Below are 119031 nucleotides of genomic sequence, written 5' to 3'. Positions count from 1 at the left end.
AAACAGAACGGGCAATACAATCACGAATCATTGTTGTAATTTGTTTTTTCAAACATGTCATGAACTAGTTGGGAATACGATTCTCCATTTTATTTGTGATTATTGTCTGGTACAGTTTTTCCACCTTTGACGACAGAACAGTTTAACATGAAAATGAATCATTTGACCAGCAGAGGGAGCCACCTGATTATAAATTTATTTGTTCCCGGGTCAACAATTCATGTGTTTAAGTTCCTGTCTTTGTTTCTGACTTATCTCTGGGTGCAGCAATAAGCAGTAATAAAGATGTGTATAAAAGCTCTAAAAACAAATAAAAGTGGAATAATACTAGAGGTTGAAACAGTACAAGCTGGTTTATATCATGGTTCTTTCAAATCATAATATTTAGGACCTGTTGTATACATTAAAAAGCCACAAAGTCAAGAAAAAGTTTTACAAAAGCACATTATACAGCGAATATATACTTGTGAGTATAAGAGTAGAACATGTGTTCAGAAAGTTGTATCTGGTCCATCTAGGGAAATAATTCATGATTGCAGCAGTTTGACATAATAAAGACAAGGGAGAGGAGGAGGAGTAGAAGAGTTCATGACCCCCTCGTGCTGTTGGAGGCTCTCACACGTATTAAAACCCAGAGAAATGTCAGGCCGGGTCCTTATCACACTGTATCTGATCCTGTTTACACCGACAGCTATCCTCCCTGAGCCTCTCTCGTTGTCTTTGTCTCAACCAAAAAAAGGGGAAGCGGGCCGCCTCGTCGTTCAGCCAGCCCGGTGCGTGTGGATTCTGTAAGAACATCTGTTCCTGCCGGGCCGCCAGCTCTCTCCGCCTGTCTCCTCTGGCAGCTGCAGCGGCTCACTGATCTCAGCGCTGGAAACAAAAGCGTGGACATCAGTCCGACCTTGTGGGACTGTCCACGCCCCTCTTTCCTGCCTCTCTGTTCTTCTTCTGCTGCTGCTGCCTCTGTTGTCTCCTCTCCTCCCTCTCGCTGCAGTCGAGAGGAGTGTGATCAATCACTGAAATTGTCGTGGCCTGTGGGAGAGGGATCGTCCGGAAACTCGCATCTGCGCGAGGAATCCGAATAAAAAATAAATGCGCTGCTCTTTTCCTGCTTAATATACATTCTTAACTCTGCACTGGCTGGGAACTAGTTAGTGTATTTACCTGCTGGGCCTCTTACGACCCTATATGCACAGCGTTACGCCCTGTCTCAGGCTCTGACCTTTGGAATGACCTCCACGCGCCCCTCATCCATGTATGCTAGATGTTAACTGCTAACATTCTTGTAAGGTAGCAACAACGGTTCTTCAACACTCTCCTGACCACATTCAGAGATCTGTCAGCTTTTTAATGTGTTTTTTTTTTTTTTAGCAACTTCCCTTCCTTTCGGAGCAGCTTCCCCAAATTGAAATCCAGGTGTGAAAGCGATCTGAGTTTCACTTTCACTTCTGTCCTCACGCGAAAGTTTTAGCTTCCCAGCCAGGATCTGCTGGCGCATTCCACACGAAAATAACACACGCGCATGTTAACGTGGTCAAAAATGCGCCCGTCCTCTTCGTGCTGGAGTGACAGCAGCTTCCCCACCCCGAGAGGAGATTCAAATCATCACCATCAGTCAGAATCATGGAGTTTTCACAGCACAGAAGCATCAGGCGCTTAAAACCAAAGCCCTGAATGGTCCTGCAAATGAACAATAGATTCAGTTCCTTCAGTCCTCACGGCATCGACAGTGACGGGTTGTTGGGGGGGGGTGACAGGTCTAACGGTGACCTCTGGAGCGACCTTGTTCGGTTCCATTTCACATCCTGCCAGCGTCTCTCCTCCCAGGTGTGTCAGAGACCCGAGAAGCCGATCACTCTCCGGCGTCACGGAAACAGCAACTGACAGTCGTGGTCGCCGTTGGCCTCCTCCCCCGTGACTTTCCTCACTGTGGGAGGGGGATGTAGGTAAGTCCAGACACCTCTCTGGTCCTTCCTCTTCGATCACTTCACTGTTTTATTGACAGAATTCAGCACAGAGAGGAAATGAGAGAAGGAAAAACACATCGTAGTTCATGACGTGATGTGTTACGTGGAGCCAGGCGATGCCTTTCACCCTCCAGGTGTTCCGTACTGGCGCCCACCTTCGTCTTTTGTCTCGCACGGTTCTCAGAGGGGGACGTGGCGATCAGCGAGTCGTTGCTACGTCTCCGCAGTCGAGCCTCCCACCGGGTGTTATCGGGAACAGGAGGTAAATGGGAGGCTGCACGGTAACCAGGCAGCCCGTCGTCGAGGCGCGGATCAATTCAAACTGCTGTAAATATGTTCATGTGTAGACACACAGGCCGCCGGTCAGCTGCGCCCCCAAAGATGAAATAGCATTGCATTGAGTGTTTTGTGATCAATAATGCATGGCCGTCCATCTCCCGGAGAAGAGACAGGCCCCGCCAAGGCACCGGAGGCATCAGACACTTTTTGCTGAAGGTCAGCAGAGCAGCGCAGACGTCCCCACAGTCCAACGACGGCAGGAAGTGGACGCATACAAGCCCCCATTGTTGCCCCGGCTTCCTTCCACGCAGCCGCCATGAATCGCTGCCTGTTACAGCGGAGAGTCAAAGATAATCCAATCCTGTCTGTAACGAGGTTTAGATTACAGCCTGTAGCTTCCACAGAGACGTGGAGGCAGGACAAGCGCACGTCTTTGGCAGTGGAGGAATGAATGTCTTTTATTTATTCAAAGTGATTCAGCACGCATTCAGTCGTTAACTTAATGTGATGATTTAAGTATTATTAATGGTTTTGCCCCTCAAAGGTCAACTTATTTTTTTTACCATCTCATGTTTGGGAGCTCCTGAGAGTAATCTGCTCGCTATAACATCAGAGCGCATCAAAATAATTTATTTAAGAGCTCTTTCCAGACGCTGTTGCCCTTTATTTGCAGGTACATGACAGGATTAAGTGTAATCCAGTTCCTCACTGATCCCGGGCCTGCTCTGTGATTGGCTGGATTAACACGAGGCGTTGGGAGCCCGGGGTGAAGCGTCGGGCTTTTGTAATTCAGGCGCTTGTGCACATCTGCTGAGTTGTTGGTGGTTATGACGTCGCGTCCACATCTCACCTCCTAAATATAGAACTACCCCTGGCTTCATCGCCCATTCTCATCGCTTCGGCTTTCTTTAATAACTTTATTTCTTGGCCTCAATGCAACTGGATCCTCACACTTCCTCAGCATTTTTATGAATGGCCATCTGTCCCGTCCAGATTACTGTTAAATATTAATCTCTTGCCATCCCTCCTGCGTTATTACAATCTGCTCCTGCCCAGACTGGAAGCCTCACGTCCGAGCGCTGATATCTTCCCAGGCACGTTTACTCCGGGAGGCAGATTCCAGGTACCGGTTCCATTTCCGCCCCCTTTATTTCCACTTTAAGCAAATATTGTTCTTTAATTCCTCTGCAGAACTTCAGTCATTAGTTACCCCGCAGATCACATGACTCGCCCAGCAGCACATTTTCTGATATTACATGAAGGCATCGCCCCATGACAGCCCAGATCAATTGGGCACCATTAAAGGCTGGTCCCAGAACAGCCAAGGAGACGTCCTAATGTCTTCCACTTCCTCTGCAGGGTGCTAATAAAATCCATCTCCACAGCCCCCAGACCTAATTACAGGTGGAAACGGGTTGGGAAAGATGAAACACATGGAGACGCTTTGATGGATGGTGGGCCGTGGCAAAACAACAGCAAACTGGTCATTAACATGACAATGGGGACGAGGCGAGGGTCTCGCACAAAGTGAGTGTGTGTGTGTGTGTGTGTGTGGGGGGGGGGGGGGGTACAAAGATTGGCTGAAAAGTGCTGAAAACTTTGATGTGCAGCAAAAATCCAAAAAGAGACCGCGTTCGTTGTCGTTGGAGGCGCTGATATCCCGTCCAGAGATTAATACCTGACCCTTTGACAAAGTGTTGCGCATCCATTCCCAAGGGGTGACTGGGGCCAGAGGTGCTTCTCCGCCTCAGATCAGTTATTACCGCTGTTATAACCGGGCTGTTCTACACAGGAGGTGGAATAGTCAAACAGAGAAAATGCTGAAAAGTGAAGTGAAAGCAGCAGGACACACTTCCTGTCCTGAAAATAGCAGGTTTACGTGCTGCACTTCCACAGAAGATACGGTAAATGGTCTATTTCTCTGCTAATTATATGACTATCTGATACTCAATTGTTCACATGTACATGATAAAGCAGGTTAGAATCTCAGCAGCGACAGAAATAGGACATGTTTCCATAAAGAAAAGCACTTTTTTTTATGGACGTGGCTGCTGGGATAATTGAACCATACATAAAATATTAGAGTTGGACCCACACGCTGCGTCACTCTTCCCAAGGTCTTTTCTCCATTAATTCAAGTTCTTCTCCAGTTCTTTTCAAACATGGTGCGTAACACATATCACACATAACGATCCAAACTTAACATAGTCGTCATTTTCTGTTCACCTCAGACTCTGTTTAGTGTCTGACTGCAGGTCGGTTCAGCTCTGTCCACCCTGACCAGGTGTCCACAGTCCTCTGCTCAATATTTTAAAACACAACTGATAAAAAGCCAAAAATCTTAAGGATGTACAAATAATGCAGTGGAAGATTGCGAAGGCATGTGGGCTATTTCCAGTCCCCCTGTCCCCCCCCACCACACACACACACACACACACACACACACACATGATGCGTCCTCCTGTTTGTATTGACGCGAATGTTCGAGTATTTAAAAACACGCCGACGTCTAAACGCTCCGTTTTAATCCCATGAACTGAGCTCTTGATTATGGGCTGTTTTGGCTGCTGCTGAGAGGAACCTTGAGAGATTTCATGACCTTTGTTCGTTTGATGATCTGATCTGTGCTGTGCTATTAAAACATTTTCGGTGGCTGATAATCTACTAATGACTCGTACTCCCCCTTTTTCCCACCAGCACCCCTTTAGGACGCACTCAAAGCCCCCCCCCCCTCTTGTGGGTCACGACCTCTACTTATAGGAACACAGCGTATTCACCCCCCCCCCCCCCTCTTCCTTGCTTTACATTTTATGGACAAACGAGCCGATCTGTTAGCGCTCCGCGCCGTCCGTTAGCCTGACAAGCAAATGCTGTAACCCAGTTCTTGATGATCCATCACATGATTGAAATCTGCAGTAATTCCCTCCCCATGCCAGAAATGCTCCTGTGGGATTAGCAATGCGGACAAGACTCCTTTTGTTTCTGGAGTCTGAAACATTCTGGAAGCGTTTCACAAGCAGCAAAGTCCTTCTGGAGCTGCTGCAGACACCTCGCCCTGACCCGCCGCCTTCCTCTGACCACAGATAAAGGCTGCACGAGCAGCCTCCGCGCTGCTTATCTGCATCTGTGCTGCATGTCCAGCATGGTAGCGCTCCCGTGTCCAGTCGGTACAATCCGATGTGTGTGCATATCAGAGGAGACAGATGCAAATGTGATCCGGGGGAATGCTCTGAAACTTCCAATGCACATTTGTCATGCTCTCAAGTGATTCACAAATGAGTGCATGTGAGGCTTTGTGAGGGCGACGGGGAGAAAGAGGAGTTGTCAGTGAGGGAGCTTTGTGTTTCCCTGCAACCCCCCCAGCATATAGAAGGAGCTGAGAGCTGCGTTAATGCGTCACTGTTGGTTTTTGAACCAGGAAATACACCAGAAGAAGAAGACGGTAACGACAGACGTCTTCCCGAGGCTCTTTATATTTCTACGTTTGTGCTCGTTTGAATAAAAAAAGGTCATTTTTAATGTCAAGAATCCAAGTATGCATCAGAAAAGTGAGACGGATGAAGCCCAGATCATGCTTAAATACTTTACGACCCCCCCCCCAGGGTTATCTCTGCTAGTCTGAGTCTGGTTCAGTGTGCTGCTGTGGTTTGTTTTAGCCTGGCAGCTCTTGAACAAAGATGAGAGCGGAGGGAGGAAAAAAGAAAGACAGAGGAAGAGGGAGGAGGGACGGTCTGAAACAGCCACCACCACCACCACAGCCCCCCCCCCCCACACACACACACACCACACACACACACACACTCATGCAAGCTTTTACCATGATTTCCTCACCATGTCTGGGTTTTTTTTCTCTTAATTTAAATCATTGCGGGATAGAAAAAATAAACAGGATTAAAACATGTTGATTCAACAGGCTGGCATTAGTTTGCATGTGATGGTTATGTGTGACTCCGTGCAACCACCCACCACACACACACACCCACCCACCCAACCTGCCACCCCCGCCCCCAGGTCTTTGGCGTGAGGTCAGGCCCTGAACACTTCCCCTGTCAGCTGTTTTTGAACATGCTTCTGTGCTGCGGCCATTGTTGCCGGCTGGAGTCTGCATGTGTGCCTGAGTAATCCAAACTTTGTACAAAGGATAGTGGGGGGTTGGGGGTGGGGGGGTTAGGGGCTCCTGGATTTAGAACCCCCCCCCCCACACACACACACACACACATACACTTCTCAGTGAAGTAAAGCACAGATAGGCTAATTGCTAACTTGCAGGCAGCACTCGGGGCAGCACAAACAGCAGCTGTCTGTGGCAGAAGCAGGACAGTCCAACACGCAAACACACGCCCTGGATATAATTAGCGAGATGGAGATAAGTGGATGGCGGCTCGAGACGCCTCTGTGCGCTTTCCACTAAGTAAGTGCTGGTTAAGCTTGGGCACTGCAGACAAGCATGCGCCAAAGCCCTGAGCCGGCTCAGGACCCGAGCAGACAAACGTCCCGTACGCTGGCGTTTATTTGTGTGCCAGGGGAAGACGCGTGGAAAAGACAGGCAGGTCCAGCAGGTGATTATGTCCTTCAGCCAGAGAGGAGCCAGTAATTCAAATCACCTGCTGCTGCCTTCAATGGAGGGTTGGAAACACTCTCATCACAGAGTGAAAAGGGTCCTGGATCCAGGAGGGTGTGATTTAGCTTTTATTTCACAGATCCACAACTGAGCATCAGTTTCTTAATTTAGTCTCCTGTGTACCAGCAATAGCCTCGTTTCCATCAATGTTTCCAGGACTTTATTTACCCGGGTGGATGAATTCCTGGTAATCTGTGTTGTTTGTGTTTCCACATGATGTATTTATGATCAGGCAGATGACATGTTGGGGGAAGGGCACAAAGGGACGCTTTGCTCCTTCAGATTTTTATAATCTGTTCTAACTTTCTTCAACTTTTCAGGAGTTTGGTTCCGTGTCCTGCATTTAGCTCCACCAACTTGTCGGCTATTCTTCCATAGAGTCTTCCAGTCCCACTGAATTTCTTCTTCTGCTCTTAGCTCAGTTTTAAGCTCGAAGCTCGCAGAGATAAAATAAAGGCTGGAAGTGGTGTTCTTTCCACCAATCAGGACAATCAGGACAAAACTGCCTCTCAAGGATTACAGGGAATCTGAAAAGTCCTCACCCCTGACTAGGTGCTTTTCCTGGGAAAATTTTGAATCAGACTTGTTTTCACGGGTATTCCGGTAAAATGCGGCGAGGTTTTCCAAAATGCCGCTCAATGATAAAAGTTCCTGCTGCGAAAAAGGAGCTGGTGCCTCATTAAACAAAGGAAGCCTCCACAAGCTTTTTGCAAGTCTACACGTGCATGTTGTGTGGCTCATGTGTGGAAACGTCAGCTAGCAACCGAGCCATCGTACGTCGAGGCTAAACTGACCGGTGCCCATGCTGCTTCATGGTTCTCCGTGAGACTGACTGCATCCGACTCGTGAACACAAATATTGAAAGATGGATCCGAATTCATGCTGCTCTCCGCCGATGCTAATGTGCCAACGGCAGCCGCCATCGACCTGCAGGAATCGATTAGACGTGATGGAGGAATAGCAGCAACGGCTGGCGGTGAGATGAGAGATTTTGGGAGGGGGGGGGGGCAAAAGAGAGGGGGAAACTTTACCTTAAAGTGTTTGATGAAACAGCTTTAAAACAGTCTGACGTTGTTCTAATTCTGCCCTGATTCCTGTCGACTCTGTTTGGTGAATAAAAAAAACCCGTTTTCATCAAACTGATGGCAGACGCGTTGATGATGCCGCGTTACGGGCAGCAGAAGGAGCAGAAGTTGTGTATCAATTTCAACTTTTCTGAGTTGACAGAGGCAGAAGTGAGTGTGGGGGTGGGTGTAATGGTGAGTGTTTGAGGCGAGTAGGCGTGTGAGCGGGTTTTTTTAGACGTGGAACCGTTTTAGAGTTTGCGTCTGCAAAGCAGGAAATATGGGGCTCTGAACTCGATAGCTGCTCCTGCTCCAGCCGTCTTTCACAGGCCGTCGATACGCTGCAAACCACCAAATAACGAAAGCAGGGTCAGCTAAATCAACTGTGGCAGGCCCCTTTCAGTGGTGACATTAGCTCAAGCTTCTTCCCCAGTGTTAAAACAGTGTCGCACAGATGCTAACGCTACTTAACCTAAACATGGGAACCAAAACCAAAATGGGCTGTAAAAACAACTTAGCAGTAGAAAAATGAATCAGGATCCTAGAAAAGAGTGGCTACGTGGCTGAAAACGCCGAAGAAAAGCATTGTTTTAGCATCTTAGCTGGAGAGCTTTAACAGAAATAAGTGACCGCTCATTTATGCGACGTGTTGGGCAAACACGGGCGCTTGCGTGGAGGGTTTTCCTGCTTATTTAGGAGATCTCGCGCTCTCCAAATTGAAGTAAACGAGCCCCCATGCCAGACAATAACGTGAGTTGAGTCCTTCAGGGCAAGGAGCTGCAGAGATAGCTAAACAAAAGATAATCAATATCATATGGTGTGTCGCCCGGAGTCTAACCCGGCCCCTCGCCAGCACACCCATCACATGCCTCTGAGCGCTTGTCTACCGCCAGATTCAATGTCAGACACAATGTCAGTCAGGCAGCGTGTTCAGGGCCATGTGTTCATTAGCACATCATCGCGAGCGTGCGTGCGTGTGTGCATGAGGTAAAACGGATGATGTCTCAATCAGGACCACTCAGGATGTGTTCAAAGACCTCCAGTAATGCAGGCGAGAATTAAAGGAGCAGTATTGACATGTGGATTGGTGTTAAAATTCGACAAATGGAAAACAATGGATGTTCCTGCCTCACGCAGACACGCAGCCGCCCGCCTCGCGCCTGCTTTCAAGAACGCAGACAGACGCCACTCTGTATTTTTGGATAAAGAGCCGAGAGACAGTAGCCGAGACTTCCTGTTCCCCGTCTCACGTGGTCGCTGCCGCCATAAAATAAACCTGCTCTCATGGCTAGGTATGTCAGCAGCTGCACGGCCCCAACTTCCTGTTTGCCTTGTGCGATGGGATCCTGGTGTGAAGCGGCGTTGATGAAAGCGAGCTCTGTGATATCCTCGGCAGATCCCCGGTAGCCGTTTCTTTCCCCCCGTGCCATCTTTCACCTTCTTGTCTCTGAACATGCATGGTTGCCTCTGAATGAGCCAGTGCGTGTTTGTGTGTGTGTGTGTGTGTGTGTGTGTGTGCGTGTTTGTGTGTGTGTGTGTGTGTGTGTGTGTGTGTGTGTGTGTGTGTGTGTGTGTGTGTGTGTGTGTGTGTGCGTGTTTGAGGGCTGAGGTTTTTACTGTTTTGCTAGAGGGAACTAGCAGCTCCCTTCAGAGTGTTTTGCATGTGTACACTTCAGGTCTTCTTGTAATCACCTTGGCTATTTTTTCCCCCCGTGTGTGTTGGGAGTTTCATGCATTTCATGTGTAAGCCTGCACCGGCTGCAATGCTGCATATGCAAGGTGTGTGTGTGTGTGTGTGTGTGTGTGTGTGTGTGTGTGTGTGTGTGTGTTGGGGGGGTTTGTAGTGATGATTCTGCTGAGAGGGAGGCGGTAGGGGAGGGTGAGGAGGAGGACTGGAGACAATGTAAAGCGCTGCAGTGTGATCCTGTATCCATCAGGCTGCCTCCTGCAGTCACCTCTGCTTAAAATGCACTGCCACAGACACACACACACACACACACACACACACACACACACACACACAGGAAATGGCCTCAATCACTGCATACACAGTCCACAGTTTCTCTTTCCAGATGGGATTATGATGTTATTACTGCACGATTACAACACGTAACTGTATTAGCAACAGAACACAACCTGGGACGACTCAATCAGTCACATTCACGACGCACCGAGAGGGCTTTTCAGCGACCCCCCCCCCCTCTCGTCTCACCCACCGCACACACCCAGAACTAACAAACAACAGCAGCCACCTTATCTGTAGCCTCTATGCTGCTGCTGCATTAGCTGTCATAAAGTGGGATTTTGGGTTTGTGAAGCTGCCAGCTGCTTAAGTGGCGTTAGCGATTATTCTCCTGGGAGGATCCGCCCTCACCTCCCCTCCTCACCCTATGGAATTTGATAAGAAGGTGGACAGAAGAGGAGTGCAGAGGCGGGGTGTGTGTGAATATTTTAAAGATGAGTGGGAGGGGAAGAGCGCAACCAGGAAGTCAACAAGATCCAAAAAAGCTGTTTCAGATTGAGTCAACAAGATAGAGAAAGGACAGAGAGAGAGAGAGACAGAGAAAGAGAGAGAGAGAGAGCTTCTTCCTGTAACTGTGTGGAAATAGAAGAATCCAGTTCTTCTAAATTCAAAAGTGTGCAGATTCACTCCGGAAGCCTCTGGCCACGTTAGAAGTCATCTCGAGAAGAAATGGCTGAACGCCACGTCAAAAACTGAACAGCACAGATAAAGAAGGTGCAGATGTTGCCTCTGTAAATCAGCCTTTTTCATGCAGACGGCTGAATTTGTTCCTCCTCATCTGAACTGATGAAGGTGTGGCGGCAACCAGAGTCCGAAAAACACAGAGGGTAATGTGATATACCATAAATATTTCATGTAGTATGGCGAGACCTGGGCTTCCCACTGCTGCCTACTGTATTTGCTTGTGTGCTGGCTAGGCAACAAAGCCCCCTCGCCACCGGCACCGCCCCCCCCCCCCCCCCCTCCCGCAGAGAGGTGTATCCTTGAGGGTTTCTCCTTGCAGTCCTTCGGCAGCTGACAATTAGCATGCAGTCGCTAATGCTCTTCAAGCTAATTGCGCACAAGGGGGCTGGAGATGTCAGTCACCAGGAGATGGTGTGGGATAGCGGCAGGCTCCATTTTAAGACAAAAGTAGATCAACTGTGGGGTTGTGTCATTGCCGTAGCAATTAAGTTTAATTGGTGTAAGAAATATGAGAATTTGGGATCTTTTTGGAATGACTGTGACTATCAAAGGGAAAAGCTGATTTCTGTGGGAAAGACAGGAGGACGGTTCTGTTCTGGGGAAGAGTGTGAAGTGTGTTCCGTCAATCAAAGCAGCATTTTCGCCGCATTGTTCATCAGCAACAGCCTCTCAGCCTGTCCGGTGTCCGTTCTATAGGGAGATTGTAAAATATTCCCGACACGTCACGGCCCAAAATAAAAGTGGGCCAATAAAAAAGCAAGCAAAACCTGTATCAAAGAGCCCCCCCCCAAGGATTACCAAGCAGCCCCCAGCATTGATAACTCTGCCATGCTGAATTGCTGCCAGGGACTAGCTGCGTGCTGTAGCCTGTTCATTAACTAATAATAAAATGTGCACGTGAAATTCAGCCTCAGCCAACACAAACAAAAGATGATTTTAAATCACCGCTTCTGGATTCTGGGTGACTGATTGCCTTGGACATGCAACAGCGTGCAGAGGCATCACCGTGCAATCATTTTCCCGTTAGCATGAAGGTTCACCGTGGCACATTTAAAAATAAAGATGACCCGAGAGCGTTCGACGGGAAGTCTTCTCCGCTCCGACTGCTTAAAGGCTTAAAACGAGGGGGGGGACGAGGACACCTTGGAGTATCTGGCCTGACATTCCCTCTGACTTGGAAAGCAGGAGTCAGAAGGAGGGAGGCAGCTTTAAAGAGCAGCGCTCTAATAACAGGAAGTATCTGAAGAGTGACTCACGCCACAGAGAGCCTGCTAACGCTAACGTCCATGTGTGCTTCCCATTACCGTCACGGGTGTGAGTGGAAGAATGGGCTCGCGAAGGAGAGCACGGGCGCCGCGCGTACGTGGGCGCCGTGACATCTGCAACAGCACGGATGGATGTGTTTCTGCTCTAGATTGATCGTGCACGTGTGATGTTTTCACGTGTTTTCTGCCGAACAGCTGAGTAAAGGGCGGTAAACTCCACGGCGTGGGCCCGTGCCAGGTAAGATGTCTGTGCGTCTGAACCCATTGGTGCATCAGCAGCAACATGGCTTCCTGTCACGTGCACACGCTGAGCAAACAGGCCTGACCTCTGCACAACACCCGCCACGCTGCTGAGAAGTGACACTTATTAAACATGACTTTGCCACAGCCGGGGCCCTTTATTTAAAGAAAAAACAAAACTATACTTCATATGGAGGAAAACAAGGCCGGCAGCTCCGGCGTCTGATGTGAGGTCGTCATGGGAACGACAGGACAACAATCAGATCAAACCGAAGAAGAAGCTCGAGGCGATCGCCTTTATTTGACAGGTTTTTCTGGATTTTCCAGTTTTGCGAAGTGGCGTTCCCAGGTTTGTCCTTTGTTTGTGATACAAATGAAGCAGCCCAAGGTTTAATCATCACTATGCCACCTTTCATTGCACGATAAGAGCTCGTTCATGTTGATATTAAAAATAAAACGCTAATATTAACGTAATAATGAGCATATTTGATTGGACCGTAATATTAAACACCAACATTTACACTTCTTTGCTCACGTTACAACATTAACTGTAAGTTTTACCACTTGAACCTTGTGGTTGAACGCCGTGTTTTGGCCCTTATATTCTACATTCTGACACTTTAAACAGTTTCCCATCTCAACTTTAGTTTTGCCACTTTAACTGGACATTAAGTGAACATTTTGACCCCTTTCAGAGAACATTAGGCAATTTTTAACTTTATTATTTTCCTTTCGGTTATCCTTGTTTATGTGAACTCTTTGCAGCATTGTCCTTCGGGAATAATAACATTTCTCTTATTTTATTTTAACTGCTTTCTTTGAGGAGGAGGTGAAGCTCAAACTGCTACTACTGTGTGTCTGACAACCTGCTTGGCTGGACAACAGTAATTAGACTATATTTACATGTTTGCAACTGCACCAGCGGGGACCATTATTATTGTTTTCTTCTTTTTATTCACGTCAGTCCTTGTATTTGTCTGTGAGCTCTGACTGCATGTTTCACTAACAGATGTTCAGGGTGGATCAAGCCAGATGACTCTGCGGCCGTCTAATTGCCCGTATTGGCAGTTGGGAAAGAAAAGGACGTAAACTCCGCCATTTTTCGCGTCTTCCTCCCTCTTCTTGTCTTTGGTGTCGTTCAGAACCTTCGAATTGTTCCCGTAAAGTCTTCGTTCCTTCACCGTTGACGCACTTTCCGCGACTCCCGAGCAGCATCAACAACTTTTCACTGATGAGACAATAGCAGATAGTTCCATTTAACGCAGACGGAACCATTTGGCGAGAGGGGCACGGATGGGTGCAAACAGCCGAGGGTCTCCCGTAAAGCACCCTGGTGATATTTACACAGCGGACAGAATCACCAACAGCACGCACGGACGCGTCTTTGTGTCCCTCCTGCCAGAACCAAACGCGTAATTGCGGGTAGGAACTCTCGCTCCACCCCCGCTGGAGCGAATGGACTCGACCGCCTCAATCATGCACTTCAGCGTACACTGCACAGAGCATGCTTTCACCTTTAGGATTGTCTCTGCTTCTTGAAGTCACCCTGAATTATTCCCTCGGAGGAAACAGGTAGGCACGTCTTTATCTTTCTCTTTATGCGCGCTCACTCGTCAGAGCGGAGTGGCGTGCGCGTCGGTGAAAGTCGGCGGACCGAGCTTGATTTATAAATATGGAAGTCTGATTAAAGACCTCATCCTGTCGGTAATCAAGTCAAGACAACAGCCAGAGCAGGAGCGTGCGTCTATGCGTTTCCTGCGGGGCGCCGAGTAGTAACGCGCACCTTTGTTTTTAAAAGCCCCCCACTGGCACTATTTTCTCCAAACTGTTCAGTTATTCAAATGAAGAGAAGAAGAGGGGAACTTTTCCACTGCCCCCCCCCCATCCCATCTGGGGTCGCTGGTTTCTCGCCACGGCATCAACAAACATTCATGGCAGCAATAAAAGTTGCTTTCAGAGAAGATGGAGAGATTTGTGCGTGTTTTTCATTGGGAGACGCGCGGGGAGGGCTCGGATAAGGGGTCATTACTTTATCGAGACGTGCGCGTATGTGCGCGTTCATAAACCTGACATAACTGCCACTGAGCAAGGCAGGTGCCGGAGTGTCACGAATGCGGGTCTGAATCCGCTGCAAGATCCCCGGTGGGCTTCTCTCAGTTTCTGCTACAATTAAAGCTCCTCGCAGCGCATCTGCATGTGGTGTGTGTGGGCGTGCGTGTGCACGCGCGCGTGAGGGGTCGGGTGTGGAGGAGGGGTTGGGTGATCTCGACGTACCTAACTTTACCCCCCCTCCCCATTTCTTTCCTCTGGATTGATGCGCGGCTGCGCCACGGGATGCGACCCTATTGTCATGGTAATGAGATCGGACTACACACAATCCGAACTAATGGGCCTCGCGGCGATTACGCGCAGGTAGAAATGAAACAAAGCTAAAGTGAGGCAGAAGACACAGACACATAGTTCCCAAACCGATTATGCTGTCGTGTGGGTGTGCGCGTTTTAATGTGCATTCCAAAAGCGCGTGCAAGAAGGGAGGGGGGGGGGGGGGTGTAGAATCAACAGACAACTTCGCTGAAACGCAGTGAACGCACCACATGACGAATCAATGCAGAAAACGAAACACAATGGCCCGCATGCCCGCGCGCACGCACATGGACAGGTTTACAGACAACTTTTCTCCCACTTCTTTTTTCCACCCTCGATCATCCATCTCTCTCTCTCCCTCTATAGTTCACATCAGGCATTTTTTTTAGTTGTGCTGCGTTCAAGCGCCCACATTGAGTCCGTTTTTCCTTCTTGTAACGGCCTAATCTTATCTGATCAGTCACGCAACAGATCACGTCGCTTAGACTCGAGTGAAACTGGAAAATGACTGTTGGTCGCCATTTTGATCACTCTTAAATCAGAAACTCACACGGGAGAGACGCAAACACGAGAGTTAATGTGTCTTTAATGAATCCGCCTTCACTCAGGTGGCAGAAAATGGGGAACCGTCTGCAAAATCTAAACTCTGAATAAGTTGCTCGTCTACAATTCACGGCCACCTCGAAATAAATCGTATCGCCCGCTCCACACGGCGCCCATTTATGCTTCAAAAGGCGGGGTGGTTAAATTACAATATTTACAAGACGTTAGCCGTCGTTTAACGACCATTACTTTAATGATTGCCACATTTCCGACCACATTTGAAGGCAGCAGTAGCGAAACGATTGGAGACGAGCGAGCGAGAGACAGAGAGAGATAGAGAGAGAGAGGGGGGGGGGGACCTGTACTGTGCTTCAACACAAGGAGGTCGGAATTCGTCGGACATAATAATTAAAATAACAATTGTTGACGTTTTCGTGCACAGTTGCAGCTCGGGGCGCGATCGCTGCTCCGGGATCAGTTGAGTGTGTCTCCTCTCTTATCGCTGCCGGATCTGGACTCTTTGCATTTGCTTCTTTTTTTTTTCTTTCCCTCCCGAGCTGCACCGGTCTCCTCTCATTTCTGTGCGTGTCAGTGTTCGATCGCGGCGCTGGTGAGCCTGGTAAGGAAGTGTGTCATTCTCCTTGTTGTTTGTTATTCCTGCTGCCCCTCCAGCGCAGCAGCCTTTAAAACCCACCGGGAACTGATTCGGAGGCAGAACTGCCCCATCCGCAGGGGCAGATGAGATGGGGAGGCATTTTTTTGGGGAACGTTGGGCTGACGCGCTGCAGGGAGCCTTGCGATGCAAATCACATGCAAAATGAAGTTATTTGCCTTTATTTACTGCGATTGTGACGCGTTAGAGGCGAGATTGGGAAGTCCAGGAGCGGCAGTAGGAGCCAGAAAAGTTCCAATTACAGCTACTGGGGGGAGGAGGGGGGGGGGGGGGGGTAAACTTATTATCAGTTTAATACAGGCTGTCATCAGAGTCCCTGAGGCTGGAGGAGTTATGTAAATAAACACACACACACACACACACACAGGCTCCGTGCACACATGTTTAAGAAGGATAATGGATTGAAACTTCAGTTAATGTACAGGTACACACACACTCACACACACACTCACACACACACACTGTGTTCCTGTTTGGTGATGTAACCTCTGAATTCAGTTGTCTTCCCTCCCTCCCTCCCTCTGTCTCTCTCTCCTCCTTGTTTTGCAGATACAGTATATTTTCCCGTGTCGGGTCACTCACTCACACGTACAGAAAGACACGGGGGGTGTGTGTGTGGGGGGGGGGGTTGCACACACAGAGCGTTGTTTTGCAGACGGGATTACGTCGTCTCTGCCCTGTCAGATTTCAGACGACGTGTTTCGTCCGTCCCGTTCCATCAGCTGATGACAAACGGTCTTTAAGGGGGGGGGCACCTGTTCTGTGGCCCCAGAACATCACCAGAAATAGATCTAAGGAGATACTGGAGCTTTAAATAACAGTGTTTTTTCTATTTAAGTGTTTAATGAAATGGCAGCGTGAGGTCATGCTTGTTTGGTGTTTTAAAGATGGCCGTCTGGTCTTTATTTTAATTAGTCAGAGATCACTTGTTGAACGTGTGTGTGTGTGTGTGTGTGGGGGGGGGGGGGGTTGCTTTTCTTCCTCTCTTCTTTTCTTATCAGTTTTGGTTTGTCTGCTCCTAAATGCCCCACGTCCACATTTTGGTCAGGTTTGGAGTTTTAAGGGAACGGCCTCGGGAGAGTCCAGCGAGCGCTCGTTGTGTTTGATTTCCTTCCACCGTCGTGCTTCTTTTCAAGCTCTGAATAAACGCATTCTTACGTTCCGCTTTTGTCAATAGGACTGTTTGTCTCTTGCGAGCGGCTTGTGTGCTTACTTTTCCGTCCGCCGCCGCTTATCTCGATCAAACTTCCAGCGCCGGTGCGGCTCTCTGCCCCTTTGAAAGACTCTCCCTCATTTCGCCCCCTCCGCCCTCCATTTTAATTTCCCTCATGGGAGGGAAATTAGCAGTTGGATTATTCCTTCTTTTTTGGGTGCGTGTTCTCCCTACAGAACGTGGAAGTGTTGTATTGGCGTGGTGGAAAACAATGAGGACAAGGCTGGGCTTTGTGGTGGCAGAAATGCATTTTTTAACGCATGTGAATGAATGGCGCCTCACATTCCACAGCAGCAGGCCCTTCGCTGAATGGCAGCTCTAACACGGCTGTTTTCATTACTCATTACTGCCTTGTGCCTTTTAGCCACAGACAGAATCATTTACCTTCCCAATGAGAGGGGCTTCAACGCCGGGGTGGTTTGTTGAGAGGCTGATTTTCACCTTTGTTCTCAGTCGCAGCTGCTTCACGCCGACGTTTCCTCTGCTGCGTCCTGGTTTAAGCGTGCACATTTAAAACCAGTCCTTGAATTAGGTTCTCCTTTTGACATTTATGGCAACTTTTAACTGAGTGTTCAACTTATTTTTGGTGGCTTTTTGTCTGTTTTGGCAGGGGAGAAAAAGAGAAACAAGTCACGCTAAATGTGTAGCCCTAATATTAGAGATGCAGCAAAGTATCAGATACCAGTGTGATAGCGACAGATTTAGCCACGTGGGCTGCCAGTTTTATGCAGAGACAGTATGTATATCTTAAAAAAATCTAGCTAATATAGGCTTTTTGCCAAAATGAGATGAACCTTTGAGGAGTTTTAGCATAAAAGTGTCTAAAAAGACAACTCAAACTTTATTCTAGTGTAGCAACTGTAGCAACTACATTTGCGTAAGGAGTGCCCGGTTGCTAAATTGGCGTTATCATATGTGGTATCAGCTCGTGTGACATCTATCTGCTGATATTTTCAGGTCAGTGTTTCTCTCCACGTTTCATTATCTGCTGCATCTGAGCGCCTTCAGTGTTCTGGAAAATGTCAGCGGTCTCAGCGTGCACATCTCCGCGAGACCTCCGGACGGATGAATAGCTGGGTTTTCAAACGGCGACTGCCAAGCGTTAGCATGAGGCGTCTGTTGGTGGTTTCCTGCGCCTCGAGGAATTCGGTTCTGGAAGGGTTCCAGTCCTACATGTGCATAGTTAATGCCACAGATCACAACACGAACCTGTTTTAAAATACCTGGTTTTGCTGCTATCTGTTTGTGTTTCAGCTAAAGTCGGAAAAAGGCGATAACTGATTCTCTCTTTGCTGCTGCTGATCATTTGAATCGCAGATCTGCTGTCTGTTCGTGGTGACGGCATTGATTCCCTGCTGCATGGTGGGGGTTTCCACTCTGAAAGGGCAATCTCTCTGTGTTAGCCTAGAAACACAGAGCTAACGGGTTAAATTATAAATGAGCCCTCCATGGGAAACTTTCTGCTTCCTTGGAAGGAATTCTACCGCCGCCGCTCTCGTCGCGCCTCACGTTTCGGGTGAGCCCAGAAACATTTCTGGTTGCCCCCTTTCTCAAAACTTTGGTAACAGGTGGGTGGCTAAGCCCTCTATATGGGTCACCCCCTCCCCGCATGGATCGATAGAGGCCCCGCAGAGCCAAAGAACCCCGTCCAGGTAGTGAAGTGTGCACGCTGGTAAATTAGCCCTGCCGAAAATGATACAGAAATGAGAGGATTAAGATAGGAGAGGGGTCGAGCTGGTGGCGGGAACGGGAGGCGCTCGCTGGGGGGATTGAGGCACTGGACCAGCTTAAACTGGAGGGACGGGGGAGGGGGGTGCTAACTGTTTTTGTCAAAGTTATGGTTCATCATCCGCTTCTCAGACGCAGTTGTGGGAAAGCCCCTCTGACACTCCAAAATCTGGTAAAAAAAAAAGAAGCCATGATTGGCATTTAAAAACAAATAAAACCTCAATGAAAAGAAAAAATATCTATTTACTGCGACTTTGAAATGTTTTTTTGGGCTGTGCGGGTGACTGTAATAAAGGGATCGGCTGGTATTCGCACATGTCCTGTCATTAAGACCAGTAATAACAGCTGAATGTGGGTGTGGAGAGATCCCTCACTCATCAGCCGGAAGCTTTTTATCCCGATTATATTGTTAAAAACAACCAAGTTTATAAGTGCACATGCCATCCACGTGAATAAATGGAGCGATTCAACTCAGATAAACGTGCGCTAGAACCTTCACAGTTGACCGACTGTTCCAACTTTTATTGGTAATATCAAACAATAATCCAATCAGCTGCAGAAAGGCGCAGAAACGGTCACTTAAATCAGAGGTGGAGCGTGTTGAGAGCAGGGAAATCATTGGGGTCGGGTATCGACCCAATTTATCAGCGCCTGCGGCGCGGCCGGTAGCCTTTCAGCCCCTCTTTCAACGCAAAGATTTAGCAAACCACATGTTTAAGGCGCGGAACCAGAAACTGTCAGGCCAGTTCTGACAGAACAACTCAACACACACACACACATACACACACACACACCAGGGTGGCCGTCACCATTAGCGGCTCTTGTCAGGTCTAGCTGACATGGTGATCATAGTTACTAGATTCCTGCCGCAGAACAGGCGCTTGGCATTGTTGCCGCGATTGCTGCGGGATTAAAGAGAAGAGGAATAAGCTTAGCTGGGAGAAGCAGCCCAGGGAACCACGTGGCCGCGGTCGGGGATGGAGGCAGGGAGCCGCCGGGGAAGGAACGGCGCTCTTTGTCCGAGCCCAGATGTCACTATAGTAGACTGCCGTTATTGATCCGCTGCTGCCTGCACACACACGCACATGCGCACACTCCGGCCTTAATGAGATAGCACCAAAAAAGGCCTTTAAAAAAAGGTAATACCGTCAGTTCTTTCACAAAAACTACATTACCCAGCAGCTTAATGCACCTTATCTTTCACCGATGCCACACATTGTTTTAATAATTATTTGTCCACCACAGAAGTGGCTCGGATCAGTTTATTCCATGGCTTTGTTATAAAGGTGTTTTTTCCGTGTCTTGGTTCTCTGCGGCCTCCCTTATACGCGTCGGGCCACACTGACTGTGTGTGTGTGTGTTTTGCAGGGGTGATGGCCGGCTCGGCAGGGAGGGGAGGCAGCACCCAAACTTAATCCAAACTCACAGCAGCCCGGAGGGCATTAAGGGTGAGTGGGGGATGGGCGGACTGTTTCCCCGAGTAGAGAGGCTCCATTTCCTTTGATTTCAACCTTCTCTTCTAGTTAATGAATGAATGGAAACAAAAGAGGTGGATTTATATTTTAAAGGTTTAAGTTAAGGGTTTTTTTAATGGTTCTTTGTGTGGGCAGCTGTGTTCACAGCAGATTCAGAATGGAAAAAGAGAAGTCTTGTCATCCCTGTTTCACAAACAGATGTGCTAAGAGCTCCTGAGAAATACAGGGGAACAAATAAAAAACACCAGAAAAACACTTAAGTGACAAATTCACACCTTTCTTCTCCTTTCACTATGATTTTTTTTTTTTACATATGCCCACAAAGCAACACTGAATATTCAAAACCAAAACTCCAAAGTTGAAAGGCTCATCTCTACAGCTCCTAGTGTCTGTAAGTGGTACTGCCGCGGCTGGCCTACTTTGAAAGAGAACGGCACAAACGGTCGGTCTCCACTTCCTCTCTGCTTAAAACCAGTCCTGCAGATGATTGTTGCCATCGCGGTCGGCTCCTCCTGCTTCGTTGCTTCCTTCGGTTTTCTCGAAATAATCACAAAAAGGAAGGCTCGTTCTTCGAGTTTTAGTGTGTTTCCACACTAAAAAGGCAACCCGTGTGTGTGTGTGTGTGTGTGTGTGTGTGTGTGTGTGGGGTCGGCGCAGACTGGAGCCCAGTTATGTTGCATGTCTGATCAACTCAGGCAGACAAGCTGGAAATGTCTGCAGGCTACTGCAGCTAATCATTCAGCCCAACGAGGAAGTGATCGTTAGCCGTTGATGTCAGCCTAACCTTGTCGTGAAGCCAATCCGCCAGTGTTTGAGTGCACGCACGAGCGTGCCCGCGTGCCGGGGACGGCGGCCTGATTCATGCCGCCCAAAAACATCAAATAAAAGTCATTACTTTTTAAATAAGGGGGCCTTCTGAGTGGCGCCTGTTATCGACATCCCCGCCTGTCGCTACTGTTTTGTCCTTTTTGGGAGACGAGACATTTCTGCCCCAGCAGACCCTCACGTGGAGGACAGGAGGACAGGAGGACAGGTCGGCTCTGCCCGCTGCCCGTGAGAGGCCAGTTCTGCCCAGTATAAAACACGGCTATCAGGACTGGACGGGCTTCAGGGTTACTGAGGACAGAGGTGAGAGGGGGAGTGGGGGGTCGCCCAGGGGCTAATGAGCTCACCCCCGAGTCCACATGTGGATCAGAGGCAGAGTGGAACTCCAAGCATGCCTGTAGGATGAGTCTGCAGCAGACGGGTGCAGGTTGCAGCTGTTCCCTCCCCAGAGGAAGGAAAGAGAGCGAAGGAACGCCTTGATGGGGCACTGCGTCCTGAAAGCCAGAGCTGACGGCAGAGGTTAGGTTCCTTTGGCTGAAGCGGCTGTTTAACAAAATGGACGGCCACATAGTGGACGCGCCACCTTGTCTGGTCGGGGGGGGGGCGGTGGAGAGAGCGCGCATGGATGCACTCGCAGATGTTGGAGCTGGTCGGGATGGTGGAGTGTCGGTGGTGGAAGTCTCCAACGCGGCTGCGCTCCCCTCTGAGGGGGGGTCTGCTGCTGTATTTACGCAGACTCGTTAGGATTTCCCAGCATCACGATGCAGTGGGGCGCGTTCACACGTGCACGTGTGAGAGTGGCTTTGGTGGACGGGCAGCAGACATAAAGGATGCACCAAAGTGAGGTTGTTTGGCCAAGTGAAAGCCCAGGTTGCACTTTTCTGCCCCCATCGGGGCTCTTTGTCTTTACGTTCTGTTTCCTGGGTTCAATTACAGTCTGTCTGTCTGTCTGTCTGTCTGTCTGTCTGTCTGTCTGTCTGTCTGTTGCTCGGGGCCTTACAGTCAGATTAGGGCACCAAAGACAGGGAGCTTTTGAGTGCTCCCCCCACCTTTACACCCCACATCTACCACCGGCAGGAGCACCTTTTTCCCAGAGCCTCTTGATGTTCTGTAAAGACTCCCCAGCAGACCTGCACTCCCCCCTGCAGCTGCCCCCCCGGCCCACATTGTATCCAGATGTGAGGAGGATAGTAATGGAGAGGAGGGCCGAGGCCTCGAGTGGCTCCGTCCTCCATCCTCAACCTCAGACGTGACCTGCACCCCTCCAGAAAAGAGCAGGTTGTCCAGGTTATTACAGCCCCAGAATAAGACAGGGGGCACAACACCCATAATCTGCAACTGTTCTCCCTCCACGTTTGTTTGGGTTCAAGGTTTTGGTTCGGCTCGGATGTTTTCCTCCGTCACTCGCCTCTTGTGTAACTAAATCCACGATCTAAAGATGAAAATCTGCTGCTCTTGAGGCCGGCTGGCTGTGATCATTTAATCCCTGGTCGCAGAACTCTATTTAAAGAATATAGCCTCTAATCCCATCAGATTATACCTGTGCAAGTCCACAAAATCACGTAATTAATGGACTTAAAAGAGGCCATAAAGGCCAGTCTCCCAACCCACAACAATCGGTGGCAGTAATGGATTTGTTTTCCTTAAATCTACTGGAGAACATCCTGAATTTTTCCTGGGAAAATGGAAAACAGGCATTGTTTTCTTTTCCAAAATTTACACTATGAGGACCTCGGGTGACACAAATCTTTGCTGCTCTGTCTATTTCTACAAGATAAAACAATCGCTGAGGGCCTCATATGTCCCACCAGTTTGCTCCGAGGCTGGAAACAAACAACCGTTAGCTTGCGGCTGCGAATAGCAAACATGGCTACTGAATCTTGGAAAACTCGCTAAATTATTCCTTATTCTTTATTTGTTTCAGGTGAATTATAAGAAACACATGATTTTGCAGCAGGGCGGGGAATATAATCAGTTAATATGTCCAATTTTTTCTTGGGGCAGCCCAGCTATTAACTACATTAGCGCTGCCTGCTAACGTCATGACCAGTTAAAGGTTTGCTGGTGGAACTCCTCCTGATACTTTTTGTAATAAATCTGTCCACCAGTGATGTGGGTGCTTAATCCGCTGTCACTTTTTAAGGCCTGTTGTGTGTTAGCGGTAGCTCGTTGTCTGGCTGGTATAATGGCTGTTTGCTCCTTGCTGTTGAAGGTAGCTCCCTCAGGAGGCATCCAGTCTCTCTGGGGAGATCTGCGCAAACACCGCAGATTGATGCAACATTTGCTCTCTCTTTGTTTGTGCTTGTGACTTAAATGAGAGGAAAACGGAGCTACCTCTCAGCAGAAATTAGCACAATTGTGAAAAGAAGACTAACTATATATCAGTTTCTGACGCTGCATTCAGGGGCCTGTTAAAGAAGGCCTCAGCTCTGAGGAACATTTGCCAGCACAGAAATTGCATACATGCTCGATTAAGATCTAATAACACACAGTATTGCAGACATTAAAATAATGCCGCTTTCCAAATAGGTGTCTTTTTTGAGTGTCATTAACCGCATGCTCATTAACCGTTTTAAGTTTAAATCCTTTAAAGAAGCAGGTGACATTGAATCTAAGGCTTCATGATCATATTTGGGACAGTTCCAGGATCCCAGTCACACGATGTTGCCTGTTACCGGGCAGCTTGTCAGTCTGACACCTCTGCCTCCTCCGATGGTTCCAGATGTCCATCAGCAGCCCAGCGTTTGCTACCTGAGGTTTTTGAACGGGGGAGTTGAGAAAAGGCTGCTGACAAGCAGGTCATGAGGAGGAAAGTCCAAAATGTAGTGTTCTATCTCTTTACAACAAATATATCTTTCTGTAATCCTAATCTAGTCACGTGCCTGGTGTATTCTCCCGTGCGCACAACCTGCTCTTCTCTCTGCGTCAGTCTCTCCGGGCCCCCCTCTCAGTCAGCTCCCATTATCCCAATCCATCCCCTGCCATGACACTACACCGCTATTTACCACTTATCACCCCTCCGCTGCCCTCCCTCTCATTATTTGCCCCACCGCTTTCATTTTCTTGTCATCGTCTTCCTCTCCTCAGCTGCTCTTGTTCTCCTCCTCCGGTCTTTGGCTTGTTGTGCTTTATTTTCCACTCGGTGGGTTAACAAGACGGCTTGATTTCATCAATGCGAATCAGTCAGCCTGACAAGACGTGACCCAGATGAGAGTACTTTTTCTTACGCTGCCATCCATCACGACCGCATACGCGTTCACTCACGGTGATGCCCGTCAGCTTGCGTATAAGAGAAATGTGTCATCTAGCTTTGCTGGGCCCACTTTCTCTCCCTCCCTGGAAGACAGTGGTGTGTCTGCAAAAAGCATTTGTTATTGGCTTTAGCAGCTTCAGTTGCTGTGTGATTCTTTTTTTATTAGCATGTATGATGATAAAATCCTGGACAGATGTTTGAGGGCACGCAAACACACACACACACACACACACACGCACACGCACTGCTTTCATTGTGACAACCACCATGGACAATCGTTTCCACAGTTTTGTATTTTCCGACCAACCATCAGGCCTAAATTCCTAACCATAATATGCACAGAGTTTGAACCTTAATCCTAACACAAAGTATGAGGACCCTCAAACTGCACATTGAGGTTTTAAGGACAAAATGTCCTCACTTCCCCATCATGTCCTCACTTTGCACATGAAATATCTATTGTGGTCCTCACTATGTAACAAGAACAAGAACACAGACACACACACACACAGCCATTCTGAATATTCCCCTGGGACCCATGATCGTCAATAACGACTTCACAGTGTTCTTATTGAACTTTGTGTATGACAGTCATATTTCCATAATAATCCCAGAGGGACTGCAAACACGATCCTAAACTCAACGGCCCCTCATATTAGTGAATCAAAAAGATATTTTGCTTTATTTACCTTAATGGAAGCATTTAAAATCTGCTCACTGACTGGCCTTTGTTGTTTCAAGTGTTATACAATGGAGCTATAATTGCTTGTTATGCTAACCTGAGCTCACATTCTTTTTTATTACATTTCATAAAAGAGTTTTGGTTTTAAAAATGTTGTTTTTTCACTTTCCGTTTCAGACTTTGCTCTCATTTAACTGTGGTTTCAGAGCTGTTTTTAGGGTTTCTTCAGAAATGTGAAATTTATAACTATCACAAAACGGCAGCAAACCAAAACAGCCAATGCTAATCTTGTCTGATCAATTCGACATTTTCAGGTGACATTTAGCTTTATTTACACTGAATAGCCTGTGAAGTCTGATTTGTCAACCTGGCAGTGAGTGAGAGGGTGGTTGAGTGTGCGATTGTGTGCGTTTCACCTGGCCTAGATAATCTCTCCTCAAACTCCATTTTTATCTGATGCTATGTTGAATGGTGCTTTTTCCTCTGAATAGGCTGGACTTTGTCTGCTCTCCGTGTGCTGTGTATCGGAGATAAGACTCTAAATCGAAGCACTGAAAGCAAATTATAGTGATTGAATGTGCAACATTTGGGAATGTTAAGCATATTGTCCTGGACGCTGTTACAGTGATGTAACAGCGTCCAGGATTATTTCAGTTTTGGATTAAAAGGTAACGAGTACATTTAAAGTAAATCTTGGACCAGGGGATGGTTTGAGTGCAGCCCCCAGATAGGGAATTTGATTTTACCTACAGGTTATTTTGTTCAGAGATGTGATTTTCTGTTTTTTTATTTATTTTTTTACAGAGTGTTTATTTATTTATTTACTTTTTTGTTGGCTTGTGTGTTTGAGCAGCATGTGAGCCGTCTCTCAAAAACAACTGCTTTTCAGAGCCCACACATTCTCTCTGTAGTAGAGCCATCAGGAGATTTCTGTGGAAGCCCTCCCATCCTGCCTGCCAGCATGAGTGTGTGTGTGTGTGTGTGTGTGTGTGTGTGTGTGTGCAGGCGGTAAAGAAGAGTTAAAAGGCAGATTTGCTGCCCTGTTCTTCCCCTGACGACTCGTGCGGGATGCGTTCTTGAGAATTTGCCTGGAGGTAGCGACGAGTTGAAAATACGGTGGATATCAAATGGCTTCAAAAACAAATAAGCAACTAAATGAGCTGTGAAAAGTACCGTGAAGAGGCCACGCATGTATTCAAGAGCTGATTTAGATCAGCAATTACAGAACAATTGACTGACAGGCGTGATGTATCATCTGTTGCCTTTCAAGTGATTTCCATCCTCATTGCTCTCGTTCGACATCATCGCTCGTCTCCCAACAGCCTAAACCCTGCGTGGTTGTGTTCATTAGAGCTTCCGTCATTGTATTTATAGCTAAATGATCCGGAACTGCTCCCACTGGCAAATGACATCATCTTTTTTAGCTCTTGTTGAAAAACCTGGAAGAACTAGTAGTGTAACACTCCGCACCAGGAGGGGGCAGTGGCCTCTATCGTTGGGTGATGAATCTAGTGTAAATGTCAAAGCCAGGCTTCAGAGACAGGCCTCATTTTTATGTTATTAATGTTTAAAGTGGCAAAGACGTAAATGACTGAATGAAACTTATTTCATTAAGAGGCTGTCTCCACGCCTGTATACACTACTCCAAATGTCCAACGTCAGCCTAAAGAGCCTTTTGGCTGGTCGTTCACCAGAACTCCGTTCCATCACACTGCCCACTGGTGAAAACCCGCTCACCGGCGGGGTCATCTGGGCGGAACGAAACTCTTTTATCGGGAAGTGTGACAGTGTGAGAGAGCGGCGGCCGGGCTTCGTGGTCAGCGTCGTAATTACACTTCAGGGAGACTGATTTGGGTTCATCTGAAGAGGTTGCACAGATTGCAGATGAAGGGAGGAGCGCAGAAGCGAAGGGAAATAAGAGAGGAGGGGGAAGAGAGTTGGGAGCGAAGCTAAAACCAAACATTGTCTCCACCGCAGCGTTAAAAAGGTCAGTCTCCTGAATGAAACGCCAACAGGTTGAGTTAGTGCTCACATTTAACGCCTCCCTCCACACTCAATCGTCATGCTTCTAATTTGAAAGAGAGGGAAAAAAAAGGAAGAGAACATAATCAAAGGGACGTTTAGATCACGCAGTGACGGTTTGGTGCGTGTTTGTGTGGAATCGCTGCTGTGGAACTTTGAGAACAGGAGCACCCAGGGGTTAACAAGCGGTGTGAGAAAAACTTGGTGGGGGTGGGGAGCCATGGGGCTGGAAACACACACACACACACACACACACACACACACACACACGAGTTCCCAGAGGAAGTTGTAGATGATGGAAACAGGCAGGTCTTGTCGGCTTTTAACCGGGCTAGAACCACAGCAGCGGGTCAGCGAAGGCACCGTTTCGATGGGTAAAATGTGCAGGCAAACGTTTTCGGGGCGTTTACGATCAGTTGGATACACTCAGCAATTCAGAGTTATATTATGGTCTGTGAGAACAGCCGGGGTACTCCTGACCCACAGACTAGCATGTATGGTCACCCAAAATGTGACATGACAGTATTGACCCAAACACCTGCCATTTCCTTTACACACACACACACACACACAAGCTCAGTGGACTCTTTTCAATCCAAATGGGCTTCTCACGCAAATAAAGTAGGCAGGCAAGATCCCCTCTCGGCCTATTTATCTAACGGGGGCTGGGGTGGGGGACAGACAGCGGAGACCACGTCTATTGTTCTGGCAATGTTTAAGAGTTGGGGGGGGGGGGTCAGGGATGGAATGGGAATCAGAGATGTTGACAATACCACGTAGCCCCCCACTGCTCCTCCCGCATGTGAGGCTGAGCCGCTCTGACAGACCGGACCCCGACTCCAGCAACACCAACATACAGTAACTCTGCCAGACTTTCCCGTCCCAGATCGACTGGCCCTGGATCCAGCAGCCTCATGATGAGAGTTTGGGGGGGGGACAACCAGACTTGGGCTGGAGTTAACGTGTGAAGCTGGAGTCGTTGTTCACTTTGACACACACCGCAATTGGAATCGCGGCAACCGCGCAGCATCTGCGCAGAGCTCTTCCCATCCCGTCCTCACAGAAGGAAATAGCTGGGGGTCGGTCCTGGAGGTGCATGTTGGCTGATATCGTTTTTGTCTCACTGATAAGAGGTTCCATGTGGACATACGGTGGAAAGATGGAGACATTTCAGTCTGTTTTCTAACTGAAGATTTATTGTCTGTTATGATTTAGGATATAAGTGCATCTATTTCACCAGAGATTCTCTCCCACAGCTGACACACTAGCAAACAGCTCATGGATGTGTGTGCGTGTGCACGCACGTGCGTGTGTGTCCAGCTGTGCGCCTCTCCCTCTCTCTCTCTCTTTCTTTGCCTCTCTGTCTCTCTCCCCACAGCTCAGTGTTAGTGCAAAAGCAGTTTGTTCATAATGGATTATTGATTAGTCTGAGAATACTCTGGCTATGGTGTGTGTGTGTGTGTGTGTGTGTGTGTGTGTGTGTGTGTTTGCATAAGTCTACATATATCCCCTCTGTCCTACTTTTGAGAACTGAATGTCTCCTCTTTGTGAGCAATGCACACAGGATAGCGGGATTTTTGTAAAGTGCTCTCTGTATATTGTGCTCCATGAAGCAGCAAGTGTGTGTGTGTGTGTGTGTGTGTGTGTGTGTGTGTGTGTCCATGTCCCGCTATAGATTTGAAGCTCTCAATGCTGCCTGTATGCAGAGGTGCAAAAAGGCCGGCCACTTATAGACCTTAAAAAGATGTGTGCAGTCATTAAAAGCAGCCTGTTATACATCTCGATCCTGCATGCATGTATGAGCTGGTGTGTTGTGCATCCACACAAGAAGTTCTCTCTTCACCCCCCCTCCCCCCCCAACCCCCCCAACATCTCGGCTGTGTGTTTTCTCTTCAGCTCAAATGCTGAGTTGTGTGGGAGGGAAAAAGGATCCCATCAGGGCTGAAGGATGTCCCACAGAGGAAGGACCTGCAGTTATTATCAATGATAATGATTAGGTGCCCCCCCCCTCCCTCCCCCCCGGGTGCAGTAGATGTGTGTCATCTAACATGATTGGTATGATCAAGATGCTGCCTGGCGAGATGACGACGTCCTCTGTCATTAGGAACAAAACCTTTGTGTCACAGCAGGTTATCGTTGCTCCAAACGTTGCGCCTCTAGGGGGCGCATGTGAGCAGACTGCCTAAAGGACCGACCTCGGAAACGTTCTAGAAGTGGACCTCCAGCCTTTGAGGAACAGAGATAGAAAAGACTGGATGTCCTCCTTGTTTAGGACCTGAGACGTTAGGCCAGAATAAAAGAGGAAGTGGCCTTGACTTGCTTGTGGCGACTCATAATATCCACTAAAAGCAATCCAAAAGTATCCACGAATGCCCCCGTCAGACCCGTAAGGTCCTCAGAGATGGAAAAATGCATTGTTCTCCCAAAACACTACACTACATCATCGTAATTTCAGCCTCACGCTACCCAATCCACACGTTTGGGATGCATATCATTGAGAGACGGCAGGTTTGCTGGCTAGAGAAGGTCAACGACAGTGGAGATTTATCTAAGGGGACTCTGGTCACCTTGAGGAGACACAGTTTAGCCTTCCTGTCCTGCCGTGTTAGCCTTTAGCAGAGCTCTCTTTTCCTTTTTGATGACTTTGCTGATGGTTCATTTTGTGTGTCTCTCACCCCCCTTAAGCCATTTTTTTGCCTGTATAGTGAGGAGGCCGCATTGTTTCCCTTCTGGGGGATAATCTCATTACATTTCAATTTGCACATGTGACTGTCTGCTGGATGACAGGCTTACTCTGGAATATAGGCTCAGCTCCCTCCTCGATCCACCCGTCCCTCCCAGCGGACCCGCGTTCATTTAATGGGAAATAAGGTTATCCGTCCGTTTTTAACACCAGAACTGGAAGAACATTGGCAAGCCAGTAATGAGCAGCGACAGGAAGTTGTAAATGGGCGTCAGTGGGCGGACAGAGGTGAATCACGTTTACGCGTTTTTGCTCTATTTCCTCCCCAAGTTTATTTAATTCCATTTTGAATGTGAAAACAGACAAATCTCCCTGTGGTTTTGGTTGGGCATCGCCACGACCTTCTGAGCACTCACATCCACAAACCGCCATTGTTTTTTTTATTTTATGGGAACTAGGATAGCTTAACTGGAACTGATTTTTCCGGGACCACTAATTTGGGTTGGATCGGTGGCTCTTGTGCCAGGTAGTCGTTTTCAGCGGGAGGCTGGAAGATAAATGATTGTTCTTGCACTAACTTCCCTCCTCCACCACCTTATCCTCTTATGATTATGATCAATTATCCACTTATAATTAGAGGCTGGCAGTAACTCCGTTCATGGGCTCCGGCACTTCATATTAAAGCCCGTAATAACGCTGTCACTCACTTTTCATGTAGTTCACGCTCTGGCGCTTCAGCAGCCGCTCAGATTGCAGTAAAATTCAATTGTTTTTACCTTGTAGAAATTATATCATGGCAGATTTTAAAAAAAGCAGCTTCTGCTATAACAGTAGTGAAAATAGTGTCTGTTTCCTCCCATCACGCTCCACTTCTTTGCCTTTCCTTGCATTTCTTTTCTTTTCTTTTCTTTTTTTTTCTTTGCAAACCTGCTTTTGAGAAAGTCAACTGTCTCAAGAGCCGCTTCCTGTTGTGTGCTTTAGATCCTGGTCATGTGACTGTGTCAGTCGAGGCGGCCCGCGAGGCCAGCGTGGGGAGGGAGTTTGGTTTCACTGCTGATCTTGCTGATGTGATCGCAGCCCCCGCACCCCCCACCCCCCCTACACCGATTGTGTAAAGTGTCAACTCAGCCATTGTGGAGTCCGACACCTCATGCCCCGCACAACACACACACACACACACACACACACACACACACACACTAGTACTTGTATCTTTGTGAGGACTTCCATTGACATAGTGCATTCCCCAGTCCCTTACTATACCCATCACAACTAAATACCCCACTGTAAGCCCTTCTGACCCAGACCTACAACCCAGTCCTAACCTTAACATCAGAACCAAGTCTCAAACACCTCAAACAGCCTTTTGAAATAGTGAGGACCAGCTAAAATGTCCTTGCGCCCTGAAAATGTCCTTGCTAACTCTGGTCTTCATTATGTCGCATGTACAAGAACACAACATGCGCGCGCACACACACACACACACACACACAAACACACACAGATCAGAGATAAATATGATCCAGGATCCATCATCTACAAATAATAGACCGATGTCTTTGTGCCTTAGAATCGAGGGATATAAATATATATGTGTAAGACACACTGTAGGAGGATGCGTATGTTTTGATTCTGTGTCAGGTGTGTGAAATCTTTTGGGTCATTTTTATTGCTTTGCCAATTCAAGGTCTCTTTCAAACCCTCACACTCTCCCTCTCTCCCTTTTTCAGGTGAATACAGCAGTGACTGGTGTGTACTGGTTGGACTGGAAACAGCCAGGATGCTTTAGAATTGAGGATTACTCTCAAGACGCGCCACAAAAAGGGGCTGGAACTGAGCGCAGCCACGCCGCGGAAACTTTACAACTCCAGCTGTAAAGTTGGCACTTTACTACCCGTGCATGAACATTAAAGAGGCATATATTTATCTTTACGGTACCAGCCTGCACATATTTTGACTCGCCGCCGACGCCATTAAGACGGATAGATGGCGCTGCTCCAAGTAACTGGATGGTGATAAATGAGGACTCGGCGTAATTTCTACATGATTGAAGGCAGATAATATTTTAGCAGGTTGGCAGAAGCGGGCGACTTGATGTGCAGCAGCAGATAGCAGGCATTTCAGGACTTGGTGAACTTGTCAGAGGTCATATAGAGGACGCCGTTAAATCCATACGATGAATCCCAGAGATAGTGTGGGCATCATAAAAACTCAGGAGGAGGCTCAGAAGGAACCACTGGTGGAGGGCGAGGATGACAAAATCCCCGGGACGTACGACTGCAACATCTGCGGGCGCAGTTTCCCGTTCCTCAGCTCCCTGTCGCAGCATATGAGGCGCCACACGGGGGTGCGTCCGTACAAGTGCCCCTACTGTGACCACAGGGCTTCTCAGAAGGGAAACCTCAAAGTTCACATCCGCAGCCACAAACTAGGCACGCTCTCCAGCTACCACTCCAATGACGACGAGGAGGGCGGGGCGGAGGAGGAAATGAGCGTGTCCGAGGGTCTCGATGGAGGTACGAGTCCGACCAAAAGCAGTTCTGCCTGTAACAGGATGATCAACGGGGACGTGAGCGAGGAGACCCGGAGGAAGCTGCCCGGGAGGAGCATGAAACGAGAGAAGTCTTTCACGGACCAGAGGCCTTTCTGCTGCCGCCTGTGCGGCTTCGAGGCCCAGCGGGAAGACCAACTGCTCAGCCATATTGAAAAGGTTCACATCACCGCCGACATCGAGGAGGACGCCGCCGTTAAAGAAGAGGCGGTGATGGACCCCAACCCCCTCCAGCCACCAACCGATGGGACGTTCCCATGCGAGACCTGCGGCCAGGTCTTCACCCAGGCCTGGTTCCTGAAGTCACACATGAAGAAACACGCAGGGATCCTGGACCACTGCTGTCGCATTTGCGGGCGCCGTTTCCGGGAGGCGTGGTTTCTGAAGTCACACATGAAAACGCACAACACCAGGTCACGGTCGCGCTCTAAAGGCGACATGGCTGAGCCTCCGGCGACCATCAACGACGTAGCACAGGAACCGGACGCCACCACCGGGTCCGTCACGTCACCCTATCAGATGTGCTCCAAATGTGGGAACCTGTTCTACAACAGGGAAAGTCTGAGGGCCCACGAGAAGGTCCACAGTCTGAACTATGGCAAGAAGCTGCAGAGCGGAATACCTGATGACGAAGGCTCGCCGGCTGCCAAGAGACGTTTTATGGAATACTTGAACCTCCAGCCTGTTGAGGAGAAGATGGCGGATGATGATGAGTGTGAGGAGAAGACGTCTGGTCAAAGAATTCCAGAGCTGGATCCCATTTGCAGCTACCAGGCCTGGCAATTAGCAACGAAAGGAAAGGTTGTGGAACCGCTGGAACCCAGTTACAAGGCTTCTTATGAGGGGGAAGGTATGGAGGAGGAGGCTTTCGCTGGAGCCGCCGTGGTTTTCGAGAAGGAAAGCAGCCGCTTTGTCCTGCAAGGTCAAGAGAAGCGCAGCTCAGGGCGACGAAGTAGCTCCGGTTTGGGAGGCCTGGCATCTTCAGGAGAGCGGACACCAGAGAGCCTGAGCGACTCGGAGTACCGGCCCTCGTCCCGCCAGGAAAGACGGCGGTCGTCGCAGTCGCAGGCGCTCTCCAAGTCTAACGAGTGTTTTGAGTGCGGGAAGGTGTTCCGCAGCCGCCACCAGATGATTGTCCACCAGCGGGTCCACAGAAGAGACGGAGGGAGACCCTCCGTCGAATACAAGGAGAGAACGTCAAGGGACGACCGATGGGGCTCCACCAGTGACCCTGAGTCAGGCTCCCACAGTCGGCCCAGCACGCCAGGGTACGGCGACTCTCCTCCCGCATCCACCCTGGGGGATCAGGCCTCCGAGATGGGCACCGCAAAGTCTGCAGAGATTGCAGGTTTGTTGAAAGCAGTGTTTGGAAAATGGCTTTCAAGAGAGTTTGAGGAGCTGTTTTTCTTTTTTCTCAGCACTCTAAGGACACAGAGGGTTTTTAGATCTGAAATTCTCAGGTTTTTTGTAAATATGAGATCATGAAATGAGCCTCGCAAATGTTCTGCTTTTCATCTCGAAGTGGGCACTAGAGCCACCACGTGGTCAAACGAAGAATTACACCCGCAACAACTCAGACAATATTAGAAAAGAATGACAATATTACTAATTGTGTTCAACAGCCATTATGCAGTGGTAACATTCAGTAGACACCCATCCAGATGGTTTGTATCACAGAACACCAGAGTTAATGTTTAGCTGGAACTCCTCTGTCAGTGACATGTTAGCTGTGGAAAGGGCATTTTTGGAATACCTACCATTTTTTTCACCTCTACAACCAATAAACAGAGCTGAGGCTCAAAGGAAGGGGCGGCCATGTAAAATACTTGCCACTGTCAGAATATGGCAAAAGGAGGATTCCTCCTGCATTTAGCAAACTCACATTTGTAGGTTGAAGTGCAGAACTGTAATGATTGCTTCCATTCCTTCCTGTTAGGGCAGACTTTTCAAAAATAGCCACATTTCTTCAGGCCTGATCAAGCTGTGTGCTATTTCAGTTCTTCCTGTCTCAGGAAACTCCCATCAACCCCCCAACTCGTGTGCAAATATGCTTTTTGCTCTCCTTTGTTTGTCTTTGCCATTGAAATCTTTTTCCGTTTACTATTCACCGGCAGGTTTTGTAGCAGGCTTCATGTAAATGTTGGATATGGGGTCATTCTTATTAACAGCTTATCAATGCAGATCCCAAAAGAGTCATCCACATTTTATACATAATTATTCGATTATTTAGGTCTTAATATTGCTCCTGTTTGTCTCTCACACAGGCTCTTCTGAGATAAGGACCTCTTTTATAAAATATGGTGATTTCAACATACCAGTTTCAGTGCCAATAGCTTAAAGGTTTCTGCTCATCCTATCGTTCTGTTCAGTTCTTTTCATTCCTCGTGTCCTCCCTTCTTCCCACTGAGCCGAGCGGGCTGATGGATTGGTTATTTATAGAGTTACCTTCTGATCGAGAGGGATGCAGGCAGTGAGGAAAGACACTTAGAGGACATTCGAGCCCCTCGTGCCTCAGACATTTAATTCAAAAGTAGAAAACGGACTTAATTAAATTGATCTAGTTGAAAAAAGGACCCTTGAAAATACCCTTTACCTCCACTTTACATCAACAATATTTCTCCTTTCAGCATTCCTGATTTATTTTTAGCTTTCTTGCTCATTTCTGACACTTTTACTCACACCCGCCACCCAGTGGAGACTCGGAGAACTACACATTGCACTACACCTTATATTTTATCTTAATTACAACCTAATAGTTATTAAGTAAATTAAAAGGAAGTAGTTTATTGACTGCATGTTTATTAAGCAGGGTCACCTATGTTTTAACTGTTGGATACATCACCACCAACTATGATAGATAGATAGATAGATAGATAGATAGATAGATAGATAGATAGATAGATAGATAGATAGATAGATAGATAATTTTGATGTTACAGCACCATATGGTCAATATTAAAAACACACACTGTAAACTATTGCAGATATTATTTGTTCCTTTTTGATATTAACTGACTTTTTCGACCAGGGCTAAAATGTAACGTTGAATGTCAGTATTCCTCACAGTATTCCCGAATTCCTGAGTTTGTTCAGAGTGGCAGGAAGAGACCTGAGAATCCTGACCAACACTGCCCCCTCGTGGTGTTTTCTGCGAACTGCGTGCTGCACGTGTGCGGCCCAGGCAGATTTGTTGCGCTCTGACTCAGAACTCTGAGCAGAGAGTAAATGATCTTTTGGTCTGTCACTGATCTTTTGAATGCCATTTCTTTTCTCCACAGATGAGAAACCTTACATCTGCGGTCTCTGTGACTTTGTAACCACCGAATCCAAGACCTATTTGGCTCACGTCCGGATCTACCACCCGGCATCCCCTAAAACCAGACCCAGCCCGGTGGCAAGCCCCGACAGAAGCACTCCAGGCGGTTGTGCTAAGCTAAAGAGGCCTCTTCTTCAGGTGTCGTCCACTGCCTACCGCTCTGCTCAGTCCTCCACCCTCGACCCCACTTTGACCCCTGTGGATCTGTGTGTGCGGGGTGAGGGCTGCAGGGAGATACCCCTGGACAGGAAGAGCCTCCCAAGCCACAAGTGCTCCTTCTGCTCTCACTCCACCCGATATCCTGAGGTGCTGTGGATGCACAAGACTGTGGCTCATCGCATCAACAGCAGCAGCTCCAATCTTGCTCCAAAATGGGCAGTAAAAAACAACTCCAAATCCTCCAAGGACAATTCGTTAGCCTCCAAGAGACGCACTGGGCCCCCTCCAGTCCTGGAGGGAAAGGAGTGCTCCCCGCTGCCTTCTGCGATGCGAGCGCAACGTACCCGGCCCCCAACGCAGTCCAGCGAGGTTCTGAAGAAAAGCAAGCCGGCCAGCCACGCAGCTCAGCCATCCTCCTCCGCTCCATCCTCCTCTTTCTCAGGCTTCAGGGGATCATCGACCGCCTCAGGCAGCCAAGGTGGGAGAGCCCCCGCTCGACCGAGCAAGAGCAGAAGCAGCAGCAGAAGCAGCAGCAGCGGCGGCGGCGTCAGACACACGGAGGACCAGACTCAGCAGCCTCGCGTCAGATCCAAAGTGGATCCTTACCCCCGCGCAGGCTCGGGCTCTTCTTCCAGCTCCTCGGAGAGGACCGCTGCTTCCTTCTCACGCTCCTCCACGCCGAGCCCCGGCTCCTCCACAACATCCCGGGTTACTGAGCGCTACCTGATGCCCCAGGAGGGCCTGGGCTTCATGCTGTCCAGCAAACACGGCCTCGCCGAGTACGGCAGAGCTCGGGGCTTCCTGCACCAGCCGCTGTCCAACTCCCACAACCAGGGCCGGCCGAACGGCCCGAGGCCCGGCGCCATCGGCCACAGCTCCGCGGCAGGGCACCCCCACGGGGCGTCCTCCTCTACTTCTTTGCTTTCAGAGCAGCGCGGAGACGTGAAGCAGGAGACAATCGCAGAGATGCCGGATGTGCCTACTGACATCCTGGGCTACCTCAAGAACTACAGCCCCCACGAGCTGGCTGCCCTCTACCACCGCTGGGGGGCCGCTAACGCAATGCTGGATCCCACAGGTAGGGGGCGTTAATCTGGCTGTGGGTCTGCGGGTCATGCCTCGCCTCCGTGTCCTCGCTGCCAGACGAGCCGTCGCAAACTGTTTAGGTCACAGCTCCGCCCCGACGACGGAGCGGCACAGATGCGCGCCGCGCTTTAGCAAAACGGCGCGGGGCGAGCAGAAAGCGTCAGAGAGAGATGGAATAATTACCCCCACCAGCTGCTTTGGAAGTGGTCGTTACAGACCACGCACGTTATTTGGCATTTTTCTTTCGTGTGTGTGTGTGTGTGTGTGTCTCTGAGGTCAAGTGGGGTTGTTTGGAGCCAGGGGTCAGAGACAACAGCCCCAGAGCGGACACATGACATCGCTGTCACCCGTCCAGGCACATAGCGTCACGATCTGCCTCAGCCCTTTGAGTCACAAACTATAAAGTGACCTTTCCTGAGCCACCTAGTCGCTCTCCCGTCCCTCGGAAGTGTGTGTGAGCGTGTGTGCGTGTCCGGCCGTGCTCTCCGCTCAGCTCTGTCTTGTCTTTCATGAGTGCGTCAGTGAGAAGGGCTGGCAGCGCAGAGTGGAGGTAGAGTATCTGGAGGCCAGCAGTTAGGCTGCCAGAGAAGCTCTTCGTCACCTCCTCCACCCCCCCGTCCTCCTTGTCCCGTCCCTCCAACGTGCACGGATACACAAACGTAGAACCACCGGGTGCTGCTCAGGTGGACGGCAGCCTCGGTGCGTGATGTTGACGTGTCTGCCGGGGCTTTGTGTTGCCCCCCTACTCCCACAGGAAGTACCCCAAACCCTGGGGCGTGTTACCTGTCAGCAGCAGAGGTCACAGGTGTGTGTGTGTGCGTGCGTGTGTTTCAGTTTGGGTGAAATGGATTCGGCCATCTTTCCTTTAACCTCACGCAAGAATGGGATCCTTTCCATTACCGCACGGCTGATGGCGTCTTATTAAAAAGTGCTCTAAATTATAAAAATACAGCGTCCCCTCTTCTGCCCCTCAACACCTAATAGGTTTATGTTTAATGACCACGCTTCCACCCGCGCGCTGTGCATTCCATTTGCTTCATGACCCGGAACACTTGGGAATGTTTCCTCATTATCATTTAGGAAATCTCATTAACGCTGTTAAAAATGGTGTGAATTTGATTTAAAAACCGCTCCCAACCTCTTCCGAGTGAGCGGGAGCCCCAGACGTGGATACAGGCGGCCGTATTGATCCGGATGCCGGAAAGTTAGGCTCTCCGCAACTCTAGAACCTCTGTGGCCGCCTGTGCGCTTGTTTATCGCGTGTGTAGTTGGTTGCGTCACTCTTGCCTCTCCTGGCACAAACGCAACTGCACACACACACACACACACACACACACCTGACATGTGACACACGGGCAGCGGAGCGGGCACATCACAGCCGGGGCGTTTTAATTGCCTGTAATTTATGCGTGGTGTGTGTGTGTGAGAGTGTGTGTGGAGTGTGTGTCTGGCTGTCAGCCTCTGAGATGATGCTGTGTGACAGCTGCAGTCCAGCCCCCGGAGCTAGCCGCTCATAATGACACATTAGACATACTAATGATGCCTGCGCGAGTCCGCCGCCACCTCCACGACTCTGGCCGGCTCCCACTGACCTTTACATCCCTGTCCAGCCTCGGCAAACGCTCTCCGGCGGGGGGAAAACGACTTCCCTGCACGTAAACTGGCACTAAAGATCGTCTGTTCCCAACATTCCGAGTTATTTTTGCTTCACCGGCCTCTCTTAAACATCAGAATCAACTCAACTGATGGCGTCTTGCTTTTTCCTGTGTGTCATCAGGGATGCTGAGGTCTCTCATGCGGCAGGGACAGTATTTTTGCCACGAGTGCGGGAAGAGTTTCAGCCAGCCCAGCCACCTGCGCACGCACATGAGATCCCACACAGGTGAAGGCCGCGCATCCACACATGCTAAGATAGCTCAGCCTTTGGAATTACACCCCCCCCCCCACACACACACACACACAGGCTATTGAAGCCCAACAAGTAGGGACGTGTTGATCTGAATGTCAGCCATGTTTGAAAGCTAACAAATGCTAATGGTGCTTCCAAGAGCATCAAAACCGATGAATTCCATCGGCTCTAACCTGCAGAACAGTCCACCCCTCAAGCGTCTCTCTCTCTTTCACACACACACACACACACACACACACACTCTCCGTCGCCGCTCGCAGCCATCCGCTCACCTAGAAAGCACAAAACACAGCGAATGTATGCGCAGACATTCTCATTCCCGGCGATATTTCACCGGCCGACTCTCCATACGTCCGAGATAAATCAAAGCGGATGGTATTGTTCGGCCGAGCGTGGCAGCCGGCGCCGCGCGCCCCTCGCCGCCCTGGGCCGGACAGCTGTCTCTATTTTTTAAAGTGAAACATGATTTGCTCTGGATCCTGACCTGTGACAAATTGTATACATTATTAATTGCTTGTCAATTAGAGAAATGGCAGCGCGCATCCTAATGAGGCGACCCGGCGCCCGTCCGGCTTTACATTTGCATGCGGGAGGACGCGGCGGATCCAATAAGTTTAGCCGCACGCGGCGCTTCCCTTCACTCATTTCCCTCTCCCCACCGTGCCGCACCTTTCCCCCGCCCCGCTCTGCCGGCCGCCGTCTCCCGTTTCCTGCCTGTCCTCCTCCTTCCTTCCTCTCCTGCGCCGTCACGTCCATCAGCCGCGCCGGCCGTGATCGCAGCAGACACGCAGATAAGTAGCTTCTTTATGGAGAGTGTGAATGATATGTGGCGGCGCCAGTGATTCTAAGTGACAGAGGCCAAATGGTAAGTGATGCAGAGCTCAGCGTCTCCCCGAGCCATGTTGTAAACACACACACACACTCACACACACACACGCATCCATGCATGGATCTGTAAACACTCGCCGAGGCTGTAATTAATGTTGTCACCGATGGTTGTCTTTGGCGCGGGCGTGCACGCGCGGAAAAGGCCAGCCACCCCGAGGCCTCCATTAACATGCGTCATATTAAATCACCCGCTTCTCCCCGACCAGGTTCCTTCGCCATCGTCGCCGCCATCATCGCCATCATCATCACTGCCAGCTCCGCTCTATTAGCGAGGGCGCTGGTGGCAAACGCTGCCGCGGAGGCTGGTGGCGGGGGCGGGGGTGGGGGTGGGGGATCGGGTGGTGCTGGTCAGAGCAGAATGCTTGTGTTGATGTATCTGGTAGAGCTTTTAACCAAATGCCCTCCTCCTCCTCCTCAACTTCCCCTCCCCCCTCCTCCCCCCCCACGACCCCCCCCTCCCTCTTTCTTCCCTCACAGTTGGGTTTGATTTTAACGGACTCCACAGAAGTACTGACGCTCACCCCACTGCTTCTGAGGCTCCCAGACAAGTATGTGGCACCATGGCTAACCGACGGGCATCCCTCACCGCTTCTGCATGCTCCTCGTCATGATTGTCTTGCATCGGCATGTGCACGTGTGCGTGTGTGTGTGTTTGTGTGTGACAGTCCCGTCCCAGTGTTTGTTTTTGTCATTTTTACATCACTGTAAACATATGATAACGGAGTATTCGGATAATTGGAATAATCAGATCCGACCCTGGTTTAAAAATGTATGGGATGTCTTTGGGAGTGAGCGCGCACGTGGTGGCGCAAGGCTCAAACTTCCTGTTGTCTTCAAAACACCCAGCGAAGGCCTCAGTCTTGGTGTTAGCTGCTGCTGTCCGTCTCTGTCCCCCACGTTTGTTGTCTTTTGTCTCCCTCCCACGTGTTGAGTTCAGGTTCATGTGCACAGGTGAACGGCGCATCGGGGAGACATCTCGGGTTGGTCATCAGATTTGCCACAGTCGGATTATTGCTGATATCTGATAAATTGTGTTGAGTTATGCGGTTTAGACGATGGCTTGAATGATCTGTAATGTGGCCCTCGGAAATCACAAGAAACTGTTTCACACAAGAAATTAGCGTTTAAAGGTTTCCGTCTCAAAACTGTTTAATTATTCTTACGGAAGCGCTCGTGGTTTATTGGAAGGTGCGGTTGTCAAGGGTGATCGTAACTTTCACGTAATACGACAGCTAAACTCGGGCCAAAATCTGGAAATGATTAATCCCAAAATGGTTTATGGTTTGTTAGATTAGCTTTATCACGGGGATCATTTTTTTTTGGTCCAGACCGGTCACATGTAGCACTTTTTGAATCCATCATTTAGACCGAAAAATGAAGCTCAAAGTTCATTTTACACAGTGAAGGATTTGTGTTCCTTTAAACGGCGTGTAAATCTTTCGGGTAGAGGGAGCTCAGGACTAGAGCGCCGCTCCTCCATCACCATAAATCACGCTCTCACTCACCCGCGCCGACTCAAGCTAGTCATGGCGCGATGACTGATGGGAGCGGCCCCGGCGGAGGGGTCCAATTAGATGTGGCGTTGACACTTCCTTGCCATGGCGATAACCTTTAGCGTAATGTAGCGCACTGGTTTCCACTGTGGCGCTCCCTCACGGGGGCGGTGTCACGGAGGTTCCCGCTTTCCTCTCACGCCTCGCCATTCCTCACCTTTCCTGATGAATTACACCTTTTCTTGTTTTTAGCTCCCTCTCTCTCCTCCACACACCCCCGTTTCCCTCTGTTGTGTTTATGATGATGTATGATAACAGCTATATTTCCTCATTTCTTCATTGGGGAGAGGTGTGGGGGAGGGGCGCAGGGGGCCATTTGTTTTCCCGCTTTGATATGCTTCCATTTATCAAAATGATAATTAGGTGCAATTAAATGGCAATCTCATTTGTTTTGTTCAGGTGTGTGTTGCTCATTCTTCTATTACTTTTTCCTAATACATTTTTTTTTTGCCGCGTTGCCTGTACCATTGTAGGCCAGTCTAATTAGAAGGAGTAAAGGTGTGTGTGGATGTGTGTGTGTGTGTGTGTGTGTGTGTGTGTGGGAGGAAAAGGTTGGCTCTTTGTGATGAAGAGAAACGCACAAAGACAAAAGTAGGACTTCACCAGATGGCAGTGAATTGATAGGAAAAGTTGGAATAAAGGCAGATGTAACTTTAGGGGGAGGAGCTAATTTGGTTGGCAGGTGACTGATGTAAACAGGCAGGTCCGGATACTTTTTACAGTCCACATACAAAAATATCAAGGTCAGGAATGAGCAATTATGGTTGCTAAATATGGAACAGTTCACATTAGGAGCTTTTATTTGTAGGGATGTGAAATAATCTGGGTGGTTTGCATTTCCACTGCCCTTCAACACATGTAAGTGTTTCCTCCGGAATCCTGGCTCTTCTTCCATAGACACGTGTCCCGTATCCATCATCTCCTCCTCCCTTACCCAGTCAGCCGTCAGCAGCAGGGTCCTAACCATACGAGCCCGGTCCTGCTCAAGGTTCCTTCTTGTTAAAAAGGAGGTTTTGTTGCAGCTCCAGGGAACGTTTGGGGTTTTGAGTAGCTTTGTTCTTGTATTAAGATAGTTTTTGTCTGGCCACCTTTCTTTGCAGAGTCCTGTCTGTGGTTTTATCCGTTTGTCTCGTTAAATCCCCCCCAGAACATCCCTTCCTGTCCCGATCCTGTGCGTGATGTCCTCTCTCGGCCCCCTGGTGGCCCCTGTGAGCTAATCCCTTGTTTTGTGTATGTGTTCCTCAGGGGAGAGGCCGTTCTGCTGCCAGTTCTGCCCATACCGAGCCTCTCAGAAAGGGAACCTAAAGACGCACGTGCAGAGCGTCCACCACATGCCTTTTGACAACAGCCAGTACCCTGACACCAGAAGCTCCTCGCTGAGCCAGGAGGAGCCGCTGACTCCCCAACAGCTATAGACTGGATAGACCTGGATCTGGACTAAACAATCATTACCATCATAAAAACGTCATTATTCAGCCACTTCCTGCTCGCCTCAGACACTTTAGGAAGATTTTTAGGAAGCTGGTTAAACCTGTGTGAGGCCTTTGTTAGAACCACAATAGGGCTGCAACAGAGAAGACAGGAACTCTGAGGAGCCGCACTTGCATGATTTGACTCTCTTGGCCTTCTTCAGCATGGACCCTTCTGCAGAACCCACGCAGACGCTGTGCTGTTTTAATCACCTCCCGGGATTCATAGCGTTTTAACAGGAGCCATTTTGGGACGACCCGCCGCCGATGCTCAGCGAGCGGCGGCGCTGTTACCAACGAGCGGCGCCGCTCCCTTTCTCTTCTGTGGAAGAGTCCACGCGTTCCTCAGGACACCAGACGAGACGATGCTCTGCAATTCGTCAACTGACACTTTGCGGGTTGAATCCCTCCGGGTGCCGAGGCGAAGACTTCCATCTGCCTCCAGCCCCGACCGAGAGAACGGTGACCGCTCTGCTGCCGTACAGCCGGTGATTAGAACCAGGGTGAGGGAGGGAAGGAGGGAGAACGCTAATGGGGGTGTCTGCTTTAGTGCTCATTAAGAAGAGTGCACTTTTTTAATAGCCGATATAAACGAGCGCGCCGTTTTATGGCCATTCAATTATTGTCCATTTAGGAGGAAGGGACCAGGGGAAGGCAGTTTTCCTCCATAACTCCTCCACATTAGAGTGTGTTTCCTACAGTTTGACTGAGAAAGACGGCAAAAGAGTGGGAACAATAAGAAGACACTAGAACCAGCCCAGAGGTGCACTGCAACAAAAGAGTATCCCACTGTTTTGATACTGCTATAATACCCTTAATGAAATATGTGAACGGTACCAAACTCAGCCCAGCCAGGAACACAGAAGTATCATGTGGAGGGTCAGAAGGTAGTCACACTGATATGTAGATAGAACTTTGTTTTCAAACGCATGGAACTTTAACATTATACAAATTGAAGGTCCAGGCCAGGCAAGTTGTCCCTCCTTTCCCTTTCCAAGCTAAGCTAAGCTATATCGATGTTGTCGTTAGCCTGTGACAACCCCGGACAGTAACGGCCGCCCCCCTCAGCACAGATCCACGTGGGAATGTGCGTTTCTTCCTGTGGAAGTGGGTTCTCTTCTGATCTCCGTACCGTATTGGAGGTCAGGCGTTCCTGCTAAACGCTTTGTGTAATGCTGATATTTATAGTTTCACAGGCTGGTGCGAAGCAGAGACTGTTACTCGTTCCCTTTGCCGTTTCTCGTGTGTCTTCTTGTTGATCGGCACTAGAAACAAAAGTCACTCTGAGGAACAGGAAGCTCGCGGATGGCGGGACTAGAAGAGGAAGAGGAGAATCCTCCCGATCAGTTAAGGATTGCAGAGCATTGGGAGCACTGTGTTTCCGTGGGGTTTTGAGCAATGCATACATAGATTAATGCCTAAAAAATACACCCAGGTGTAAACCGAAGGTGTGGTTAGTGAAAATACTTGAAACGGATCCTCTAGCCTTTGAGGTAGTGTAGTACTAATACCAATGTTGTACAGAATTCCCTTTAAGATGAACTTTCTCCGAAGTGTGACTTAGAAACCTATGAAGCAGGAGTGCGTGCGTGTGTGTGTGCGTGTGTGTGTGTGTGTGTGTGTGTGTGTGTGTAATATAAAGTGTACGTGTATAATCTTACCAAACCCTCATATACAGCAGTAGAAACCAAATGGCGTCACTAGTGCACTTAGACTAGGTTACCGCTTTAAACATTCCTCCCAGCGTTCTAACTAAGGTTCCTTTCAGAATGTCTTTTTTTTAATGGTGTCGCTAACATGCTTCGTTTCTGGTTTAGAGGCTTTTGATTAGACTAATCACATAGATTTGAATAAGAAATGATTTGTCCTGTAACAGCTGCGGCTTCTTGGCGACGTTGACAGCGCTATTTCAGAAGAAAGCTCAAAAGACGGGAGAGTGTTTTTGTCTCTTTGCTCAACTGTAGGATGTCTTCAGCAGCTAGCCGGGAGCGGCTGCCCTCCCCGAGGGGTCGGCACGTGCTCTTCTTCTGTCCTTTGTTTTGTTTTTATTCTTCTTAAGTTGTTTGTGTCCGTTTTTCCTTGGTTATGAGCTTCGTGATTAATTTACCTTAGAAGACGTTGTTATTCGGAAAGTGTTTGGTTGATATCTGTATTTATTATCACTTCAAAAAGGATGAGACGACAGAGGCAGACAGGCGTGTTTGTTTCATTTGATTTTTCTGGGTTGTGTTTTGTTGTTGGTTTTTTTTTTTATATATATACTTGTGTAGTTTTCATGCCAGCAAGCCGATGTGAAAGCTCTACCTCGTCTGAGCCGTTCTCAGTTCTGTTACACTTTTGTACATCATTTCAAAAAGATGTAGTGTCATGTCCACAATAAAGACACACAAAATGGCACCTGTTGGCGGCGTTTCATGTGATTCTGCCTTGTTTTGTTTTCAATCCGTTACAATGGTTGAATGCGTCTATATATATAAAAAATGATCATTCCTTTTCCTCACAAAGAGCTGTGACAGCCAGAGCGAGCGCTTTATCTCAACCGAGGAAATAAAAAGGACTCCAAAAATATTTGGACAAAAACAAAGGCCTCATTTTGCCGGCGCGGCCACGTTGAATTGAAATAAGGTGACTAAAGTGCAGCCTTTCAGGTTTAATTTAAGAGGTGTCACTAAAATTTGGTAATAATTTACAGTCCAGGAGTTACAGTAGGAGCACCTGCAGGACAAACTACCGTCACCATGGTTTCAGGACTTGGAAGAGCCTCATCTTAAGGTTACTGTCACAGGAACTGTACCCTGGTCCATTTACGAACGGCGCCCTAAACTTTCTTGTCTCTGCGTTCGACCTTGTATTTAGTGGTGACGATCCATTCAACCATGGCCGCTTTGAGCCTCTTGTCTGTTGTTTTGAGCCGATCATCTCTGCACAATTGGTTAGATTCTCCACGCGGAGACTTTAAATATCAATCCAGGCTGCCAGAAAGCAAAATAAACCCCGATCCGCTTGATATCATTAAAGCCAGGAACCTAGCAACCGAACAGCCTCGTCCTCCTCCCTGAGCAGAGGACGGCGTTGATGATTCATGGAGACGAGGTCGGACCTGCTCCACCCTGCAACCGGCTCTCTTTCATATCCTGTGACGTGTTTGATGGATGGCAACTTTGAAGCGCGCCGCGGTCCGCCGGCACCTTGATGTCCACGTGTGGCCGCCCGGTTGAAGCCAAGCTGCCAGGCGACGGCGGCGAGAAAACACTCGCTCTTCAATCGCGAGGGGACCACCCGGGGATTCCGCCGCTACTTTGCCAGTCCCTTTCATGTTCGGTGGCTACGTGCACCATCTGTCTGTCGACCTGAGCGACGGCTGAATGACAGGTTCCCTCTGAGAACATGGCACATGACGCTAATGCCAGGCGGGCCTGCGGGCTGAGGAGACGCCGCAGCTGCCCGTCACTCTTCCCAACCTCATCAGTCACCGCCGACGCAGGCGTGATGGCCCTGAGCTCCCTGGAAAAACCTGTTTGCTGACATCTCTTCCTTCTGTCACACAGCAAAGGGAAGCTGACAGAGTGACTGACGGCGATGGAAAATACGCCGAACGTCAGGCTGACTGACGCTTGATGGATGGGTGAGCTGAAGAATCGGCTTTTATTTAAAAAATACGTATAAAGATCTCACATCTCGGCGCGGCGGGAGGAAGCAGTTGTTCGTGCTGCCGATTCAACCTCCCACCTTTTCAACATGGTTCATGCGCTTCGGGAGGTTTTGGACGACCGTTTTAATCACCGCGATGAGATTTTTCCCTTCCAATCATCAATCAACAAAGGCGGGGAAGACAACAGTCGTAGTTACACAAATAAAGTAGCAGTATGCTCAAAAGAGAAACACTTATCACTGTTTGACAGTGGAAGCTGAGGTCTCCGTGTGTGACTCGCAGCTTCAGGTAACCAAACCTGACAGGCGGAGAGGAGGAAATAAATCAGGCGGCAATTAAACCTCTAGATCTTCCCCTTTGGTGCTTTAATACGCTCTCAATTTGTGATACCACAAAAAATGTGCAGTGTTTTCCTGATCAGTGTTTTCCTTCACCTGTCATGTTGTTAGCTTGTTTGTTAGCAAGTGCAAAAGGCCACATCTGAATTTCTTCACAAATCAAAGCCCCCCCTCCTCACAAAAATAGCGCGCAGCTGATGTTTGCATCCAAACTCGTCAAACAGTGACACGTAATCACCCGCAATCATGCAATAACTAGCCTTCTAGCATCAGGGGCTTTTCAATAATGTAAACATACATATGGAACACCCATGAAAATTTTATGAGCGTGCATCAGCTCTGTGGGGTTATGCTACTTTATTGTGACATTACATCAAAACTAGCAAATTACAGTAACACGTGACTCCCATCAGAAGTGCCTTTAAATTAAATTTAAATTAATTAAAGAAGTGCCTTGAAAAAAAAAAAAAAATTCATTTCCCCCCCTTTTACTTGTTTTGATCTGCAGGCCAGTAGGAGCTCCTGTTACAGCGCCCCCTGTTCCTCTGTGCAAACCCTCCCGCTGCTGCTCTGGAGTCAGAGGGCGTGATCTGTGTCTGCCACCAGGGAGCACTATCCCTCTCTAATGGCCGCTAAACGGCCAATCGCAGGAGGACGGGGGCCACATCACAGACTCAACAGCCGAAGTGCATGCGCGATGGCGGCGTGGGCGGAGGAAGGGGGCAAACGCGCACAAAAACGAGCGGCGCTACGCATCGGCGCTGCAGCCTTGACTACGGTTACCACCGGAGAGTCTCACTCCTCCGCATTTCCCAGGCAAAAGGCCAAACGCATTTACAACCCTTCAAGTGTCTGCGACACAAGAACGCCCTCTCCACTGTGAAATATGTAAATATTGCACTAATCAAAGGGTTGTGGAATTGCAAAATGCCACGGAAAGGTTATGACCCGGAGCCTGTGCTAATAGGGGAGTGTGAGTGTGTGTGTGTGTGTGTGTGTTGGTAACGGAGTGACAGCTACCACAGGCGTTTCTGCTGCCTGAGGAGGACCTTCACATGCTGACCTCCGCCTCCTGCACTCCAACGCTCTGACAGTAATGAATAGGAAGGGCCTGTTTATGCATATCAAATGTTATTTACTCTGGCGGAGTCGACTGCGGCCACAGAAGGGAGGAAGAGAGAGCAGCAAAAACCAAAAAAAAAAAAAAGAAAACCAAACAAACCCCAAACACACACACACAGGATATACCCAAAGACCGTGGGCTGCCATTAGAACAATGTGGACAAGTATGCAGAGGGCCTCCGCGGAGCACCGAGGTTAATCTGTCCATCGCAGTGAATTACACCACATTGTTTGTGCGGCCGATTCGCTTTTAAAATGCCGACGTGACGTCTTTTCCAGGAACGCTGCGCCTGACTGATACAGAGCACCTATTTGACAATGAAAAACCCAGCCGGCCGTCCGTCCGTCTCCACCTCATGCGCTGGCCAGAATCACGGAGATGTTGAGGCACGTTCGTGTCCCGGCCCACAGGATTAATCCCCTTCCGTGCTGACGTGATTGGTCTTAAATAGCGCAAACCTCTAAAGCCAGAGGGGAAAAAGCCTGAGCGGAATTATTCAAGGCAACGACGTCCCGGCGACGAGCTCGTGAAAACAACCTTGAGCGGGAACAATGAAGAATGAACCGCCAGAAAACGTTTGTGTTTTTTTTTTTTCTGGGGAGCCCGCTTGTCATCATCATCATCATCATCATCATCATCATCGCCATCGCTTGCTTCCCATCAGCCTCCTGTTAGAATTATGTGGGATCTTAAGCATGTAAATGAGAACCTATCCTCGCACCAATCCCAGGACGGGCCGTGACATTTAACATCCCCGTCGCTAATTTGTGCGTAATAGCTAAAGAGTGATTAGAATTAACATTAATGACATTTCATACGTCTGCCTTTGTACATTCATTACCTCGCAGCCTGAGACTTAACCGGCTAAAGCTGGTGGCGGCTTACGTCTCACATCGCACTCTTGGCAGGAATCTTTCAGTCCGTCTGTTTCTTTTCAAATTGCACCGGCTCCAAGAAGACAACAAGAAAGAGAACTAAGAGATGGGGGGGTGAAGCCTTTAATTCAGGAATCTGTTCTATCGGTCAACAATTGACGCCAGATTAAGGAAAATGGTCGTCCTGCTCAACCCCCCCCACCACCACCACCGTTTGAACAAATGCAGTCCGATACCCTTCATCTCCTCTTTCATTCAGCGGCTACAGTCACCGTACTTCTCCGGCAAAGCCGACTCACAGAGGATAAGATTCTCAGCGGACATGTTGGCGTTCCATTATCATCTCTCCGCTCAGATCTGTACACGGTGGAGATTAGAGCGCAAGAAACGACAGTCGGCTGGCTTCAACCCACAACCCCCCCCTCAGTAATTACCGACGGCCCTCAGCCTCGTTCAAGGGCAGTTTAGGCCCCGTGTGCTTCCGCGGATAGGTCAACAGTTCTGATAAAAAAAAAGAAAATAAGAAAATATCTGAAAGAGGCTGAACGCATCCTCGCCACACACCACCCCGAGGTCGTGTTTATGAAACGATACACAAGCTCATGAATGAATGATGAAGGCGTATGAAACTCGGTTTCCAACAAAATCTGGAAATTAGCTGCACCAACGAGGGGCAGATCGGAAAAGTCAGAGCTGGGATGGAAACAGGAAGTGAGGAAGGGACGTTGGAGGTCTTTTTAGCAGCTTGTAAAAGTTAAAAAGAGCAACTGATGCTATGTTTGTGTACAACAGAAAGCAGCAGAAATCAAGATTTCCTCCAGATTCATCTCATGTTTTTTGTGTAATTGTGCAGATGGAGCTAAGAGGTGGCAGTAAAAAGGGAAATGGCGAGGGCTGGGGAGGACAAACCCCAGTGGAGGGGTGGGGGTTAAAATGGCTAAAAGTCTTGAGGGTGATCATGGGTAATGGCAGCGAGCTGCCCGTTGACGGACAGGCCAATCTTCAGCCGGTGTCAGTGTCGGGCTCTGCCGGCGTCCCGGGCCACCGGCGCCACCGCACCATTAAATGCATATTGGCGAAGTGTCGGTGCCGATGCCATTAGGCAGCATATTTAAGCCCCCCTGTAATTTTCTCCTCGTTATTGGCAGCTCGGACGGGTCGAGTGTTCGAATCCTGGTTCAACCTTAATGGATGACCGGCGGGGTGAGTTATCACTCTTATTCGACATGTCTACACACACACACACACACACACACACACACACACACACACACACACACACACGCAGGTTTTACTGCATTCAAAGCACACCAGACAATCTATCGTCTAATGCAGGCCTCGCTGTAACCTTGGGACAAAACCTTCAATCTTGAGTTAAATAAGCTATATTTCAGCAAAGCTTCAGCACAGATTAGAAAAGAGGAGAATATTGTCCCCACCCATGCAAAATACGCCCCGAGTGGAAACATAGACGATTTTTAATTCATGAGCCGAAAAGACGTGTCAAGGAATTGTTTACCTTATCTTCGCATCTTTTATGCTAAACAGTTCTTTGAAGCAAATCCAGAATTTGCATCTCAATCCCAGTCGTTTTATAATTTGGGGGCTTTACAGAACGCTGGTTGTTAAAGCGGTCAGGTCAGGTACCGAGTCCATACGTTTAGGCTGCATTTTGATGAAAGGAAACAGGGGTTTTGGTGAACCAAACATTTTGGTGAACTGACACTCTTTTAGGGGGCAGCTATTAACCCGACTGGACAACAGAGACCAACGCTGGGGATTGAATTATGATTTAATCAATTATTGTTCAAGTCGTCATTCCAATTTTGAGTGGGACATGAACGTGGTAAGGAGATATTTTTAAAACTTGACCCAACAGACACATTAAACCTGCTAGAATTTTCATGAGCTAACGAAGTGAAGTTGTTTGCGACTCTTATGGGATTTGCATCCCTTGAATGTCTTGTTCCCGTTTCAAATCTGCTTCTTTTCAGTTCTCAATGACATTGCCCGTGATCCACCGGGGAAATCTTCATCAGACCGAAGGACGAGCGTTCACGTCAAACGCACGTGAGCGACCGCAAACGTTAAAATACGTACAGAAGTCATTTGTATGTTGTCTTTGATGACCGAAGTTTTCACCCTAGAAATGCAAAGCAGTCCCAACAGGAGTCAGTCAGGAAGTGAGAGGGGGGGTCTTTGCTGCTTAATGTATTCTTCTGCCGCCCAGAGGCCTGCATGTCTTTACTACACACACATACACACGCACACACATACAAACACATGCATGCACGCGCACACACACACACACGTCTGTCGGCAGTCAGGCTCTGAAGCAACACTGCTAATGGGGCTGTTTTTAATGAGCCAGAGAGATGAGAGTGACCCTTGGAAGGTGAAAATCTCTCTCACTCTGTGTTTTTTTGTGCACACACACACATACACACACATACACGAGTTAAGTTGGTTCTATACCCAGTTGTCATATTTATCTCAGCCATTATCACTTTCAGCCAATCGTCTGATCAGGAAGGGGCTCATGAGGCATGAAAAGGCATGCACGTCTGTGTGTGTGTGTGTGTGTGTGTGAGTGTGTGTGTGTGTGCCTGCGTAAATTGCAAAGGTTCGGGGATGAAAGGGAGGAAACCCTGCAGCAGCAGCCCTCCGCATGGCTGCAGGAGATCTGATGATTTCCTCAAGTTTCGCTTTAAGTTGCAAGTATCCGTCCCCTGACGGGCAGCTCGCTTCATCTCACTGATTTTATGTTCTTTCCCTCCATGCAAAGGGAAGGGGGGGGGGGGGGGGGGGGGTAGAAAAAAGAAAGTCAGAGGAGGCACTTCTGAATGCAGCCAAAAGATGGCACACTATGAATGGTGGGAGAGGGAGCAGAGGAGAGCGGCGGCAGTAGCGATGGTGTCTGTGTTTAACCTAGAACCTGGAGAGCGTCTGTGTTTCCTCTGCTGGGATTCTTGTGCTTTTCTAGGATTTGTACAAGAGGAAGGAGAGAAGGAGGGAGTAGGAGCGGTAGGCAGGTGAACGGATGTCACGCTGCTGCTCATGTCGCTCAGCAAGAGCCTACCACGGCTGCTTTCCACGCTAAAATGAGCCTGAGGATATATGGCTGTGACATTTTGTCTAAGAGCGGCCCGGTTCATCTTGTCTGCAGGACAAGAATCTGAGAATGTTGATAAAAATAACCCATCCTGATCATCTGTGGGTGATGTTCAGGCTGAAAATAAACGTGCTAATCACCAGGTAAGCAGGTTAATAATTTGGGTTTCTGGAACAAATGAGAGCAGATATAGTTGTGTGTCATTTTTAAGCAAATTTGTCACGAATACTCCTGATTAATCCCACTGAAAAAAGTCTTTTATTTTAATTATTCTTGGCTGTACTGTAAAACTAAATCTGTCGTTTCCATGCAACAATTTAAGTGGAGAATGCTGACTAAATTGGGACGGTTTGAAAATCAAAAATCATGTATTTCTTTATTTAACTTCTTTAACCGATTACCACCTCAGCACTCCAAGTAAAAATAAGTCTGCCTCTGCAGGTCTTTAACTGCAAACACTCAAAATCCTCACATTGGACATGGACACACACTCACAAACACGCACGCTCACACACACAAGCTCGAGACCACTGAAAATCAATGTGACAGGTTTCAGTCGTCCCGTAGTGTACACATCCCCTCTCTGAGTCTTTCCTGACATCTGCTCGATTACCTCCTACAGCCACAAGCTCTCACACACACGCACACACACACCCACCCACACACACACACACACCCTCCCCACGGCCGCTCTAAGCCCCTCTGAGCCATATGAAATGTAGTCGGTGCATTAGAAACCAGATACTGCTGGCTGTGTCACATTGCGTTTGCCGCCACCCATCAGGAGCCGGGTCGCTTTGACTGCCAGACGTTATGACAGCGTCAGTCATTCTCCAGCCCAGCAGCAGGCTGCGGGGAAGAGGAAAAGAGGTGGGGGAGGGGCGACGGGGCTGAGCACGACCACTGGTTCAGGTTGAGTAGAAGTTAAAGAGGATGCGGGCGGATGCAAATGGATGCCTGGGTTCACGTGCAAAGACTCCTTGTGGCATTTTCTGGACAATAAACCCTTTAAAGGCTCTCAAACTTCGTGCATATGCGTGAACACGTGTTAGAGATTTTTATTTTCAGACTGAGCCTGGAAAGGGCGTTACGTCACCGTCCACGACGCACGCATGATGGTCAAGGACACGTAAACACAGGTGCACACGCTTAAACAACCCACCCACACACACACACGCACGCAGAGAGGTTTGGTCGACCCATCAGGCAGTGCCGTGGGCTCCCATGTGGCCCACAGACGTTTCCAGACAGCAGGCTGGGAGGACCGGACAGCATCATCGTGCCCTCACCTCATCTTCCTCGCACGCACCCCCCCTCCCCCTGCCTTACCTCCAACCTGCCGGACAGCAACCCTCAGAAGAGCCTGGCAGGATGAGAGGTGATGGACGGGCCGTCTCCCGTGTGAACCATCGCCCTCTCTGCCGGACGTCATGGACAGACAGCTCGCTGTGACATAAAGCAGCAGCAGGAGGGAAGCAGAGTGCCTGAGGTGTCTGTGTGTTTTGCTGATTTCTTTTTTTTTTCCTCCGCGGCAGTTCCTGTGAAGTCTTCACTTTGTGGTTTAATGCTTCGATCAATAGGCGTCCGCGCTCCGTTCTGTGCTCCGCCGCTGCTCTTTTAACACTTCTGAGTTTCTCCCCCCTTTTTTAATGTGAAATGTGAGACAAATAAACTCCCCACGCTTGGATTTTTCCAACAAATGTCTTCATAATGGCTCAGATTTGATTCTCTGGGTTACAACAGCAGCTGATAATTTACGGTCACGGGTGGAAGAAGTGCCACTTTAGTAAAAAATTCTAATGCAAATATGTGAAAGTGCTCCATCGTAAGTGCCGCAAAATGCATAACGAGTGGCCGCGTGGTGGGGAACCTAGTGCAGAGGCCCATCGTGGCTCTCACCAACGCAGCACCTCAGTTTCATTCTCTAAAGAATGTGTCAACTGGAATGAAACAGGAACTATTAAATAAACAACACAAACATTGAAAAACATAGTTCATAGGTGAGTATAAGCTATGTATCTATAGATCTCCAGACAAGTAGAGGAGTACATGTTACACCCATGATCCCGGAACAGGTTAAACATAAATGTGCATCCACTCAAAATGGCAGGTTTATGCAAAAATACTAGCACAGCTGGCTAAGCTGAATAGTTATTTACTGAGAAAAATCAAGAAATAAACAAAACACGGTAGGTTTCAGGCATCCGTGGACTTTAGGTCCCACTGGAAATGGAAACAACAGAACCTTTTAGCCTGCTGCAAGCAGCCCTGTCCATCCCCCTCACATCTGATCTCTGCAGAACTGCCTCAAAAATCATGAATGATTAATAAACAGGCCGATTAAAAGTGCTGCACACATTTCACAAAAGGTTCATTTTGGAAAATACAATCTCTTTTTTCTTAATAATGCCCATTAATCAAGCGAGGATGTCACTTTCCACAAGGTTAATGAAACACTGCTAATGCCCGGCTAATCTATCTGCAGTCAGGGAGCCGGCTGGAACAGTTAATGCTGAGCTCCCCCCCCCCCCGACACTATTTTCTCCCCGTGTGATTGATGGACGCAGGACAGGGAATGTCCATTATTTTAAAGCAGAACACAGAGGCAGAATGCGGGGTCAGCTGTGGGCCCGGCTCAGAAAGCCTTACCTGTCCAAATGCCTAATGAACCACTGACAAGACGTATGGGGACACTTTGGGGGGGAGTTTAAGTATGACATAACAACTTGATAATGGATTTATTGTGGATCTCTGGATCATTCATCCACAATTAAGCCTAATGTCTGCGGCCTTCTTCAGCCAGAGACCTCGGCAGCTGTTATCCGAGCCGACTTTCATTTTCCCGCTGTCAGGACGACCTATTAAGCGGCGCGTTATTATTGTTTTTGCGCGTCTGTGCGTAAGCGCGGCATTAAGAGAAACTGTTTTATTATAATGTGAGTGTCTGGTGCCAGCTGAGCTGAGCTGCAAGCTGTTTGGAGAAGCGGATGACTGTTTGATTGTGTGATGACAATGTGAGGCTCGCATCTCGCTTCCTTTCGTCTGCGTCTCTGAAGAACGCTGACATTAAATGTTTGATGTTGGCATGCACGACTGATGTACAAATAAAAACCTCACCGCCGAGACATGTTTTCCCTTTTTTCCCCTGCAGTTTGACAATGCATTTGTTGTTTCTGCTGTTTCCAGATCCGATTCAAGTTTACCCCCCCTTCCTTTTTTAAAAAAAAAGTTTCGATCGTCTTATCTGTTGTTTTTATTTCCTCTTGAACCACAGAGTCGCCAGAATTGAGCTGCGGAACAAGAAAAACAGAAAAGAAATGTGAGGTAAAGGATTAATGCTTGGTGGTGTGTGCGTAGCATGATGCTATAAGGGTGGTGAAGGAGAGGCAGGTCAATATGAGTCCTAATAAAACGTGAGTTCATTTCGCCCCGGCCACGCAGCGCTCCATATACAAGTCAAATCGGCTTTTTGCCTCCCAAAGCCGTGTGATTTATGACCCGGTTCCATTGACCAGACCAGCTAGTTTTCATTTTTGTTAAATCACGCGGCCTCTTAAATGAAACTATTGATTTAAAGTCAGCTTACTGGGGATTTAATTTGTATTTGGAAAATTAAAGCAGGTAACGCTTGATAATTTCACACTACGCTGGAGTGGAACCCGTTATCCTGAACCCTGTGTCCCCACCCGTCCAACGCCATCTATTCTCCTGCTCATTTCTCCCTCCATCTGGCTTCACTGGCCAGTTTGTGTGGCCATTAATGAATTTTGGACTGGAACAGGAGGGATTTATAGCCCCGGGACTTCAGCCTAGACCGTCTTTCCTGTGAGGACCTTGACTCCACTCAACTTTCCGCTGGTCAGTGCCGCTCCCGTAGCTGTCAAGACACCCCCGCCGGGATAATTTGTGGGATGGTGTAGCAGGTTAACTCATCCTTTTCATCTGTGCATCAAACAGCGGCTTCCGCATCACCTCGTGTGTTTGTTCATGGGTTTTGTCACCGCTGTTCTACTTTCGCTGAAACTTGGGGAAACGATATATCGCAGACAGGAGAGCGGTAAAAACATCACCCCACGCTGACGACATTCCGCTGTTTCTGCAAATGTCACAGCAGCCAAAGCTTATCTGCTGGGGTCTCCGTCAAGTGCGGTTCCTGAGACACCCCATCCCCCACCTCAACCCCACTCCCCCTTCCGTGCCCCATTTTGACAAAACCTGGAGAAAGATTCACCTCACCTTATTCAAAAATCCTGCCACCTGGCCATGTTTGTTACCGGTTGTTTGTTACAGGTTCGGTGTCACCCCCACCCCACTTCAGGTCTACTCCTGTTGTCTCCTCCAGTGACACCCTGGCACCCAGGCTTCACCCCCACTCCTTCACCAAGGCTCTCATTAACCCCTCCCCATCTGCCCTGGCATTGAAAAGGCGCTGTCTTTAAACTCTTCCTTGCATCTTTAATGGCTTTCTGCATGTGGGCGGATGGGTGAATACCCACCCCGCCCTGCCCTGCTGCTGTGCTCCCCCCACACTGTTTTATAATATATTTAGTAATAATAATCACAGCTATCACACCTCCTCCTTCTCCCTTTTTGTTATAGCGGGGCGGCATGGCTGTCTCCCTGGCCGCCGCACCGCCGAGAAGAGTGTATCGCACCTACCCTCCATAAAGGAGAGGGAGGGGTGGTGGGTGTGGGTGAGAAGCTCTAGGGTGTCATTAACTTCTTTCTTCTTCCCAGGAGGAAACAGAGGTTTGACTACTATGATCCCCCCCATCTTACCCTCCCCAACCCCGTCACCCTTCTTTTCTATCCTCACGACCCCTGAGCGCCCCCACCCCCTGGGCTCTACATAACTGTTTATTAACACGTCTTGACTTCACTTGATTCTTTAAATGAGCTCACCCCCTCCACCCACCACCTTCACTCAGAGATCACTCGAGGCCTGTGTGCTCTCTCTTTCATTATCAAGGACCCGGTAGAGCTCGGCACATGTGGAGGAATTTCCTGTTATTACCAGTTATAAAGTACAGACCACTACTAGAAATACGATGCACTACTTATTATATGTTAAATGAGTCTGTAGAAAATATGATAACATCACTACATAAGAAGCCAGACGGAACGAGGGTCAGTTATGGGACATTTCTACAAGCACCTATACAGCTTGACTGAGGGCCAAGAGATGGTAACCCACTAGCAGTGACCTTAACAGTACATATTCGGCTCTATTTCCAAGTGAGCAAAGCCGAAAATGTGATATCAACAGACTGCAGGCGCCTAATTGGCCAGGCAGTGGCATCACTGGATGGGTCGTGAGGAACTTGCTCACAAGACCTCAACATCCTCCTTTGTGTTTATGTCACATATGTCAAACAAATGAGATTTGGGTCACCTTGCTATGATGATAGCACTAATGTTTACTCAACTCTAACGGAAACCAACTAAAACTGAGGAAAGTCAAGTCAAGAGGAGGCGAGTAGTGTTAGCACTGTGTAATGGAAAGAAGGTTAAGAGACAAAATAAGTGCATCTGAAAGCAAACAATTGGCTCTTTGCTAGCCAAACTATACACAATCTTTATAATATAAAACATTTACCATCCTGAGGGTTGGTTGCAGAACTTCGGGGTTCTAAATGTGGAAATTTACATCTAGATAGAGTTTAATATGTGCAACACAGGTGAGCCCTGTACCCTCAATTAGGGCAGATAACAGAAGAGGGATGGATGGAGGGAGGGAGGGAGGGATGGATGGAGGGAGGGATGGAGGGAGGGAGGGAGGGAGGGAGGGATGGATGGATGGATGGATGGATGGATGGATGGATGGATGGATGGATGGATGCTGACAATGACACTTTCAAAAAGATGCTATCATTGTTTTCATTTCTTTCTTCTAAAGCAACAATTTGAATCATATGTTTCATAAATGCAGCAACTTTGACATCTGGTCAGAGCAAGGGTCAAAGACCTCTCCTTTTTTAAAAACAAAAGATAATAAAACTTGACAGAAAGTATGTCTGATTATTTTAGCAAGACCAGTAATAAATTATGCAGAGCTGTCAATTAGATCTGCCTCTGACTGGTTCCGAGTCTGGGTGTGTTCTGGACGGCCCGGGCTGCAAGTAGCAAACTGACTGCATGAGTGTCCCAGAGGGAGCTTTCACAAGGGTCTTTGGGCCAGAGCTGCCAAGCTCATATCTCTCTCCTCCCATAAACGTCACAGAGTGCTGATGTCTTTAAAAGGCCTTGAATGACATCTGGGAGTAGAGCAACACTGTGATTAATCTCTCAGTTGATTCTCATGGAAATCACCCCGGGTCGAGGCAGAAAGAGAGGGGAGGAGCCACAAAGCGTGTGAAAGTGACTCTGAACAAATACACAAAGATGACTGCTCACAGGGGGATTTTTGTCTTATCAAAAAGGGGATTGTGTCTGGTACAATAGCCCACATCTCGTGCCAATTCGTTAGTCCATATCTCAAATTTATAGCTTGTAAATTGGCACTTGAGATCATTAAGAAGAGGCCTGTCTCTCATGCAGCCCACCAAAAGTAGGATTTCCCTAACCGAGTACCGCTCACACGGGTAGGAGAATAGGAATAGATTTTTTTTTGAAAATCAATTCTCGCCAATATAAATCCTTTTTTGAACATGTATATCACGACTGAGCGGACAACATCTCTTAATGACACCAGTGTTGTACTGGTGAAGAAGTGTGGGGCAGTAAATGTAGGATTATGCTTGATTTAATGGGGGTGTTGGGTACTGATTTCCCACAGGAAAGAACCTCTATCTCGGGTAAATGCTGTGCATGTCCAGCCTCGCTGTAGGTAATTCATCCAGGGGATCATTCAAATCAACTCATCTCTGTGATGAATGCGGGTATCGGGAAGGCGCAGATGTATGCGATCTTTAAAAAAATAAAAAAAAGTTGTGCCATATCTGAGGAACGGCGGAGTTCACAACATCACTCCTTCCCGCAGCGAAACCTCTGGAAGTTTGAGGGCCACCGTCCCTGAAAAATGAATGAAAGTTCAATGGGATTCTGAACGTTTGTCAGGTGTTGTAGTTTATGCCGTTCGCCATAACCGCCTTCCTCGGGCCATAAGTCTATGACAGCATTAAAAACAAATAGGCAGGCTGAAGAGAAAAAGCCGGGAAGGAGGAAATTTGCCCGAGTGAGGAATTGATTTTGTCTGGCCCAGGAGAGTGCTTCATTCTTGGTCGCGGCAGCAGGAGAGCTCGGAGACGTGTTTTACTAAGAGGAGAGCAAAGGCACCCATGCAAAACTATTTTTTAACAGCCGCCTGAAAAATGACCCACCCTCCCTGTACCGTTTTTCTTTTCTTTACAGATGACACAATACTTTCCAGCCACTCGTCACAAACGGCACCTCATGGCCACTTTTCAGATCTGAAGCTGTAAAAGTGGACCACGCCACTTTGCTTCTGCGTGAACCTACAGTGGTCAATCAATCACAGGATGCCAAAAAGATAAAGATAGCATTTAATGCAGCCAACAAATCACCTGACATTGTGACAATAAGGCAATTCTGCAGGATTCCCGTAAAGCAGATGACTTGATCTAACCTGGTGTGACTGAAATCAGCTGTGACACACCTTATAATTGTCTATTCCACCCCCTTAAGCAGCGCACTGGGCCGTGCTTCTATGGCGCTCTCGCATCTTTGTGATTGAAATAAGTTTGGAGACCCTGGTTGACTTGAGCTGATGGGGTGGACGAGGGTGGTGAAACAGGAAGTGAGGCCTTGATTTAAAATCATGGGCAGTAAGTACGCAGTACGCACTAGTACGCTTGTTAACAGCTGAAGTACACACCTGAGAGTCTGTACTTCACAGAATGTACTTTTTGCCATTCATCGCCATCACTGGCCGAGGTGAAATGCATTTCGGTATAACTAGCTGTCCACACAGGTCACTTGTGGTGAAGTTGATCTCAGTGTCATTGGACCATTCACAAATAGATCAGAGGTCTGAGAAAGATACGACATTTAATTGCAAGTTTTTGTTGGAGAATTTACAATGTTTACGAAACTTCTCACCCTCCCTTCACTGCTCTAATACCTACCTGAATAGTCACTGCCGACTTTATACTTTAAATTAAATAATATGCAACAGGTTTCCATTCCCAGTGCTTATATTGTAAGATAATACAATCCATAAAACTGAGTAGCTGTTCCCCCCCCCGCCACCCTATCAAAACGCAGGATACAGATTGAGCATTTGCTGCGGCTGTCGCCGTTTCTGTCCACCTCAGCACAAGCGTTGGGTTTTATAGGGGCTGGACGGGAGCGGAAAATGTGAATAAGCGAATTTGGAAAGCCCAGCTCTCCTCTGCAGTGCTGTGCAATTTGCAATTTAGTGCGAGCTAAGTGGCTCATTTTTATGTGAACACCATTGTGTTCCTAACTACGCTGCAAACAATCACTGTTCCGCGGCAAAGAATGACACAATGTGAACAATGGAACAATGAAAGCTTTTTTCCTCTCTTTCTCTGCCTCTCTGTTGCTGCCTGGAGGAAGAAAAAAAGATCCTTACTGAACAAAAAAGAGCGGACCGGTGTAATTGTTTTCCGAGATGTTAAGAATTGTTTTATTTTTTCCCTCAGACAAGGCGATGCTACATATGAAAGGCCGAGGTGCGCACTGCTGCATTCAAGTTGTGCTAACAGGAAAAACACACACACGTGTGCAGGTATACCTGCAGAGCACCACCGTGTATGTTGACAGGGATCAGCGATGGGTGTTGGGATGTTTCAGGGCCTCTGCTCTCCGCACAGCCGTCGCATTGACAGTGTGCGACCTGCCACCGAGCCGCCTAACCTGACACTATCTATCACTGGGAGCACGCAGGAGTCAATGGTACACTGCACACACCGACACGCAATCTCCCTGCCCGTCTGCCGAACACCGCCTCGCTTCCTCGGCCGCTTTTGCGCCCGTCTCTTTGTCCCTGTGGCCCCCCGCTCCAGGAACAGGGGGTGGCAAAATCCACACAGAATCCCAGGAATCCTGCACTTTCCTGGGAGTCTGGCATGTATGTCATAAATCAAAGCGATCATATCACTTGCGCACAAAGCCTTATTTATTGCGAGGACTGACGATACAATAGATCTCGTCCCTCCCTCGCGCTCTGTGCGGTAACACACTATCAGTCGGTGCATCAAACTTTTTTTTCCCCCTTCTCGGCGCGTCACTCCGAGTCCCACCCACAGCCAACACTTGACTCTTTCCAAACGCCACCCCCGGGCGCCCACATCTGCTTGTGATATACAGTGTAATGCAACACCTCACCCACGCGTTACAGTGTTGCAGGGCCACAGGCAACAAGGAGCCGACACTGGACTTTCCCAGAAGGTCTTGCTCCTAGGAGGCCGTAACAACCCCCCACCCACCCCCGTTTTTAAATTCTTACCCCAGTAACATGGACAGCTCATAATAGCAGACATGAATCTGTGTCTCTACTTGTTCCAAACAGACGCCGGCTGTCCATAAATCAAACGCCTCCATTTTGTTTGGGATAACAAAAAAAAAAAGCCGTTTCTGTGGGCCTGGTAATAATCCCCGTGCCCCATGTAGTGTTTTGTCTCTGGGCCGGCTCTCGTCTCCCCTCTCCTCTGTCACGCTCCGGCTTCTCCGCGTGCATTACAATAGGGGCAGCCAGGTGATGAATATTTGTGTCTGGCCTGCCGTTAAGATTTCATTAATCACCCAGAGACTTGAGAGCAACGAGCGTACCTGACTGGCCAGCAGGCAGCCGGCCTCCGCACACACAACCTCCTGGGGATGACGCACGGCCATGTTGTGTTATGGGAGGCTTATTTATTCTATTTGTCTCTCTTCTCGCCTCTCTCCCTCTCTGTGTCGAAGCAGCTTTTCTAAAAAGGAGTGAATTTGCTGAAAAGTGCAAAAAAAGAAAAGTTTTTACCGACGAGAAATAAATAACCATATGTCAGCAAAGGCTTGTTATAATGATCAATATCAACTGAGCGTGCTGTTATTTGTGCAGGTGTTGAGATTACTGCTTTCAGAACGGTGCGAGGAGGTGGCTAAAGCTGTGGCACATTCCTGCTAAATGTTGCAGTACGGTTATGTCCCTTCTAAACTCCTACCCTGAAGCAAACCATTTAGAGACAACCCCACCCCCTGTACGGATACGGGGTTGTTAGCCAGATGCTAACAGGTATAGCAATATTATGCATATGGTCTTCTAATCATCAGTATACTGTACAAGTAGGTAAGGAAAGCCTGCTAATGTTAGTGGTGCAAGTATGAATGCAGGTACTGCAGGGAATGGCAGAGTAGATTACTACAGGAAATCATCAGATCATCCCCGTGGCGATCCCAGATTCCAACTGAAATGTTTACTGCTCGTCCTCTTCTTTACCATCTCTTTCTTCTTTTACTGCACTGGCGAGGGAGTAACAGATGGAGGGGCAGTGCGAGGGGATGATGAGAACGTAAAAAGTGCTACATTTACTCATCTGCTTCTTTATTGTCTCGCTGCAGTAAGGGGAGGGGAGAAGAAGAAGAAAGCAAACTGGTGGGTGCAAGGACGCGGGCCCCCTGAGCCTCATTCACCAGCCAGTCGGCCTTGATAAAATCCACCAGCTGCCGAGGCTCCGCCGGCTCCCTCTCCGTCACTCCCACCGTTCTCACACCACCCCTGGTATCCCCACCTGTTCCCACAGTCGGAGTCAATTTTTACTTTCCCTTTACCGCCTGCTTGCCCCCTTCCCTTTAACTGCCCTCTGTGTTTCCCTTCTTCCCGCGTGTAATGTGGAAAGGTGATAGATAGACATGTGGCGGTGCACAGAGGAACCTATTTGGATTGGTCTGTCAGCCCATCTTTATCAAACGTCGCAGAGGTATATTCTCTTGCTATGCTTCATTACTCTAGAATGCCGGGACCTGAAATGTTTGACTGCTCTGTCTCCCCTCCTCAGACCCCCCCACCACCACCACCTCCCCTCTCTCACTCATTTAGTGGCTCTGAGCTGTAATATTGGATCTGCAGAGCGAGCGGCTGTCTTCTCCTCTCTACCGGCTAGTCGGGGGAACACAGCCATGCCTCGGGGGTTTGATATTGATTCCATCACGCTTCTGAGGTGCTAACAAAGCCCCTCCCCTGACTACCCATTCTCATGACAACTAGCCACCATCCAGGGCCTGCCATTGGCTGAGCCATAGCGGTGCCTCTGCCAATCAAAGCGCCACTGACAGCCTCCGTGTCTGAGCATGACCTCAGGATGACATCACTAGAAAGACATTAAAGTAATAAAGAGCCTGGTAGTACACTACTGTAAAGGGCAGCACCACATAAAGACTCATCGATCAGTGCATACGGAATCTAAATTGAGGTGTTCGAGTCTCGGTTGAATGAGGGGTCAGCTCTCCCAAAGTAGCCTTTCAGGGAATAACTTTTCGTCCATAACTTTATTGCCGCGGCTAAAATACACTCCCCATCCACTGTTCAAACCTTTACAGCGAACGCCAGGACAAATGGGCCAGAGTCGGGATCAATAAATCCTCCTGAGGCTGGAGTGTTTCCACTGTAAAGGTAAGGACTTTCAGCCTAAACACAGAGGAGCACTCACGAGATAACTACCTGCAGGTCTGGCTTCAAGTGAGGAATGTCTCCTCACTGTGGACCACATCAAGCAGACGGCCTTTTCGCCCAGACGGCTGATGCTCGGGGAGGGATTCCACACAAAGTCTGAGCAACCAACAACAAAAATCAGATTAGTTCTTATCACTCTGATCTATGTTCCAGAGTGTTTATGTTCCAGACAACCAAAACAGATAGTGTTGTGTACATGTTGTGGCTCAGTTGGATGATGCTAGCTGGGCAACAGGAGGCAAATTAATACTGAATTATACATTAAATGTTGGACCAAAGCGGGTGAAATGCAGTTCAGCATGTTTTTGACGCAGTTTTGTACAGCAACTGAAGTCTGGGGTGTTGGAATGTTTTCAGGATGTGGAAAAATACCAAATGCCTCTGCTCTCAATCAATCATTCATGGTTGACAGGAAGTGGTAAGACTGATGTTAAAGTAATGTTATTAACTCTACATTTTGCCATTTCAACTGCAGATTTTAATCCTTTAAGTACAAGTTGCTATTTCAACTGCATATTTTGGAATTTTACCTGTACACTGTGCCCTTTCTACCTAGTTTATGACCTGTTTTGACTGTACATTTCACTATTTCAACTGCACAGATCACCATTTGAATTACATATTTTGCCCATTTACTGCGCATTTTGTCATTTAAACTTGACAATTTGCCACTTTAAGAACACATTTTGCAATTTGACACTTTTTGGTCGACGGGTGCTGAAATGATTAGTTATGCCAAATTCTTCTGAGACTTTCTGCAACAGAACAGTGACTTTGCTGTAAAACAGATCTTGTATGATCCAGTGGATCCACAGCCACTCATTTGCTGTTATTTTGGACATTATTTTGAAGAATGACACCCACTGCATGTACCGGAGCCAAATTGGCTGCTTAATCTGATAGATTTGTTGCAGTCACATGGAAGCTGGCCATGATTTGAGTGGAGCCGCTGTTCCTGCACCGGCCCCATTTGGACCTGACTGGCCTTTCCTCAAATAGCCCGTTTGGCCCTATAATCCACGGCGAGTGACGGGGGCAGGGCAAGATCAAAGGGAAAGCATGGAACCCTAAAGAAGCCATAACTCTGGGGTTTAATTGTGTTTCGAGTAAATGTCAGAGCACCCCAGACGTCTGGGAATCATCTGCCTCCCTTTAATACCAGTTATTGTCATTCCATCAAACAAAATTGCATTTGGACCAAAATATTTGGAGAAGTAGCATGTGGGAGATTCACTCCACGCAGAGCAGTAAATTAGAGAACAAATGTAAACAGGGAGCTGTTTTATGACACAGGCGGTAAACAGACCGTAAATCGGACTGTCGTGGGTCGCTTTCCTTTAAAAAGCTGCGGACGACTGTGTGCGGGAGGCAGGGAAGCGAGGCCGCCTTGATCCTCTGCTGTAAGATGCCCCCAGAACTGAAGTGAGGCGGCGCCGCCGCTCACGTGTCTTCGATAATTAGGGCTGTAATCTGCTTTGACTAATCACACAGAAAGATAGAAAAAGGAAACAAAAACGTCGAGATGAAGCATTATCAAAACAGTGATAACTGCATGAGGGAGGCGTTATCAATATATCCATTTCACATCCTGATTTCTCCCTCATATTTTGACAACCTATATAGCACATTTAACCTTCAGTGTCTGTTTTTCAAAATGAAATTGCACGGTGGAAGAGGGAAAAAAGGGGGGAGAAAGAGTCATATTACCATGAAAAAGGATGGCTTTTCTCTGGAACAATAAGCAGTCCTTGAACTCCACGTCATTAAAGTGAATGCCATCATTTCCTTTCATTAAGATGACTGTGTGCAGACACATATTGCAGTTGGAAGGCGACGCTGCAGCAGGAGACTCATTTAAAAAACCGCCTTAATCTGGAAAATGATTCTAATGTTTCTCAAATGTTATATTCTCCCAACCTAGCACGTGAAACGCTTAACAGGGCTCCAACATTTTGAGGCGTTTAAACGAGTCACCGCCTCGAAGGAAAAAACTAAAAAAAAACAAACGGAGGCATCCGGAGTGCCGCTTCCCCTGCTTTCACATATATTTCCAATATTTTTGACAATAAATATGGGAAAACTGAATAAAATGCATATCTCTACCCTCCTCGCTAATGGGCGGTTATCACACACTGAAGAGGCCTCCCATCAATTGTGATTTCTTTTTTTTTTCGATGTCAGGAATAGTTTCGCCCTCCCCTGTTTCCCCTCATTCGACTCAACGGGTGTGAAACAGTCCCTCATATCACGTCCTCTCCGTACGACACAAAATGGCTTTAAAGCTGTGCCTCGCCGCCACTGGCAGGCCCGGCTGAAAGGCTATTTCTGGAGAAATGGACACGCACATAAATATCCTCACGGGGTGCTTCGTAAAAAAAAAAAACACACCAGATGACGTTATAAAATGCAGTGAAACAGAAAGAAAGAAGGAAGGAAGGAAAGAAGAGGAAATATCCATCAAATTAACACATCAGTGGCTCTGATTGTAATCTCTCCGCCCTGGCGCTCGCTCCGCCGCGCTAGACAAGCGGCCAAACGTGATTTATCAATGCAAAGCTAATGGCATCAATATGAATCTAACTAAAAATCAATATTTCATTACCAAATTGTTAGCGAGAATGAAGAAAAATGGCCGCGGCCTGAGCGTTCTCCAGGGTAGGAGCATCTGGAGTTCAATGTGACAAGATGAGCAATGCTTGACTCGGGGCTGGAGGAAGGACACGGCGAGGACAGGACTCAGTCTCGGCACACTTTGAACTCTCTTTCTTTCTCTCTTTCTCCCCTCCTCCCACATTTCAGCCAGCCTGACAGTGCTCCCTGTGCGTTATTGCATGTTTTTTTTGGTCGTCCACTTCCTCCCTCTCTCCTTCCTCCCTTTCATATCTTCATCACCCCGTTTCCTCTATCAATCTCCCCCTTGTGTGTCGACGAGGGTGTCGGCCGAGGACCACACAGTGTCTCACATTCCCGCTCAATTAATGACCAACTTGAACATGGAGCCACTCAATCTCCCCCATCTCTATCCCTCCCCACCTCCCCCGCCTCTCCTACACACACACACACACACACACACACACACATTTCAATTATTTTCGCCTCCTTTGAAGACCAGTCAGCATTTTTTTATCTATTCCCCACTCCCCTTTAGTCTCTCTCTACCTCTCCCCCCAGTGGATGGATCTCCCAAGGCTCATCACACGTTCTCCTAACCAGCGCTGCATGGCTTCTCCTGTAATGAGCGCCGGAGAGGAGGAGCGGGAATAGAGGAAGAGCAAGGGAGGCCGGGTGATGTGTGAGACACCCAGCGCTGGACTGGATCCCTCTGAAGTGACCTTCACTTTATTTACAGCGTGTTGTTGTTCTTTAGTGAAGCTCCTCCTTGGGCGGTGGAGGCTCTCAGGTGATTTAACAATGCAACCTGTTTTTGCACAGCGTACCAGCTGCAATTAAAAACACTCTCAGACCAGTTCTGCTTTACCTTTTTGCCTCCCAGGTAGTTTAATTGTGTCCTGTTGATGTATAGAATTTTATGGTAATTTGCTAATTTTTTTCAAGTTTGAGGCAGGAATGGAAAATAAGGCTTGGCCTGGAATTCCAATGATGAACATGTGTTGCGTGGGACCGGTGTTCGGACACAAGATTCCGCCTTCCTCTTCCTCCAGCCCCCCCCCTTTTTGCCACCCGCTCATTTACGCGTCCCCTGAGAGGAGGCGGTAATGTCCGAAAGACCCATTTCTCTCCAGCAGCAGTGGACAGGTCCACTCCTCCGAATGAGAAGGGGAAGGGGGGGATTGTAAAACATGTGTCATTACCGTGTCAAAACACCACACCAGCACAATGACTCCATCCCTCGCCTCGGATGTTTCGGGGGGAATTCACGTGCTAATTTATTGCTCATGACATAAGCATCCCTGAACTCTGTTGCTGTGCTAAAGGGCTGGCAATGACAAATATCATACATGAGCAGAGCGGCTAATATGAATGCTAATATCGCCCCCTGATGTACAGTAAATCGACCCCGAGTGTGAAATATATGCAGCTTTGGATAAAGTGCTCATGTTTCCATCGGTGGGAGATTAACCGGCTGAGGATTTTATCGACATTTCAACGATGTTTATCGTCAATAATCCAGCTGTGATGGAACAAAAACATGTGATGATGCTACATCTGCTACATCTCAAGCTCTGTGTTACGAAATACAAGTGTGAAGGATTAAACTCAACTTGGTACGTGAGGTCTTCAACCTTAAACCATCACTTCAGGTGAACTGATCAGATTTGTTGCCTTGGAAACTTGACCAATACAGTAGCTGGATATCGTAATGCAGGGGTCTAATAACTCAAAATGAAGGAAAAATTAAGAGTCCATTATCAAGATTGTAATTAATTATAATCATATGCATTATATCCTTTTGTATCGGTAGACTGGTATTTGTATACTTGTCTTTATCACTATTAGTCGCTTCTATCCTTTTAAAAATGTTACAGTCAGATCAATGCAAATTTATCCAAGAACAAAGGAATAACAACAACAACAACATAGAAATCCATCATCCGTATGCTCAGGAAGGCTCCTGCTACAAGCAGCCGTGTAGTTCTGCACGGAAATGAAGCTAACAAGACTTTCCTTTTGTCTTAATGAATAAATTAGAAAAGGTGTTGAATAATACATAGATGGTTCTGCGGTGGATGGAGTGATAGATAATACATATCTTTCATTATTTATTTAATGTCATTAACATGATCGTGAGGTTTGAAGTCAAGAGTCCAGCACGTATGGAGCTGGAGAAGAATAACAATCAGAACAAAGCATCTTAGCTGTTACGGTGGATAGAAGCTATCAGCTGTCGGGTCTACAGAATTTTTCTCTTTCATTTCTTGTCACTTAACCGATCAGGGAGACGCTGATTGGACCATAAATCCAGGTGGAGAGCTAACAGTTATTTTTGTGCAGCCATCCCAGATCAAACTGCTTCCCAAATAAATTAAATAGAGTACATCATGACTAGTTGTAGTTGAAACAATGTAGTTTCAGGATCTATCCACCTGGGGAGCTCCCCTGAGACCTTCTCCTCCCTGAGGCCATTTCTTGGTCTTACTCACATCTGTGGTAGAAACTGGGAACAGCAGAGGTATTTAGGTGTTGCATTCAGGAACATCAACAACTGGTAAATGTACTAAATCTTGTGACGGTTCCTTTTTGCTACGTGATTCAACGTCAAAACAACAAAATGGAAAAATTAAGATGTACCTCTTCAGCTTAGAGGTTGTAAATTTGGCTGGACAGACAGGCATCTAAAACAGCCATTTGTACAGCCCCCCCCCCCCCCCTCCCAACAATCTCCTTCCTCCCCTGTAAGTGATTACAGGTTTTAATCAGCAATACAGCCGGAGACCAATTAATCCTGGAATAAATTAGCCTGTTTGGCGGAGACATTACCATTCCACAATAGAAACAAAGCAGAGCGAAGAGGAGGCTGATGATGTGGGATAGGCTACGATAAACGGAATCAACCATAAGGTTGGAGGAAATACTAATGTATAATAAAGCTCATTTAGCTCATTAATTGCTTAGGACATTACAGCTGGATACAAACCAATTGTCAAGGTAAAATAAAGAACTTTGCATCTGATTCAATACAAAGATCACATTGCGGTGTTTTGTTCAGGGGTATTATTAATGTCCTCCTATCAGAAACTTCCTGACATCAGCAGTCAAGTGTCCCATTACAGTTTCCACCATTTATCCAACCAATCAGGCGCTCTTTGCTATCATAGGTGGTGGTGGTGGTGGGGGGGGACAGAGGTAGGAAGGGCCTCTGGGGTTTATCGCCGGAACATTGGAGGGATCTTCATGGAGGCAAGCGGCGTTTGATGGGCGAGGCACATTTTAGTGCACGGTGGAGGCAGTATGACTAATGCGTGGAATGGGACATTTACATAGGAGAGGCAGGCAGTGCTCTCAGCCTCCCAGAGGTACGCACGGCGGGCCCAGCGCTGTGTCTGCCGCCTGTCCTCAGGGCTCCCTCTGCCACTTCATTTCCATGCTCCATTTTAGATCAAGGCTTCTCTAATATTTCCACATTATCCAAGGAGGCAATCTAAGATTGGAATTTGATCCACTTTGAAGGGATGTGACGTTACCCTTCCTTCCTTTGTGTGTGTGCGTGTGTGTGCGTGTGTGTGTACCTGTGATGAGACACAGTCATTACTGTCAAGCCCAACAATGAAATGGAAAGTGTTTCAAATGCAGAAGTCGGTGACTATTTTTAAAATAAAGGGGCGTTGATGTTTCTGTTTCTCCTCTCTCCTCGTTGTCACCTGTGGCAACCTGAAGCCACATGACCCCCCCCCCCCCCCCCCACACACACACACACACACATATACACACCGGGGAGGATGATTAGAAATTAAACATTAGGCAAAGCAACAGTAGGTATTTATACACATCTCTTGACGACCATAACTCATCCTGCAGGAACTAATTATTGCTGACAAACCTTCGCAGCTTGAACATTATTAGTGCGCATTAACCAGCACTCCCCTTTGTAATTGTACATGGCAAAAGCAGCGGGTTGGAGAGTCAATTAGAGGAGAGGGAGAGCCAATGGGAGATGCTGAAAGGACTGCAGAGATAATCTGAAGAAGCGGCGGGCGCAGACATGAAGAGGAAGGAGCGCTGAGGGGACGAGGGAAAGGAGGATGAACTACAACAACGTGGTTGATGCTGAAGGTTTTTCAGACCGTCTCCCCTTGGACCTGTTCCCTCTGTTGTTTTAATCAGATTCGCCTGAGCACAAACTCTAGGTCTTTATTTGTGAAAGATTGTTTCAGGTGAGATGGATGTGGGGGCAGATGTAATGGGTAGAGCGTGCAGTTTCCAGGTATTCAGACATCGCAAAAAAAAGTATTTAAACTGGTTTGATTCGCCCTCAAAATGCAATCTGTCCCCTGAGTGTTAAAAACAGAGTTATCGCACAAACGGGAGAGGATTACTTTAGGAAAGAATAAAAAAGGCATTTCTCTCCCCCCAGTTTTTGTTCGGGATTTACCAATACGAGTCATGTAAATGAGGCTGGTTCAATTTCAGTTGTCCCTGGGGCATGGATTGTGTTTGGAAAAAAGAGAAAGACAGAGGGATAATGTTTTTGCGGGCTGATACAAAGCAGTTTAGCAGCAGCCACAGAGAATCACACCTATCTGCATTACGCCACCATCATGTCAGCGCGGATTAAGGGGAATTTCAGTTAGCCACAAGCATAAAGCATCTGAAATAATATTGATTTTATGAATATAGGGTTAAAGATATGGGGATGATGCAAACAAGGCACAATTTAGACTTTTGCTTGAAGGTAGCCAAGCTTATGGTCAGGTAAGAAGACTGGTAGAGTTGAGAGAGGAATTGTGTTCAAAATATAACAACATGCTAAAAAGTAGCTGAGCCCAAGCTGTCTGTCTCCGCCCACTGCCAGACCATAGACCGAGACAGGGCATCGGATTGCACGTACGCCAGAGAAGTGGTGCATCTGGGAGAACTTTGTTAGGTTAAAGAGCAGCGAGGCGTGCACGCTGAAAGAATTTGCATCCAGAATGAAACAGCCACAGTGGTCCTGAGTGCACTGTGCAACACAGCCTGACAGAAATGTAGCCTATCGCTGCTAATTGACGGCAGCGTAAAGGGACCGGGATGGAAAAAGTGCCAGGTTTGTACGTAATTTTGTTGACACACACCCAACTCTGGTCTGAACGCAGACAGCAGTGGGCCCAAAGAAGGCAAGAGCAATCATGTGGATCCATACCTTTCAGGATGATGGAGGTCAGAGGCTGAACCTGCAGGCTCCAGCAGAACCCTGGATGCAGCGGAGTCATCCGAGTTCCTAGGCGACCGCCATCTGCAACAACGTTAAACAGGATTCAAACATCTCAAATATAATTAGCCGGACAAATGCAGGATGTGCTTCCCGAGTCGACTTTGTCAACATGTCAGAGCCGAATGTGTTGTAACCACATCAACTGTAATGCTTCTGCCTTTTCTCAAGATGGCTGGATGTCATCCGAGTCTGTTTGCTCGTCCTCTGTTGAAGACCTGAGACCTGAGGACGTAGTTGGGAGCTGATTCTGAGCAGCCTAATCCATCAGTCAGCAAAATCTTATCTCACGTCTCACTTATCTGACTTCTGGAGTACAACAACACAGCTTCACGTCACAATCATGTCTTGTTGCACTCCACCTCTGGATTTCAGCTCAGCACAGAATTTAATACCAGAACAAAACAGACTTGAGATTTAACTTCCTGTTCTGGTCGAGGTTACTGGCAGTTCACACCTTGTATGCTTGAAAAAACTCCACACAAGCACCACAATGTGTTTTTTTTTAAAGAAGAAACTAATCTGAATTTCCTGTTTAAATAAAGTTGTTTTTTTTCTTTCCTTTTTGTAATTAAAGAGGTCATGAGAAAGATTGTCTCCATCCTCTTATTTGCTCGCATTCCCAGGAGGGACGTCTGTCTTTTCATCTCAGTCCTCTTCCTCGTGCTTTTTATTTCCTGCAGAAGGTCTTCAATTGGGCACAGCACAGCGTGAAACTGTAGCACAAATGAAATCAACTCATTACAGCGTCCCTCCCTGTTGTGTGAGCTAAAGAACAAGCGCAGTGGTAGCGGCTAAAACTCAAGGTCTAGTGAATTGGGATTAAAATGTAGGCGAAACTGGGAGGTTTAAAACAAGAGTGTAAATTATATAAAGAATTAGCTGCGACAGAATGACACGCCGATGAGATAAGAGCCTGCAGGGGATTAACCTTGTGTAAATGTCGGTCTGTCGTCCAGCCTCGTGCTCGGGTGACAGTGGACGATGGCCTGAAGGGAGAAAAAAACAAGTATGGGTGAAGCCTCCTTGACCCCTGGCAACACAGTGGGTGTGGATGAGCGGGGCGACGGTGGCCTTTTTGTGGTGCTAAGTGCTCCACTTGTCCGGGCCTGGCAGGTGGACTGGCAGGGGCTTCACCCTGAGGTTGGAGGGCTCCGCACCAAACACTGGGACTCGTGGTTGTGTGTGTGCTTGTGTTTGTACAAGCGCATGTACATACAAACACATGCTCATAGACGCCTCTGCTGCATGTGTGCCGCTGTGCCTCTCGGTATTTAGCCCCTAAATGATGAGCGCCCTGGTAGTACCAGTTGGCAGACGGGGACCCCTCGGCCTTCCTTTTAGAAGGGTAACACGCAAGCGGATGTTTGAGAAACGGCTCGACAGGCTCTACACCGCCTCATTCCAGGGACCCTCTGACCTCTCTGTCGTCTGTGAGGGGCCGCACCGACCCTCTGCTGCGGCCTTTTCCAGTCGAAGGGGCAGGTCGGGCCTGCCCTCGACACCCGGCTCCTCTACCTGGCATGTGCGTGACAAAGGGGGCAGGAAGTGTCAGCGGACAAAAGGGTTTCACCCAGACAGAACAGGGAGGAGATACACAGCGGAGAAACACGGCCGTGCTGACACGGTGAGAGCCGAGGGCCACTCTGACCCGTTTTGCCTTTATGAGATAATCCGTGCCTACTGAGCATCTGACGCCGAAGCACAAGCGGATCCCGCCGTTGCCGAGCTGAAGGGGAGAAAATTCTCACCGCTTGGTTCCATCTTTTATATTTCTCTTTGCTCGCACCTCACCATAAACACATGTGTGACAAGTTTATAATTGTACCTGTGTCGGTGCGTGCGAGTGTGACACGAAGGCAGACGAGGCCGTAATTGGCATTCCTGCCTCTGCGTGCCAGCCGGCTCTTCCTCCTCTTGTTGGAGCGAGAGTTGACAAAGAGCGCGCCAAGCGTTTCCAATCCCACATCCCTCACTTTTTTCCTTTTTGCAGCCTGTGACGAAAAAGAAAAAAAAAAGAGGCGAGATGTGTGTGTTTCTGCATGTGTGCGAACGCTTCGGATTAGTGTCTCGCTGCACAATAAATCTTTGTTAAACAAATGCAAAGCAGATGGCACCGTGGTGTCTCCTCCGTGTGGAGAGGAGGAAAGAGAGAAAAGAGAAGGAAAGAGAGGGGGGAAAAACACACGCCTACTCCGATTTCTCGTCCTCCACAGACACACTCATCGGACGCATTACACAGACGGTGACTGAGCTGGGCTGTGAAACACTTAATCCTGCAGGAGAAGTTAAAGGTGGCGTCTAAATGCGGACGGACACCCAAACACATTCTGCTCACGGAGGGGAACATTTTGTTTATCGGGAATGACTGCTGATATTAATGACACACTGGAGATCTCAGACCCGGGCGCATGAGGGAGACGCGACCGGGTCACGCGCCACATTAATGCGAGGTGAGGGAAGGTACAGGAGCTCCCTGCGTCTCTACCTTTTCATGCACATGTGGCCTTTTCTGCACGAGGACAGCCTCGCCCGGCTCCCGACTGTCACGGATGGTTATGGATCCTCTCCGAAAGAGTTCGCGTGCTCGCCGACGCAAAAGAACGAGGAGGCCCCCGGGCCACGCTGCGCGTGGGAGCGGCTCCCGCAAGATGGCCGGAGACGTTCCCGTGGTGAGACTGATTTGCTCGTCAGGAAGACGCGCGGAGGGCTCGGGTGACCATCGTCCAGATCAGACAAGTCTGGCAGGCAGCGGGAGGGCTGCTATTGGATTCCGGGCAAATTTAAAAATCCTTGTTTATGCTTCCCGATGAGATTTTTTTTTTTTATATATATGTTTGGCTCATTATAATATCCAACATGACAACATGTCCAGTCGGCCTGGTGTAACCCCTCTGAGGAATCTGGGGATACGGGCTTTAAAATACGAATAAGAGAGAGCGCGGTCATAATTGTGATGATGGCTGACAGTGCCAGCGAGCCAGACATCATGGCCGATGACAGCGGCCTGTGTGTTTACATCCGCACGCGACTGCGTCGGCCTCCACAACGTGAGAACGTGCTGCTTCGAATTACTGCAACTTCAACCGAATCTGGTCAACTTTGTACATATGTTTGATTGCACTGTGGGAGGAGGGTGATTAATGAACTTAGGCCAAATATGCCAGGAAGTAGCCGGTATGGAGGAAAGAGCCATTACCCCCGCTGATGATCCCCACATCAAGGTGCTCTTCTCCTCCATGCACAAAAGGAGGGACTCATCGCTGGCGTGTATTTTTAGCCTCCTTGTCTGACGGGGAGGCTGGATTGAACAGTGTATTTCAGCCGCGCTGCCTTTAGTCCTTTCATCTCACCAGAAAATGGAGGGAAAGCATCACTTAACATTGCAGCTCACCACACAATTACCTGAGTACCTGTTCTCGCTGCAATTACAAGCCCAAGACAAATAATTAGTCTGACAAATGACTCCCGGGCACATCGCCCTTGTTGTGGTTGAGCCGTGTAATTTGGAGCCCCGGCTCCGAATGCTGGCACCTTGGCGGTAATTAGCGATAGGCGGTGTAACTTTACACCCGCTGAGCAGAGCGCGCGGCCTCTGCTGCAGGCACGCGTTTTTAAACCTGGAGCGAGAGGCGACGGGAATCTCGTGTCAGCCCAGATCTCCCAGACAGCAAGAGCCCACCTGCCAGCCTGTCACGTCTCCCTGGAAAGGGGGCCATATTGTCAACGTCGCTGATTGAGCGGCGCCCGCGCTCCACTCCATCTGGCATCATCTGCGGTCTGTCTGCAGCACGTGCGCGCTTCTCCTTCCTTCACTCGGTCCTGCTTGTCGCAATTGACAGCCGCTTGTCAAATGCGCCGGCAGCTGCGAGTTCATACATCATTAGAGGGCTGAGGAGGATTGAAATCATCTCCATCAGGGCCCCTCAGGTAGTGTCGGCGTTGTTCGGGATCCGTCGACGCCGAGGCCCCGCTCGGAGAAGGCATCATTACTCGCACATCTGTCAGATTTGAGTAAAAGGTTACACGGTTAGGGGAGAGGAGACGACTCGTGCCGGCAAATTCGGGATGATAGAGTAAACTCATAAAAGTAATTTGAGATGTCGGCTGCGATTCGTCAAAACTGCCATTTGTTTCACCGTCTATGAAAGCTCCGAACGCAGACGCGCACACGGCTCTGGCCTTTTATAACAGATATACGGAAACAAACAACACCCACCCCAGCCAATTTACTGGGCTCCCATGGGGCTTCTTTAAGAACAGTACTTCCAAATGGATCGCAGGTGTATTTCATCGTCCACAGGGACGCAGACGAGTTTTTGCGGGAAGGGGGACCTGACCCCTCTGTAGGGATTAAATGCAGGTAAACGCGGGAGTTTGCTCACCACAACGCGGGAGGCTGCACCAGCTGACTCCCACTCAGTGAGTCACAGGGGCCCCGGAACAGGTCTCCAGGGTGGAGGGCCACTGTGACTCCAGAGAATCCCTGGACACACACACACACACACACACCTACACACACACACACACACACACACACACACGCACACGCACCGGCTCCAGCACAGGTGTGTAGCCCGGCAAAACAATAATATTTCTAATTAGGTTATTTTTTAATCTGTGGAAGCGAGGATCCAAATTACTACAAGGTGTAAATACAGACGTTTCCACATTTACCGCTCATGAAAAAGCAGCAGGGAAGGTATAACAGAGGAAGATGATCAGCCCAAAAATGTTAAACACAACATAGAAGATGATTAAAAAAGCAGAATTAACAAACAAAGCCATCCATTATTCTTATCACGCTATCTGATCAATCTATTTTTGTTCCTCAACAACTCCCCGCTCCCCCTCCCGCATAGCGCCGAGCAGCATTTTTTTTTCTTTTTTGCACTTCAGAGATAAAAATCACAGTCTTCTCATCCACTCCTCTTCTTTTGTCTCCATTTCACACAACAAAAAGATAACACCCACGTGTGACACGTCCACCCACATCCATCAAACTTCGCTCAAATCCGCCAGCGATGGGAAAAAACAAAGGGATGACTCTTTCATCACAGAGCGGGCCAGAGAGAATCGATCAATCTGAGCGAAGGCTAAACAGCCACAGACGGAGCGGAGGGCTGCACAGGCCGGCAAAGCATTTTAACTAAATCTTTTTTGCTCTCTTGTACCAGACATGTTAACACTGTTTTGCCCTTTTTGGGTTCCCGAGATCGATGTCTGTCGGTCGGTGAGTCCTCTCGTCCTTCTGAGATTTTCTGATGAAATTTTTCAAATCATCCCCAGCTGCTCCAGCCACTTTCCACCCATTTCCTCACATTTATCACTTATCTATCACTTTAGGATGAAACATTGCACTTGCTGGATTTGAACTGTCTAATTCACCGACTGACAATAGTCGTATTTTTCTGCTCTGTTTGAGGAGCTTTGAAGTTGACTTATTGGCACTGGTTTATGAAAAGATGATGGTTTCCAAATGGGGAGAAGGAGGCCTTTTCCCCTCTCTTCACACTGCTTCTTTTTTTTTGGGAGGTTGCTGAATTAAAAGTTGCTTTGCATCCACAAATGCCAAGTAAAAAGAATAAAGGGAGGTGGAAACAATGAACCAAACCTAGAAAAATCCTTCCAATAGATAGCAAACATTGCTATAGCTTGTACAAAACTAGGAACGCCGATTCAAGCAAGGAGAGCGGTGGAAAAAACAGGCGGTAAATCCCACACCTGGCACCACACTCCCAAAGTGATACGACAGAAGAAGGGAAAAGGTCAAGGTAAGCCGGACCAAAGATTTAAAATGTTCATCACAATCACAGCTTGCCATCAGCTATTAAGCGTCCGGCGGTGAACGGACGCACAAATTCAGGCCCGACTGCCTCTCAGAGAACCTCCTTATCTCACCTGTCCACCTGTCCCGCTCACCCGTCCATCTTCCTCCCGCCGACCGTGGTGATTGCATCTTTACCCAAGTGACAGCTGCGCTGAGTAAAGTCGGCCATTAAAAAAAGGGTATTTATTATTTCTGAGAAACAAGGAGAAAGAGAGGATTCTCCTGCACTGTTCGTCATCTGGAGCTGCGAACGGAAACCGGAATCATTCCCACGTTCACTTAAAATCTGGGATTAATTATGCTGTTTTTTAGCATTGTTTGATTTAAACGTGAATAGAAGCAGTTTTGTCTGCCTGTTCTACAATGACCCAACAGCAATATCCATTACGGTTTAGAAAAAAATCCAACTAACCAAATTTCAGTTCAGTTCTCACACTCTTTCTGAGCAACTTTTAAAACCTCTATAAACCAGAAGCTCGACTTTATCCATCTTTGAATCATTAGAATCACCAAACAACATGTACTAAATGTCCTGGTGTGGAGGTCATGTGACTGAGACAGGAAGTTACCTTCCAAAATGGCGGTATCATCTGTATAGAAAAATAAAGGAAGCAGCTAATTTGAATTCAATATTTTTCAGATTATTTAAACACCTTTAACATTTCCAGAGTTTTGATAACATATCCTTATAACAGCAAACCTTTCCGGACTGTATTTATAATTGATGTGATGATGAATATAAAGGGAACAAAATAAGATCACGGCAATTACAGCAGTATTTTGGGTAGGAGTAGAGCTAAAGGAGATGCTTTAAATGGTATTTAATACATGATATTGGTTGAAAAGAATGAGCTTTAGTTACCCTTCACAGTACTGCTCTTTAATGTTTTGGTCAAAGGGACATTTTCTGTGTTTTTAGGGGAACCTTCTGCTCCTGCAGAACAACAGTTCAGTGCTCTTCAGCCCTACGCATTCTTTCTCTCGCTCTCACACACACATTGACGGTATTTGTGTTGTCTTGTTTGCTGCTGTGGGGTCAAAGGGCTCCAAAGTCAACGGGTGTCGCGCTTCTTCCACCAGAAAGCCACCCGTCTCCGAAGCCAACGTGCGTCGCATTCGCTGACGAAGGGAGTTCTACGTGTTCCTGCAGACAGCTCCTGTCTGCTCGCGCCTCCCCTTCGCTGTGCAGATATCCATCCCAACAGAACGAGGTCAAGCCTGCATAATGACCCTAACGAGTCAAGATTCACTGGATTAGATTATTTCAAACAGTTTGCGGAGCGACCGTTTTGACAACAAATATCCCCGAGCCAGAGAGTGATGGTCATTCCCTGGCTGCTTCTGACATCACAAAAACAATGTGTTGATTTGGATTTCACGTTCAGCTGCCCGTCGCGTCCACACGGCTTATGTGGAGGGATATGTCATTCCGGGGGTGAGGCTAATTTCAGCCAGGCCATTCTGGATGATGTCAGTGGGATGCAGGAGAAAACGGAGCTGACCTCTCGAGCCCCGTGCTGCTATGCCGCGTTAGACTTGGTAATTCGGTAAATCTGTCGCGTTTATTTCCCCCAGTGTCCACTTCATTACGGTGCATCTCAGATTTTGGAAGCAGCATCGCATGACAGATCGCCGGCCCTCTTTTTCTCCCTCCATCAGCGCAGCTATGTCATCCTGCTGTTTTAATGCAAAGTGATGGGAGGCAACATGAGGGTTCGGTTCAAAAATAAAACGCCGTCTCCCTCCGTCAGGGAGGCATTTTGGTGAAATGGCCGTCTTAATCTGCCTCGTCCTCAGCCGTAATTATCGGGCCCCTTCGTAAAAGCAGGCCCCTGCCTCTGTCTTCTTACATTGTGTGTCTTTTGTGTTTCGCTTTTCTCATCTGTTTTTGTTCCCTTTTCTGTCTTTTGATTCAGGCGGATTGAAGAAGAACAGGCCTGATTGTCTCGCCTGAGGTAAGATTTCATAGGTTTACATATCAAAGTCTATAAATAGATAAGAGCTTTTGAAAGGGAACGTGAGCAGAGAAAGGAAAGTGTGTGTGTGTGTGTGTGTGTGTGTATGTGTCAGGTTGGCGAGGCTTTCCCACTTGCATACACAGCGAAAAGAGCCTCCACCAAAACAAAAGGGATTATGGCGTTTCAAGGGTGTTGTGTTTGCCGTGTTTATTCACATAGCTCATGGGGCCGTGCAGGACCGCCGCTGAATGTCAATGTCAGGCATCGAGAACCGCTGCAACGCAAGATAAATACGAAGAACAATAAACGCAGATTAAGGCTGAATGCGTCACGCTAAATCAGCCGCGAATCCGGAGTCTCATGACATTAAGTAACCCTTGAAAGTGTTGACGTGATCACGTTAAAAACGATGACGGCCGGTGTGGCCTCCGGTGCACCGCTGCTGACGAGCGTTATTTATGGGGACGGTCGGGTGAAGTCCGGTGTCACACCTGCTTAATCCAGCCGGGGCGGTGCGGCGGAGGGTGAACCGTATGGCCTGGAGGAGGGCCGCGACGGACGCCTCCAATGCTGAGGCTGATGGAGGTGCTTTGAATAAGCTAATTAGGCATTAGGGTGTCTTCTGGAGCAGGTGAATTTATATATATGAGAGAGGGAGAGAGAACATTAAAGCAGGGGCGATCCTACGTGACGGAAAAGATGCCTCAGCTTTACCTGCATATTTCTCTGCCCAGGAAAAGAAAGTTTTGCAGCAGAGATAAAGCCTAATGTGCACAATATGTGTTAGTTAACAACTGTAGTCTTAACTTCAACTTAACCGATTGCTTTTTCTTCCCCCCCCCTTTTTTCGTATTTCCACATCTAATTACACTTTCATTCATCAATGTTGATTAATAGGTCCTGTGGCACGCCTGCCTCATTTTACTCTCAATTAAGCTGGTTGATGCATGTTCTCATCAGGCAAGATGCATTGGCCTGGTTTACTTGAGGCGCTATTAGTGGACACTGTAATTAGTATCCCGGCACACAGAGCTTCCCCCACCTCCTGAGCCCCTCTCCCCAAGCTGCCATCCCTGGCCTCTTTTAATGCCTTCCAAATAATGAAGATAACAGAATAGATGAGGGACGAGCAGTCCGGCCCACGTTAATCATCTTCCTCTCCGCTTCTACTTTTTTCTCCCCTTCTTTTTTTAAGCGGCAGAATTATGGCTTGTAAAATCACCAAACTCCCAGTGTCTTGACAGACCTCTTTTGTGCGCCAACCACTCCGGCTCCTCCCGCATTGTCCTTATCAGCGGGGAGATGTATGTCTTTATCACATTTCACACTCAAAAGGGAACAGCCTGCCTGATATATTTGCCAGTTGCTAAATATGGGGCTTTATCGAAAATATCAGTTCTATGTTGCGCACATTAGCCCTCGCGCTCTTTGAGGAGCCACTTAAAAGGAAGGCTGATTACACGCTTGTTGCTGTCGCGATACCAGATTCGGTGCCGGAGCCTCCTTTTTCTCAGCCAGACAGCCTTCCCAGTACACTCCTCTGCCTCTGATTCTACGCACTTCAAGAGATCCCTCTGAGGAGGGCTGCAGCAAAGAGCTAGACTCGGCAAAAAGAGACTAAAGGACGGGTGAAGAATGGAAAAAGATGGAGATGGACGAACAGAAAGAGAGCAACAGCAGGGGTAATGATAGTAAGAGAAGCAGAAAAGAAGAGAAGAACGGCCTTGTGGTCCTTTTTTTTTGAGCCAGAGATGCTGCAGCCCTCGCCACGTCTCATCCCAGTGTCTGTGCAGACGGCTCCCAGGGGCCCCTCTCGCCATAGCTTGTAAGTGCTAATTGGGCCTGTTAGGGTCAGCAATTAGCCGGCTGCTATTGAGGGATCGTGACAGCCGGGGCTTTCAAAGCTCCGTCATTCTTTTAGGGTAGAGGGAAAAGGAGCATGGCACCGTGTGGACAAGGAGCAGACAGGCAGACAGGCAGCAGAGGGAGATAAAACAACAGGATATCGCACAATGCAGCAGGCTGGGGGCAAGTGGGGTTGGGGCAGCGGGAGGCAACACGACGCCGTTGGCTTCAGCCAAAACTGAGAATGATGCAACTTGGTCCTGCTATAATTATTGTCCAGTTTATCTTGTTCTGTTTCTGTAGAAGCTCAGGTTTGATTGTGAGCAACAGGTTCTCTTCAAACCCTCTGGTTTCATACACCAGGTCGATCTATACTCAAACTGAAAGCCAAAAGATCTCAACACTGTAGACGGAACCCTTGTCCTGGACCCAATTCTGTGCAGCAGCTACTTTATTTCATCTAAATATTTTTACAAAATCTGACGGAGCAACGACTGTGCAAATGATACAAATACCTATGTATTGTTCAGGAAATATATAAATGTAACACCCAGATGATGCGAGACGAGATGTTTTGCACATGCACATGACCTCTGCACCAAATTCTGCCTCGGAAGTGGAAAAGCATGTGAAAGGTAAAGAGTAGAATGTTAACATATGTACAAATGTGTCTCCAGTTCCAGTAGCATTACTTATATATGCAAACACACCCTAATAAACTAGATGATTACTATCCTCCAACATCTACAGCCTTCTCAACTTTGTTCTCAAATAGCCAGTACAATAAAACAATCATCTTGTTTGACATGTGAAACCCCAACCGCACAGGTGTGACACGTCTCAGGTGTCAACAGCAGGCAGCTAATTGCCCACGAATGCAACTGGGGCTGCGCAGACTGGGGTGGTTAGCTTATCCGGGAGTTAAACAATACATTTAAAAACTGTTTAAATTCCAAGCGATGAATCAGGCTAACCAGGGGACTAACATTAGACTAATGTCACTTTCTAAAAGCAATAAGCCACTCGATGCAGTGCTTCCCAGCAGTTTTAGAGCAACTCAGAGGCTTTAAAAGCACCTCTTAACTGCTCTAAAGTGACTAAAGCAGAGCCTCTCAGCGCTTATAGCGTACATCAAACAGGACCTTTTACCACAAATAGCAAACAAGGAGCGTTGTTGAGCGGCACGTATACGTACGCAAGGTTACATTAGAATTGTTTCGCAAATGGCCTCAAACCGCATTCCCTTTATGATGAGAGGAGTTCAAAGGTTTATTGTGTGTTTGAGAGCAGGAAAGATGGAGGATGGAAATGTGATGGCTTTCAAATGTTTCCTTATTTTATTACTGAGGGAAGAAAACTTTCTTTGTGCATGCATGTGTGCGTGCGTGTGTGCGTGTGTGTGTGCGTGAGAGTGAGTGAGACAGGTGGGGACTTGTTGTGCCGTGAGAGAGTGATGGGTTAGGCAAGATGACAGGCTGGCACAGGGGGCAAGCAGGACGGCGACTGAACATGCTTGAATCTGGGGAGAGGTGTCAGTCCAGCAGGCAGCCAAGCAGAAACACACAGGAACACTTATGAAAAGGTGATTCAAAGGAAGAAAAAAAACAAACAGAAGCTGCTCTTCACATTCCTGCAGGAAGCAAAGAAAAGGAAATTCTGCATCACAGTTTTGAGTCTAGGTTCATTATTTCTGCTTACAAAACTCATTTTGAGAGATTGAATTACTTAAAATTCCAAAATTAAGATGGATTGTATGATGATCTTCCACCTAAATAGCTGCATTCATGTAATAATATCACTTAAACCATTTATGTTAAGTTCTTGGCTGTTTTCTCAAGCTCTCGCACCAAACGAAGGGTATCTTTTCCCAAAATGTGATGCAAGATGTCTATGTAGATTCAATCATCCAGGTCATTGTATCCTTCTGGATAGAAGGCGAAACGTCTTCAAGAGAAGCAACCCAGTCCAGTTGACATAGAAAACTACCTTGGACATTTATGTTAAGGAAAAAAGTCCCTTTCTTCTACCATCGAAGAATTTTATCACAACTTAAATCATTATTACTAATAAAATAATTAACTTACTCATAAAAATTTTCAATGCAATCATAGAAACTTAATTATTAAGCTTTCAGGAGGCTCAAATATCACCTAGAAATTTAAAATTCACCATTATTTAGTTTTACCCTCTTGCTTTGAGCTCATGACGTTCTGTTCACATGTGGGCTAAAATTCAGAATTACAGTGAAAAATGCCATTGTTTTCACAGGAGGAGGGGAGCAATAACAAAAACCCAGCACAACATAACAGCGATACAGTTTTGAATGTGAATAATACTTAAGTGCGGCCACACTTATTTTTGTGTTGGGCCACATGTGGCCCGTGGACCACAGGTTTGACAAACCTGCTTTAAAAATAAATTAAAAAAGAAGCTTAAACATATATGTGATTGCAGAAGTGACCCAAAAGCATGTTGATTTATAAAAAAAATCCACAATGATTTCACCCAATTATTCTTAACGATGCTCCTAATCAGCCAGTTGAAAGTGATGCAACTGCGAAGGAATGCTAAATGGGGATGTTTGATTAACACGTGATTGTTTGATCTTTGTCTTCCATCTCAGTGACAGAAAAAAAAGGAAAGATTGGATTTGCTCATGCTGAATTGCAATCTTACTAAATGTGGGTTCCATCCGCGACGGGCACGAGGATGACGCACCAGCTGCTCGGATTCATAGGTGATGAATGGTGCCACGAGCTTCCAGCCATCATTTCCCAAGTAAAATAAAGAAATAAATAAATAAGTCCTCACGGTCACAGTCCATATTTTATACAAAACAGCATGAGGGGATTTTAAAGAGAGAGGCTGCACGTGTAGTCTCTCTTAGTCACAGCTAAAGAGCGATTTTGCTTCAGCTTCATCGTGTACATGGAGCGGGTGGGGGGGAATTAATCAAAGCTGAAGAGTGATTTTTTTTTCCCCATGCAGCTCCCTCGGAGAATAAACATCAATAAACATTACTTAATACCCTACAACACAAGCCCTGAGGGTCCCATTTAATTTCACTGGTGGAGAACGCCTAAAGTGCTACTGTTTTACAGCAAATTACATACTCTGAAAGTTTGAAGAGGCAGCTAGTTTTCCAACCCTGGAGAAAAAAATTAAATTAGCTCAAATAAAACCACGTCAGGAAGGTGTGGGTGGGTGGAAACATATAGCAAACAGGCTATTTGTCCTTAAAAAGTCCAGTTTGACAATTAAGTTGTTTTTAGTCTTAATTGTTGATTCCTTGAAGGAGAAGTCCAAGCTAGCAGAGAAATGATTGGTAGAATGAAGCTTTAAAGATGTCGCTCCCTCACACACCATGTGCACACACACACACACACACACATGCAGCTTTTCTCTGTCAGTGTTTGAAGTGACACGCATGCCTGGTTCATCGTTACAACCATCACAACACTTCTTTAACAACACACTTTGCACAGAACCACTTGGATCCTAAATGAACTCCGATGCAATTAACAAACGCTTTAGTGTGTTTAAAAATAAGCTGCTGGAAAGAGCAGCAGCGAGGAAAGGTGCCATCCAGGCCCACAAACAACTGATTAAACTCTGCTGACTGTGTGTTGGGTTTATTGTGCCTGGTCTGAAGAGTATTAGTTTAAATCGGTTCTTATAGGTTATTGCAAGACATATAATGCATTTCACAATAAACCACTTTCTTTCCAAAAGCTAAAACGCTAACAGAGCTTTGGGCAACAACTAAATTCCAAATATTGATGTCCATACAATATATATGTTACTTTAACAGGCTACATGGAAAGGCCCACCTTATAGAGTTTACCTGCAAAATGAGGACATTTGACAGCGTGAGGACATTTTGGCTGTTCCTCAAGGTTAAGATTAAATTATAGTATAATTGTTATCATCTATATATTTTTTAATTGGTGATGTTACCGAGTAAAATAATCAGATGTAGCATGTTATTATGTAAACGCCGCTGTGGGAGGCAACAAAGCTAAAAAGCTGGGCTACTTCCAGTTGGAACAATTAGCATTATCATGGTGTCAATTGATGTTCCTCTCTGACATTCTGAGAGCGTCCGCAGACGCTTCAGTGCCTCATCAGCATGAAACAGACATATTTGGCTGACGCGGGTAGCGTGTCGGAGCCGTCATGAGGCTGCTAATGTTTCATTTGTTGATGAATGATTTGATTGACATGAGTGACAGACGTTTTGATATTTACACATGAAGACAACAAGACGGTCTCTCTTCTACAAACCCACAGAGATCTTAGCACCAGTCTGTCCTTTTGATTCTTTTTGACATTTTGATGGGACCATCGCGCACATTTACCTCAAATCTTGAATATTTTAAATAAGAATCTTCCAACTGTGTGTAGAAAATGCACAAGCGCCCCAAGTAAAATGACCAAACTTATCCTAGAATGTTCTTTCTTCGCTGATGAGGGACTGGTGTTGAAAAACGGCGGCCTTGAGATGCCCGCCTCAAAATGTGCACAACTGATTGGTGATCTTAAAAGGTGAACACCTGTCTTCCGAGGCTACACCCCCCTCTGTCCATTGTTTCCCCTGAGGGGATGGGAGAGAGGACGTCGGGACAAACGAGCAGCTTTGGCAAACGCTCAAGGAGGTGATATCTGATCTCACTCCCACAAAACTTAAAAGGCAGCTGGACAGTGCAAGGGAAAACAGGCTGTGCATCTCAGAGCATAAAAGACGAGCTGTTTTCTCTTCATTCCCCCGTCTTCATCGCTCCGTGTTTTGATTTAAGGGCTGAGACATTTTGGCAGAGATACGGGGGGAGCCGAGGGAAAACAAGACCCACTGAGACATTCGACCTTTAACACAGATCGCGTGATTCCCGTCTTCGAGCTTTCCATCCACAAACATCGCATCAGCAAAGCGGCGGATGGGAACACGTTAAACACGAGTGTTGGCGAGCGTGTTTACGGAGAGAGATGTCCTTCAGACTGAGCAGCTGTGTCAGCAAGCATCCTGCCCGCAGAGGAGATCTTTGATCGGCATGCTGAACCCCTATGAGAGTGACCCTGACCTTTGACCTCTGAACACAGGGTTCCTAAAGGGATCAAGCAGACATTACATAATTGCTGTTTTCTCAGTCTGTTCAGTTTCCTAGAGTTTAAATATGAATACAACAGAGTGTGGTGCCTCCGATGACGGATGAAAGCACTTTTTGCAGGTTTAGCTGCGTTGCACGCTAACTTAACTAAATTAGTCCTTAAAACCTCAACAAACAAATGAGGGATATCGCTCTCGGAACTGTGCTTTGCTTCCTGTACCGCTGTCTAATCTTGACAGCTGTGCTGAGTTTTGGGCAGGTTTGATGTATTAAAAGACCGTAAATATATAAATATAAAACATTCAGGCCGTTGCTGCACATTTGCTAGTACCGTCAAAGATCCCCAGTATTATTCATCCTGAATTATTCGTTAGCATTTAGCTCATTTTTTTTAATGGCACAAATGTTCATAAATTTGCTCAAGGGCACCTCTTCTGCACAAGAAGACACCAGCAAGTCCTTTCCTGGCTTCAGACCCGGAACCTCACCCGTGTATAAATGACACAAGAACACTTCCCAAAAGCATGATTTAATTAGCAGCTTATCCTCATATCTCTTTTAGATGAATGAATAGATTGGTCACATGTAATTACCTGAGTGTCACCCCCCCTCCCCCAGCACACACACACACACACACACACGACCATCACCACACACAAAAAGAGATAAATCTTGAAAGAAAACTGATACGCTTAACATTCACTGCACATTGCATTTCATTTCCTCCTGTGCAGGGAGGGAATATGTATAAAAAGAAAAAAAACATGAAATGTGTTTTAAAATCACTGGAGGACATTGACACACAGACACACACACACACACACACACACACACACACACACTCAGACACACAGCCTCCCTTGTATGTAATCTGCAGAACAATCACACCACAGCCACACATCACAGTGACAGAGATGCACCTCCTCTCTACCTCTCTGTATCGATCTCCCATCCAATCTAAATGACCCTGTTAACCACCCCCCCCCCCCCCCCCCACACACACACACACACACACACCACCACCAGTCTGAGCCCTACTTAGCAGCAGTCCTAACCCTTCCTGACCCCACCCACCTCTCCTCTCCCGGCCCCGCCCACCTCCCTCCTCTCGTTTTAAAGCGACCTGGTGTGAAATAACTCACATCTCTGTAAGAGGGATGAGGTCATTAGAACATGTGACGCCCTCTTGAAACAGCAAGCATGATTGAAAAATCAATTTCGATGCCTGTTTTTTTTTTCCTTCCACCATCCTCCTCCTCCTCCTCTCACCAAATGCTCTTAACATATCTTCACCACCCAAACACTGAATCGAAGGACAGGTAACTGTTTACAGGGATAGTTTTTGTCTTAATCCTTCGTTTTCCACTCCGATCCGACAGGAAGAATCCGATCCGCCAAAGGGGGGCGGTCCGATGGTGGGCTTTGGCACCGCGCTCAAACGAAGCTAAAGCGCTAACACGTGTACCGCGCATAAAGTTATACATTTCAATCTGGCTCATTACCCCGAGCCGCTCGATAGGTCGGCGGTCTTTTGGGAGTGCAGCGGCGGCTTTGAGTGATTCCATATTTTCCTGCAGATTTTTTGATCTTTTTAGCAGATCGCTGCAGGTTCTTCTCACCTCACATCTCCCACCCATTAAGGCGAAAGCCATTTTGAAGTGTGTTCTTATTAAACGGCTCCTGTGTTCTTCTGGTTGAATATTTTCAAGTTGGAGATGCAAGGACAGGGCCTGCCCACGGCGAGAGAGGAAGGGAGGGAGGGAGGGAGGGAGGGAGACGTCGGTGTTTCTTCTTTTTCCTCCTCACCAGCCGTCAACCTTGTTGGGTTCAGTGTAACTTTCATTAGAGAAGGAGATTTAGTGCACTTGAAAAGACAGATGAAAGAGTTAGAGGCTAATTATCAGGAAATTGAAAAAAGATAGATGTACTGCAGCGACTACAATTAGTGAAGCACAGAATATCAAAGACTTATCAAGAGCAAGCGAAAAGGCTGCCTTGAAGAGCGAGCACAATTAAGGCATCGGCAGTCCGTGTGAAATGAGAGAGAAGAGGAGGAATAAAAATATGCCCGCTCGAATACGGGAGCTTTGCTTTTGCTTCTCTTGTAGCGTTTCAGGGACTCTGATGATTGAGCAGCTGCCTTTAAAACAAAGGTAAATGAATATTGCTCATGTCTCTGTTCTATACATCCATGGCACCTTTTGTATTCCCCACCCACCACTACCAAACACACACACTTCCTCTGGAGGAAGGGGCTGCACCTCCCCCGCACGCTTCATTGCTTTACAAATTATCACTGATCGACACTCGCAGGTCACACATGCTCACAAATAGGTCACTTTGGGCCTGTGTGTGTGTGTGTGTCCCTGTATATACTACATAATAAGGACCAGGGCTCTTCACCTGCAATTTGAGGACATATTGTCACAACTTCAGTTGTTGTTTGAGGTTGTTGGTTATGGTTGGAATAAGGGGTTAGGGAATTAAACATGTCAAGAGGGTCCTCACAAAGATAGAAGGACAATGCGTGTGCCACGTCAATGCACAATGATCGAACTGAGTGAAATACATTTTGAGTGAAATAAAAGAAATTGTTTAATTATACATACAAATATAGCAAAATCTAGGAGCCACTGGTAATTTAAAACTTTTCTACACATTTTCTACAGAGAAAACATTTGAAAGCATCCTGCACCCACTGGGGCAGAGACCTTCTGACTGGAGATCACCGTCCTCATTACTCAGGTAAAATAACCATCAGAATGAACAACAAAATCCTCACGTCTTCAGGTCTGACGCCAATCAGATTTCTTCGAATAACAACAGAAGTGAACACCAGCACATGTGAAAGGGACAGAACATACGTGTGTGTGTGTTAAAAAGTCACCTGTTTGAAGGTAACCTGTTACTATAAGATGCAAAAAAAAAAAACTCAATTCATCAAAAGAATGAAGAACCACATTGTTCCATTAACATGCCAGAACTTAGTTCAGTAAAAGCACAACAAGAACTGCGACTATTTTTAGAAGACACATTTGTCCCCTCCAATATTTGTGACTTTGCAGCTAATATTTAATTCCCTTTTAGAACCGGAACTGGAGTTGAAAGAGAGGGAAAACTAGTTGTCTCTGGAATAACTCAGCTTCTGTATTGAATTACCATCACTTTCAATGGGGATGATCAATGTTTTCTCCCCCTTTACTGATGGTAAGTATAATTTTCCACCAAATTCCCTCAGTGGTGATGACGAACCCGCTCGGGAGCTCGATAATGGCGGACATTCCCACCTCCGTCCCTGCAGCCAGGCCGCGACTGTGCCATGTGAGAGATGCTTCGGGCTTCTGCAGAACCGGCGTGGCAGAGGCCTTGCCAAATCCACCATCTGTTGGCTCTCTTGCTCTTTCTTTCTTTCTTTCTTTCTCCCTCCTTCCTTCCCTCTCTCCTTTGTCATCTATATTCTCTTTATTGCAAATGCATATCAAAACCGCAGCCATTCTCAGGCTGTTTACACAACGAGAGCCCTCACTCGTTTGAACAGGGAGCTCTGGTAAAGACGACCCGTCTTCTTTCTTTCTTTTTTCAGAGCATTTGTTAGCAGAGCTCTTCAGGGAAGCTGCAGTCTTTAGTCACAGGACCTGCTTTTCTTGCCATTAGTCGAATGATATAAAACATGACAAAACAGCGTCTCTGTGAAGCCGGGTGTTAGACGGGTCTATTCTCTCCGGGACTGATATGTAGGGCAAGAGAGGAACAGGAGGAGGAGGAGGAGGCACATGCAGGGATGGGACTGCGCCTCGGTCGGCAGCTAGGGGGCGCACTAGCACATGCACACGGATCTCTGCTGGCTTTAACGCACAAGAGTGTTGCCAAAATAATAGAATGCGAAATACAAAAAAAGGGCATAAAATGAATGAGTATAAAATCTTGTTTGAAAGGCATAAAAATATCACAGTCTCTTTTAACACGTATCAGTAGCTACGCCGTGTGTGTATGTGTGTGTGTGTGTGTGTGTGTGTGTGTGTGCGTATGTGGCTGAGTGAGAACACACTCTCTCGCGTTCACAGTTGCACATACTGAGAGATGAGATGAGATATTGGGAGGTGGTGGTGTTTCTTTGGCTGTGGAGCCTCAGGCTCTACCACATGGGATGAGGGGCTAAAACAAATGCTAATGTTCTCACCGCCAAGCAGCGCACATGTCTGACAGGAAGAGAGGCAGAGAAAGAGGGAGAGGGAGGAAAAAAGAGAGATTGGCATCTGTCTGTTAGCGCCGAAATCTGCAACCCAGCAGCGATTCTATTTAGATGCTTATTGTTTCTTTTGCCCCGAAAAGCCGAAGTGCTAGAAAATTAATTGCTCTCTTTGGGAAATTTATTTTCTCGCCAGTTGCGCCGTGAAACCCGAGTGGTGTCGATTTCCAGAATGTTTAAAGTGCGCTCGAGCTGTTGGCAAGATTTAGAAGACTTTGAATAGAAAAATACCGCCGAATGACTGGGAACACCAGGGTTTATTTTTAAGGGTTAGCATCTGCGAATGCTTTTGCATGCACGCATTCATGCACACGTTAATGGCTTCTGTGTGTGTGTGTGTGTGCGTGTGTGTGTGGACAGAGAACCTCGCCGCTGCCTCCTCATTCATTCCCACCACCTGATCTCCATCTGCAGTGACAGCTGTAATGCTGACTCGTTTCATCCACGCTGCAGACAATGACGCCGTGCACGCAGCTCGCCACTCCAGCGGCGGCGGCGTGTGCGCCTGTGCGTGTCACGCCGTGTGTTTTTAACCCAGCTACGGCAGAGTGTCATTTTGCCCACTGAACCTTCAAATTGTTGGATGTTTCCTCAAAGGGAATCGGGGGGAGAAAAACATTACCTCTCGCTTATCATCACCTTTCACACCACTGTCAAACCCGTGTTGCTCCTCTTGCTGCCCTTTTATGCTGCCTGCTATCTGGGGGGGGGGGGGGGGGGGGGGTGGGGGGGGGGTGGCAACACAGATAAAACTGAAAAAAGAAACAATATTGTCGTAAAAGAAAGCCTGGCAACAATTTGGTGTTTGCATTAATGCTCTTTTAACCACCCAAAGTCAGTTTTTATGTTAGATCTGCTCCTCACTCTCATGCGTTGCCCCCTGCTGCCTCCGTCTCTGTTTTGTTTCCCCTTTTCTTCTGCAGCTCTGTTCTCTTTCTGCAGGATTAAAGCACCGTGGGTCAGAGCTGCTGTGCGCTGGACTATGAGGTAGAGATTAGCCTGCAAGTTCCTGCCCAGCACAGTTCATAAAAGGAGGAGGTGGAGGGGGTGCTTGGGGCAGACTGGAGGGGTGCCTGTGTGTTTGTGTGCGTTGAGTTGGAGTGAGGCTCAGCTCCGACACCTATCCCACTCCCTTAGCCTGGAATGGTATAGTCCTCTGTGTAAGTGTGTGTAAGCTCGTAGCTGTGTCAGGATTTTGGTAGGGTTCAGCCCAGGAGGAATGCTAACACACACACACACACACACACACACACACACACAGCTTGTCATGGCTCCTCCACACCAGGCTGGTAATTAAACTCCCACTGATTTACTGAGTGACACCAATAAATCCCAACCGAGGTTTTTTTCCCTTTTCAATTCAACAATTCCTTTGGCAGCACCCCACCACCACCACCACCACACCACCACACACACACACACACACACAAAAACATGAAACATAAGAGTTCACGCACCCATGTTTCAAAATAAAAGTCCCCCAGCATCAAGTCACAAGACTGAAACAAGCATCTTTGTGGATGATGTCTGTTATAGTCATGTCTTGTATAAAGTAAAAACTATAATTAGCCATTTCTTGTAAAAAGCTTCCTGAACAATCAAAAAAGACTTAACTCCCTTTTAGCTGTGGTACCAAATTTAATCATTCTTCACACATTCCACCTGCACTGGGTCAAAACTGGCAGTTATAAATCATTAAAAATATGAACTATATCAACTATTATGGATAACAATGTCAGTTAACCTGGACTCCAGGTCTGCTGTCATTCAGGTTTCACCCAATTTTTACAACATTAAACACTCACAAGTCACTCACACCACCTTTTATCAATATCCTATACATCTTGACCTTTTGACTTCTGACGGGGGTCAATAGTGCACTAAAACACTCAATTCCCCCCTAAGCCATCGGTACAAGTGAATTTAACAAGCACGTCTATTTTGTCTCTAAACCAGAAAAAAGCATGTTTTACACCTATTTCCCCCATGAGAATTGTATGGGAGGGGCTTATAACTGACTGGGAGGGGCCTATAAATGACCGGGAGGGGCTTAAAATTGACTGGGAGGGGGTTATAACTGACTGGGAGGGGCTTATAACTGACCAGGAGGGGCTTATAGCTGACTGGGAGGGGCCTATAAATGACGGAGTGGCTTATAGCTGACTGGGAGGGGCTTGTAACGGACTGGGAGGGGCTTATGACTTCACCAGTTGAGCAGCTGAGACACATGGACGTAACTTCTGAGGCGCATTTATATCAGTATTGTTGGGCCCATGAGGGCTATAAACAGTCAGAATTCTTCAAATACTATTTAAGTGTAAATCAAAGCCTTTTTATTTATTTTTGCTTTGATGTGGCCAGTGAGAAAGGTGTGGAAATCTGAGAATCTTCCCTAGCTGGAGATCATGAACAAAAGGGTTGATGTAGCTGTGTTGGCGACGTCATCACGACACAAACCCGCAGCTAAGACGGCAGATGTGAAGGAACGCCACTGAACTCTGTCACGCTGCTCTGTCCACCATCATCGCAACACCGCCGACACTGGTGGGCGTCTGTTCCGAGCCCTTTGATGCCGCAACGACGCGTGAGACTCATGTTTGTTGACAGGCACTATCGTTTCCCCTCCGTCAGTCAGGCGGAATTAGCAGAAGCGGAGGGAGATGAGGGCCTGTCAGCATATCAGATTTCTGTGGAAGGGTTCTGGAAGGATGCTCGGGCGGGCGAGTAGGCGGGAGAGGAGCCTCAGATCGTTGGCAGCTGCCAATCATGCGGCTCTCTGAACTGCGATCAATATCATCAGGCTCCTCTTCATCCTCGCTATGAAGCCCGTCTGGGCTTATTTGGGAGCAGGAAATAAAGTTTGAATCAGTGCATTTGGGGCAGTTCGGGGTAGAGAGGTGGGGCAGGACTGTGGGATTAAGGTGTGTCAAAGGGGGCGGGGACAGGGAGCCGGCAGCTCAACCATCACAGGGTTGCTGGTTCCCTGCTGACAGACAGAACAGCATACTAAATGCCTACCGGAGGTGCTGCAGATGGAGGAGTCGAAGACAGAGGAGCTTTTACCAGGCAGTTCGGAAGGCGCCGTTAATATTTCATCAAAACCACGTTTACGCGCGCAAACAAACAAAAAAGGAGGTGTGTCGCCTTAATCTACCCTGCAGCCTCTCAGTCACTCACACACACGTCTGCTCAGTTCTCCACTTTTGATCTTCAGCCGTTGCTCTTCTCTCTCTAATCTCAACCCCCCCTCAGACCAGAGCCGCACTTTGTTTTCTGTGGTTCCTGCTCCTGTCAGAGCATCAGAATCTGTGTTCACGTGGACCTTATGGATGGTTTTGATTCCACCGATGGCTAATTTGAATCCAAAAGTTTCCCTTCTTTCACCTCAGGAACAGGATGACTTTGTCTTGGTATTTTTTAGGGAGAACAAATCAGTTGGTGGACGGGTAAAGGTTGTTTTTCCACAGAAAGCCTTTTCCCCGTGTTCATGACCGTAATTCAAATTGTTGTCCTTGAACAGGCTGGTCTGATATCCGCAAAAACACACAGCTCGGACTTCAGCACATATTTGAATTCTGTGAAGGGTTTGGTTAAAAACCATCTTTTTTAATGAGATCAACAAAGATATAGCAAAGATATCCTGAAGGAAACGAGCCTGGATATTTCATCAGTCTTATCAAAGTGACACTGAAGTCACCGACTTGTGTCACCCACAGTTGTTCAATTCAACTATATTTATACAGAGCCTGTTACAATGACACTCCCGAACCTAGTCTGCAGTACCCCCTGCTACCAATAGGGGCGCCAGAGTAGGAAATTATCATCTAAGTCGTATCTATTAGTTGGAGGAAATGCGGCAAAATTATCAGTGCCGGCCTGGATTTAACAAAAAGATAACAAAAGCTCTCCTCTCGCGGACCATCAGCCTCTGATTTGACGCCATCAGAGATATTTATGGAGGCTGTCAGCATACAGAGGGATGAAGAGAGCGGCGGGGCGGCGCTGCCTTTTCCATGTTAACCAAAGGCACGGACTGTTTGGATTAGAGATTACGAGTAGGGCGTTCAGTCACAGCAAAGTCTACTGTAAACACTGAAGTATTACAGAAACAATCACTTCAGTCCACTTAATCCGACCGCAAAGTGGCACGATTTGCCAAATAACCAACCCCCCCCTTCTTTCAGAAACCGTCACCTACATCAAAGGCGATGTTAAAGGCACATATGGAGAGACGGATGCCAACGCACGCTGTCGCTCACACGTTTCGCAGACACACATGGCGTGGTGGCAGATCAACATGTGACGGTGAGAGATGGCAGCAGCTTGCCGCCTTAGCCGGGAGCAGCCATTAAATAAACATGTCAAGTCGTGCGCGTTTTAATGATGATCAGCCGAGCCCAGCTTCCCTGTGAAGCGCCAGCCAAAAAGGGATCGACTCCCCGGACCTCCTCCTCTGCTTTCCCGCCTCTCCCGCTGACAAGAGATGGAGGGAACGGGAGACAAGAGGCAGGGCCTTTTGAATCAGGTGGAGGTGCGATGGGGAGGGGGGGGAGGGGGGGGTTGCTTGTAAAGTGAGTCTTCATTTGAAGAGAAAGAAAAACATCAGTCGAGTTTTCTGCGGGTTCTAACGCGGTTCTATCCCCAGTCGCGTGCGCGCTAGTTACTTCTGAGCGCCGCGTGTTTGACATGAGAGCGAATAACATGCTGCCTGGTAAACGCTCTGTTTGTGTGTTTACGGCGCCGTGCACCCCCCAGGTGAGGCGTCTCTCCTTCTCTTTTCCTTACCTCCGTCTCGTCCTTTGAAGAGTGGGGGGCCCCGTGTCGGATTAAAGTTTGTTTGTTTTACGTTTAGCGAGCGAGAGCTGCCATTCCTCTCTCTTCCTCTCTGCTCATCTTCTCCCACTCGCCTTATGAATGCTCACACTCTGGCGCAGACATAAGCAGTAAATCTCACACACACACACACACACACACACACACACACACACACAGACGGAAGCAGATCAGAAGTAGTGTGGAGTGCTGAGGCTGCATATGTAAATGCTGAGAGATTGTCAAGTGTCTGGGTGTGCATACATCAGGGTAATCAAGCCAGCGCTGATGGGGAGAGCTCGCTCCAGGAGCAGATCCGCAGTCCTGGCAGTCACACAGCCGTCACTGAGCTGCTGCCAATAATGGCTTTGAGAGGTGCAGGAGGAGGAGGTAGCATGTGTGGCTGCTGGGGTCTGTGTGTGTGTGTGTGTGTGTGTGTTTGCTAGCGCACAAACGTGCCAATCTGCAAGTTGCCATCTATTTTGTATGGCAGGCGTGCGTGCATGTATGTTAATGTGACACCTCTATGATAGAAAAGCTGATTGAGAGTGTGAAGGTGAAGCCAATCTGCCCACAGAGGCGTCGGAGCTGCAGTGCTGGAGCGCCGCTGAGCTACAACACGACGGAGAAACGCCCGTGGACAAACTGGCTACGGCGCTAACGTTTGTTGCTCTGAGGCTTTTTCGAACCCGGACCCGCCATGTTTTCGATGGCGCGCTGTTATCTGCTGCCGCTCTGTCTCACCCTTCTCCTCCGTGCTCCCCAACGGTCGATTCCCCCGGCTGGTGCGAGCGCCGGTGCCGTCTGATGGGCTGCTCAGATTCCCCAGCAGGCCTCCTGCTTCCCTGCGGAGAGCCGCCGATGGCGAGGAACGCCCCGCGCGCCGCCACGTACACACCATCCTCACCGAACGGTGAGGCTTTATCCCTCCCTCCCGGGATCTGGGCTACGCCTCTTTCTGCCCTGTTTGGATGTTATTCTCGCTGCCCAAACCTCTCACCTCCCCCTCTTTTCTCCCCGCACACGTGCGATAGACAGAATATCAGGATTACTGTATGAGCTGACACGGTGACACGGTGTTAATCGTCAGATCCGTGTTTGTTTCCGCCCAGAAACTGTCACCCTTTAATAAAGAGCCCCCAAAAAACCCGACGCCATCGGCGCTGGAGTGGCAGCGGGGGCACAATAGGAACAAAAACCCGGCAATCTTGTCAACATACACGAATGGAAGGAAGCCGCGTGCCTCCCCTTTTCTGTTGTTGTCATCGGACGCACATGCCTACCCTTCACATCTCCTTCCTGAGTGGTGTCAACAGAGGTCTGCAATTAATTTGTGTAATTGTCCCTTCTGCCCCCCCACACACTCACACACACATGCGTGTCATCACTACCTACCCTACCCCTCCATCCAGCCCTTTCAACCCCGGCAGAGTTTAACAATAAAGTCATTGTGGTGGGCTACCGCCGGCCTGATTCCAGCTCTTTTTTTTGGGAGGGGGAGTGCAATTATGTAATAGAAACGCACAATTAACCGTAAAGACATGGATTTAGCAGGCTAACCTTAATATTTAACATTTACTTGGCGTGTTCTGCTTCCTGCTTCTGCCACGGGCGAGTCCAGATGAGATGTTATTACACGGGTAACGTTATGATCACACCTCCTAGCGCTGTTAGCGCTACATGCTAGCTGCAGGATGACCCCATGCTCACTCTGCTCGTTGAGCACCAAAGCGCGACGGGACCTTGGACGGTGGCGTTTTCGGTGTTTGTTGCACGGCAATTGTGTCCACAGCCGCTTAGATTTCACAGTAAAGGCTTTGATGCTTTGATGAGCAAAGAAAAGGAGAAACCATCTTATATTGCTGGAATAATTCCTAAACGATAGTTATTCCGGTGCGAACAGTGATCGTCTGGGTTGTTGGCATCCATCTTCCTTAAAATCGACAGCTGGATTCGAACCAACCGGCGCCAGCGAACCCGTTTGTTTTGCTTTGATGGTGGCCCTTCTGAGCTGCCATAGGGAAGACGTGCACTGAAGAGCAGCTGCAACACAGGGGCCTCCAAAAGCCGGGGCGACGCGAAGTGACAACTCTGTAGACGTCTCACTGATGCTGACAGCTGACAGATGGATAGCACTCATACACCGCAGGAAAAATAGACGGAGAGAGATAGAGAGCAGGGGGGAGGGGGGCGGGAAGGGGAGGAAGAAAGCGAGAGAAAGCCCCGAGGATGATTCGCCAGCGCTGCTCTCTGTTCAGAGGGCCGGTGTTTGATTGAGTGCTACACAGAATAATAAACCCTCCACCACCCTGCACAGTGCCAGCATTCTCTCCCTCCTTATCTCTCCCTCTCCCTCTCTCTCACCCCGCTCCTCCCTTTAATTCCCTCCTTTTCTCCCCAACCCTTTCATTGTTGCCACTCTTTGGTGCTTTGCTCTGGCTAACACGTGCTACCATTCTTATTCCCCAACACCTCGTGGTCTACCCCCCCTCTCCCACTCACACACACACACACACACACACACACACACTCGCACACTGCCCTCCTGATGTATTTGTCTCTATCTGAGGTGAGGGAGACGGGGTAAGAGGTCTCTGTCAAACAAACCAACAGCACTCACTCGCAGCCCTTCCACCCCCGTGTTTTTGACTGTTGCTCAGCCACAAAACGTCGGCAGGTGTGCACAAACACCGAGATGCTAAGCAGAAGCTAATGGCAGAAAAATGTAGGATTTTGGCTAACTTTGGCTGTTGCATTCAGTGTTTGTGCGCTCTCCCTTTAAATCAGCCACCCCCCTTCCTCCACCCGTCGCATTTGGCTTCTAAACGTTAAAAACGTTTGTTTTAAAGGTGTGACCTTCCACAGGCTCCCGTGAAAGCCGACACCCATCGATCCCACGTGCGTTTGTTTGAACCCACAACAGTTTGCTTTAACAGCCAAACAGTTAACGAGCGCCAGTGAATAGATGAGTCACATGACTTAAACCAACGTGTGGGAAGGTAAATGTCACAGAAATACTTTGACAAAAGCTTCAAACTCCCATTGAAATGTCTTCTTAATTAGATATTTCCTTAATTACAGTGTAGTTGTTTGTGTCAAACTCAGGGATAAAGAAGATATTCAAACCTTGAGTTTTTCATGGGATGAGTTTTATCTGGATCAAGTAACCGGCAAGACAATGGGAACCTCTGTGTTTCCATATATTAATAGTGATTTTAGCAGCTACTATCAACATCATACGTCAGCAACTTATGGCATCACAAATATCAGGAAGAAAAGAAGCTAGAGTCGCTGATGCTAGCTTAGCTTAGCTCAGCTCTGTGCTGATTGGCTTGTTTGGACTTTAGGAACTGTTGTGCAGGTATCACACAGGTATCGGTTTCAACCCTTCAAAGGGTTAAATCTGTGCATGTCCATGTCAACAAGATGCAGGAGCCTCTGTGCTAATCGCAGCGTTGACCTTTGCCACCTTTATTTGAGGGCGGCTCTTAGAATATTAGCCAGCTTTAGACGTCCGTCCCCAGATAAACTCTCTTTCTCTGTCCTGCCTTCATCCCTCCTTTCTCTGCTCTATGTTGGAGTGTGAAGGAGAGGATTAGCTGTTGTGGTTGAGGAGGGGAAGGGTCACATTGAGGATGGGACACCTCTGCTTTGTGCTGCCCAGAGTCCCCCCTCCCTCCCCCCTCTCTCTCTCTCTCTCTCTCTGTCTCTCTCAGTCTCTCTCTCCCTCCCTATGTTTGGTTACGCTCCATTTTCCATCTGCCCTGCGAGGGTTAATCTGTGGATGTGTTCCAGTGCCCTCCTTCTCTCTTCTGCCTGTTCACCCCTCAACACCCCCACCTACCCCTCCTCCCTTTTTTCATCCCTCCATCCCTTGGGTCTGTAGCCTTTTTCTCTGCATCCCAACATAGAAAAGAGGGAGGCTGTGAAGCTGCTCGGTAAACCAGTCACTGTGGTCACATGTTCCATACCTGTCAGGCCGTGTCTCTTCGAGACACTTTGTCCTTCCTTAAAACGATCACTTTACTAATTTTGAAACCCAGATATAAGTCAAAAATTAGCTTCTCCGCAGAAAAAAAGGAAACACAGGAACAGATGCAAAGTTTAGAAGAATAGAGCCCTGTTGAGATACACACATACAGAAGCCTGCAAATAAAGAATTTTAGCTCCTTCAGCGATGTTTTAGGTTTGAAACTGTGGACGGTCTAAACAGTTAGCTGCTGCTAAAGAGCCAGGTTTTTAAAGATGCCAACATTTAAATCCATAATCGCAGTCAGACAGAAACCAACACCAGCTTCCTGTAATGAGTCTAGAGACAGTCTTAGTCCTGACAGATGATCTGTAACTAGTCGGACTTTTCAGTGGTCTACTAGCTTAGCTCGCGTGTACGTTGTATGTAGCTTTATCAAGAGTCACGCTCATGCTACCAAAAAACCCCGAGGACACAAAGAACCTCAAGAAAAGTGTTTGAAGGGCCCGAAGCCGAAGGGCACGTAAACCAGAAGACGATGACAGCAGCACAGAGGAAGTCCTGGACGAGCGAGGGACAAACGGGGCGCATCATAAATCAAGATGATGAATCCCGATCATAAGTCAGTCAGGCTGGTGTCGGCCAGGCGGAGGGAGACGTGGCCTCCGCCAGCAGGGACGCCGCTGACACCCATCACCCACGCGTGTCACCCAGCTGAGGCACATCAAACACGCGCAGGCTCCGTCTCCGTCTCGCCCTCGTGTCCTTCAAACACCCCACCAAGGGCGTGAACTTCAAGAACCCACCCCAACACACACACAACCGGCTCTGTGCCCCCCCCACTCAAGACTGAGCGATCCGTTACCCGAACATGGACAGGCGGTGTGAAAAGACCTAGCATCTTCGCTGCTTGGCTAATTAACACAGGAAGGGAGCAACATGTTCCCTAAATAAATCTGCCCGTGATGTTTGGCTGATGTGGACGGGGCAATCAGAGGCTCATTCTTTACCCCGGTGCTGCCAGGCTTAGCGGGCTCGGTTAAATCATGCTAGCTCAGAGGCGGCGGTTTGACAGACCTGCTCCTTGTGCCTCTTGTCACGCACATTTGATATTTTGATAGCGCCCCGTCTCTTCCCATTAGCCCTTGGGGCACCTAAACCATTTTAGATGTTTATCGGGGAAGCGCTGGGGTTAATTCCGTGTCTCGTCAGGAGCGCCGACGCAGGACTGTATCGCGCCGGCTGACGGCGCGTCCGACCGCCACAATCGGGCCATCTTATCAGGGAGAGCTGTGTTACGCTGACTGACACATGACAATGACCCCGGTGACTCTCCGAGGGTCGATAGCATCTGGGGTTTTCTTTGGCCACCTCTCCTGTCGCTGCACCCCCACTTTCTGTCTGACTGCAGGCAGTGTGGAGAAATTGGGACTTTGTCTCTGGGGAAGTTATGGGAGAGAGAGAAGAGGAAAAGTGTCTGCAGGAGTGCATTAGAGACAGTAGACAGATAGTGCAGAAAAAGCTGAAACACACACACACACACACACACGCACACACACACACACACACACACAGATCAGAAGGAGGACAGTGTGTGTGTTTGTGTGTGATGATAATATGCATGCATATCTCTGGTTATCCAGTTTTATCAGCAACAAAAAGGTATTGGTTTCACTGTTTGGTGTGGAACAGCATGAGCCCAGGGGGTGCGCCTGCTCAATAATCTACTGCGCACACACACACACACACGTAAGTGTATATGAATGACCACAACTACAGACACCCGATTATTCCCAGACTCTTTTTTTAATCACCTATGACTGAAGTACTATAGTGGCGCTCATCCTTTATCCCTCCCTCCCTCCCTCCCTCCCTCACCCACCTTACCCCAACCATGTCAACATATTGCCTAACCCTGAACGTAACCTCAACCCAATCCTAACCCCAACCTCAAAGACAGCCCCAACCTTCAAACGGTCCTTTAAAGTTGTGCGGACGAGGCAGAATGTCCTCACGTCCTAAAAATGTCCTCACTTTGATAGTAGAATGAGCAGTTTGGTATGTAGCGAATACAAGAACACACACACACACACACACACACACACGCAGAATTAGCCCACGTTTATGCACCTGGTGTAATTATCCCACTGATAAACTAGTTTGTTTGCTATTTAAGCGTCACAGCGAAGCATTTTATTGCTTTATATTTCTGTGACATCAAAGGAGCCAACACGTGCACGGCGCTGTGAACGAACAGAGGAGGGAGGAGCTGTAATGGTTCCGTCTGCACAAGTAAAAGGCCAAAAAGCTCAGAGAGGGGAAAAAACAACCTTATCTTCTGTTTTACTAGTTTTATCAAAAGTGGTTTGTTCCCCATCTTGGATCCCTCCCAGCAGCTCCTCAGATAAGGAGTCACAAGAAGATTAAAGGAAAGAGAAATAAAGGTTGTATTTTTCAAAACTCGCTTCCACGGAAGTTTCTTCGGGATTTATGGAACCCGGACTTGAGGATCGGCGCCTCCTCCAGGACAGCAGAGCTCCGTCTCAAACGTCTCCGAGACGCCAGTGCCAACTGTGTGGGCACGTGTGTGTGTGTGTGTTTGTGTGTGTGTGTTTGTGGTTGTTTGGGTGGCGGCCATGTCAATCAGCCCCCCGCAGCGCGGCTGCCCTCCACACTCGTGTTTATCTGAGGACTGCGAGGACTGATAAGAGGACACGGCTCCGCCTCCCACACGCTGTCAGCTGTCCATTTTAGCTGCCTGGACCATCACTGGATTACACACACACACACACACACACACTTTAACGTGCTTTTAAACGATGGCGGCTGTGTTTCTTCCTGTACCTGGGGGGCCTGTTTTCAGCCCTCAGATGTGTTAAACAACCCCACCGATGCGTCTCACACCCTCCATCCAGGCTCCCTACGTTTGTGCCGTACGTTGCAATCATGGATCGGAATTCATTTTCACTATCAAAGCGTTTGCCGGCGGGGATGTTGATTAGTGCCAACTCTTAAAATGTTCCTGTGTCCCCCCCCCCCCCCCCCCGATGCCACCTGAAACATTCCCTTTTCATCTACGATGGCCGACGACTGCGAGGCTCCACGTTCCCCCAGGAGGGAGTCGGTTGGTAGCGCGGTGATATCGGCGGCCATTGAGTCCTGCACACCTGTCAGTCAAGGCTAAGGAGGGCACTGAGACACACACACACACACACACACACACACACACACACACACACACACAAGGGACCCTATTGTGGGACTTGATGTTGCACATGCATTCACACGTGTTAATGTGTGTGTTTTGGGGTGAGCAGCCTCCTCCGTATGTGTGTGTGTGTGTGTGTGTGTGTGTGTGTGTGTGTGTGTGTGTGTGTGTGTCCTCCTCAGTCAGCCAGCTGAGTCTGCAGTCAGTTTACATTTGACTGGGGGGCAAAAGCTCCAGCCTGAAATGAATTCTGACTCAGTGAGCGCCTCACATAAATTCACTTTCCCGCCGTCTTCCGACACAAAAGACAACATATCTGCATCGCATTAGCTCCAGGACTCCCTTTCTCACCCCGACGACGATCTGGGGGGTGATGAGATCTCTCAATGAACGTCAGAGCCAGTGCAGGAAGCTTCGGGGGGGGGCACCGATGGATAGAAATCCCATAAATATCAATAATTATTGACAAGCATTCACCAGGGAGTGGACCATAAAGGCCAGAAACAATCAGAAACACACCCCTGGGCCTCACTGAAATGCTAAAATCTAAAATGATTGAGCAGAAGAGGAGCTTTTACATCCCGTCTGAGACGACGTGCCAACATTTAAACAGAAACTTGAGATTCCGAAGGCGTCTGAACATCCTGCCGACACTCAGAACTGACATTGGGCCCTTTTTCAGCCTGTTCCCAACCATAATCAGACCAACGACCCAGCCTTTGATCTCAGGAACAGAGTGAACTATGGGTAAATGCGTGTTTCTGTATTCAGGACTCCAACATCTCTGTGCAGGTCTTGTAAGCGTACCTGAGGTGTCTCGCGTGTTGTCAGTCCTTCCTCATGAAGTCGGGTGAATCCAGCTCAATCCCTCCGAGACCCTCGCTTCATTTCTCCTCCCTCTCCCCGTCTGATGTCCTTGAGGTGTGCAGGACGACCCACTGGATGATGTCCTCCTCCGCCTGGGCTGACGGGCCTCAGGTGGTCCCAGGGACGCCACGATTCAGAGGACGGAGAACATTTATTAGCATCTGAACACCTGTTGATTCATTATTGGAGGAAACGCAGCTGCAGTCTTTCAGAGGAACTAAACCTTCAGTGGTGCAGCAATGCTAAAGCTAACCTGCTAACTAGCATTTACTAGCATTCCCTTTACTTCCTCTTGTAGAGCAGGAACACAAACACCTGTCACATGACCACCAATGGGGCTGGATCAGAGTAACTACGTTAATCTTCAGTTCATCTTGGTTAGTTATCTAAAGGTGTGTGTAGGAGTGTGTGTGTGTGCGTGTGTGTGTGGGGGGGCTGTCTGCGACTGTGTTCACATCAGAAATGATCTGTTTGAATTTGGGCCGCTTTCATGTGCGATTTGCAACGGAACACAAATCTGATTTATTGAAACACGACCTCACACCCTCGATGTTACTCCTGGTCACTATGGCGACGTTCAGTCAGCTCAATTTGGATTTTTTACTCAGATTTTTGCTTGACATTTCCCTCTAAAATGTAGCCTCTGTGTGATTGATGTGGACTCTGCTGACAACAACACCAACGGCGTCACACACACACACCTTCACAGACGGGAGCCTTCCCGGCCTTCCTAAGAGCCTTTGGCACGAAGGAAGCCGGAATAATGTACGAGCAGCTGCTGTGAAGGGCAAAGATCAGGAAAAAGAACGCCACATCTGAGTTGTTTTCCATGACTCGGCCTCCATTTTCCACACCTGACCCCCCTCTCTCTCTATCACAGAGGCACTTGGAAGCATTTCGGCAGAGTTTTCTGTGTGCTAACATTGATCCATAAATAACAAACATAGATTTATAGACACCATTATTCAACGCTCCAGTCCCAAAACCCCATAAACATCAAGACAAATCCGAAGAAGAAAGATTCAAAAACAAAGAGGCTCAGATGGACTTACAAGGTTTGCAGGACCAGACGATCTGAAGCATGAGGGGGGGGGGGTCAATGAGACACAGGTGAGAGAGGACAGGTGGAGCAATCAGGAAGGCCAGCTGAGGCAGCAGAGCTCAAGAGACAGTGGAAGCGAACGCAACGCAGCTTTAAGAGGACGGGTGTGTTTGAATGGTAGCATCAGGCTAGCATTAGCATGCTGGTCAGGTGACGTGTGCAGAAACATCTGAGATGTTGCGTAACTGCTTTGATAAGGTCTCCGTGCTGAGGCTGAGCACCAGGAACAGGAGCCTTTTATGCATCGTTTCATGGGTGACGGAAAACGGAGAGCCCCCAGCGGACCTCCTCCTGCTCAGAAGAGCTGGTGGGGGGGTGGAGAAGAAGAAGGAGAAGTTAGAGGGGGGGGGGGGGCTTCTATCACATGGGACGGATCAAACCACAGCTGGCTGACTTCATCCATCCCTTGCCTCCCACTCTTCTCATCCTCGCTCCCCGACACCCCCCTCACCCCCCCCCCCCACACACACACACACACACACACAGCATTTGTTACCCATTTCTCAGAGAAATCTTGTTTCGCCTGTTGATATTTTTACATTTGACTTGTTTATACAAATTTTACTGCAAGTTGTGTGCGGCGTTTAGCACAGCTGACATGTCACCCCCCCCCCCCCCCACACACACACACACCACACACACACACACACACTCATTATGATGAGTTTATACTCTGAGAGCCCACTGCAACATCAAAACCTGGAGAAACTAGATGCTCCATGCTGAAAGGTTGCTGGTTCACCATTAGCACATAGTTTGTGTTTTAAGTTCCGTGAAGAAAAGTCTGATTCCCAAAGTTGGGACTGGAAACGCTGAGGAACCAGCATCACATGACCAGCAGCCCATGGCTATATTTCAATCATCGCCGTTACTCCCCACCTCCTACGCTTCCTGCTCCACCATCTCCTGTTTTTTTCCATGCAGAGAAGGCGGAGGAAGGAGATCAGACCACACATACAGCCCCCCCCCCCCCAACACACACACACACACACACACACACACACATCCACACCAGCCCCCAGCTCCCCCCGCCATCTGTGCGTGTCCCTCCGCCGGCGAGTCCACAACAACGAGGGCCTGAACCTCCATCGAGGAGTCAATCCATCACTGCAGAAAGAGGAAGGGGGGGGGGACTAAAGGGTGAAGGGGAGGAACACACGAAGGAGAGGTGAGGAAATGCGCAAGTGAGGCGCCATGAAACTTAATCACAGGCAGGGTCGTGTCGGGCAGAGGAGGGGAACAGATTAAATTAGCATAGCATTAGATATGGAAAATGATCTCTGTCAGAATCATCCGCCGCACAATTATAATATGTTAATTACTTATTTCATTAAGGAAGTTTATTATGGCCTCGCAGATGAAATCATGCAGGCCAAAGACACCTGGAGGAAAAGCAGCGATGCTTGAATACCCCCCCTCACTCTGCCGTCAGTCTCATCTCTCCCCCCCCCCCCCCCCCCCCCGCCTTCCTTCCCATCATTCCTTCGCTCTCCTCTCTTAAATGCTGTTGAATGAAGTGACAATGGGACCACTGGTACCGGTGTCACCTGGTGGAAGAACGCCAAGAACGCCAATCCAGGTGTATGTGCTAGACGAGTTTAGCATGGATGCTAACGTCCTAATGGTTGTGCCGCTAACAGGTTATTAAAGACTCTGCAGGAGGCTTCCTGGCCTGCTGTGGAGCTTCTGGACCCCCCACAACATTTAAAACGTGCTTAGTTGATCTGAGGTGAACCAGGATGGTTCATCACTTAGCCGAAGAGCCCCTCATCATTTATTTATTTAAGCTTTTTCTCCAGATTAGGAACCCTAAGCTACACATTTCAGCGGCTACATTTTGTCTGAAACATCACTTTTACCTGAATATTTGTAAAGCATTTAGCGCCCTTAACATTTTACATTTTATTACTTTTACTCATATTTAGTCATTTTAAAACCAAAGCTAGGTCAAAGTTTACAGTGAATCTCAGTTTCTCTGTCTCCAGTCGTGCTGTTAGTCCTTGATGACTGTTGTCACCGTGCAGGAACAGATTTACCAACCAGGTGAAGTTATTCAACGTCTCGGCTTTTGAGTATGCAGGAATCACTGAGTGGATTTGTGACTCTATGAGTGTGCACGTTTGCTGCTGGTGCTGTGTTGTAGTGGTAAATGCTACATTCCAGATGTAGCGATTCGCTAATGGACTCAAATGTGAGAATCAGAAATATTATATAAAAAGCTAGGGGGAGATCAAAGGGAGCTATAGCGTCTGATGCGCGTTCAGCGGGAGCTGGGAAAAACAGATTTAGACGTTTAACATCTCTCAGATGAGCCCAAAATTTTCAAAACATCTTTGCTGTTTAAAATGTTCGGCGTCGCAACTTCAAAAATCCCACAGCTCCTCTCAGATCGGCCGTGAGGCTTCCAGCAGAAAACTGTATTGATCGCAAAGTGAGCAGACTTGTATAAAAGGGAAAAAGAAGGGAGATGAGAGGAGAGAGAGAGATAGAAGAAGAGAGAGAGAGAGAGGAAGAGAGAGAGAGAGGAAGAGAGAGAGAAGAGAGAGAGAGGGAGGAAGAGTGAGAGAGAGAGGGGAAGAGGCATGCCAAATAAACCAGGGGCAATATCTTCAGTATCTGAGTCTGAGGGTGGGGGGGGGGCAGAAAAGAGAAGGGGAGCGAGTGCGTCTCGGAGGTTGCGTACAGAAAAGAGACAACACACACTCGCACACCCCCCCGAAGGCTGGGGTCACCGTCAGAACGCGGCAGAGGTGCAGCGGAGCTGGAGGCCATGCAGGAGCACCTCGCTCTGCCCCCCTACACCCAAAACACGCGGTCCAAAACACAAAAACAAGGCCCCCCAACGCTGGCGCACACGCACAGAGAACACGCCGTGTAAATATAAACCCTCAAACCCTCAAACGCGGAGGCTTGTGCGGCTCGGTGGATCTGGAAGGGTGGGAGTGGGTAAACTCAACAATGGCAGCCTCTGGGGAGCCGGAGGAGCAGTCGCACATGCGCTAACCTCTCTCTCTCTCTGTGTCTGAGCCTCGATCTCTCACGGGGGGGGGGGGGGGGGGGGGGGCAGTGAAAGGTAAGCTTTTCTTATGGTTTCATGCATAATTCTGCCTCACAGCGCCGAAACATTGTGATGAATTTTCACAGGAAGCGTTTCTCGTTCTCTTCCCTGGCGGTGGAATGAAGCCGCGGCGCCGATGTTAAGTTGGGTCGAGCAACAGCTTGTTTTCAATCAGGACGTTTATGAAGGGGGTGGGGGGGGGTCGTTTATGCGCCCGGCGTCCGGGTGTATGACACATCCCTCGGAAACGCAAATTATCGTGTTGACTCGCAACAAACAGTGTGTAATTACATCACGGCCTGTCGAGAGGCATTAAGGAATCGTCCCCGTATCGCCAACGTAATGAGACGCTAATGCAGCTACATGTGACTCCGTCATCGGCAGTTAGAGGATTCGCCAAACACGCCGCCTCTGAAGGCTCGCTGCATCCCTCCCGTGCTCGGGGAGGGTCTGGGAGCGGGCTGGTTTGATTGACAAATGTCTCCCCCCATATGTCCCCCAGACTCACCCTCAGGCTCAGGTTCTCTCCTGGTGACCTTCTAGGACCTTTATCGTCATCGTAGCACATTTACACACAGTATGGAATTAGCGCTATGGAATTAGCTATGGAATTAGCGCTAATGTTCGGCGGGGGGGGGGGGGGGGGGGGGGCAGTGAAAGGTAAGCTTTTCTTATGGTTTCATGCATAATTCTGCCTCACAGCGCCGAAACATTGTGATGAATTTTCACAGGAAGCGTTTCTCGTTCTCTTCCCTGGCGGTGGAATGAAGCCGCGGCGCCGATGTTAAGTTGGGTCGAGCAACAGCTTGTTTTCAATCAGGACGTTTATGAAGGGGGTGGGGGGGGGTCGTTTATGCGCCCGGCGTCCCGGGTGTATGACACATCCCTCGGAAACGCAAATTATCGTGTTGACTCGCAACAAACAGTGTGTAATTACATCACGGCCTGTCGAGAGGCATTAAGGAATCGTCCCCGTATCGCCAACGTAATGAGACGCTAATGCAGCTACATGTGACTCCGTCATCGGCAGTTAGAGGATTCGCCAAACACGCCGCCTCTGAAGGCTCGCTGCATCCCTCCCGTGCTCGGGGAGGGTCTGGGAGCGGGCTGGTTTGATTGACAAATGTCTCCCCCCATATGTCCCCCAGACTCACCCTCAGGCTCAGGTTCTCTCCTGGTGACCTTCTAGGACCTTTATCGTCATCGTAGCACATTTACACACAGTATGGAATTAGCGCTATGGAATTAGCTATGGAATTAGCGCTAATGTTCGGCGGGGGGGGGGGGGGGGGGGGGGGTTGTCTCAGACAGATTCTACTGTTGACAAGTTGTCCTTTCCTGACGAGCACAATCGAATCCACTGACTTGTGAAGGAGGAAAACCGAAGAAGCCGCGTTTAAAAACGCATGTGAAGGAGCCAGAAAATGGGAGATTGCTGCTGCATGTGTGAGTGCTCCATTTGACTCCATCAGCCGTCCATCTCTCCAGAGGTCCCTTTAGGAGCGGACCGCTCTGAGCTGTTTGCCTTTCCGACGTAAGACTGAGTGAAATTGGGAGGGCTGTGGTCCTTAATGGCGTTGCCCACCCCCACCACCACCTATCCTTAAATCTGCAGGGGATAAAGAGCCCTGTTAAACCAAACTGGAAGAAAAATGGTTTTGTTCAATGGGAAGCTGCCTCCATAAATCCCCACTTAATGTGGCTGCAGGAAGGTTGAAGCAGAAACAGGTGAACTCGCCACGGCGAGGGGAGGCCATTCATTACGGGAAGAGGAGCGCAGGAAGTGGACGGATAGATGGAAAAGAGAGGCTGAAGAGAGGAGGCCTTTCTTCCAGGAGGTGGAGGTGGAGGTGGAGGAGCGGGCCACCGACTGCTGCAATAAAAGCATCTGGGGGACCAAACGACAGGCGTGACGGTCCTGAAGGGTGAGATGAGGGACGGAGGGGAGGGGGGAGGAGGGGGGCGTGAGGCTGGGGGGGGTAGCAGCAGTAAGTGAGTTATATTTAAACCATTAGGCAGCTTATTGGCTCAGTGCGAATGCAAATGAAGCAGCATTATCATCCCTCTAGTGCCTCAGCACAAGTGGACCGCTCATGAACTCTTCCCCTCTGCAGCGCCAGCGAGCCCCCACACGGCCTGCGTGGAGATGAGTGTGCATGTGTGCATGTACGGACGCACGCCTGCAGCCAGCAACCCCCCCCCCCCCCCCCCCACCCCCCCCTTCCTGTGTGAGGCACCCACCCAAATCAGAGATCAAAGGCTGGATTTGTAAAGCTAATGGCTGCTGCGCCGCAGCCAGGGACGGGCAGCGGGGGCGGGGGGGCGGAGGGGGGGCCAGAGCGGGGGAGGAAGAGTGACACGGGCGCACGGAGGGAGGAAGTGGAAGGTTAACCCGCCAGCAGCAGCCTCAAAACAGGGGCGGCCACGCCGGCGGTGGGAGGTACGCTCACAAAACGGCGCCGCGGCGGCTTCGCGCCTCTGAGTTTCGGCGGCGCCGTTTCGGGCGAGGCGAGGAGAAACACGTCCACAGATGGCGGCGAGCTCCTGCTCAGTGCTGTGTGGGATTGTGGGATTGATGGTGTTGAAACAGATCTCTCTCTTTGTCTGGCACGCCGCTCCGGCGCTGCTGCTATTCCCCGCGGCGCCGTGAGAGGCCATTGAGACGAATGGCGGGAGGGATCAGGAAGAACAGGAGGACGGAGCGGAGGGAGCGCGCCGGGCTTCAAAACAGAAACAGAAACCCAAAATGGCTGCCAGCTGTATCGTCCGAAGACTTTAAGCTCGTCAGCACGTCCCATCGTCACGGCGCCGCCTGTCAAAGACGCTCACGGAAACGTTTCTGATTGGCGCCGATTCACGGAAAGTATCGCGGAACCTCACGCCAGAGCAGCTGGATTCTCTGGTTTCCGGTCCGCTCCATTAGGGGCCATTTTGGTGCTGAGTGGCGCCGGCTGACGGTGACGAGCGAGGAAGAGCGGCTGGAACAAGGCCAAAATTCCGGATCTCTCCCAATGTCACCGGCACTGCGACTTCATTACCGCGACAACAAACAAGCGGAATGAGCGGAAATAAAAGTGTCAGAGGAGCAGAAATGTGGCGGCGGCGGCGGTGGCGGCGGAGAGCCGCCATCTTAATTGAGACGCCCGGTTCTTCTCAAGGAAAATTGTTTCTTCTCTTTGGTGACGCCGAACGCCTTCAATGGCGTGAAGAGTACAGCCACGCCGCCTCCACCTGGCCCCATCAGTCATCCTGATGGCCCCTCCGTATCCCCGCGAGAGAGGTGGGATGAGGAAGAGGATGATGCCGAGGGATGAGGGCCAAAGCCGGAGCGCTCCATCAGGTGACAAAAGCTTTCCAACACAACAATGGCCATCCGTCACTCCACAAGCCTGTCGGATTATGCGGATCACGATACGGCAGCAGCGGTGTGTGTAGGTGTCTGTTTATGTGGCGGTGGGGGGGTTGTTTGGGGGGGGGGGGGGGCTACGGTGTGTTCAGGCTCCTCGTTCCCTCGGGGGGGGGGGCAGAGCTCCACGCTGCTTACGTAACAGACGCCTCCCGGAGCTGCCAGACTTCCTCCGGATTTTCAGGGATGATGCCGCCACGTTTGTGGCACAGGTGTGTTTTTGAGAGCGAGCTGGGCGAGGGAGGCGAGGGAGGCGAGGGAGGCATTGGCAGTGACCTTACGTTGCCCCTGTGGGGGTCAAAGGGTGAGCGGAGAGCATTATGGATCCGGCTGGGGAGCGAGTCTGAGAAGAGAAAGGGAGAAAAAAAAATCAATGCGTGAGCGGTGGTGGGTCTTCTTCTCAATCAGCTGCCATGACAACCGGCCAGATGGCCACTGGGCTGTCAGGCCATCAGCAGCATTACTGCCCGTAAGGCCCAGCGGGGTCAAAAGGTCAAGGGTCAGGCTCGGCTGGATTTGTCAACCTGAAACACCGGGAAACACCAAATAGTTGTGTCACTGTCAGCATGTGTGACATTTATCTATTTTATGTAAATGGCATAACACACACACACACACACACATACACCCACACACACACGCACACACACACACACCACACACACACACACACCACACACACACACACACACACACACACACACACACACACACACACACACACAGACGCACACACAGACGAACAGCTGTTTAAATGTTGGTTTATCTACGTCTCCCTGCTGTGGTTTTTCAGGTCTTTTATGTTTTACAGGAAATAATTGATTAAATTAGCCAAACTAAAACGACGGTGTCGAAATTGGCGCCCCACCATCATCGCCCACATCGCAGCGTCAGCTGGACTCAAGTGCTGCGAGAGCAGGAATGGAATGTGTCCGGGTGTCTTTGAACGGTCGGTGACCCCGGTGAACTGACCCCGCTCTCAAGAATAGAAGGTTCCCGGGTCAGAGAGGAGCCAAGGGTGACGGAGAGGGCTACTGTCTGACCTCCAGCTCTGGGTCGGCCTGATAATATTGCCCTGGAATGAGGAAGTTTACTTCAGAGAGGAAGTAAGAGAGTCAATACCCCCCTTTTCTCTTAAATATTCAGCTGTTTGGTGACGTAGCTATCGATCAGTATCACCGCCATCATATAAAAAAAGGGTATTGGAGAGTTTTTAAACTGCATCAACTAACGGGCGAGGCAGACGTCTCCTGCACAGAGGAGCCGACCAACAGGGGGCGACAAATATCACTGAGATCACAACATCTTGTGATCTTTATGTCAGCTACAGCAACCCCCCGAGCTGGAAGGGTGCTAATCTAAGCAATTTTAGCGCGATTAGCTTCGGTACCGGCAAGTCTGTGAAGCACACGCCCATGTGACTGACTTCCAGGATGAGCCGTAGTCTTCCAACATGGCCGCTGTGGTCTGAACGCTCGCCATACTTCCTGCGTGTGCGTAAAACTGCACTTCTGAATCTGCATAATGATGCTTTTAGTGATTCAAGAGCACTCAACATCCTGCAAGAGGACAGGCTGTAAAAGAAAACTGTGAATGATGGGTGAGGATCGCACCTTTGGCAGGCGGCCTTAATGATGTATGTTTGGTTTCCTTTACTGATTTGTGCTGATTAAACACGACGGAGGCTCGGCAGCATGTTGTCGCCGCTGCTGTCTGTTTACGGCACCGCCTGGTCAAAGCCTCACAGTGTGTGCATATAAACACTGCCCGCCGTCTCGCGCACGCACGCTCGCACGCGCAGAGGTGTGCGCGGGCAAACAGCAGCCACGTAGGAGGGGAACGTAGTGGCAATATGTCTGGAGGAGCCAGAGCCTCCAAACAACAGATGCAGCCTCGCACACTCGCACCGAATAATCAAATCATTAAAACGCATCCAAACACGCCGAAAAATCCAAGTGTGACCTCAGCGCGGAGATGCCCCCCCCCCTTAACACCTACGCCAGCAATCTGTCTGATGGCGAAGAAGACAAACTGCTCATTCTTACTGGTTCTTATTATTAGACTTGTGTGGCGCGGGAGTTCCAGCTCACCATCTGCAGGAGCCATCAGCACGGCTAACAAGTTAGCCGCTACGAGCGGCCGCAGCCTAAAAATATATAGTCTCTGTTGGATTGATGGGTCTTCAGCTCTGGCACAGCTCTTGGTGGTTCGCACACTTGAGGGAAGAGAGGCGAAGCTCCACAGCGAGAAGTCTTCTGCAAATAAGCTGCGCTTTAAACGAAAATCTGAGGCTAACGACGAGCGCTGAATCGCTAATATCACTCTGTGCACTTTGATCGCTCTTTTTGCAGACTTCCACGGTTCAAACCACTCGAAACACTGGAAAACAAAACTAAAAGCATACCTACGGGCTGTTGAACTACATTTGTCTCTCAGACAGCACCTCCATGCAGGCGGTGGGGGGGGGGGGGGGGGGGGGGGGGCTGTTGTATTATCCTCCTTATGGGGGAGTCGGGGGGGGCTCTGCCATGTTATTGAAATCTCCAGGTCCTGAAGCACTCGGCGGTACTTCTCATTAACCGGCACCATGTTTGCCGCGGTGTCTCTTTCCTCTTTAATAATAAAACAACGCGCCCCTCTTTTCTGCCGACTTAAAGGATTTCCTAATTTAATCAACACGGCCGGAACAATAACAACAAAAGCATCAACAGTGGTAACATGGCCCCCAGTGTCTTGTCACGCGTTTCGCGGAGCAGCGAGCGCGTGCGGATGTGGGGAGAAGTCGCGCCAGTGCGCGCTCGTGTTGCGGTTCTCCTCCACACGGGAGGGACGCCGGACGGCATTTGCTTTCATCTCTGCCTGCTAACAGCACTGGTTCCAATCCATCATCTGATCGGCACAGGAGACGAAGAAGCTGTGTGTTTGTCACACCACAGAACCACACACACACACACACACACACACACACACACACACACCACGGTGACCACCGCCTGACCTCACTACAACAGTGTACATAAGCAACCTGACCTAAATCTTACCTCAGATATCACACACAAACACGCTGCTCTGTTAGCGACTCTCCTGACCTCATGATCACCCTCTCGTGGTCCAGCTGGCCTCATCTTCACCCCATGACCCCTGGATGACCCCAGACTCTGCCCTAGGAGGAAACAGAAGGGTCAGAGTGTGAGCTGGAGGAATGACAGCGTGCTTTTACACTGCTCTCTCAGAGAGATGCTAATGCTAATGAGGGAAGCTAGCAGGGATTCGATCACACGATCGATAGCACAAACAAGGGGGGGGGCTTTTTGATTCGCTCATAGAATCATCATTTGCTCGTCGGGGTTTTTAGAAGACAAAATGATGAATCGTCTTGGAATGTCTCCGTGTACGACAAACCCAACCACACAACGGCAGCGATAACACAATCAAAGACAAATATTTAAGAGGCCGGCGGGGAGAGATCGACTACAGGAGGTGCGAGAACCATCAGACGTCCCATCTTTCCCCTCCCGCCTACTTGGGACGCGTGGAATTGAGTCAACGCTGAGCTGCAACTTTACCGATGCAACAAAAGTGTTTGTGTTTTTTAAATTAAGTTATCCAATTTCTTCTGTGTAATGGGGGACACAACTGATCAGGTGAGCCCGTAGCATACACAAAGTTAGCATTTGAAAATAAAAGATGGTGGACATGTGGGGAGCACATTTCTTTACACTTCCTGGTTCCCCTGGGATTTGATTGTTGCTGCGAAGGAGAGCCCAGCGCTGTATTAAGATTATAATAATTTAATCTCCCAGTTGGTGCTAACGCGCTACACCCCGGCGTAAGGTAGCATTTTGTGCACCATATTCAACAGCTCCATCATATTTGAAATGCAAACTGGCTCCTTTGGTGGGAGACTAGTGGGAGTTGGAGGTGCACTGCAATGGCTTCTGGGAGTAGAAAACAAACAGCGCTGTCAAAACAAATGCTTTAATGCCTGCGGAGGCTGTCCTGCACGCCGCAGTTAGCAAGGCTGGCCCATACCAGCCGGCTTAATGGGCTAATATGGATGAGAGAATTTCTTTTTTCCCCGACGCTTTTGTAAGCTGAACTTTACATCAAAGACCCGTGATTAATTACTGATAAGGGGTTAATAAAACATTAATGCTTTTTGTAATTAACTACGACGCTGAACTACGCCCCCCCCCTTCTCCACCAGCGTGCACTTCTCCCCTCACTCACCCCCAGCTATGTCTTGTCTTCATCTTTTTATGTCACATTCTGCCGCTGCATCGCGCCATCTTGCACTTTTTCTCTTTTTTTTTTCTTCAACCGGGGTTGAAGTCAAATCATTAAAACAGTGTAAGGGATGGGCCAGAAGGGAACAAACACAGGCCCGGATTTGTTTATCCCGCTCCAGAGGAGGACGGGGTGTCGGGTTTTTAATTAAGTGCTTTTGAATATTAATTTGAAAGGGTGATGGAGGCGGCAACAAGGTCAAGAATGAGGAAAAAAGAGAAACAAAGAGCTTGAGCGGGATGACTTTTACAAGAACGGAGCCTCCAGAAAACAAAAAACTCATTAATTGACTCAAAGAGACACAAAGTTAATGTTGCATCATGGAAACGGAGTCAGGAGCAGCAGCAGAGCCTGAAATCTGAGCACCGCGTGCGCCTTTGGACCCAGAACACAAACACACATCGAATATTCTTTTTTATATTGGCGACACAAACGTCAGATGCTCTGAAGGAAAACGTCTCTCTCCAAGATGAAAGGTGCGTTTTTTAGAAGAAAAGGAGGACGTTCCTGCGTAAAGTCTCTCATTTACCATCAAAACAATCATCATCTAAATCTAAAGGACGATTGTGAGGCTGCAGGTGAGAATCAGCCAGTTCAAACGTCTGGTGACCAGATGAACTACAGCTGTGTCTACAGTTGTGGGGGGACAGGAGGTGAAGAACATCACGAATCTGCAGAGTTGTCATTAGAAATACACAATTTTCCACCAACATTTTCAAGATGCTTCCTTGTTTCCACTGAAACTTGATACATAAGCTTGGTTGTTTTAGAGTCGCCGACTTCAAGAGCAGGAAAATTTGGTCAAAATATCAAGAGAATTAAATGGAAAAACTTTTTTTTTAAAAACACTGGAAGACCAATAAATGTCCAAGTCTCAAGGTGTCTTTAGCTTAAGTTGTTCCGCTAATCAGCATTTAGCTTGTTTGGTTTGGGCTGGAGGGGAGGGTTCTTGTCCCAGCGGAAACACTGATATGAGTGATGAAAAGCCTTTGAACCTTTATTTTGTACAGTGTGTTTTGTTGTGCCGCCGTGACGATTATTTTATTAGAAATACTACGAGGACGACGACTCTGGTCCCTGCTAACGTTCCCCAGACAAACATCATGATGGTGTTAGTCCTGAATCCCTAATTGGTCCGCTTAAAGATCCACTCAACACCTGGGACACACACACACACACACACACACACACACACACACACACACACACACACACACACCCCTATAGGCTGTGGATGAGACAGCAGGAATGTGTGGTTAATATTTAACAAACAGGAACAGAAATAGACGCCCGTGTGTGTTTCCAGAGCAGAGTAGGTTTCAGCCTCTGTGGAGCGTGAAAGATTCAGCAGATCAGAACCGTAAATCAGAGAAAAGCCAGGACAAACCTGTAAAACTGGTTTCAGCAGGCCGTTCCGACATGGATGTGACCCTCAAACCACCCAGAAAACACTCGCCCATAACTACATTAGCTGTTAGCATGTTTATGCTACACATGCGACGCAGACAGCAAAGTTTAGAGTCTTTCCAAACTTGGAGCACGTGTGTTCCGAGCTGTTTTTTGGAACCACCACATGCGCTACCTGTGCGTGCGTGTGATAAATTTGTTCCCTTTCATAATCTATGTGATCGAAAATGTGATATATGTGAGCATGAACTTTAAATTACGACCCACACGGCGGATCGTAAATCTCTCCCCCCAAACCTGCTCTCAGTATACATTCTTACACTCTTTGGTTTGGTGCGCTCGTAAATCTCCCCAAACTGAAAGCAGAGGTGCACGGGTGCTTTCCTCGCTACATTCTCTCAAAAAAAAAGTTGGAAGCCTCCGATTGGACAGGACATGACGGGGCAGGAAGAGGCGGCTACGGCGGCTGCGTGTCTGAAAGCAACAAAAGGGCTGAAGTTCTGCATCCTGCAGGTTGAACTTGCTTGTGGTGTCGACCCAAAACCCTCCTGCAGCTCCCAGTTTGACCACTGCTTCCCAGACCGGAGCGTTTCTCCCTCTCCTGGCCTCACTTGTGCCGAGGCCACAGTCAGATTCCGAAGGGTGGCATCGGCACGGACTGCCAGAGCGGTGAGAGGCCAGACGGGCCGGCTAGCATTGCGCTAGCTCGCTCGCTACAATTTGCAAGTTAGCGTGAGGTGCCAGGTTGCTAATAAACACCCACAAACAGAGAAAGAAACCAGCGTCCTCTCCACATCCTTCGGTCTGTGGCGCTCACTAATGGTGGTCCTGTCAGGGTCAACGGCGTCCACGTTGACGTTTCAGTTTTGGTGAATCCTTGAGCGATCGTACAGCAAATGTAGCTCCCGTTAGCTGGATTGATGCACCTGATATGGTTCATTATGGTTGTCATTTCCACTCCTGCTCCTACCGGCGCCGCCGCGGCCGGTAACGACGCTACGTGGGGTAATTAGCGCGGGATCGTCGCGGCGGGTTTACGGGGGACGCGCCGCCGTCGCCTCCATTACGGCCGACATTCATCGCTCATCGGTCCACTCGCAGATGATGATGATCAACATACGGCGCATCATCGCCGCTAATGAGACGCGCTTTGCTGATGAAAGCCATTCGTTGAAATCCAAGCGTGGAGAAGCAGAGAGGAAGAAGAAAGGGAGGTGGTGGGGGGGGGCATGCACAGGAAGGAGCGCAGGGACAACAGTCATCATTCAATCTAATGGCGTTAACTAAGATTCATTAGGCAGCAGCCATCTTTGTCCTGCAGGAGAGGCTGGAAATGTGCGTCTGTGTTGATCTGCTCCGGCTCTCCTCCATCTTGTGTGACATGTGGGTCCAACGCTAGGTTTACCTCGCGCAAACGTGCGAGGTAAACCTAGCTAAATTTTCCAAAGAGAGAGAGAGAAAAAAAAAAAAGGTTCCCCGAAATATGCGGCCATGTGTCCGCGTGTGGGGGTGTTGTCTGTGCAGACGGGGCGCTCATCATCTCCTGGAAGGATTGATATGAACATTCTGTCACTCACGGGCAGCACAGATGGCTAATTTCCGGAAAAGAGCAGATTTGAGCCAGGTTTTAAAAGGGAAAAAAATAGAAATGGCGCTTTTTCAAAGTGTGTGTGCGAGTCTGTGTGTGTGCATGTGTGTGTGAGTGCCTCTAATGTAGCGGGGGCTCAGTCAGGCTTGACCACTGACAGATAAAAGCTTTGTGTTGTTGAGCTGCCAGCCCAACATGGCTGCCTGTCAGAGTGTGAGTGAGCAGTGTGTGTGTGTGTGTGTGTGTGTGTGTGTTGAGTTATACCTCCAGTGTGATGGAGGTGCCCACAGCTGTGGAGCTCTTCCAAAGCACCAACATTTAGACAAACAAACCGTGCAAGAAGGGGGGGGGGGGAGCTAAAAAGAAGTCCAGATATCGTCACTTTGATATCCATTTAAAGCTGGAGCGTCTCGCCACACCATCGGCCCGGGCTCGGCCAAAGGACGGCGGAGAGGTTGTGACGGGATTATGGCGGTGTTTACTGTAAATAAGCAGTTTAATGACGGCTGGCAGGCTGCAGACTGGGGGGGGGGGGGGGGCAGAAATACAAATGGGAGTCATCTGCTCCAGCCCCCATTAGGTGGATTTAGAGGAGCTTCTCTAGAGCACTGCTGGCGTCAGAACACTCAAACAGAAGCAGCACGTTTAGCTCTTCCTCCGTTCCTGGGGAGGATCTGCTGCTTCCATCTGAGCGTGAGGACATGGGACAACATGCTGGAGTGGGGGGGGAGGGGGGGGACACGCTCCCTTCCCAGTATTTGTCAGTGCATTTGGAATGTAGGGGTCCATTCTTAAAACACTGCTGTTCCTGTCTCTGGGCTTGAGTGTTTGTGTGTGTGTGTGTGTGTGTGTGTGTGTGTGTGCTCCACAGATGAAGGCCCCCGCCAGCAGCTCTCAAGCACCCAGTGTCTCGTCCTTGCCCTTGTCAACATGGCGCCGTCCGTTATCCCTCACCTAGCAGACAAAGACACCTCTTAGAGGAGGCATCATCAGTCGCCTTTGCAACGCTGCAGATTCACTCCATAAATCCTAATTATACCCCCCCCCAACCACCACCCCCCCCCACCACCACCACCACCTCCCTTCCCCACCCTTCCCCTCTGCACAAATAAATGGTCAGAAAGTGTAAAACATCTGCTGCGCTCATCATCTCAGCGGCCACGGGCGTAAATCATCCTGGTCCCGGCGTTTCAATGCCGGCC

At 48.5% G+C, this 119031-nt stretch overlaps 1 protein-coding gene and 1 long non-coding RNA gene across 11 annotated transcripts; one reads left to right on the top strand and one right to left on the bottom strand.

Moving 5' to 3' along the window:
- Positions 1 to 13180: 13180 nt before the first annotated feature.
- znf516 (zinc finger protein 516) lies at positions 13181 to 44932 on the top strand. 7 transcript variants are annotated; one of them, XM_057044676.1, is made up of 7 exons: positions 15386 to 15669; positions 20033 to 20112; positions 31335 to 33503; positions 35434 to 36708; positions 38494 to 38598; positions 39991 to 40061; positions 42312 to 44932. In XM_057044676.1, exons 3-7 carry the CDS (start codon positions 31781 to 31783, stop codon positions 42369 to 42371), a joined length of 3234 nt encoding a protein of 1077 aa, XP_056900656.1. In that variant the 5' UTR covers positions 15386 to 15669; positions 20033 to 20112; positions 31335 to 31780; the 3' UTR covers positions 42372 to 44932. The 7 variants fall into 7 exon arrangements, with proteins under 7 accessions (XP_056900652.1, XP_056900655.1, XP_056900658.1 ...); XM_057044672.1 differs by lacking the exons at positions 15386 to 15669; positions 39991 to 40061 and adding an exon at positions 13181 to 13715; XM_057044678.1 differs by lacking the exon at positions 38494 to 38598 and having other exon boundaries at positions 15385 to 15669.
- LOC130532219 (uncharacterized) lies at positions 18504 to 104668 on the bottom strand. 4 transcript variants are annotated; one of them, XR_008952285.1, is made up of 6 exons: positions 103683 to 104668; positions 102922 to 103087; positions 72966 to 73131; positions 72069 to 72126; positions 71069 to 71161; positions 18504 to 18833 (listed from the first exon to the last, which is right to left on the bottom strand). It is a non-coding gene; the product is annotated as an uncharacterized LOC130532219 (long non-coding RNA). The 4 variants fall into 4 exon arrangements; XR_008952284.1 differs by lacking the exon at positions 18504 to 18833 and adding an exon at positions 57499 to 58646; XR_008952282.1 differs by lacking the exon at positions 18504 to 18833 and adding an exon at positions 64401 to 64749 and having other exon boundaries at positions 103683 to 104519.
- Positions 104669 to 119031: the final 14363 nt, after the last annotated feature.

Source organism: Takifugu flavidus, chromosome 10 (assembly GCF_003711565.1).
Source record: "Takifugu flavidus isolate HTHZ2018 chromosome 10, ASM371156v2, whole genome shotgun sequence".
Taxonomy (NCBI): Eukaryota; Metazoa; Chordata; class Actinopteri; order Tetraodontiformes; family Tetraodontidae; genus Takifugu; species Takifugu flavidus.
Note: the sequence above shows the minus strand (reverse complement) of the source record. Positions and strands in the feature narration are given on the sequence as shown.

Coding starts and splice junctions, on each gene's coding strand:
- znf516 (XM_057044675.1), top strand. CDS start 31,781: ATGAATCCCAGAGATAGTGTGGGCATCATAAAAACTCAGGAGGAGGCT. Junction 33,504..35,433: donor AAAGTCTGCAGAGATTGCAG/GTTTGTTGAAAG, acceptor TTTTCTCCACAG/ATGAGAAACCTTACATCTGC. Junction 36,709..38,493: donor CGCAATGCTGGATCCCACAG/GTAGGGGGCGTT, acceptor GTGTGTCATCAG/GGATGCTGAGGTCTCTCATG.